Source organism: Histomonas meleagridis (genome assembly GCF_020186115.1).
Source record: "Histomonas meleagridis strain 2922-C6/04-10x chromosome Unknown contig_16, whole genome shotgun sequence".
Lineage (NCBI taxonomy): Eukaryota > Parabasalia > Tritrichomonadida > Dientamoebidae > Histomonas > Histomonas meleagridis.
In genome coordinates, this window is record NW_027150781.1 from 1 (window position 1) to 114,865 (window position 114,865).

The 114,865-nt window shown below is 29.8% G+C and overlaps 39 protein-coding genes across 39 annotated transcripts; 19 read left to right on the forward strand and 20 right to left on the reverse strand.

The window, feature by feature from the left end:
• Window positions 1-532: 532 nt before the first annotated feature.
• GO595_001863 (replicase) lies at window positions 533-1,516 on the forward strand (the record flags this gene model as incomplete). Its single annotated transcript, XM_067914708.1, has 1 exon — window positions 533-1,516. One exon carries the CDS (start codon window positions 533-535, stop codon window positions 1,514-1,516), a length of 984 nt encoding a protein of 327 aa, XP_067777549.1.
• Window positions 1,517-2,194: 678 nt separating this feature from the next.
• GO595_001864 (DDE superfamily endonuclease containing protein) lies at window positions 2,195-2,986 on the forward strand (the record flags this gene model as incomplete). Its single annotated transcript, XM_067914709.1, has 1 exon — window positions 2,195-2,986. The coding sequence occupies one exon, from the start codon at window positions 2,195-2,197 to the stop codon at window positions 2,984-2,986; it is 792 nt and encodes a 263-aa protein (XP_067777550.1).
• Window positions 2,987-5,089: 2,103 nt separating this feature from the next.
• GO595_001865 (40S ribosomal protein S5) lies at window positions 5,090-5,671 on the forward strand (the record flags this gene model as incomplete). Its single annotated transcript, XM_067914710.1, has 1 exon — window positions 5,090-5,671. One exon carries the CDS (start codon window positions 5,090-5,092, stop codon window positions 5,669-5,671), a length of 582 nt encoding a protein of 193 aa, XP_067777551.1.
• Window positions 5,672-14,480: 8,809 nt separating this feature from the next.
• GO595_001866 (nuclear pore complex subunit) lies at window positions 14,481-16,712 on the forward strand (the record flags this gene model as incomplete). Its single annotated transcript, XM_067914711.1, has 1 exon — window positions 14,481-16,712. One exon carries the CDS (start codon window positions 14,481-14,483, stop codon window positions 16,710-16,712), a length of 2,232 nt encoding a protein of 743 aa, XP_067777552.1.
• Window positions 16,713-17,772: 1,060 nt separating this feature from the next.
• GO595_001867 (uncharacterized protein) lies at window positions 17,773-18,768 on the forward strand (the record flags this gene model as incomplete). Its single annotated transcript, XM_067914713.1, has 1 exon — window positions 17,773-18,768. The coding sequence occupies one exon, from the start codon at window positions 17,773-17,775 to the stop codon at window positions 18,766-18,768; it is 996 nt and encodes a 331-aa protein (XP_067777553.1).
• Window positions 18,769-18,923: 155 nt separating this feature from the next.
• On the forward strand, window positions 18,924-19,670 carry GO595_001868 (Myb-like DNA-binding domain containing protein; the record flags this gene model as incomplete). Its single annotated transcript, XM_067914714.1, has 1 exon — window positions 18,924-19,670. The coding sequence occupies one exon, from the start codon at window positions 18,924-18,926 to the stop codon at window positions 19,668-19,670; it is 747 nt and encodes a 248-aa protein (XP_067777554.1).
• A 56-nt stretch (window positions 19,671-19,726) lies between these two features.
• On the forward strand, window positions 19,727-21,982 carry GO595_001869 (uncharacterized protein; the record flags this gene model as incomplete). The annotated part of the gene is made up of 2 exons (XM_067914715.1): window positions 19,727-21,036; window positions 21,838-21,982. 2 exons carry the CDS (start codon window positions 19,727-19,729, stop codon window positions 21,980-21,982), a joined length of 1,455 nt encoding a protein of 484 aa, XP_067777555.1.
• Window positions 21,983-22,348: 366 nt separating this feature from the next.
• Window positions 22,349-23,032, reverse strand: GO595_001870 (Bromodomain containing protein; the record flags this gene model as incomplete). Its single annotated transcript, XM_067914716.1, has 1 exon — window positions 22,349-23,032. One exon carries the CDS (start codon window positions 23,030-23,032, stop codon window positions 22,349-22,351), a length of 684 nt encoding a protein of 227 aa, XP_067777556.1.
• A 4,574-nt stretch (window positions 23,033-27,606) lies between these two features.
• Window positions 27,607-28,779, reverse strand: GO595_001871 (obg-like ATPase 1; the record flags this gene model as incomplete). The annotated part of the gene is made up of 1 exon (XM_067914717.1): window positions 27,607-28,779. One exon carries the CDS (start codon window positions 28,777-28,779, stop codon window positions 27,607-27,609), a length of 1,173 nt encoding a protein of 390 aa, XP_067777557.1.
• An 8,503-nt stretch (window positions 28,780-37,282) lies between these two features.
• Window positions 37,283-38,773, forward strand: GO595_001872 (Polyadenylate-binding protein 2; the record flags this gene model as incomplete). Its single annotated transcript, XM_067914718.1, has 1 exon — window positions 37,283-38,773. One exon carries the CDS (start codon window positions 37,283-37,285, stop codon window positions 38,771-38,773), a length of 1,491 nt encoding a protein of 496 aa, XP_067777558.1.
• A 1,372-nt stretch (window positions 38,774-40,145) lies between these two features.
• On the reverse strand, window positions 40,146-41,285 carry GO595_001873 (uncharacterized protein; the record flags this gene model as incomplete). The annotated part of the gene is made up of 1 exon (XM_067914719.1): window positions 40,146-41,285. One exon carries the CDS (start codon window positions 41,283-41,285, stop codon window positions 40,146-40,148), a length of 1,140 nt encoding a protein of 379 aa, XP_067777559.1.
• Window positions 41,286-45,409: 4,124 nt separating this feature from the next.
• Window positions 45,410-45,922, reverse strand: GO595_001874 (EF hand family protein; the record flags this gene model as incomplete). Its single annotated transcript, XM_067914720.1, has 1 exon — window positions 45,410-45,922. One exon carries the CDS (start codon window positions 45,920-45,922, stop codon window positions 45,410-45,412), a length of 513 nt encoding a protein of 170 aa, XP_067777560.1.
• A 277-nt stretch (window positions 45,923-46,199) lies between these two features.
• GO595_001875 (V-type proton ATPase subunit H-like) lies at window positions 46,200-47,510 on the reverse strand (the record flags this gene model as incomplete). The annotated part of the gene is made up of 1 exon (XM_067914721.1): window positions 46,200-47,510. The coding sequence occupies one exon, from the start codon at window positions 47,508-47,510 to the stop codon at window positions 46,200-46,202; it is 1,311 nt and encodes a 436-aa protein (XP_067777561.1).
• A 261-nt stretch (window positions 47,511-47,771) lies between these two features.
• On the reverse strand, window positions 47,772-49,451 carry GO595_001876 (chaperonin-containing T-complex gamma subunit Cct3; the record flags this gene model as incomplete). Its single annotated transcript, XM_067914722.1, has 1 exon — window positions 47,772-49,451. One exon carries the CDS (start codon window positions 49,449-49,451, stop codon window positions 47,772-47,774), a length of 1,680 nt encoding a protein of 559 aa, XP_067777562.1.
• A 401-nt stretch (window positions 49,452-49,852) lies between these two features.
• GO595_001877 (uncharacterized protein) lies at window positions 49,853-50,233 on the reverse strand (the record flags this gene model as incomplete). The annotated part of the gene is made up of 1 exon (XM_067914724.1): window positions 49,853-50,233. The coding sequence occupies one exon, from the start codon at window positions 50,231-50,233 to the stop codon at window positions 49,853-49,855; it is 381 nt and encodes a 126-aa protein (XP_067777563.1).
• Window positions 50,234-50,653: 420 nt separating this feature from the next.
• On the reverse strand, window positions 50,654-52,585 carry GO595_001878 (bacterial Ig-like domain protein; the record flags this gene model as incomplete). Its single annotated transcript, XM_067914725.1, has 1 exon — window positions 50,654-52,585. The coding sequence occupies one exon, from the start codon at window positions 52,583-52,585 to the stop codon at window positions 50,654-50,656; it is 1,932 nt and encodes a 643-aa protein (XP_067777564.1).
• A 2,356-nt stretch (window positions 52,586-54,941) lies between these two features.
• Window positions 54,942-57,182, forward strand: GO595_001879 (Adaptin N terminal region family protein; the record flags this gene model as incomplete). Its single annotated transcript, XM_067914726.1, has 1 exon — window positions 54,942-57,182. One exon carries the CDS (start codon window positions 54,942-54,944, stop codon window positions 57,180-57,182), a length of 2,241 nt encoding a protein of 746 aa, XP_067777565.1.
• A 1,121-nt stretch (window positions 57,183-58,303) lies between these two features.
• Window positions 58,304-60,210, forward strand: GO595_001880 (CAMK family protein kinase; the record flags this gene model as incomplete). The annotated part of the gene is made up of 2 exons (XM_067914727.1): window positions 58,304-59,562; window positions 60,207-60,210. 2 exons carry the CDS (start codon window positions 58,304-58,306, stop codon window positions 60,208-60,210), a joined length of 1,263 nt encoding a protein of 420 aa, XP_067777566.1.
• A 7,445-nt stretch (window positions 60,211-67,655) lies between these two features.
• Window positions 67,656-70,568, forward strand: GO595_001881 (uncharacterized protein; the record flags this gene model as incomplete). Its single annotated transcript, XM_067914728.1, has 1 exon — window positions 67,656-70,568. One exon carries the CDS (start codon window positions 67,656-67,658, stop codon window positions 70,566-70,568), a length of 2,913 nt encoding a protein of 970 aa, XP_067777567.1.
• Window positions 70,569-70,599: 31 nt separating this feature from the next.
• GO595_001882 (uncharacterized protein) lies at window positions 70,600-70,977 on the reverse strand (the record flags this gene model as incomplete). Its single annotated transcript, XM_067914729.1, has 1 exon — window positions 70,600-70,977. The coding sequence occupies one exon, from the start codon at window positions 70,975-70,977 to the stop codon at window positions 70,600-70,602; it is 378 nt and encodes a 125-aa protein (XP_067777568.1).
• Window positions 70,978-72,038: 1,061 nt separating this feature from the next.
• Window positions 72,039-72,863, forward strand: GO595_001883 (LIM-type zinc finger-containing protein; the record flags this gene model as incomplete). Its single annotated transcript, XM_067914730.1, has 1 exon — window positions 72,039-72,863. One exon carries the CDS (start codon window positions 72,039-72,041, stop codon window positions 72,861-72,863), a length of 825 nt encoding a protein of 274 aa, XP_067777569.1.
• Window positions 72,864-73,558: 695 nt separating this feature from the next.
• GO595_001884 (uncharacterized protein) lies at window positions 73,559-74,788 on the forward strand (the record flags this gene model as incomplete). The annotated part of the gene is made up of 1 exon (XM_067914731.1): window positions 73,559-74,788. The coding sequence occupies one exon, from the start codon at window positions 73,559-73,561 to the stop codon at window positions 74,786-74,788; it is 1,230 nt and encodes a 409-aa protein (XP_067777570.1).
• Window positions 74,789-75,266: 478 nt separating this feature from the next.
• GO595_001885 (oxidoreductase, aldo/keto reductase family protein) lies at window positions 75,267-76,211 on the reverse strand (the record flags this gene model as incomplete). The annotated part of the gene is made up of 1 exon (XM_067914732.1): window positions 75,267-76,211. One exon carries the CDS (start codon window positions 76,209-76,211, stop codon window positions 75,267-75,269), a length of 945 nt encoding a protein of 314 aa, XP_067777571.1.
• Window positions 76,212-77,050: 839 nt separating this feature from the next.
• GO595_001886 (MIF4G domain containing protein) lies at window positions 77,051-78,211 on the reverse strand (the record flags this gene model as incomplete). Its single annotated transcript, XM_067914733.1, has 1 exon — window positions 77,051-78,211. One exon carries the CDS (start codon window positions 78,209-78,211, stop codon window positions 77,051-77,053), a length of 1,161 nt encoding a protein of 386 aa, XP_067777572.1.
• A 1,141-nt stretch (window positions 78,212-79,352) lies between these two features.
• Window positions 79,353-79,985, reverse strand: GO595_001887 (Eukaryotic initiation factor 4E family protein; the record flags this gene model as incomplete). Its single annotated transcript, XM_067914735.1, has 1 exon — window positions 79,353-79,985. The coding sequence occupies one exon, from the start codon at window positions 79,983-79,985 to the stop codon at window positions 79,353-79,355; it is 633 nt and encodes a 210-aa protein (XP_067777573.1).
• Window positions 79,986-81,281: 1,296 nt separating this feature from the next.
• GO595_001888 (uncharacterized protein) lies at window positions 81,282-82,151 on the forward strand (the record flags this gene model as incomplete). The annotated part of the gene is made up of 1 exon (XM_067914736.1): window positions 81,282-82,151. One exon carries the CDS (start codon window positions 81,282-81,284, stop codon window positions 82,149-82,151), a length of 870 nt encoding a protein of 289 aa, XP_067777574.1.
• Window positions 82,152-82,573: 422 nt separating this feature from the next.
• GO595_001889 (bacterial Ig-like domain protein) lies at window positions 82,574-84,310 on the reverse strand (the record flags this gene model as incomplete). Its single annotated transcript, XM_067914737.1, has 1 exon — window positions 82,574-84,310. The coding sequence occupies one exon, from the start codon at window positions 84,308-84,310 to the stop codon at window positions 82,574-82,576; it is 1,737 nt and encodes a 578-aa protein (XP_067777575.1).
• Window positions 84,311-87,607: 3,297 nt separating this feature from the next.
• Window positions 87,608-88,084, reverse strand: GO595_001890 (uncharacterized protein; the record flags this gene model as incomplete). Its single annotated transcript, XM_067914738.1, has 1 exon — window positions 87,608-88,084. The coding sequence occupies one exon, from the start codon at window positions 88,082-88,084 to the stop codon at window positions 87,608-87,610; it is 477 nt and encodes a 158-aa protein (XP_067777576.1).
• Window positions 88,085-91,317: 3,233 nt separating this feature from the next.
• On the forward strand, window positions 91,318-91,626 carry GO595_001891 (uncharacterized protein; the record flags this gene model as incomplete). Its single annotated transcript, XM_067914739.1, has 1 exon — window positions 91,318-91,626. The coding sequence occupies one exon, from the start codon at window positions 91,318-91,320 to the stop codon at window positions 91,624-91,626; it is 309 nt and encodes a 102-aa protein (XP_067777577.1).
• Window positions 91,627-91,936: 310 nt separating this feature from the next.
• On the reverse strand, window positions 91,937-92,359 carry GO595_001892 (40S ribosomal protein S16; the record flags this gene model as incomplete). The annotated part of the gene is made up of 1 exon (XM_067914740.1): window positions 91,937-92,359. The coding sequence occupies one exon, from the start codon at window positions 92,357-92,359 to the stop codon at window positions 91,937-91,939; it is 423 nt and encodes a 140-aa protein (XP_067777578.1).
• Window positions 92,360-93,808: 1,449 nt separating this feature from the next.
• GO595_001893 (Sec7 domain containing protein) lies at window positions 93,809-94,843 on the reverse strand (the record flags this gene model as incomplete). The annotated part of the gene is made up of 1 exon (XM_067914741.1): window positions 93,809-94,843. One exon carries the CDS (start codon window positions 94,841-94,843, stop codon window positions 93,809-93,811), a length of 1,035 nt encoding a protein of 344 aa, XP_067777579.1.
• Window positions 94,844-96,897: 2,054 nt separating this feature from the next.
• GO595_001894 (ribosomal protein L27e) lies at window positions 96,898-97,332 on the reverse strand (the record flags this gene model as incomplete). The annotated part of the gene is made up of 1 exon (XM_067914742.1): window positions 96,898-97,332. The coding sequence occupies one exon, from the start codon at window positions 97,330-97,332 to the stop codon at window positions 96,898-96,900; it is 435 nt and encodes a 144-aa protein (XP_067777580.1).
• Window positions 97,333-100,752: 3,420 nt separating this feature from the next.
• GO595_001895 (Rab family GTPase) lies at window positions 100,753-101,340 on the forward strand (the record flags this gene model as incomplete). The annotated part of the gene is made up of 1 exon (XM_067914743.1): window positions 100,753-101,340. One exon carries the CDS (start codon window positions 100,753-100,755, stop codon window positions 101,338-101,340), a length of 588 nt encoding a protein of 195 aa, XP_067777581.1.
• Window positions 101,341-101,437: 97 nt separating this feature from the next.
• GO595_001896 (60S ribosomal protein L37a) lies at window positions 101,438-101,716 on the forward strand (the record flags this gene model as incomplete). Its single annotated transcript, XM_067914744.1, has 1 exon — window positions 101,438-101,716. The coding sequence occupies one exon, from the start codon at window positions 101,438-101,440 to the stop codon at window positions 101,714-101,716; it is 279 nt and encodes a 92-aa protein (XP_067777582.1).
• Window positions 101,717-103,638: 1,922 nt separating this feature from the next.
• GO595_001897 (ribosomal protein L13e) lies at window positions 103,639-104,214 on the forward strand (the record flags this gene model as incomplete). The annotated part of the gene is made up of 1 exon (XM_067914747.1): window positions 103,639-104,214. The coding sequence occupies one exon, from the start codon at window positions 103,639-103,641 to the stop codon at window positions 104,212-104,214; it is 576 nt and encodes a 191-aa protein (XP_067777583.1).
• Window positions 104,215-104,658: 444 nt separating this feature from the next.
• Window positions 104,659-105,769, forward strand: GO595_001898 (F-box only protein 11-like; the record flags this gene model as incomplete). The annotated part of the gene is made up of 2 exons (XM_067914748.1): window positions 104,659-105,387; window positions 105,464-105,769. 2 exons carry the CDS (start codon window positions 104,659-104,661, stop codon window positions 105,767-105,769), a joined length of 1,035 nt encoding a protein of 344 aa, XP_067777584.1.
• Window positions 105,770-106,107: 338 nt separating this feature from the next.
• On the reverse strand, window positions 106,108-107,406 carry GO595_001899 (uncharacterized protein; the record flags this gene model as incomplete). The annotated part of the gene is made up of 1 exon (XM_067914749.1): window positions 106,108-107,406. The coding sequence occupies one exon, from the start codon at window positions 107,404-107,406 to the stop codon at window positions 106,108-106,110; it is 1,299 nt and encodes a 432-aa protein (XP_067777585.1).
• A 448-nt stretch (window positions 107,407-107,854) lies between these two features.
• GO595_001900 (ribosomal protein S19) lies at window positions 107,855-108,277 on the reverse strand (the record flags this gene model as incomplete). The annotated part of the gene is made up of 1 exon (XM_067914750.1): window positions 107,855-108,277. One exon carries the CDS (start codon window positions 108,275-108,277, stop codon window positions 107,855-107,857), a length of 423 nt encoding a protein of 140 aa, XP_067777586.1.
• Window positions 108,278-108,602: 325 nt separating this feature from the next.
• On the reverse strand, window positions 108,603-110,573 carry GO595_001901 (RNA polymerase II-associated protein 1; the record flags this gene model as incomplete). Its single annotated transcript, XM_067914751.1, has 1 exon — window positions 108,603-110,573. The coding sequence occupies one exon, from the start codon at window positions 110,571-110,573 to the stop codon at window positions 108,603-108,605; it is 1,971 nt and encodes a 656-aa protein (XP_067777587.1).
• Between the last annotated feature and the right edge of the window lie 4,292 nt (window positions 110,574-114,865).

Sequence of the window (114,865 nt, forward strand, 5' to 3'; positions counted from 1 at the left end):
GAAGGAACATCCTTACGGCGACGATCATAACGGATGGCACCTATTGAGATGATTGGGAGAACAATAACCCAATTCTCAACCAACTGAGGATTCTCCTTAATAAAGCCCTTAAGTAGGCCAACATTACTGAAATATATGGATTTAACTTGTCCTTCGGAGTCTGGCATAAGACATGGAGCAGGGGGAGTAAATACTGGAGGAGGTATTGGATACGGTTTTTCATCGTCTTCCGAATGTAAGGATTCAGGATAAACATTATTAAAATCAAAATCATTGTCACTGAAGTTAAAATTATCAAAGGATTCTTCATATTCCATTTGTTGAAAAATAAAAATGATATTCCCACATTAGTGTCAAGTAGGAACTTGCTTATTCCTTATTTATTATAAAATTTATTATTTACTAATATCAATTGAATACTTTATTTAGAAAAGTGATGGCATAAATAAAATCTAAAAAGAATGCCAAATTTAATTGAAAAAATGCCAAAATCTGAGAAATAAATGCCAAAAAATTAATTTCACTTTATATAATGGGAGCAAAGAGATGTATTAAAAAGAATAATGTTAGAATTAATGTCGATGGTGATAGGAGTATAAGTCAGATTAATCCGAGAGCTTGCAGATGGGTTGGAACCCTTAATAATCCTCCAGAAGATTGGCAAATCGTGTTGAAAAACGTATCAGAAGAACTCAATATCAAATACCTTATCGCAGAAAAGGAGTTTGCCCCTTCTACAGGCACTCCTCATATACAATTTTATTTTAGATTATCTTCAAAACTTCATAAAAATACAATAACTAGTAAATTACATGGCTGTTTCATTGATATTGCTAGAGGATCTGAGGTTTCAAACTACAAATATTGTACCAAAACTGGTGTCGAAATATTAGAAATAGGTAGTCCAATTGGAGCGATTGAGAATGAACGAAATAAGATTGAAAAAACAAGAGAGATGCTAAATGATGTTATAACAATGCCTTGGATTGAGTTCGAAGCAAAATGGCCTTACCAGGCATTTCACCATTACAATAAGCTCAATGAGTACAAACTGAGACACGAGAAAACAGAAAACGTATGGAATGGAAATCTAAAGAGTAAAAATAAATGGATATATGGGCCGCCAGGAACAGGAAAGAGCCGGTGGGCGAGACAGCAAGCTACGAATTTAAATAAAGTGTACAAGAAAAATCTCAATAAGTGGTGGGATGGGTTCCACAATGATGAAGCAGAGGTTGTGGTCTTAGATGAAATGAACCCAAATAAAAGTGTCTTAGTCGATCAGTTGAAGGACTGGGGAGATCGTTACCCTTTCCAGGGGGAAGTAAAAGGATCAGCAATGACATTAGATCCTGGCCGTTGGTTTCTAATAGTTACAAGTAATTTCTCTATTGAACAGTGTTTTCCGAACAGCGAGGATCAGGAGGCCATTAAACGCCGATTTGATGAAGTAGAGATAAAAAGTGCTGAGGACATACGTCTAATGGGTCAATTAGACAAAGGAATTCTGAAATAAAAGAATTCAATTTTGACAATTTTTAACCTTAAATTATTTTTAAGGTACCACAAAATTGAATGGCATATTGACTAACTTTGTTAGTGGTCCAAAAAAAAAAAGTACGGTTTACGATCAAAATGAATTCAAAAGTGAAAATAAAGTATTCAATTCCGAACGATAGACCAATTTTAATGGTCCAAAAAATATTTTTTTTCTCGGTAATATAATCTTGACTGAGGTACCACTAACGTCCTCCGCAAGATAGGGACCGAGAAAAAAATTTTTATTTTTAAACGTCCTCAGATAACGGTCGTAATTGAATTAAGAAAAAGCGCCTAACCCCCACCCCTATTGCACTTTATTCACTTACCTCATCGAGATTATTATAGACACAAGGAAATATGTGACCTAGTTTTCGATCTCTTTCCAAATAAAACAAGAGGAACAATAACAGATTTAAGCAAACAATTCAATATTCCAGAATCTACCATTCGTGGGTGGTACCACAAGTGGGAACTTAACAAAGCATGGCGACCTTACGACAGCTCAGTTCACGGGATTCATCATCGTATATTTACCGATGCTGAAGAAAAATCAATTGCTGATTACATCCGATTTAATTTTATAACGCTAGGGTTTTTGTTTCAAAACAAAGACTTCGTTAACCTCGCATCTCAAGGATTTCTTGAAAAGCATATGGATGATGATGAAATCCTTGATGTGAAGTTCAGTCCTAAGTTTGTAACTGATTTTAAAAAGCGCAATAAACTGAGTAGTAGGCGAGCTCGGTACAGGAGAAGACCAAAGGTCAAAGATATGGAAATCGATAAATGGATCAATGAAGTCAAAGAATTAATTGAAAGCAAACCAGCAAATAGGATCATAAATGCTGATGAAACTTCCTGGAAAATCTTGCCCTCTTCGATAACTACATGGGCAGATTCTGGATCAGATGCAATTGACATCAAAGTTTCAGATTCAGAGAAAAAAATGATTACTGTAATGGCCTCGATCACATTCGCTGGCACCAAGCTCCCATTATTCATGACCGAATTAGTTGAACGAACACAACTTGGTGATATTTCATATCACATGTCAGCCCATAGCGAATCAGGATGGATGGAACAAGATAATTTCGAAAGTTACTTAATATGGCTTAGACAACAATATAGTGATGATGACACGTTGTATCTAATCATTGACCAATTTCCAGTTCACAAGACAACTATGTCCATGCAATTGGCAAATGCATTGAACATAAAAATGTTCTTTATTCCTGCTGGATCAACAGATAAATACCAACCACTCGATTATCGCGTTTTTGGGTGTTTGAAGAACGTTGCCAAAGATAGTATTCATCGATTTATTCATGAAAATCCGGGCAAAAAAATCGGGATGAAATATGCGGTTCAAGTACTTATATGGGCATGGGAACACCTTAATTCTGATGTTTTGAACGAAGCATGGTCAATCTATCAATCAATTTGAAATAAATAAACAATTTTGATCAAATTTTTACTAGAATAATTAAAAAACAGTATACCGAGAACAACTGCATTGTTGTTATTGAATTTTTGGCTTTTTTTAGATTTTCATATCTGATATCAGATAATTTCAAATTTTAAAAAATTCTTTCTAACTTTGCCCATAAGATCCATTAGTACTTTTAATGTGATATACATGCAAATTAGGCGTCGTGAAATCGTGAAATTCGAAATATACGTGAAAATCTTAAATTCCTATCGTTCCAACGATAGAATTCGCGAATTGTAGGAAACAGGGTATTTTGCACGACGGTTTAAAAACCGTGATTTATTATTCAAATATTTCCCGGTTATTAACTTTTTGTATGGAAATTTCCATTGATTTTGAAATAACCGAAAAAATTGAATATTAAAATCTTATCGTACATGCCAAAAAAACGGAAGACACACAACCCGAATTAAGAGCTGGAATTGCCTTAGTTGGTGACAGTGGGGTAGGAAAAACATCCCTTGTCGAAAGGTTCAAGTATTCAACCTACAAGGAAGAACGTCATTCAACAATAGGAGTATCTTTTCAAACTTTTCCATATCATTACAATGGGCGCAAAGTTACCTTCAATGTTTTTGACACAGCAGGGCAAGAGATGTACAGAGGTATTTTGCCTATTTATTTTAAACAAGTTCAATCATTCATTTGTGTTTATAGTATAAACTCTATAATCACTTTTGAAAATATTGGGTTTTGGCTTGACGAAATAAATAAGTATTCAAGCAGTTCAAATCCCATTATTTATATTGTTGGAAACAAAAATGATTTAATTTATCAATGTCAAGAGACAGTTTCTTCATCAGAAGCACATGAATATGTGTCATCTTTAAATCTTGACGCTAAGTTATTCATTGCTTCTGCGAAAACTGGTGAAGGAGTAGAGGAAATATTTAATTCCATTTTCCTAGACATATGTAAAAAAGAACGTTTTGAATGTGAGAAAACAATTGAACGAAAGGAACAAACAAAGGAGGGTAAATGTTGTAGCTAACTTTTGAACAAGATCTTTAAATTTAAAAATTGATGATAAATCTTCAATATTCAATCAAACCTATACGATTAATTGTTAGTATTTATGAATGTTTTGCTTAACCCGTCACGTTCGATTTTAATAAAAAATAAAAAGAAAATTTTTGTTCACTTCCCTTGTGCTAAAACCGTTAAATTTCAATGGTGGGCAAAAAATCATTGAATGCAACCACTATAAATTGAATCAGATCATTTTAAAAAATGCAAAAAGAAGAACTTCAGCATGAACTAAGAGCTAAAGTTGCTCTAATCGGTGATAGTGGAGTGGGAAAAACATGCCTTGTTACTAGTTATAGGTATTCGATTTTCAATGAAAATCACTTCCCAACAATTGGTGCAAATTTTGACACATTCAAATATCTTTCTTCCAGCGGACGCAAAGCCGTCATTAATGTTTTTGATACGGCAGGGCAGGAAGCTTATAGATCTGTTTTACCACTTTACTATAGGGGCTCCCAAGCATTTATATGTGTTTATGATATAATGGCACAAGAAACTTTTAACAATCTTAACATGTGGCTAAATGAAATTCGAGAGAATTCTTCTGATGCAAATCCACTTATTTATATTGTTGGTAACAAAGTGGACATACAAAATTGCAAATCTCCTGTTTCGAGGGAAAGTGCAAATGCATATGCAAATTCTTTAAACTTTAAAATATTTTTTACCTCAGCAAAAACAGGTGAAGGTGTTGAAGATTTGTTTCATTCCGTTTTTGAACAAATTTGTAATTCCGATAAAAATGAAGAAAAGAAACTATTTGAAGAAAAACAAAATAACTCACCAACACATAAAAGCGACTGTTGTTGATTGATAAAAACATATGTAAATTGCAAATAAAATTAATATAATGTTTTTGGTTTTAATATCAACTCTTTTTGTTTATATCCAAATGTTTTAATTAGTGTAAGATATGAAAACTCACTGTTTTATTAAGCACATCCCAATTTAATTTTCTTCTATTAACATATTAAACGTTCGTTTGGGTGGTTGTACGTTTTGACTATCTTTGTTTGGCTTTCCTTTTTCATGCAAGACGTAAAGCTCTTCGGAAAATGGTCTTATTCCGATATTGATTTTGAACAACTCGACAAAGCCCTTGTTGATTACATCTCAGTCCACGAAAAGCAACAAGTTATCCTTCCACATACTGCAGGACGTTATCAACATCAACAATTTCACAAGGTAAATTGCCCACTTGTTGAGCGTTTCGTTTGCTATCTCATGTGTCACGGTCGTAATGCAGGTAAGAAACTTATGGCAATCCGCATCGTTCGCCAAGCATTTGATCTTATCAATTTAGTAACAGGTGAAAACCCACTTGTCGTCTTTGTTAAGGCTGTTCAATATTGTGGCGCTCGCGAAGATTCAACACGTATCGGTGTTGGAGGTACAGTTCGTCGTCAAGCATGCGATGTTTCTCCACTTCGTCGTATCAATCAATCACTTGCTCTCATAACAGAGGGTGCTCGTAAGTCAGCTTTCCGCTCATCTAAAACAATCGCTGAGTGCCTTGCTGATGAACTCATTGCAGCTTCAGGAAACACAAACGATAGCTATGCTGTCCGTAAGAAGGATGAACTTGAGCGCATTGCCAAGTCTAATCGTTAAAAAATTCATCTAATTAATATTAACATTTTTCTTCTTTTTAATCACTTTTTAAATGATTTATAAACCTTCCAATTTTTGGGAGTGTGTTTCTGTTAAATGTGATCGTTTAAAATTAGGGGGACTTGAAATATCGGTATCACTTCAAGACATCTATAATGAATTCTACGATAAACTTTATAGAAGGTGAAAAGAGGGATAACAATGAATCTATCGCATATGTTAATTTACTTGTTTCTCTTGAACGAATTATATTTAATTTAACAGAAAGAAATCTTGATTCATCAATCGATAAAATAATGAAATTATTCGATATAAATCATCCCTATTCATATAATTTTATAATAGGAAGTTTGGTTTACTTTGCATATTTTTCAACACCAAATAAATCATATGATTTATACCTCAAATTTTTGGAATCTATACAATTAAGAGAAGAAGAAATGAACAAAAATATTTTCAAAATATTAAAGATTTTTATTAATTATATATCAGATATTGAATCACAAGAAGCATATTTTCTAATTGAACAAATGAAAGTAAGAAATTTAATTGATAACGATAATATTCATGATAATATGATTAAAAAACTTTTCATATGTCCAAATAAACAATCAATACATAACATTTCTTTATGTTTTGCCCATTACATGTCAAATAAAGAGATTAGTGAATCAATAAAAGCCAATCAATTTTCCAAATTCTTTTCAAACAACGAAGATATGCTCAAAAAGAATGATTGGGAACTTCATAAGAAATTAATTGAAGAAGGAATCAATCCAAATAAAATGACAAAAATAATTCGAAATGATGAATTAGAAAAGCTTCAAGAAATATCATCACAAGATGATTTTGATTTTAATCAGAAAATTGAACCATCACTTTATGAAAGATGTTCATTTATTAATGTAAAAAATGTTTCATTAATTGATTATGCAGCATTCTTTGGATCTATTAAATGTTTTAAATATTTACTTATGAATGGAGCAAAAATAGAAAACACAGGTAAATATGCAGTTGCTGGTGGAAACTTAGAAATAATTCATTTATGTGAACAGAATCATTCAACATTTGAAGAAGCATGTAAAATTGCAATTGAATTTCATCGAAATGATATCTTTAAATATATATATGAAAATAAAACAGAAAAAACTGAAGAAAAAATTGATGTTTTAGAATATTTATGTATTACCTATGGAAATTATGAAATTCTTTTCTTTTTGGAAGAACAAATGAGGATCAGTGAATCTATTATTACTGAAACAGCAAAATTAGGAAATTTATATCTTATTAAATATTTCTTTCATAAATATCAAATCCCAAATAATATTTTAGTTTTTGCTGTAGAATCAGGAAATATAGAACTTGTTAAATATATTCTTGAACAAAAAGGAATTGATGTTAATGCTATGGGAAATCATTTTTTATATTTAATATTTATATTAATAATTTTGGGTTTTAAAATTTTATTTGGTATTTATTCTTACTTATTAGAATAGCACTTATTCTTGCATCTGAAAAAGGTAATATGGAACTTGTGAAGTTACTTCTTGAACAAAAAGGCATTGATATTAATAAAAGAGGAATTTTTTTGTTTCATATCATATTTGCTTCAATTATTTTTTAATATTTCTTTATATTATTTGGAAATTATTTAATTTAATTAACTCAGCACTTATTTGTTCAACTTTAAATAATGATATAGAAATAGTTAAATTACTTCTTGAACAAAAGGATATTGATGTTAATGTTAAAAATGTTTGTATATTTCGTTTAATGTTTGTTTAAATCATTTTATATATTAAAATAATATTTGGAAATATTTTCAAATATTTGAAACAGCACTTATGATTGCGTCATCAAATGGATTTATAAATATAGTTAAATTACTTATTGAACAAAAAGGAATTGATATAAATGCTAAAAATGTTGAATTTTTTTGTTTATTATTTATTTTAATAATTTTATATTTTAAAATAAATTTTGAAATTTATTCCATATGTTGAGATCAGCACTTACAAAGGCATTCCAATATTCACATTTAAATATTATTAAATTACTTCTTGAACAAAAAGGAATTGATGTTAATGCTAAAGATATTTATTTGTTTTACTTGAAGTTCATTTGAATAATTTAAAATTACAAAATAATATTTGGAAATTACTTAAATTACTTTTGACAATGTTTATATGGGCATCTTCAAAAGGATTTATAGATATAGTTAAATTACTACTTGAACAAAAAGAAATAGATATTAATGATAAAACTATTTATGTGTTTTATTTAATATTTATTTTAACAGTTTTTTATTTCAAAATAATATTTGGAAATTATTTTATTTATTTGTAACTGCACTTCATATAGCAATTAGAAATAATAATACAGAAATAGTTAAATTACTTCTTGAACAAAAAGGAATTGATATCAATGCTAAAAACATATATTTTTTTCATTTTATGTTGACTTTCATAATTTCATATTTCAATATAATGTTTGGAAATTATTTAAATTATTTGATACAGCACTTATTTTAGCATCTTATGAAGGTCATACAGAAATAGTTAAATTACTTCTTGAACAAGAAGGAATTGATATTAATGTTAAAGGAAATATTTATTTATAAAATTTTATATTTCACAATAATATTTGGAAATTATGTAAATTATTTAATACAGCACTTATGTTTGCATCTGAAAATGGTCATATAGAAATAGTTCAATTACTTCTTGAACAAGAAGGAATTGATATTAATGCTAAATATATTTATTTGTTTTATTTATAATTTATTTTAATAATTTTATATTTCAAAATAATATTTAAAAATTATTTAAATTATTTAATACAGCACTTATTTTAGCATCTGAAAAAGGTCATACAGAAATAGTTAAATTACTTCTTGAACAAGAAGGAATTGATATTAATGCTAAAGATAATTATTTGTTTTATTTAAAATTTATTTTAATAATTTTATATTTCAAGATAATATTTGGAAATTATTTTAAATGTTTTATACAGCACTTATGATTGCATCTAGAAATGGTCATATAGAAATTGTTAAATTACTTCTTAAACAAAAAGGAATTGATATTAGTTCTAAAGATATTTGTTTATTATAACTAAAATTTATTTGAATAACTTCATATTTTTTCATTGTATCTGGTAATTATTTAAATTATTTAGTACAGCCCTTATGAATGCACTTAATTATAGTCATCCTGAAATTGTTGAAATATTACGCCAATATGAAAATTCTAATAACATATGTAAATAATATAAGTTAAACTATTAAATCCAAGAATTATCGAGAAACAACGGATTTCATAAAAAGATGATTTTTATTATTTTTTTTCTTTGGCTCCTATACAAAATTTTTATCCAAACAATAAACACATTACAAGAAAAGTAAATGACAAATTATATCAAAGAAAAAAATGGAAATTTAGAGATATTATGGTAAAAATGCATTTTTTTACAGAAAGCAAAAGAAAGATATTTCATATTTTAAACAAGCACAATATGTTTATCTTGAGTAGTACATTGAATTTTTGAATTATTTATAATGTTTCATATATATTTAAACCGCTGGCAAATGAATAGAATTAGACAAAATTAGATTAAGATATAATGATTTTTTAAAATTTTCTTTTCCTTTTGAATTTTGTCACTTTCCATTTAATTGTGCGCGATGTAATACTTTTTCAAAGCAAAACGATCATTTGTAAATGATCCCCTTGATAACCACATGCAAAGGAAATGTTATCATCATTTACATTCATGTAGTTGCTATATATATATTGGGATTTCTTATTGGGAATATTGATCACCCGCTTCCGAATCTACCAATTTTCGCTTGTACAATATGCTATCGAATTTTTTTTAAAAAGTATTGTGTCTGAACGACCGTTTAATCTTGTGGATTTTAACGTTTTCTTTAGGATAATTTCGAGATGCAACCTTCCACACTTCATTCTCAGCTTGAATCTTGGGCACATTCAAACAACGATTTGTTTGCTCGCCATGGTCTTACTGAGTCCAAAATCTCTGTTTCTAAAGGGCCAGCTCTTTGGAAATCATCTGGAATTAATTATCCAAGTAATTTTGATCATCCCGGGATTACCTTTTTTGAAGCACCATCTGTTGTCGTGAACAGAAATTATTCATATCCAAATCCATCAAATTTATCAGATTGTTCACCTCAATATAATTTATTCACATATGATTCTAGTAAACTACCTGAAGATGCTCCAGAAGATTTAGATGAAATTGTTAAAAGGTCACCTCCTTTAGTTTCAGTTTTTACAAAAAATCAATTTCCTCCACCACTTCAAGATCAAAGAACAGATGTAGGAATTTTAAAACCAGGACAAATTCTATATTATACTCTTACCTTTGACACACTTTCTTCAACATCACCAATTATTGAACCCATTGTTATTAATGTTTTTTTATGGGATCTTGACAAGCATAAAAAACTTTCGGCTATTTGGCGTTTTCTTCCTAGCGCTGATAATTGTGAAAAAAGCTTAATGGAATTAATTCAACCGACAATTATTAATGGCCCTACATCTATGTCAATACCACATACACAATCGCACAAACGCATTGCTATAATTGTATCTCTTGATAGGCTTTTATTAAAATCAGCCGGTTCATCACTTACTAAATATTATGAGAAAAGTGGGAGCTCAGCAAGAAACGCTGCGTTAAATGATCTTCATCAATGTAATCAAAAATGGACATTAATCACATTTGCATGGGCATGGAGACCATATACTGTTTTGCCAACTTGTGATTCAACTCCATTCAAATTCACCAACTTTTTCAGCACACAAACGGTCTCCGACTTTTTCTTAACAACCGCCCTTTCAAATTCAGTTCATTCAAAAGATAAACCGATACCGTTTGAAGTTCAGTTTAAAATCAGCAAAGAGAATCCACAAATCCCTAAACTTCAACATCGATTTAGCTTTCCAGTATCTCCATTATTAACTTTTGTAAATGAATTAGTTATCCAACCAATTCAAGCAAGATTCAAATTTCCACGACATATTCATGGGCGAAATATTGTAGCAGAAATTCAAATTGTTAGTGATGGGAAACCTATAAAATGCTTTGAAGGAAGTGACATATTTATTACTCATTGTCAATATCATGAAGAAACGCCATATTTTAGTGAGGACATTATTGCACAATTACCATTAACTTTAACGACAAACACAAAATTATTCATAAAGTTTTATCATGCGTCAGTTAAACCTAAAGCCAAAACTAACAAAATTTCGTGTGGCACATCGATATATAATTTATTTAAAGAAGATGGCTCATTTATTAATAATGGAATTCATAATTCAGGAATTTCATATTTAAATGATAATGAAATTGTTACTGCGTTAGAGAACAATTTTTTCTCATTTAATATTATCTTAAATAGTAATATTTATTCAAGTGATTTACAAATCACGAACATATTTAAGAACAAATTAACGCAATTAAAGCCAACGGAATATAATTTGTTAATACCACATTTATATTCAGTACTTGATAAAATGATCACTAATATTAACAATAATGATAATAATGGATTTAATGGATTAATCCAAATATTATCAGTGTTTCAACGTGATCGAAATCATCAAGAATCACAATACTTAATATTTTATTTAAAGTTTTGCGCATTACGACATGAAGAAGAGAAAACTTTTCATCAACGATTTATACCAATGTGGAAAAACTATTTAAAGAATAATGAATTCTCACAGAAACGTCCCGACTTTATTAATTGTTGGTTTCTATTAGAGTTAATCACGAAATCGATATTAATCTCAAAAGAAAGTGTTGACTCGAAAACATTATTATCTATTTCATCACAATTATCAAGTTATTTACCATTATTTAGAGATAGTCGACAAACTATTGGGACCACATTAAACAAATATTTGTTCTATTTTTATAAGGACTTATTTGATGTTTTAGATCATGAATTAATATGTAAAATGATACAAAATCATTTAGCGAATTTAAACCTAAAAAATAATTCGAATTTGTTCGATCGAGAATGTTTTCGAGATATATTTCAAACATTTATTTCTCCAAAAATATTTTTATATTTAATAGCACCAATTAATTATATAAAGAATTCATCATTATTTATAAACATATTTTTACCACATATCGAATCAGCTATGAATATATATGAACATACAAATGAATTATTTCGAAATATATTTAATTTATTATTACAATTTAATTATAATGAACATGTAATTATTGCTCCTTTATTAATACCATTATTAGAATTAATTGGAAAAAATGAAATAATTTTTAGAAAATGTCCTTCGAAATCTTATTTAATATATATATTTGTAGTAGCACATTATATATTTTATTATTCGAAAAGTAAACTTAAAAAGAAAAAATTAATAAAATCTGCATTAATATTATTAAAATATTCTACAAAATTAACTCAAAAAGAATTAAAAGAAATACAATTAACAACAAATAAAATGTCATCAACAGAAAATATAACAAAAGCAATGTTAAATAATTTAAATGGTGATCAAACATTTGTTTTACATGCAGAACATCAAACTCGAACAAGAAGATTCGCTTCATTAAAAATGGCAAATCGGAATAATTTATTTAGTACTAATAATTTAATCGAAGAGAATAAAACAGATTATATAAAAATATTCGATTCATTATCATTTATTATTCAAGCATTAATATTAAAGTTATCAAATGTTTCATTAAACTCAAAAACTTTTAACAAAATATTAATAGTTTTCTCAGATATTAATATTCCTCCATTACTAATAAAACAATTCCAAAAAACTTTAGTAAATTTTGCCGAAAATTTAACGCAAATTGTATTTAATGATGAAAACTCGAATTTAAAACATATAATTAATAAATTAATTAAATTCTCATCAAAATCAAATTTCGAAGTTATTAATAAATTTTCACAAATCGAAAAAGTCAAATTTGGGACAAACAATCGAATTAATTCATTAATTTCTCGTTCATTATATAAAATTAACTCAATAACAAAAAACATTTTAAACAATTCTAAAACTTCAATATATCATAAATTAATAAAAAAGTTATATAAAATCGAAAATCAATTAAATGTATTAAACAAAGAAACAAATTTCGATATATATTCCAATTTGTTATATGAAAAAGCTGAACTTTTAAAGGATTCTCCTGATGCACGTCTCGAAATATTATTAGAACTAACTAAATATCAAATAGAGAATCAATATTATCATGAAGCAATCATTGCACAAATTACATCGATTGCGTTAATATGTGAATATTTAACAAAGTTAAAACGAATTCCAGACTTTTTTAACATGAAAAATCCGGCGAAAAAGTTTTGTATTATAAATTCATCAATTTCATCGGAAATTTGTCCGAAAGAAATAGTGAATGATATCCCTAAGTTAAAAGGGTTTTGTACTTCCAAATATTTTAATGAATATGGAATTATATATTTGTTTAATGAAGCCATAAATAATTGTAAAAGTTCGAATTTGTTCGAATTATCTTCAATGATACAAAACATTTTAAATATAATCGTGAAGAAAAGACATTTATGGTTATTATTAAAGGATAATTATGTTAATGGTTCATTATCTTATCAAATTATCTCGGATTTAAATGTTTCCAATGATAGGAATTTCGGTAATTATTATCGAATACAATTTTTCGATGGAATTAAACGAAAGAATTTCATTTATCGTGAAATAAATTTAATGAATTTATGGGAAATATCAAAAAAAATTAAAAATAGTTTTATGGAATATTTCGAAAATGAAAAAGATGTCATTGTATTAAATGATGGTGAAGAATTGGACTTAAATAAAACAGAAAAGGATAAATTTTACGTTCATATTAAATCAATACAACAATATTTTACGTCAAAAGACATCAAAAAACGGATGACGGTTTTCGATCAAAATAACAATATTTCAATGTTTTACTTTGATGTGCCGTTTTCAAAGGGGTCTCAAAATTCAATAGAAAGTTTCTATATGAAACGTACAATTTTCATATCACCTCACCCAATGCCTTATATAATTAAACGGGTAGAAATACCAGAAGAAAATATAGTGAAAGAAATGTTTACCCCTATCGAGTATTGGACTCAAAACATTAAGAAACAAGTGGATTCAATAGAAGAAGATATAATTAGAAATGACCCAATCGGTTTGCAACCAAAACTTCAAGGTTCTTTGGTAGTCCAAGTAAACGAAGGACCAAAAAAGATTGCAGAGGTGTTCTTAAGTGAAGGAGAAGATAACAAAGAGAAACAAAAGTTACGAAAAGTCTTTAGAAAATTTTTGGAAACAAACGCAAAGGCTGTGAAGCTACACGCGCAGTTTGTGGCAACGCATCCAGTATACGCTGTGCTGCAAGAAGAAGTGGAATCGGGCTTGAATACTTTAACATCAACGCTGCAGCCGTATTTAAATGAATGAATTGTATTTGTAAATAGAAATTATAAATTTTGTTTTTAATATTTCTTTCAATTCATTGTATTTTGTAAATATTATATTGATTTGAATGTTCTAAAAATTATTAAATTTTTGGAGGAAACGAAGCTCTTTAATAAATCAACACACAAAATAGCTCAAAAAATTATTTTTTTTTTTATACAAAAATTGGATTTCTTCATCATTTAGTGAGTTAACGGTGGTCTTGAAATTGAATTGAAAATGATCGACATAACAACAAATTTTGCCTATTTGTCACTTTTCATAACCGTCGATGATTGAATTAAAAATTGAGTGGCTATTATATCATATTTTAAATGCCACGCCCAAGGATTCAGAAGAGGAAATTGGCTGATGACCCATGGAACATCGTATCCAAAGGTATCCAAGATACGCTTAGTCGAAAGCAATCTGGTTTGAGTATGAGTTATCTTCATATGGCAGTTCATTCCCTCATTTCAAACGGTGATTTCCGCAAACTTGAAGATGGCCTATCAGATCTTATCACTGCACACTTCAAAACTTATAAGGATGAACTTTCCCAACTTGCAGGAAATCCACTTATCGTCCGTTTCAGTAACATTTTCAGTGATTTTGAGAACTACTGCCTTATTCTCCCGAAGTTCTGTATGCTTTTGGATCGTCATTATGAATCAACTATTCCACAACGTACATTAACTCTTATCCGTGAGAAGTTCCTCCAAGGTGTCCTCAGTGATAAGAACCTTATCAAGATGACGATTGATGGCATTATCAAAGACATTACGACACTTCGAAGGAAGGAAGAAATTGATTTATCATATGCCAAGAATCTTGTCAAAATGTTCTACAACTTCAAGAACGAAGCCAACATCAAAATCTTTGAGAGTTTCTTTGATAAATTTGTCGAAGAAACCAAAAAATTTTATGATGATTTCTATGTCAACAAGTTTGGCAGTAATTCCTTCTCCAATTATCTCAAAATCATTGAAGATCAAATCAACCATGAACAAAATCTTCTTCAAGAATTCTTAAATGCCGAAGATGCCCAAAAGATATTATTCATCTGTTTCAATGTCTTAGTTATCTCACGTGAATCCAACTTCCTTGAAGGCAGAGAACCACTTATTGCCAGTGCATTAGTTGAACAAGATTGCCGTCCTCTTAAGTGGCTTGTTGAAACATATCAACGCTTCTCAATTGACATTGAAAACCTTTACAACTCATGCGCCACATTCATTCAGAACGAAATGCTTAAGCTTATACCAAACTTCGAACCACCAGCTGCAGGTTCTAAAGCTAAGAAGCAAGATATCCCAACGTCAATCTCGCAGCTTATGGAAGTTACCATGAAACATGTTGTACCATATAACACAGTCTTCACCACCATTGCTAATGCACCAGTTGTCAAGAAAGCAGCAGCCACACTTAAAGAAGCCATTACCAAAGCATGGAACAATGACAAATTTGATATTAAGCAAAACTTCAATGTATATATTGACTCTATTATTCGTAGTGAATATAAGAGTATTCCAATTGAGAAGTTTGCAAATCTTGTTGCATACTTCTGTGATATTACAACAGAGAAGAAACCATTTGAAGTTATTTATGAAGCAATGTTCATGCGTCGTTTGATTAAGATCAAGAAGAAGCTTCCAGATTTAGAATTACCAGTCATTAGTGCAATCCGTAATAAGGTATCACATAAATTCTTAGAAAGATATGACCAATATATTAAACAACTTAATGATTCATTCACATTCGAAGAAGACTTTAAGACATATAAATCACAAAACAAACAAATGACATCCGAATTACAAATCTCACCATTAGTCTTTAATGGTCAAAGCTTCCCATTACCGAAAGATGAAGAAAAGAATATGCCGACAACTATCTCGGAAGCGAATCGTGAGTTTGTACAATATTATAAGACTAAGCATCCAACACATAACTTATTATTACTTTCCACTGCTACGACAGTTGAATTTAAGTTACAAATTCCTAAAAACGCTAAGTCAGCAATCCCAAGAACTTATCAAATCGTTTGCGATGTACCAACAAGTTATATATTATCTACAACAGCAGAGAAGAAAGATGGCATGAAGTTCTCTGAAATGTGCGATTTATTAGGTAATAGAAACATGGCAGGTAAAATAGTATTGAACTTAAGCTCTGCAACAAATAAAATATTGGATAGATATGAATCAGCAGACCCAAAGAAGTTGGATGACAATGATAAGTTTAGATTAAATAGAAACTTCTTCTCACAAAACCAAAGAATTAACATCAAGCCTGCGTTGTCCGAAAGTAAACTCGATAAGAAGGAAACACACACAACTATCATGTACGAAACAACTGACGCTATTAAGGCTTCCATTTGTAGAATATTGAAGAGAGAAATAACTATGAACTTAAGCGACTTGGAGAACACAGTCATCTTGGACTTGAGAGAATTCTTCATAACAACGCCGGAAAAGGTAAGGCTGATGGCGCAGGAATTGGAGACAACAAACGGTTACGTAGAGCAGTACACTGAGGGTGGCGTCAAGAAGATCAAGTACATTAGGTAAGTAAACCACTTAAATAGCATTACTTTACATATTTTGACTTAAGCAGAGAATGTTCAAACTGTTGAACTATTTGACTTAAGCAGAGAATGTTCAAACTGTTGAACTATTTGACTTAAGCAGAGAATGTTCGAACTGTTGAACTATTTGACTTAAGCAGAGAATGTTCAAACTGTTGAACTATTTGACTTAAGCAGAGAATGTTCGAACTGTTGAACTATTTGACTTAAGCAGAGAATGTTCAAACTGTTGAACTATTTGACTTAAGCAGAGAATGTTCAAACTGTTGAACTATTTGACTTAAGCAGAGAATGTTCAAACTGTTGAATTATTTGACTTAAGCAGAGAATGTTCGAACTGTTGAACTATTTGACTTAAGCAGAGAATGTTCAAACTGTTGAACTATTTGACTTAAGCAGAGAATGTTCGAACTGTTGAACTATTTGACTTAAGCAGAGAATGTTCAAACTGTTGAACTATTTGACTTAAGCAGAGAATGTTCAAACTGTTGAACTATTTGACTTAAGCAGAGAATGTTCAAACTGTTGAACTATTTGACTTAAGCAGAGAATGTTCAAACTGTTGAACTATTTGACTTAAGCAGAGAATGTTCAAACTGTTGAATTATTTGACTTAAGCAGAGAATGTTCGAACTGTTGAACTATTTGACTTAAGCAGAGAATGTTCAAACTGTTGAACTATTTGACTTAAGCAGAGAATGTTCAAACTGTTGAACTATTTGACTTAAGCAGAGAATGTTCGAACTGTTGAACTATTTGACTTAAGCAGAGAATGTTCGAACTGTAAATCTTTTGCTGAATATTTCACAATTTGATCATTTTGTGATAAGTCATTTATATAAAAAATACGCAAATATATTGTGCAAAAAAGTTTATTGATGTTATTGATGTGTGCTTTACCTTATAGTTGCGGAATGAGAGTTCCATCACTATTTGGTTGGATGAAGGTGATGTGTGTTATGTGAGTAAAGTAATCAAAAATGTGCAATTTGTGAAGTGACAATAAAGAAATTCAATTGACGTCTGCCAAAAGTGACAATTGAATGTTGGAAATTGATTTCCCAATTCATGCAATGTGTAAAGGATTCGAGGACAATACATTCCTCGTATGCGGTGGTGGAGGAATAAGTTTTAAAAGTGGAATTCCAAATGGTATTAATATTATTGAAATCGGAGAAAACGGAAATTTAAATGTAAAAGAAAAAATTAGATTAGAAAACGTTGTAACAGGAGCAGCAATGTATGAAGGTGATGAAAAAAAGATAATAGCATTAGCTGTTGGTCCAAAAATTAAAATATATTCAAAGTCATTTGAAAAGGAAGAAGCTTCATATGATACCAAAATGGAAAAGAACCTATTCAGAACGCTTTGTTTTTCTCCAGATGGAAAACTTGTTCTTGCTGTTGATGCAGATGGGAAATTAAGTTTACTATCAATGCCAGATTTGAAAGAAATAGATACGGACTCATCCAAAGAATATTCAAGAGCTACGTTTTATAAAACACAGGATTCATTATATATTGCAGTAGCTGCAAATTCTCGAATTTATTTACTCGAGCCTAAAAAAGGATTATCTGTTGTTTCTGAATCACAAGAAATTGATCAAAGCCCAAGGTCCATTGTCTCCTGTGAAAATAGATTGATTTATTTTGCACTTAATCAAAAAAATCGTCAATCAACAGTTTTCGAATTTGAGTATTCTGAAGGCCTCAAACTTATTCGCTCATTTCAACCAATCAGTGGAATCATTAATTCTATTGGAATTGATGATAAAACTTTAGCAATAGCGACAAGTAAAGGAGATATCTTAACATTGAATCTTCCAACATTAAAACGGAAGAAGCTCTCTAAAGGTGTTCATGGTGAACCTGTTACATCATGTCTTGTTTTTCCTGATTATATAATTACATCAAGAATTGATCAGAAAATTATAGCCACCAAAAACACTAATGAGCCTATTTCCCTTGTATTCATCATGGCAGTTCTTGTATTAATTTTGTCCGTTCTTGTTTTCCTCGGGAAAAAGAACAGTCAATAAAACCTATGCAAATTTCAATTTTTCATTGTAAAATTTGACGGTTTTTCTCAGAAAAAAAGGCGCCAAAATTGAGTATCTATCGTCTCATGGTCGATTAACGTTCTTCAAATTTCAAAGAAAATAAACGGTTCTTTAAGGGGAAACTTTATTTTTTAATGAATAGTGATCAAGAGCTTCAACAACAAATAGAAGCCCCAAAAGTTATTGAAGTTCATCAAGAAGAGCCTCATCAAGCACTTGCACCAACAAGAACAAGAAATAAAATGAGGGCAAAATCAACTAAATGGACTCAAGAAGAAGACGACTTACTACAAATACTTGTGAATCAATCTGAAGATTGGGGACAAATAGCTACACATTTTCCGAATAAAACAAGTAAGCAGGTATTAGCTCATTGGAAAAAAGTTGCTAATCCTTCAATTGTGCGTGGTTCTTGGACATTAGAAGAAGATAAAACAATTATGGCTTGGGTTGCAGCTAATGGTCCTACAAAATGGTCTGTTCTTGCTGACCAACTTCCAGGTCGTATTGCAAAACAATGTCGTGAAAGATGGTGTAATCATTTAGACCCGTCAATTAAGAAAGGGCCTCTGACGCAAGAAGAAGATGAAATTATAATTAAATCAGTACAACAATTTGGTAAAAAATGGGCAGAAATTGCAAAGCTTCTTCCAGGTAGAACAGACAATTGTATCAAGAACAGGTGGAACTCGACTCTAAAGAAGAAAACTTCTGAGTATGTGCATAATTTTGATCAGCCTGTTGTTGAACAAAATCAAGATATGGTTCAAATAGATACTACAAACATAACGAGTATGCCTGTCGAACAAGCTGCTTCACCAACAAATACAAACCCGGAAGAACAAGTCCAACAAAACGAGACTCAGGTCCAATCGAATTAAAAATTATTTCACTTAACACTTTTTGCGGTTAAAGTAAAACAGTCAATTTTTTTGGGATGGAAGACGAAAGGTTTAAGTCTCTTTCCAGAATGTTGAGATATGAACTTAAATCTACAATGAAAATTGAAGACGTCATTCCAAAGCTTCCATCATATATTATAGGAATTGAAAAAACAGGCGATATATACTTGGACTTTTCTTATTATTGTGCAATTGTTATTATTGATAATACTCCAAAAGTACAAGAAGGAATGATTACCGCTATAGGTGTTATTAGGCGTCTATTAGAAATAGTAATTTCTTGGGGAATATATCCACATTTACCAAAATCGTTACATATTCCTTTTTTAGATGATCCACATTGGTTAATGACTCCAGCTCCACCACGGATGCTTCGACCTAAACCCGAAATGCTTCAAGCTCTTGAAATTTTCATTACTTCCCCCGGTGTCCAACTTATTCATCCTTTATTTCTTCATCATTGTATCTGTATTTTTTATTACCTTGAACCCGCACGCCTTAATTTAATTATTCAAGATCAGCCAACCGAAAATGTCATTTCTTGTTTAATTGCACTTTTCCAAACAGGCTTAGAATTTGGTCCTTTATTAATATCTGTTATCCAAGAACGTACTGATTCATTTGAAGCCATTGAGCGCACTAAATTTCCGATAAAACTTTGTGCTCGTGCAATTTCAGTACCACCAAAAAATGTTTCGAATGATGAATACTTTGATAAATTATTTCCACGATTAATCACAGCAATAAATTCTGGCAAAGGCTCCGATTTATCCAAAGAAATCATTAGCGAAATCATCAATCATAACATTAATGAATTCTTCAAACATTTCGATATGCATTTGTTGTTAGAATGGCCTACATATAAATCAATTTCGCCGATTATCTTTCAACTTGATAATATTATTTATGATGATGATATTCCCAAAGTATTAATTACTCCGATTCCACAACGATTATTATTTATAGCATCGAATGAAAATGTCAATGAAACAATTCGCGAGAAAATAATTTCGTTATTAAAGAAATATTTTAAAGATGAAAAGTCATCAATCGAATTAATTAAAAGTATTATCGAAGTAGAAACACTTTCTCCATTAGGTATTGATCATATTAATTTATTAACAAATGAAAATGGAATATTTGTTGTCGAGAATGATAATGATGACGATTTCGATGCACTCGAAAATATGCGAAATTTAATTGTCGATAAAATTATTGTGAACGAGAATCAAATTAAGGATTTCATTGATTGGTTCCCACCTACAATGAGTTCGATTGATTTTGTTTCCAAAATTTTAATGAAATATAAGGAAATTGATAACGATTTAGCTTCTTCATTACTTTTGTTCTTGAGTAAATTTGAGGGGAAAAATGAGTTTTTAAGTGCGTGTGAAATAGCAAAAATTATAATTTCGTTGTGTCCAAATCTGAAAGAAATTAATGAAAATATATATAATGCGTTTAAAAATGAAATACCTGAAATTGAATTGTTTAAAATTATTGAGAAAAATTCAAAAAAAATTGATAATGAAAATGAACTTAATTTAGATAAAATTGAACTTTTACATGAATTAAATTCGCCGATAGAACCGTTACGTGCACACGCGTTGTATACGTTACGCAAAAGTGTGATGACAAAAGGGAATCCGTTAAGAGAAAATGAAAATATTATAAAATCATTTTTACCGACAATTAAAAAGCAATTACAAAACAAAGATAGCTTTATATATATGAGCGCAATTAAATGTTTGGAATCTTTGGCTGATGTATTTCCACATTTAATTATCGAAGATTTAACAGAACAATTTCCCCAAAAAGATGAAATTTTATCAATCAAAATATCACAAGTTTTAATGTTATGTGTTAGACGTACTGGTCCTGGTTTAATATATTCTGCTAATGGGAATTTGTGCGGATATTTTATTAAGGCTTTTTTGAGGGGTGTAAATCATAAGTCTGAAATTGTTGTGGCGTCTTCTTTGTCGAATTTGGCTTCTTTTGTGGAGGCGCTTGAGTTCGGTTGTGCAAATTGGTTCACAGATATTGTGAATATTTTGAATCTCCAATGGCAAATTCATAAGCCATTGGAGATTAGAAGGGCCGCTTCGTTTTTGGCTTATAAAATTGTACTAACTTTTGGGAATAGCTTTGAAGAATTCGCAAGAAAAGATTTGGAAGTATTGATCGAATGTGTGGAAAGAATGAGAACGGGTGAGCTGGATCAGGTGGCATACCAAAATGCCGAAGATTGCTATCAAACGTTATGGGAAATTTGCCCAATGTTGATGTGATATGTTAATTATAGAAATAAATTTATAAAATTTGTTTTTGTTTTTTACATTACAAAAATTATTTCACTATTGTTGCCTCCAGATTTTAATGAAATATGTCGTATAATTAAAAAAATAAATAATAAAATTATAAATGTAAATGTTAACTAGAATGTTTTAAATTGCTTTGTTAAGCATTTGCAATATAGTAAATTAAACAATAAAATTATAAAATTTGTGTATAAATAATATTATAAATATTGTAAATAAATTTTTTAAGAAAAAAAAAAAATATAAAATTTGTTTAATTTTTATATCTCTTTCGAAATTTTAGGCGTATTGTTTAAATTAAAAATAAAAATATAATTTTATTAACAGACGATTCTCTTATTCAAGGAACCTTATTCCTTTTTGGTTTAAGCATTCTTTCATATAATTTTTGATTTCTGCTATTGATTCATCAGATAAAAGCCTCTGATTAAGAGTTATGTTCCCACTTTTTACGAGGAGGCCTGGCTGTACCCTCTTTATGATGGATATTATTTCATTTTTCTCATCTTCTGTTTGAATTGCTTCAAATGCAAGTTGGAAAGATTGAACCTCATGGCCAGTTAACTGAAGCTGGTGATAATTTGGTGTTTCGCCCTTAGAGTAATTTGGCATTTGATTTGCTACACGATTTGGCGCATCATGAACTAAATCTGCAAGTTTAGATCTAAGATTTGTTAATCTATTTGTCCAAAGTGAGACTGAGCATTTCATTGCAAACCGACGCTCTCTATTGAATATTCTGCGCATCTCTTGAGCAACACATCCAGCAATTGAATTTGGTGAATAATATTGTTCGACGTTATAAAAAACGATTTCAACATCAGACTCCCATTCATATAGGCTTTTGTACTGGTGGCTTTTTAATTTATCATAAACAATATTTAACCCTATTTGGTCAGTGATAGTGATTCCAGAATCAGGTTCAGGAATTACTGGCTCTAAAAAAAAATTTGCAATAGGATGTTCCATAATCCTATTCATTGCGGAAATTGCTTCCGATAAAAGCTCCTTTGTTAGCATGTGCTTGCAACTTGAGTTGCAGAGCAAACGGTTTTATTTGTTTACTGATTCAATATTTTTCAATTTGTTCCAGAATTTTGAAAAAAATTTGTTTTTGATTGAGCAGATCACTTAACTTTTTCGATGAACTATTTGTAATCATCCCTTTCTACGAGATATGAATGTAAATTATCTTTTGCAAAAAAAACACATGATGGGATTATCAATGGATTTCATTCTCAAATTTAAAAATGTTGCCACTTTTATTGTACAAATTTTTTAAATATATTTATATTTGAATCTAGAAATGTTGTTTTTGTTCTTAAACATTGGAAAATGAATATCAGTTTTGAATGAAATTGGGTATATTACATTTTTTAGCGATGTTTAATGTTATCGAAATCTTTCTTCTCACATGTTTAATGTTATCGAAATCTTTCTTCTCACATCGTGACCAAGTAATTTGATGGTTTTTTCATGATAGTTACTTTTTGCTCGTGAAAGTGCTGTTTCAAATATTTTTAATAATTTCCAAATGTTATTTTGAAATTCTAAATTAATAAAATAAATAAATATCTTTAGCATTAAAATCAATTCCTTCTTGCTCAAGAAGTAATTTAACTATTTCTGTATGACCATTTAAAGATGCATACATTAGTGCTGTCCAAAATAATTTAAATAATTTCCAAATATTATTTTGAAATATGAAATTATTAAAATAAATATTAAATAAAACAAATAAATATCTTTAGCATTAATATTAATTCCTTCTTGTTCAAGAAGTAATTTAACTATTTCTGTACGACCATTTGAAGATGCTAATATAAGTGCTGTATCAAATATTTATAAAATATTTTAAATAAGTGAAATAAATTGTAAATTATTTAATTAAATATAAATCATAAATTATTGAAATAAAATTCAAAATATTAAAATAATCATCAAATATAAAAAATAAATTGTAAAATACATAAATAAATACCTAATAACTAAAACAAATATTAAATTTTTAATATTGATCCAAAATTATTAAAGTAAATATCAAATTATTAAAGCTAATATAAAACTTTTATAACAAATATAAAGCTATTAAAATAAATATTAAATTATTAAAACAAATCTGAAATTATTAAAACAATTCTCAATATATTAAAATAAACATGGATTGCATTCACGTCAACCCCATTTTCTAATAGTAATTTCACTATTTCTACAGAATTATTCTGAATAGCCATATGAAGTGCTGTTCCAAAATGATAAAAAATATTTCAGATATATAAAATAAATATCATATCAATAAAATAAATATCAGGTTATTAAAATAAATACCAAATGATTAAAATAAATGCAAAATTATTAAAATAAACATAAAATTATTAAAATGAACATCAAATTATTAAAATAAACGTAAAATTTTTAAAATGAACATAAAATTATTAAAATAAATTTTTTTATTAAAGTCAATTCCTTTTTCTAAAAGGAATTTTACGATTTCTGTATTGTTGCTTTTAGCAGCCAAAAAAATAGTTTTGCCAAATAGTTAAAAGGTATGTGAAATTAAAATAAATATTAAATTATTATATTAAATATATTTTGTATCAAACTTAAATTCTTTTCGATTTAATAAAAATTTCATAAGATATAAATTTTCAAATTTTATTGTATCATTAAAAATATTAACATCAATTTTCATTCCTTCTTTTAGTAAATAAGAAAAAATTTCATAATTACTGTATTCAATACATTCCTTACCAAGTTTATCCATATTTTCTACTTTAAAGATTTTGTTTTCATAAAGATATTTAAATATAAAGTGTCCAACCCCAAGTGTAGCATCTCATTATACAAATAAAATTTAAATGAACTAAAATAATGATTCGAATGTTTACTTGATATACTCTCCTTTGGTATGTATTACTTGTTCCAATCTCCTTTCCCATTCTTCAAAAACTAGTTTTAACATATCGGTTGGTATTTGTTGTAAAATATCAGTTATACATTTTTTTACCTCCTTTCTTGATTCGTATGATTGATCTTCCATTTTATTTTTGATATAGCCAAATAGGAAGAAGTCTGATGGTGCTATATCTGGTGAATAAGGAGGATGATGTGCTCTTTTAAGACCTTTAATATTCATTATATTAGTTGTGTGCTTCGATATGTGAGGACGTGCATTATCGGCATGGACGGTTAATCTTCTTCCTTCATTATCTAAATATCCCCCATTTAATTTTGAAAGTTCCTTAATAATATTATTTGCATAATACTTCGAATTAAATGTTTCGCCTTTTGGAAGAAAGTTAATAACCTTTATTTTGCTTGGATTTCAAAAAGTTGTCAGCATAATTTTTTTATGAGTTATAAAACCTTATTTGGACGTGTTTGAAACTGACTTCCGATCGGTATCCATTGTTGAGAAGGATAATATGAATATTCAAACCAAGATTCGTCTCCTGTAACGAAATATATATAATTGTTATGTTTGGCTGAATTCAGTATCTTAATAAGTGCCTTTGAGATTGTTACCCTTTGAATTTTTTGTTTTTCTGAGAGACTGTGGGGAACTTACTTTAAATGCATGCTTACATAAAAAAGCATATTTGTCAAATGATAATATACCGTACTTTTTGGAATCCCCGTAGTGTTAGCTATATAACGAACAGATGCAAATGGCTCTTCATCAAGTACATACAAAATTTTTTCATTAATGATTTTGTGTTCATCGAAATTTGCATTTGGAGTTTCCTTGTTAACGGTTTTTGATGTTTTGCAATTTCTAATATATTTTGTAATTGTTGAATATGAAATACATTGATCTTGAAGAGTCAATTTCATTTCTGTATACATTGATTCTTTATTTTTCCCTTGTAAGAAAATCGCAATTGATTTCTGATCGAGTTCCATTTCGAATCTTTTGATAATTTTAAACGTATATTTTTTCCAATTTTCTATCAAAAAAGTTCAGATATCTCATTATATCTAATTTTTTATGAAACTTCATATTTATAAAAAATAAAATGTTATATTCATATATTATTTATATATATTTATTAATAATTAAATATGCTCACATATGGAGATGCTACACTTAGGGTTGGACACCCTATATATCATTTCTATGAAAATCAATTGCTGTTTCATATGCATCTTTAAATGATGAATGATTTTGTTCGCATAAATGAATAATTTCTTCATTTCCAGTTTCTTTTGTTTGAATTGATTTTAAATATTTTATGTATATATCGCTTAAATTATTTGGTATACAATACGCGAAGTAAATTAAACAACTTATGATTATATTAAATGAATGTGGAAAGTTTGAATCAAATAATTCAATTGTTTGATGAATTGATACCAATGATAATTTTTTCAAGAATATTACAAATTTTATATGAATCTTCAGAACATCCTATATCTGTGTTATTAGAGCTCATTGTTTCCTTGGTATTAAAATCATTGTTTTGTGTTTCTTCAATCATCAATAATGAAGCTTGCAAGCAAAGAATGATTCATCGTAAAATTTATCATTCAATTTTTAATGGAGTAATGTGTCATTATTTGATTTCTAATTAACAAAAAATGATCGGTAAGTGCCCAAACAAACACAGATATCTTGGACAAAAATCGGGGTCCAATAATAAAACATTGTTCTTTTGACTTTAATAAGTACATTAATATTATATATAAAATTAAAGCAAATTTGAGAAAATATTTAAAATATCTCGAAATAAATTTGATACTCATCTTGGAAAACATCATATACATAACTACAACACAATGGCTAACCTAATGGCCTCGCTTAGTATTGGTATATAAATATAGCAATATTTAATTTCTTTGATTTTTTCCCATTATTACATTCACTTATGAAACATGATGTAAGGCATTTCATTTAGTCGCTCAACTGCTCGAAAAATTTCAAGAAATAGATCTCAAAATTATTATCATATTATTCTTCGTTTAATTAATGATTTATCATTAATGATAAAATCGTTTTGTGAATTTTATCATATTCATAAATTCTATATAATGAATTATATTATTTAATTAATTCAACTTTAGCAAAATAATAATAAATCATTAAGTGGTTTCTAAGCTGTATATTTAGTATTATATTGGAATTTCAAAAAGAGCATTATGTCCAAGAAATCCTAAAGAATACTTCATGTTGATTAAACAAATAATGTCCATACCATTGAGGCTATAAATAAAGAAGATTAAATCAATGATACAATGCGATGAATTTCTTAAGAAAACTTCATATGATGCGTTAAAAGTCATTGGAATCAGCATCTTCAACAGGAATGTAAGTAAAAAGTAATAATACGTACGTCATTTAAGAATTTTTACAAAATTAATTTATATAACTAAAAAGTATGTGACTTGTATGAGCATTTTTTTTACCCAATTGATAATATCAATCCTACAAATTATAGGAGATGTCTTAATAAAAATTACAAGTATCTTTTTTTGGTTTTTTGCTCTTCTTTTTTATGTTTACTTGTTTCTTTTTCGTATCAATTTCCTTATTTCCATTGCGTAATTTGATGAAATTTACAAAAAAATTGTTGAATTATTTTAAAATTTCACTTTGTTTACTTCTTCTTTGATCCCGAGCCAGCACCATGCAAAAATAGAATGATATCACCATCCTTAACAACGTAATTCTTACCTTCTGTTCTCATTTTTCCATGGGCTTTGACATTTGCTTCACTTCCAGCTTCAACTAAGTCGGTGTAGTTGTACACCTGCGCGCGAATGAACTTGTCCATGAAATCAGTATGAATTACACCTCCTGCAACAGGTGCTGTAGCTCCATCACGGACAGTCCAGCCACGAACTTCATCAGGGCCGCACGTGAAGAACCGAATGAGTCCAAGTTCGTTATAACCAGTTTGGATGATTCGATCCATTGCCGACTTGGTACCTTTCTGCTTGCAATACTCTGCAGCTGCGTCAGGCTCCATGTCCATAAGTTCGCGTTCAAAGGTCGCAGAAAATGGAATGATTTTTTCGCCGGAATAGTCTTTGATCCATTGGGCAATCTTTGGAAGCCAACGGTTCTTACGTGTAATGTAAGACTTCTCATCAAGGTTGAGAAGGTAAATTGTTGGCTTTGATGTAAGGATGTTAAGTGATTCGATATATTCGATTTCAACTTGATTCCATTCACCGGCACGAACTGGTCGTGGATCGTTCTTAAGGAAATCAAGGACTTTGGTACAGAGTTCAAATTCGTCTTTGTATTTGCGTGGTTCACATTTCATCTTTTTCTCAAGATCTTCATGGGTACGTGTCATCCATTCAATGTCTTTAAGCTTGAGTTCATCAGAAATGATTTGAAGATCACGAACTGGATCAACCTTGCCTTCAACATGAACAATGTCATCATCTTCAAATACACGAACTACATGATAAATACCATTGACTGCTCGTACATTAGAAAGAAATTCATTTCCAAGACCTTCGCCCTTTGATGCGCCACGAACAAGACCAGCAATATCATAAACATTTAATGTTGCAGGAATTTCTGACTTTGGATGAAAATGTTTACATAGCCACGTGAAACGTTCATCTGGAACTTCGACTCTTGCGAGCTTTGGTTCAATAGTGCAGAATGGATAGTTTGCAGTTCCTGCTAAATCTCGCTTTGAAAGAAGATTAAAAAGAAGTGACTTGCCGACGTTTGGCATACCAACAATACCCATTTGGAGTGTTTTGGTGAATTTGAGCATGGCTTTACGCGTTGGTTGCTTGTTTTGTGCCATTTCACAAAGTGGCCCAGGGCACTTTTTGAGGGTGCCCTGTTTCTAAGCCTTAAGTATTCAATAAATTGAATGAAAAACGATCAATATCTCGCCATCTGCAAAACGCATTTTCGCAACACAAAAACTATTTAGTTTGCATTCTTAATATGATTATGTATAGATATATAAAATAACTTACTATCTATTTATAAATTTTTCATTGTGTTTATAATTTTACTGAGAAAATTAACTAATATTTAAATAATAATTTTGTTTTACTCTTCTGTTTGTTGTTACATATATATAAATATTATTCCTTGAAATTAGAGATATGTTCAAATCTTAAATTACTTATTTCTTCTGCAAATTTATCATTTGAAGAAAAAACTTCTACTGGAAAATCAGGTGGATCAAAAACATACTGATTTGCTGCTCTTTCTGCTGCTTGAATGAATAATTTTGAATCGTTAATTTCTGCAATAACCAAATTTTGTGTATTAATTGGTCGAATTTTTAAATTTCGAATTGAATTATATCTATCTTTTAATTGAGTTGAATCTGGACATGATTGTATACCTGCATGATAAACCTTTAAAGCATTTTGTGGCTCATTAAGCATTTCATAAATAATTCCTAAATTAATCCATGCTTCTTGTAAATCTGCTTTAAAGCATAAAGCTCTTTGAAATGCAACAACTGCATCATCTTTTTGATCATTTTTTAAATAAAGTATTCCTAAAACACACCAAAACATTGGAGAATCACTCCAATATAATATACATTTGCAATATTTTTGATATGCAATAACCATATCATTTTTTTTCATTGCAATTTTTGCATAAACTAATAATAAAATTGGATCATTAGGATAAGTATCTTGAATTATTTGTATGGCAAAATCATAATATTTGTTATCATTGCTGAGTGACAAAAACCATGAAAATTGTTGTATAAGAATTAAATTCATTGGATACTTTGCATAAAGTTCTTTATAAAGTGAAAATGCTTTTTCATTTTGTCCTGATAATTGGTATGTATAAGCAATTTGAAATCTAATATCATCTTTTGATAAACTAAGAGGAAGATCATTTAATAAGTTTTCAAAACATGTGATTGATTGTTCAAAATCATTACATCTTCTTAATGATATTGCATATCTTAAGTAAAGATCTTTTGAATGAATTTCTGCTTTAAGTGCTCTTTCTAAAAATTCTTTTGAAATCACAAATTTAAAATGAAGATAAACGCATCCGATTCCATACAAAAAATATGGATCATCTTCATGTTTGTTAAGCTTTAAAGCATGTACATAAGAAGAATAAGCATTTGGCATGTCATTTAATGTTAAATAACAATGTCCTAATATAATCCAATTTTTATTATTTTCTGGTTCTTTTTGAATATATTTTATTGTTGTTTGTATCATTTGTATAATTGCTTCTATTGCTGATTTAATATCTCTATCTTCATTTAACTTGTTATGCAAAGGATTATATGAAATTAGACGCCGAAGAGGAATTCCATGATCATTAATATTAATTTCTTTAGTTAATTCCATTAAGGATACCCATAGATTTTCAACTTCTTTGTTTACCTCATTTAAGGAATTTATAATAGACAAATTAATTGCATTTGGTGATGATACCATTGTATTTTTTGCGATATAGAGCGATCGGAAATTAATTCAATGAAAGATAACTTAATCAATCATTTATCTATCGTATTTTTTATAACTTTTATTATTGAGAGATTGTACCCCTTTAAAGGAATGTTAACATTTCATTCATTTTAAGTATAAGACAATATAAATTTTTATATTTGAAATAAATATCAGAAACATATACAATACTATAATATTTAGTATAAAAAATTATATTCATAAAATATATCGAATGAAATATAGTAGAGTTCAAAAGTTTCATTTCTGATTATAAAACTTTAAGTAAAATAGAAATTTTCAACAAAAAACATTTAACCTCCTCTTTGATAGTAAGAATTTTTGTTTAGGAATTATTTTAATATTATATTTACAAAGAAATAATTTTTAAAATGAAATAAAACAATAATTATAGTATTTTTAATTAAAATGATATATATCATATGTGCTCTATATGAATGCAAAAAAAAGAATGAATTATTTCATTTGTTTTATCAAAACCAAAAATACAATGTTTATCAGAAATGAAACTTGAGATTTCATTTTTCGTCAATTGACTGTTAACAGTTAATTTTAAAATATATCAGAAACAAAATTTTTCTTATTCGGTATAAAACAATATATACTAAGATTTATTTATTAAATACAATTTAAGGAGTACTTATTAAAGGATCAGTATTGACCATATCAATACCTCTTGTGTCAAGGCAAAAATCAGAAAACACAACAAATGAGAGTATTATCATTTGTCCAAATATTTCCTTTGCCACCCATGGGTAAAAATATTCGATTGAACATTCACGTAAGCCGGTATAAAGTAAGAAATAAAGCCGAGTAGCAACTCTAATTAGAAGAGCTATGATCAAAAAAATACATAATGAAATAATTAAATCTTGTGATGAATGTAAACATTGACATGAAAATATACAATGAATTTCGAGTTTAACCTTAAGAATAATTAACATCGCAATGTATAAAAACAATATAACAATATCACGAATCGTCGCAACTATGTTTTCTGCTATACTCCATTTTTCACTGTTCGGATATTGTGCTTTAAAACACACAAAAATTATAAAAAATATTATTAAACTAAATATAAATGTAATGATAACTTTTTGAACAATTTTTGATATTTTTTCATACTCACCACCAATAAAAGAGCCGAAAAGATTACACCATGAACAAAAGATAAGTAGGTAAGAACAACTAATAATGTAACCTGGAAATAAAATAATAAAAAGTTTCCAGGAATTAAGAGCGCATGATGTTTGATATGCATAACTTTCAATTGTTGACAGAATGGCTTTTAATAGCAATGTAAATGTAAATGCGAATTTGGGTATTAAATCAATTAGTGTCATTCGTTGTTGACTTAAAATTAATCGAATATTTTGATAAAGCGAAAGCAGAAAAATAATAAAATAACCAGCTGATAAAGCGACATGAAACCCGAAATATAATCCCCTTGGATCACTTTCCAGACATATAATTTTTGTTGGGTCGTCTTCCATTTGGAAACGATGAACCTAAACGGTTAAATGACTTTTTAAAACAAAACAACACGTTGAAATCTATAGTTTACTTTTTACAATATTTAATTTGTGCAAATCAATCACTCAAACTCCAATGCTTTATTCTAGATATACTATGTTATACCTTTTTTAAAAAGATTTAAATACCCACAATGCAAGCATAAACTTTTATCTTTTAAATTTGTTTACTTTCATTATCTTTTTACAATCTAACTTGTATCATCATAAAATGAATACATCGGATTTTCTACTCCAATTTGTTGGGTAGTAAACACTTTCTTTACTTCACTTCCTGGTATGAACTTTAATCCGCAGTGACAAAAGCTCTCATAATGTCCAAATAACTTTCTTATAATATTCATTTTCTTTGCTTTAAATATTTTTGCTCTTCCGAAATATATATTTGGATGATCAGAAGTTGTGAACACTTTTGCTGATTTATCAAAAGCATTTGCAGAAACAGCTACAATTTTTCCACCATAAAATACTTTTAAATTTTGTACTCCACTAAAAGCCTCTTCAAAGATTTCATTAATATCCTTTCCAAGGTGTACTGTTTCCAAACTATTACAACCCACAAATGCCTTAGAGTATATTGTTTTAATCTCTGGCAAACACAATTGAGTAATTCCAATACATTCATGAAATGCATATTGATAAATTATTTGATCAAATGGAAGAGTAGTGTATGTTCCATATCTTCCTGGCGGAAAGCGATAAATTCCATTAGTTATTAAATTACGTAGAATCCCATCATTATTTAGATTAAAGAATTCAGATCCAGATGCATAAATATCATGAAGAAAAAAACATCCATCAAATACATGGAAGTCTAAATATGTGAGTTGATCACCTAAAAAAATTTCTTTGATCTTGGTGTTAGAAAGTGCATGATCTAAAATAGATTTCACATTATTAATATTTTCAATTTCTTCTAGTCGAGAACAAGAATCAAATGCATATTGACGTATTTCTACTATTTTATCACTACCAATAAACTTCCGAAGATTCACACAAAAACGAAAGGCTTCTTTTCCAATGACTTGAACATTTGATACTGACATATCAAATTCTCTGATTCTTTTCCATTGGTAAAAGATTTTTCACCAAGTGTATAAACATTACTTGTTAAAACGACTTTTGTATAAACCTTTTGTTGAAACAAATTCTGTTTAATTATTTTACTTTTTACTGTTAAAACAGGTTTTGGTGGTTTTGGAGGTGGTTCTTCTTTCTTTAATTCGACTACTTCATATTCTTCACATTCTGTTCCAATATTATGTACATTTTTAACTAATACAATAGCAAAGAATAGAATATGTAGAAACATAGAAAATGATTTCGAAATAAAATTGTCACAACAAAAACTTTTGTTCAAATTTATTAAATTGAATGTAATGGACCACTCTCAATTTTTATGTAATGATCCTATAAAAATATATTTGAATTTTATATTAAAATTAATTATTGTTATTTATCATCATAAAAGTCTCCATTTTGAACTTGTCATAGATATTGTGTTTAAGAATAATTCGGTAAATTAAAATCTTACTGAATGATTTAGTTTTCAAAATATATAAAGAACAAATCAAAAGGATTGCTTGACATCCTAATAAAATAACTTTATATTCAGATTAATTTGATTTCATTTTTACAGTATTATGAAATATTCTTACGTACGAGTAATAGCTTATATTAAAAGGATTTGATTTGGTAGAAGTTTTGTTTCAGCATACATGTATTATTTGTTTATGAAAATTGAAGGACGAGAGAAGAAAAAGCTTCATTTAAAAAAAATGATTCATGTGAATACTGATTTTGAATCAATAATGATCGTATGACATTGAAACCCAGAAAACGTTCATCGAGGGTGAATGGAATATCCTTCTTCCCCAAGAAGAAATTTTTCTAAGATAAACTTTCAAATTGCCCAAAACATAATTTCCCAGTCGCATTCAGATATAAAAACTTTTTTAATATCTTTTCTTGATGATCAAAATTTTGTTCAACTTTACTGTATCCTTAATTGTCTTTTACAAAAGGATATTACACTTAAGACAATTTCTACTTTAGGATGGTTTGTAAACAATGGTTTGGTTCCAACACCATTAATATATGTATTAATTCATGAATTGATACGTATGTTAAATACTAAAGAAGGAATTCAAATCAACATATTATTTGGGAAATCTATTTTACCTAATCTTAAGAAATATATATTTTATTGTAAAGAACTCTTAAAAGTACCAAATTTACGAATCATGGATTCCTCATTTTATATTGAATTAAATCAAATTTTTTTAATTAGCGCAGAAACAAGGTTTTTATTAACCAAATCGTTTTACGTTGAACCAGAATTTTCGAAAACATATTATCAAGAGGTCAAAGAAACTCCAAAAAACACTATTTGTTTCTCACAAAAAACTGTTCCATTACGAGAGAATTTCAGTCAATCAATGAAATATGCTGAATCTCTTCCTCCTGATCAACAATTAATTTATTATGTTAACATCATCAACTACTTTGAACCGCCATACTATCAAATCTTATCCAAGTCCATGCTTAATTCAGCATGTGAATATCTTAAGTATCTATTTCATTGTTGCAAATCAATTGAGTGGGATAATTTTTCAATGCACGCCAAACTAGAAAGGCTTGGTCGGTGGATCCATAAGTTATCTATTGAGAATGGTCGTCCACCTCCTCTTTACATCTTGAACATCCCGCATCTTTTGATTGAGGCATCTCAGACTGGACTTTTGAGTTATTTTTTATCGTTTTTAATGAGTTTTCTATCGTCGTTTACACAACGGTTATTCCTACCGCCCTGTGCATATACAACATCAATTTTACAAATTTTATCAGCTATTTCAAATTCACCACGAATTCGGACTGATGTTTTAAGTCAAATTCAAAAAATCTCTAACATATGGGAAATTGATATTAACATTTTATATCATCGCGATATCCAAATCCCATTTAATTCATTTGATTGTTATAGTTGTTTTGTAATGGAAGATGGGAAAATTACATTAAAGTCATCCAAAGATATAAAGAATGAAAAAGAAATTCTTCGAAATGAATCCGATTATATCAATTATTTTTATCATCATACAAATATAAACATTAAAAACATTAAACTTCTTCAATTAATTCAAGACATTAAACGGATCGAAAAATATTATTTTGTAATGCCAAAAGTTAACATAGTGATTAATAATGAAGATGATATTGAACACACAAACAAATTCATTGAAACTGTATTTGATTTATCATGTTCAACTTCGCCGAAAGTATTCTCTAAATTATTTGGAGAAATTATAAATTTTTTCCCCAATTTTAATCCCATTAAAGGATTTCGCCATTATTATCCTAATGAACACATCTTAAAGTCATGTTTAAAAAGCAAAAGTTTCGACTTAAAAGAATTAAATTCGTTATTTTCCGAATTATTAACAAATCCAAACATAACCAAATATACACGAAACATAAAAACAGACTTTTTACCATTATTAATCAATAAAGAAACTGAAAACATATTTTATTCAGTGATAAACATCACAAATTATCCATATTATAAAATCCAACAAAACAATTCATTACCGAAAATTAATACATTACATTATCCTTTGTTACGTTCATTTTTATTATGTGCTAAATCCAAAAATGATTTAGATCTACAATCGATTTTTATAAATAAAATGACATCAGCGAATAGTTCACATTTCGTATCATTGTTTGTATTTGTATTATTATCATCAGTTGAACGAAATTCGCCAAAACTTCCAACGAAAATTGATTACACTGCAATAGATGTGTTATGTACTATCATTAATAAATGTTCGAATAAGATTGACAACAAAATATTAATAACAAATTGTTTCGACGCAATTAAAATGATTTCGAGTTCTGCTATTTCATCATTTCCGTTGTCATTCTTTCGATTAATTAATGGATTGTTTAATAAACTTCATTTTCATTCCGAAAACGAATTAATTGAATTGTTAAATTTCATTGACCCTTTTAAATATCCAAAGTTTTCCAATTGTTGGTTACAATTATGTATGAACAAAAGAATTATACCAAATTTCATTAAAATTAATGAATTGTTACCTCAAAGTTTCACTTTACGATTCATTATAACTTGTATTAAGTTATGTGAATGTAATATCGAAATATTTTATTACCCAATTACTCGTATATTTTTAACACTTGTTTCGAATGCACCGATTTTTTTTATTTCATATTTGCCTTTAATTTTACAATGTTTACCTCCAAAATTTGTACAATTTCGAAATATTTTTTTAAATTTAAACGGTCAAAAACCGCCGCTTGGAATTAACATCAAAAATTTCAGGAAAGAAAATAATGGATTTAAAGATGTTGAAAATGTTTATAATAATTTAGTTGAATCTATAATAAAAAATAAAGAAAATGATAAATATTATATACCTGATTATATTTGGAAATATATACTTTTTGTTATTATTAAAACGACTAAAAAACGAAATCAAAATATTCCAATTTCAAATATATCAAATGTTAAAATTTTAACAGATATTATTATGAAAGAAAATAATGAATTAAATGAATTGTTGTTTAATGTGATCATCGATAATTTACATTATCAAACAAAATTTGTAACAAATTTATTGTTACATCTGTTCGAGAAAGTTTCGAATAACATTAAAGAATTGATTCTAACTATCTTAATTAGAAGAATGTTATGCGTTACAAGGCCACCTAAGCCTGTTTATGATGTATTTGGTGAGATAATGGAAAAATTTAATGCGGAAATTTGGATTATTATGAACGAAAATAATCAAAAAGAAATTTTCGAAAATGTTTTAAAAATTATAAAGCTTCCCAGCCTTAATAAAGCGCACTAAAATTGTTGAAATAAACATAGATTAAAATGAATTTTTGATTTGATTTTGAGATAAAAGTTTACCTGATGGCTCCACTTAGTCTTAGTGTTCGATCATGGCAAAAGTTTATTCAATAAAGTTTATTATGTATATTATTCATCAAAAATGATTATTGTCCTTTATAGATTTTGTAAAAAAAAAAACAGTTTTTGCCAAAAAAGATACCCCCTACAATGTTAGCATCAAATTTGTTAAATTATTTAATCAAAACAAATTTCAAATTGTTTAAAAAAAGGGATTTTATTGTTGTTGTCCAAATTGATCGTTTTCTAAGTACTTAACGTGCGAATTCACTTGGATCAACCATATCGACCAAGGGTTTTAGTGAAAATTGAGGAAAATTTTGAACGAAAGGAAAAAGAGAATTCAAAGAAAACGGTTAATCATGGCCTTCCTTATTTTTTATGGCTGCTCCAACAAACTATTGTACAATCTATGCTGGAGATCTCCCTATGAACTATGAAGATCATAAGACATCTGTTACAGAAGATTTCCTTGTGAATCTTTTCGCAGAAGCCGGAAAAATTATTCAAAATGGAGTTGCCATTAAGCACCGTGAAGACCGTAATGGTCGTCCATATGCTTTTGCTTTCATCACCTTTGAAACACGTGAAATGGCTGAGAAGGCCGTTGCTGAGTTTAACTATACCAAGTTAGATGGCCAACCAATTCGTCTTTCTATTGCAGATGCAGAAGCTTACAGGATCAGAAAGAGTGGTCTCGGTAATCTTTTCATCAAGAATCTTGATCCATCAATTGAAGTTTCACAATTACATGAAGCATTTGCTAACTTTGGTGATATTATTTCCTGCAAGATTCCAACCGACATAAACGCACAAGGGCAATTAGTTTCACGTGGTTATGGCTATGTTCAATTCCGATATGAAAAGGATGCACAACAAGCCATTACTGATCTTAAAGATGCTACTATCAATGGTCGTAATGTCCAAATTGAACCATATCGCCGTCGTCAAAAGGTCAATCCCGAAGAAACATTTACAAATGTCTACATCAAAGATCTTCCAAGCTCCATCCAAACCAATGAAGACCTTAAGAAGCTTTTCTCCGAATATGGCGAAGTCCAAAACCCATGGCTTGTATTCAACAAAGGCAAGCCAGCCCCATATGGCTTTTGCAACATGATGACACACGAAGCTGCAGTTGAAGCTGTCAAAGGTCTTAATGGCAAAGTCATTGATGGCAGCAAAGTCTATGCAGGCCGTGCGATGAAGAAGGGCGAACGTCTTCAACACTTACGCGAGTTATCTGAGAAGTTCAGGCAAGCCAATTATGAGAAGTATAGGGGTCGTAACCTTTATATCCGTGGCTTTGGCAAAGACGTCACTGAAGATAAGCTTAGGGATTACTTCAAACAATTTGGTGAAATAGAATCATTGACAATTATGAAAGACGATAATGGCGCATCACGTGAATTTGGCTTTGTTACTTATAAAACAGTTCAAGAAGCTGATAACTGCATCAAGGAATCATTAATCAACTCAACATTAGACGGCAAGCAATTATACGTTGGTAAGGCACAGTCACGAGAAGAGCGTGTTAAGGCCGTACAACGCCAAAGAAGCACAACAGCGTACCAGCACCAACACTTGTTAAGCGCAATGCCAGGCAACACAACACAATACCAAATGGCACCAGCACAGTTATCACCAATGGCCCCGTCGCAAAACATGATGTATCCGATGTTCCAGCAAATGATGACACCCCAAATCACAAGCGATCCAAAGCAAAGACTTAGAACTGAAGTACTTGAACTTTTGGGTAACAACGCAAACTCACAAGCAATTCTACAGAAAATACGTGAGCTTTCTGACGAACAAATTAATAACTTGTTAAATGACCAAAAATTATTGAGAGAGTGGGTTGAAAAGAAATAAATAGAGGATTCAAAAAACAAAAAAAAACAAAAGTAAAAGCAACAATTCTGCTTAAACGTTCTTTTTAAGTTTTGTGAAATGTTATATCGTTTGGGGTGCTTCGATTGATAAACTCTTCAATTTTCACAGAAAGTGTTCCACAGCGTTATGTGGGCGCAGATGTTATGCTCGAATGGTTATTCCAGTTGTGATGGAATGAATAGTAATTATGTGTAGCTTTCTTTTAAGATAATTGATTTTGTAAGATAATTATTCATATTAATTATTTATATATGAAACAAATGAGATTTTGTTGTTGGTTTTTATTATTCTAATTACAAGTATAAGGTCAGATGATTTCCTTATAACTCATTTTATATTAGCAACAAAAACAGAAAGTGAAATCCCAAATAGTGCAATCTGAGTAACGCTCGAGAAATTATCAACTTCTAATACATTTTTGGATATCTTTCGAATGGAAATCGTTTCGGATGCATCTTCACTTACAAAAATCATGTTTTTCTGACTAGGAATTGTAAATTTATGTTTGAAATCAAGCTCCCAGCGTTCGAGTTTATCTTGTTGAGGTCTTTTTGATTCAAGTTTAAGTAATGTTGTGCCATCTTCATTAAGGATATTAACATTACATTTTGGTGGTAAACCTAGAATTGATGAATCACTTACAAATCTGATGGATAAAATGGTACGGTCATTTGTATTTGGCTCCGTAAGAGTGAAATAAGAAGATTTTGGAACAAGATAGAAATCAAAATCTTTACTAAGGTGAGGATTTGAGCCTTTTTTAATTGGAATAGGATTACTAGGATGCCTTGATTTGGTTTTCGCACTGAATATAATGTCATCTTTATAGTAAAAATAGAAGAAATATGATTTACCACGTATTGAATTTTTGATTTTGCGATGAATTGAAAATAATTGAGGTGAATAGGAAACATCCTTTGTTGGCAGAATGATGATAGCGTCCTTTTCTTCGTTTTCGTGATAATCATTTGATTCAACAAAACTATCTGATGAGCTTTCAATGCTTCGCGGTTTTGAATTTGTTTTTTCTTTTTTAGTTGGTAAGATAGGAATCTTATTTTTAATTTCTGAAGAATCTGAATAATCATGAGATTTTTCTGAGACTGTTTGAAGTAGCTTTGGAATAGCGCTGATTGGAGAAGAACTAATGTCAGAGGTATAACTGGAATACGATGAGAAAGAAATTCGTTTTTTCATTGCTTAATACCTCTATTCCAAGAAAAAAAATGTTTTTGTGTTTTCATTCAGTAATTGAGATATAAATCATTTAGAAAACAAATACCAAAATAATCTAAAGAAAGAAAATTGGGATATTCTGTGAGTTTAGTTTATTAATTGTATGACTTCTTCTTTATATTTCTTCTTCTTTAGTTTCTTCCTTTTCTTTTTCCTCTTCTTTTATTTCTTCTTCTTTCATTTCTTCTTTTAATTCTTCTTCTTTAGTTTCCTCTTTTTCCTCTTCTTTAGTTTCATCTTTATTTTCTTCTTTCACTTCTTCTTTCATTTCTTCTTTTATTTCTTCTTCTTTCACTTCTTCTTTTAATTCTTCTTCTTTAATTTCCTCTTTTTCTTCTTCTTTAGTTTCTTCTTTTTCCTCTTCTTTAATTTCTTCTTCTTTAGTTTCTTCTTCTTTCGTTTCTTCTTTAATTTCTTCTTCTTTGGTTTCTTCTTTTTCCTCTTCTTTTAATTCTTCTTTTTCCTCTTCTTTAGTTTCTTCTTTCATTTCTTCTTCTTTAGTTTCCTCTTTTTCTTCTTCTTTTTCAGTTTCTTCTTTAGTTTCTTCATTTTCTTCTTTCACTTCTTCTTTTTCAGTTTCTTCTTTATTTTCTTCCTTTTCTTTTTCCTCTTCTTTTATTTCTTCTTTCATTTCTTCTTTTAATTCTTCTTCTTTAGTTTCCTCTTTTTCTTCTTTCATTTCTTCTTCTTTAGTTTCCTCTTTTTCTTCTTCTTTTTCAGTTTCTTCTTTATTTTCTTCCTTTTCTTTTTCTTCTTCTTTATTTTCTTCTTTCATTTCTTCTTTTTCCTCTTCTTTCATTTCTTTTTTAATTTCTTCTTTCACTTCTTCTTTTTCAGTTTCTTCTTTATTTTCTTCCTTTTCTTTTTCCTCTTCTTTTATTTCTTCTTTCATTTCTTCTTTTAATTCTTCTTCTTTAGTTTCCTCTTTTTCTTCTTTCATTTCTTCTTTTATTTCTTCTTTTATTTCTTCTTTTATTTCTTCTTTAACTTCTTCTTTAGTTTCTTCCTTTTCTTTTTCCTCTTCTTTTATTTTTTCTTCTTTAACTTCTTCAACTTTTTCTTCTTTATTTTGTTCTTTCACTTCTTCTTTTATTATCTCATTTTCCTTTTCGCTGATTTTTTGATCTTCAAATTGATAGAGTCCAAAATTCACAGCAAAAACTGAACTACATGTTTGTAATTTTTCGATTAGTCTTGAAAATGTTTGGTTTGTGTTAGGTTTTTTGGATCTATTTAATTCATTTTTCGCTATCATAAACCCAAACTTTTTTGAAAATTTTGATTGTACACTTTTTGCTTTAACAAGGGTGCATGAAATAACTTTCTTCAAATTGTTGGAAATTGATTTTAAGATTTTTTGCATTTGTTGGATAAATTTTTTATAAAAAGTTTCATCGCTAGGTGAAGCTTGGCCATTATTTGATTCAAGATTTCCAAATACACAAGTTAGATAAAGAATCAGCATACCTGTATTATTTATTATTTAGCCAGAATTCGAATTTGAAATATTTACAAAAAGTGTTATGTTTCATGAATTTGGCAAAAATTCTGAAAGCAAATTTACCTAGAATTGTTGAATAATTTACCCCCATTTAAATTATTATTTAAAATTTCCTAAGTGCTTCTTTAAATATGTTATTTTTATCTCTTTGTAATGGGGTGAATAATATTTTTGTTTTCACTTATAAAATTTAATAGAAGTTCTTTTTTCTCAAATTTCATGCTAAGCACGTTTGCAGTTAAAAAAAGTGGAAATATGAATTGTTTACTGAATATTTTCCTGATAAATCAATGACTATATTAAATTTTTAATGTTTTTTCAGTAATTTGAATATTTCTTTGTGCCCATAAATATATGCGATATCAAGAGCTGTTTCAAATATTTTGAATAATTTCCAAATATTATTTTGAAATATCATGTCAACAAAACAAATACTAAAGAAAATAAGCAAATATCTACAACATCAATCTTTATATCTTTTCGTTTAAGAAGTAATTTAGCAACATCTAAATGACCTTTTTCAATTGCAATCATCAGAGCAGTTTTAAATCATTGTAAAAAATTCGAAATAATCTTTAGATAAATAAAATTTTTAAAACATATATAAAGTAAACTAAATAAATAGTTTTGGTATTAACATTAATATTTTTTTGCTCAAGAAGTAATTTAACGACATCCAAATCTCCAATCATAGAAGCCAAAATAAGGAATGTGTAAAATATTTTAAATAATTTCCAAATATTATTTTGAAATATCAAAATAACCATAAAAATATTTAATAAGATAAACAAATATCTTTCATATTAATATCAATTTCTTCTCGTTCAAGAAGTAATTGAACAATATCAATATGGTTACAAGCAAGCATAAGCGCTGTAGAAAATAATTTTAATAAAATCCAAATAGTAATTTTAAATATCAAATATTACTAATAAATATAAAATATAACGAATTGATATCTCTTGCATTGATATTAATTTCTTTTTGTTTAAGAAGTGATTTAACTATTTCTGTATAACCAAAAATTGAAGCTAACATAAGTGGCGTAGCAAATTATTTAAAAAAATTCCTAATACTATTTTAAAATATCGAAATATCAAAATAAATTTCATATAATTAAAAGAAACAACAAAATAAATAAACAAAATGTTCTATCATTGATGTTAATACCTTTATGTTTAATTAGTAATTTAGCTATTTCGATAGAACCTATTTCAGATGAAAGTGCAAGTGCAGAATAAAATATATTAAACAATTTCCAAATATTATTTTGAAATCCATAATTATTAAAATAAATATTAAATATAAAAAATAAATATTTTTAGCATTTACATCGATTCCTTTTTGGTCTAAAATATATTTAACAAGTTCAATATTTTTTGATTCTGCTGCATAAGGCAATATATTTTTAGGAATTTTTTCGGTTTTAAGAAAATATTTTGTAAGGAAAATATTACCAACTCTTGGTGCTTCATTCACAATTTCTTGATTAAGTTTCATTCCTTTTTCTTTTAGAAATGTAAAAATTTCATAATTATGATACACAATACATAATTGAGTTAAGAATACTATCTTTGGATTCGATTCGAGTTGATTTTCATATATATATTTAAAGACATCATTTCGATGATATATAATTGCATTACTATATGATCTTTGAAATACTGAATGATTTTGTTCACATAAATGAATAATTTCTTCATTTCCGCCTGCTACAGCATATTTCCCAGTATCAGATACTTTAGCACCATTTAATAACAAATATTTAAAACATTTAATTGCTCCAAAAAATGCTGCATAATCTATTAGTGATGCATTTGTTTCATTAATAAATGAACATCTTTCATATGGTGATGGCTGAATTTTTTGTTTAAAATTAAATTTTGACTGTGATGATATTTCTTGAAGTTTTTCTAGATTATCATCTCGAATTATTTTTGCAATTTCATTTGGATTTACTCCTTCTTTTATTAATTTCTTATGAATTTCCCATAAATTATCAGCATTTGACTCTCCAATATCATTTAGAAAAAACCTACAATATGGATCATCAAATCCATGAATATTATTTTTTTCTAAGAATGGATTTTTTATATTTTCAATTTTTGCATCAATTAAGTTGTTTTCAATCATTTGAATAAGAAGATAATATGATTCTTGTGTGTTTTTCTTTTGAAGAAAATCTTGGAATTCATTAAGTATGTTTGCTTGAATTTGTTTATTTTCTTCAAATGCTTTTACTTTTTGAAGAAAATTCAAATACATATCAGAGTCTTTTGGATTTGCCATAAATAATGAATATACAATTTGATAAATAAGCATGTTAAAAGATAAAGGATAATCCCCATCAAAGTTGCTAAAAATCGATTTTATTGATTGATCAATGTTTTCTTTATTCAACCCAAAAATTGTATTTTTAATTGATAAGAGGAATTCCCATTCATCCTGTAAGTTTTGCTTTGCCATTTTTGCGGAGTTGTGAGATTAAACAACAAAAATTTTATACACAAAAAGTTTAACTTTTTAATGCAAAGTGGCGCCGGTTGTGATGTGACATTTTAATCTATAAACGTTCAAATGTCATAGGTTGCAATATTTCTAGATTTTAAAGTATTTAAAATTCGTGAAATTAAAAAAAAATACAAATATTATAAGAAATTATATTTAGATTTAGTTAGAACTAAGTGTTGTAATCTGTTTGTTTTAAGCTTAAAATATTTCAAGAGGATTTTAAAAAATAATTTTTAGAAACAAAGATTTTATGTGATTAACGAGAGCAAAAGCACATCAGTAAGAGAGTTGTTCCCAACAATGATCCAAGGAAAATTAGAAAGTTTAATTGCCTTGATGACACTAATGCAGCAACTCTTTCTGAAATGAACTCGAAAATTGGGACCTTTTCTTTCAAGAATTTAAAGTGTTTTGCAATGGTTTTGATTACTATTTCAATTGATAGTGATTCACCTGGTGGAATTGCAGAGAAAATGGAAATTGATAATATTAATACGTACCCCGCAACCAAGATAAATAAGACAAACCTCATAATATTCCAAAAGGATGAGAAAATTTCCGTAATGTTATTTACCAAAGAATCAATTGGTTCGTGTTTCGTATTGCTTTTTTGGAGTGTTTGTTTCTGTATCGCCTGCTTCTCCTTGTGATATATTTGGATTTCATTCATTGTTCATGAATATGCGTATTTCTTGGAAATAAAATTTATGTTCGGTATTCGACTTTTTCTATGAATATTTATCGTTTATTTATAAAAATTTTCCAATTTTAAAGCATTGATCAATGAGAAAACCATTTTCTGGAAAATCATCATTAGTAATCACATACACCGAAGGAATTTTGCCTAAGAAATATGTTCCACCTTTTGCAGATGTCACTTCTAAACAAGAATGTATCCTTAAATTAAATATTTGGGATATGTATGATGCATACGGATCACACCATAATTTCCTTGCAATGTCATTTCAAATGCAGATGTTTTTATAATTTGTTTTGCTCATTAGTATACTCTTTCTCATTTTGCGGTATATCATAAAGATGGGTTCCGTTGATAAAAGTACATTTTCCCAAAGCTCTGATAATTTTAATAGGTTTAAAAACTGATAAAATGGATGCATCAATATGAAGTTGAGGAAAAAAAGATTTATTACATATGGAGAAGATGAAATCGGTGCTGTTGCTTACATGGAATGTTCTGCAGCAACTGGTTACAATATGGATAAAGTTTTTCAAGTTGCAACTGCAATAGCCATCGAAAATAAAGTTAAAAAGGAATGTGCAAAATGTTTTCATTAAAACGTAATAAAAATTCTTTCATTAAGGATAATAATAAAAAAATTTAATATATGTAAAGATTAACATAACATTTATAAATTGTCTTCATCAGCAGAAAGCTTAATTGCTGATAAAAACTCTGATTGTGTTATCTTTCCAACATCTTTACTGTGTATACTCAGATGCTCACGTGAGCCTTTGACACTAAGAATGATTTCCTTGAGTTCATCTTCAGTTAATCCATTTTCAAGTTCCGCCGAAACTTCTGTTAAATCTTCGAGTGAAAGATACCCGTCCATGTCTATATCTAAGTTGTTAAATGATTGTATGATCATTTCTTTAGGTTGAGGTTCAGAAATCTTTTTCATGAGAATTTGTGTAAATTCATTGAAATCAATTCTTTCGTTCTGGTTATTACATACAGATGAAATTAGAGTGTGAAGTTCTTCTTGTGTTGGATTAAAACCAAGAACTCGAAGAACGACACGAAATTCTGAAGCTTCGATTGTTCCACTTCCATCTTTATCGAAAAGGTTAAATGCTTGTCGTAGGTCATGTTTCTCATTATCTGTTAACGAAAATATTTGTTTTTGCTGAGGTTTCATATATAACGTATTTGAACGATATAAAAGTGTCACCAAATCAACAAATAAAAATTATTCGAGATTATGAAGCTATTCTAAGATTTAAATAGCTTTTTTGATATAATAAATTAATTTTTTATCTATTTTGTTTTATATATAACAAATTTCATATATTTATATTATTCGATTCTAATCAATAATTTCAACAAATTTTTGGAATTTATTTCACATTCGAAGTAATTTCCAAACTATTCACAGAATATAAATAATTTTTCACATTAAATTTTTTCAGTTTCTTTTATTGTCTCAGCAACATCAATTGCGTTGTTCTCAATGCTTCTCTTCGAATAGCCTCTGAAGAACTTTGCAACAACTTCATCACAGCCAACTTAGCGCCCATCTCTTCCAACTTTTGTCTTCCGACTGGACTTCTTGCGGCGAATTCTCCCAAATCGTAACAAGCGACGACGACTGTTTCTTCGTCATTTGACTCCAACAAATCTCTTAATGCTGCGATTACGCTGTACTGGTTCTCTCCGAATCGTTCGATGTTTGCTTTCCAGAACAATTCCGACTTATGTGAGAATGAGAAATGTAATTTCCCAGACCCGACTTCTCGTGTGTACTTCTCCCAGAGTGATAACTTACGTAAGTTTTGGCTCAACTTTTCGGCTGTTGTGCTGATCAATGTGATCATTTCTTGATCAACATAATGTTTCGTTTGGAATTGGCGCAATAAACGCAAAATGTCATTGTCATATGCACTTTCAACAAAGACTGTACTTGGCGTAAGTTGTGCAATGATATTAACTAAGAGACGGACAATTTCTTCACGCTCTGGTTGGATCGTAGATAATAAGCGCGAAAGTTCTTTGACAAATTTGTTCTCAGATAATTGGCCGGCGCCATTTGCTGAATATGTAAGGGCCCAAAAACAAAACAAAATATGATACAAGGAGTCAGTATGAGCTAACTTGGCAGCGGAACCAAGTAAATCTAATAATAATTCAATGCCTTTGGAATCAATAAAATCATCACGAAAACGATCAAATCGTAGAAAACGTTTTAGACCTTCAAAGGCAAGCGACGCAGGTTGGAGGCCATCACCAAGAAGACTAATAACTGTTCGGAGAAATATTGATTTATGCTCTTCACTACATTTGACTTTAGGTTCGGATAATAGAGTACCAAGAAGAAGAAGAACAGTTCGTATCATAAAGGGATGAGCATCATGCGATGAAGAATGAGAAATGAGAATATTAGATAATGACTTAATAAGTGAGTCAACTTGTGTAAGCAGTGATTTAACAGTGAGGTTAAAATCAGCATCAAGTAGGCAGTCAATGAAAGCACAAAGAAGTGATATTGTGTTGGGAAGATTTCGAGTTTCTAGAAGTTTGGCAAATGTAGCCACATGTTTTGTACCTTTGAAGCAAAAGGCCTCAAGTTGCTCTTCAATGGGTTGTTTGAAAAGATCTACAAATGAACTGACATCGGTCTCTTGATCAGTATCAAGCATCAGAGAATGAGGTGGCGTCTGACGTAGGATGTTTTCGCGCTGTTCGATACGTACAAAAAATGGGTGTTTCGAGCTTCCTTTAAGGATCATTTGTTCGAGCTGAAATAATTCAATGATCAACGGGGCACCCCAAACATGATAAAATTTGTTCGTCACGATGACGAATTATCGCAATTTAAGCATTTTTACGTATAATATCACTCCTCATTATTTTTGTATTTGTCATATCTGAACATTTTATTTATTTTCTTAAAATTTGAAAATTTTGAACAATGAAATTAATTTTGAATTGCGTAATTTGATTCTTTAATATATGTACGGAAAAAAAAAAGTTATTATAATTATTATTATTTAATTCATTCCCATCATTGCCGCCTGCTGCGCTTGTGCCATTGCAGTATTTTCCTCTAATTTCTGTGTGACCGATTTCTTATTTACTGGGTTACCGTTTTCATCTCTTTTAATTAAGCCTGAGACAATATCATCGACTCTTAACAATGATATTGCGCATTCGAAAGCGGTTTTGTAAACCTGTGATTTCACCGCTAACGTATCCCACACGTTAATTTTCCTCATGTCCTCAATTTCGCCGGTTAATCCGTTTATGCCCATATAATATTTGTTAGGGTCTTCTGAATGTATTGACCTCAATTTTGTGAGCACTTTCATCGGTGAAGCGCCACAATTTTGTATTAATGTTCGTGGAATAACTTCAAACGCTACAGCTGCGGCTATGTATGCCATTTGTTCTACTGAGTCCAATTGTCCGCACTTCTTTCTTAATGCTGCAGATACAGATACTTCAGTCGCACCGCCGCCAGGTAATAGCGATGGCTCCTTAAGCAAATTCTTCGCAACTTTTAACGCGTCGTCCATAATACTGAACATTTCCAAGAGTACATCTTTCGTTGGACCGCGCAATAACATTGTGCATGCCTTTGGATTCTCGCATTGATCAAAGACTGACCACCATTCGTCGCCGAACTTACGACATTCGTATAATCCGCATTTTGTACCTAAATCAGATTCAACTGCTTCATGTGGATCTGAGACAATTGTCGCGCCACAACATAATGCGATTCGATCCAAATGTACTTTTTGGAATCTTCTTAATGCTGTGATTCCGGCCTCACTTAAGTAATGTAATGCCAAATCGCTGACGCCTTTTTCAGCTAACACTAAGTCACAGCCTGTTGCAATGACTGCGTCACAAAGGTCTTTGACTTGTGCTTCTTCTTCTGCTAATACATTTGCGTAATCATTTTCGCCACTGATTTCTATGTTTGTTATACTTTCGCCTTTACGATATTCTAATCCACAATCGAGAATTAAAATCTTTGGATGTTCAATACGACGACGCATATTTGAATGTAAGACATCTTTGTTAATCATTGTACCCTTCATTACATATGAATCTTCGATTTCTCCGCCCGGAATACGTTCAATTCGAAGGTTACGTTTAAGGTCAACGGTTCCGTCGTCGGTTTTGATCGTTCTGACAGCATCGAGCGCTAATTTCGCAATTAAATCGGACCATCTTGATAAGAACTTGGTGCCAATTGCGGATTTTATGATGCCAAGCATTTCCGCATCGCTTGTGTTGTCGATTGGTTTCTTGATTGTTTTAAGATGTTCAAGTGCATCATCAAGTGCTTTACGAAGTCCTGAAATAAGAATATGCGGATGGACACCATCTTTAATGTGTTTTTCAAGAACAGAAAGAAGTTCTCCTGCAAGAACTACAACAGATGTGGTACCATCTCCAACTTCTTCATCTTGTCCACGTGCAAGTTCAATAATGGATTTAGCTGCTGGATGACTAACATCTATTTCACGGAGAATAGAATTTCCATCATTTGTTATAACAAGAGTACCCATTGAATCTAGAATCATTTTAAGCATTGCTTGAGGACCAAGACATGTACGAATAACATCAGCAGTGACTTTAGCGGCAGCAATGCAAGAAAGCTGTGCTTTACGACCAGTATCTCGCTTTGTTGTCTGGTTAAGAACAATGATTGGTGATTGCATTGAAAGTGTTCGAACAAACTCCCTCAAATTTATGCCACTTTTTTAATAAAGAAAAACAATTTGAGATTCGCTAAAAATTATCTTTATTTTTCATGTTTAGATAAATTTGAACTCATTCCATATAGAAAACAAAAAAAGTAAAAAGAATGTGATTTAAAATCAAATTTTATATAAATTCAATTTAAAATTTTAAAAACGATTAAAACTTTATTAAAAAAGAATTGCTATTTATCAATAGGTATTGAGTTTTGGAACTAATCCATTTTTTTTTTAAAAATAAGCTCCATGGTTTATGTATTATATATAATCAAAAATGTTAAACCAAATTTAAAAAATCGAAAATAAATTTATTGATCGTTTCATAGATTCAAAAAAAAAAACACTTATTTATTGGAAAATTATTAATCATAAGGTTCAGCATATTCATATACATCTGGAAGAACAATACCATAAAGTTTTTTTGATTGAGGTGGCTTCTTTGGATTAATTTTTAAAGGTTTCATCGAAGGAACATCGTTGAGCATTGATGGGAGTCTTGGTGCATTTGGATCTTTTTGTCTGTTTTCTTCCTTTTGGTGTCTGTGTGATGTAGATCTATTAGGGGCATCTGTAAATTTTGATTTTGGTTGTTCTTTGGCCTTATTTCTATAAAATTCATTTTTTTCTGCGTGATTCCTAAACGAAGTTGGTTCGAGGGCAGAGGCTGCCTCTGATCTGTTAAGTGTTTTGACGGCAGAAACAGGCTCAGATGAACCAATTCCTGCAAAAAAAGGGTCGTTCATTGTTAGTGAAACATCAGGGCAGTCTGTTTGGTCGTTGACACTTTTTCAAACAATGTGTTTGGCTTTCCGATTTGGAAAACACCAGAATCAGCGCATTAACAAAATGGTTCAACCAGAACTGGGCTACTAAGATTGGATCCCAGGAGTAAAGGACCGCACATTCTCATGAATATCTTTTTTCAAATTGATAACATTTATTTCGGAAGAAATCCTTTACTGAGTACTCATACTTTTGTTTTATAACTTTACAGTTGTAGGATGCTCATCATAAGAGATTTTTGATATCAATTTCGTGTTTTAGTTTCAGAAAACATTAAATACGTTTTTCTTTATTTTTATTAAAAGTACGAAGAAATTGAGATTTATTATGGGGTGAAGTTACTAATTATTAGAATTAATGAATCTTAATTCAAAATTAATTTATTCATCCGCAAAATCATCATCAAATGGATCATCTTCGGCTTCATTGTAAAGTGGGTTTTGGTAGTTAACTGTAGAATCCTTTTCGATTGTTGTATCCACAGCATCTCCAATACCAGAAAGGACAGCCTTTGCACCGAAGTTCTTGAAAATGGCAACAGCTGCTGCAACGATTGCAGCAACACCAACAATTGCACCAGCAATAGCGTAATACTTAACGTTGCTATCTTCGGAATCATCAACGGTTCCCTGTTGGTCTACTGGGATACCATTAATGAATGAAGGAGAAGGTGATTGTGAAGCTGAAATTGATCGTGTTGGTGATACAGATGATGAAATAGAACGTGATGCTGAAATAGAACGTGATGCTGAAATAGAACGTGATGGTGATGCAGAAGGTGATGGAGATTGTGATGGTGTTGCTGCTGGGATTGTGAGCTTGACGCTTTTAACTGGGCTGATATTACCGAAGCCATCATATGCAATTGCATATAAGTGTTGACCATCTTTGAAATCGTCACGAGTTAATTGAATTGTTGAAGATTCTGAGATTAAGCCATTGTTAGCTAAGTCACTTTCTGTAAGGCTAGCGCCTTCATCTGCAATTAAGTATTTGTAATACTTAACACCAGTTGTAACAGTTGCCTCTGCAACATTTGATTCTAACAAAATTTCATCTGTATCTCTGTCAACAGCTTTAAGTTGGAAACGATATTTTGAACCAGAATCAATTGCTTCAATAGCAACAGTAAGTGTATCTTCATAGAAATTGATTGTTTGGATCTTTGGTGCAGCATAATCTTGTGATGAATGATCTTCGGAAAATGTTTCATAAGTTCTTTGCTTCAAATAATAAATGGTATTTGCAATGACTTGGATTTCACTTACTGTGGATTCACAGTTACTATGACCTGTTTGGATCATTGCTGTGTTATCTTTGGTTGTTAAATAGAAGTTATGTTTAAGGCCAAACTTATCTATTTCCTCGCCACTTTTATCGAAGGACATCCAAACATCTCCTGTAGCTGCATGATATGTTGTGTGTGAAGCTGGAATTGTTAAGGTTGTTCCAATTTTACCAATTTCATAAGGATAATTTGTTAAAAGTCCTTCTTTTCGAATTTGAATTGTGCTAGAGTCCTTCTTTTTATAAGTAGGTTTTCCGTGAATGCCATTTAATGTAATTTCATCATCAATGTTCATTGAATAAATTCCAAATAATTTTCGAATAGCAACTAAACCAGTAGCACGACCACCTCTGATGAAATCAAAAGAGATAGAATCATGTCCTGTCAAAACACCATATCCTGCATTAATGTAAGGTTTAATATAATCTTCAGCTGTTGTTGTTTTGATTGAATATCCTGAATTTGCATCCCATGTTCCAAAGAAGATAACATCATAATCATAAATAAACTTAGGATTATTAACAATTTTATCTTCAAAATCATTGATTGACATTGGAGTAACAAAAATAAGTTGTTGCTTTGTGTTTTGATCGATACCAGCTGCATCAAATTTTTCTACTTTATTTAGTTTATTATCAATTATGGTTCCTCCTTCCATCCAAATCTTTAAAGCAGCTGACTTTGAAATTGTGATTTTAGTTCCATTTGTGAATATAAAGTCAACTAAATAAGTGTTATATTTTCCAGTATTTTTAGAATCTTGTCCTTTATTGCCATCAATTTGACTTGGATATACATTAAGTACATTGACTTTGGTACCAGATATATAAGTGCTAATTTGCTTCCAGTTACCCCATTCATCATTTTCATAACTTTTTTGATAAAGTTTGTAATAAATATTTCCAGTAACATTATTCCAAGAAAGATAAGTACCACCTTTACCATTTGCTAAATCTGCTCTTGGTTCAGCAGAAAGAGTAAGTTCTTGTTCACTTCTAATGAACGTAAGAAGGAAAACAAACATTAAAATGTCAATTTCAATACTTCGGTTTTTGATAACTTTGCAACCATTTTCTCAATATGGAAATAACTTCGGCACAATGGGATAACACATGCTATAATTGAAAATATATTATCACTGATAAATAGTTAAGATAAATTTATGTTTACATAATGTTTGATAATGTATCTATTAAGAAATTTATGTTTATATTCCCTTCATCATCGTAGATAGCCCACTCAAGCTTTCAAAAGCCTCGTAATCATTGCGCCATACAAAAACGAAAAATTGAATACAGTTTTGAATACGTTATTTGGTTATAACAAAACATGTTTTCTCTATCATTATTTCAATGGTGTTTTATGGTTATGTTTGGTCGAAAGCTTTCGACCTGTAAATTTGCCGCCTGAAATTGAATGCGATTCGAACGATAATTTCTTGTTATAACAACCTTATTTAAATTTCATAATGGTATATACAACACATTCAAAAACTTCATAGAAAAAACATGGAATCTAATGATATCCAATATAACTATTAATAGTATTACTCTAATCGAATAGTTATTGTGTTTTTTCATTAAAATATCGACGCCATTAAATATATTATATCCGCGTTTTCAAATTGTAAATCGCTTTATAATTGTGTACAATTCGAAAACTTTGTTGAATTCATATATATACCGATTAATAGTAAACATAATATATCACACAAGAGGTCACATTATCTAAATTTGGTATATAAATTTTCAATTATTCATCAAAATATACATAAAGAATTGGTGGTTAATACAATGATGACGAAATATTTATTGAAATATATGTATTAAATGGATTACCTTAAAAACTCACATAATTTTAACGAAAAAAAGAATTTTGTTGTAAAGTTGCACGACAATCCATCTTTCATATACTAAATTGCCCTTCTACAGATAAAATTGGTGATCACAATACTATATAAAAATTAAGTTTTGACAATTTTACAGTATATTGTTTAATTATAAATAATTCCTAAAGTATGCTGATATCTCTTTGTTTTCTTGTGCAAGCTGATATGGTGTTTTTCCTATTTTAAATTTGAATAAACAATGTTGAAAGGTTAAAATTAACTTTAATGTTTGGGTCAGCTCCTTTACTTAAAAGAAATTTTACTATTTCTCTGTTTCCTGCTTTCACTGCATTGTGAAGTGGAGTATTACATCGAAAAATCAAATATTTTATTAAGTAAAAGTACATTATAAAAAGTATTGATAATTTATCTTCAAAATTTATATCAGAACCATATTCAATTAGTATCTCAATAACATCAGTTTTTCTATTTTTTACTGCATAAAATAATGGTGTTTGAAATTCGATGATGAAATTCCAAATGAAGAAAAAATAAATAATCATCGAAAATAAAAAAGAAACTTCAATATTAGGATCAATTCCTGATTCAAGAAGTTTAATGACTATATCAATAACACCCTTTTCAGATGCCGTAAATAACAAATTTGATAAATTAGATTCACAAACATTATTTTCGATAAGGAAATTCAAAATTTCAAATCGATCATAATCTAATGCAACATCAAATGCATTTTTATTAAATTTAATTAAACACCATAAAGCAAACCAATTAAATTATATTTGTTAATGCTAATTTTGAACCTTTTTCAATTAGAAATTGGACTGTTTTCATATGATTTTCTTTAATTGCATAGTGAAGAGGTGTCGATAATAAATTAAAAATAAATTCCATCATTTGATTGAACATCAATTTCCATTTTGTTTTTTATAAGAAAATATATAATTTGTATATGTCCATACATTGCAGCAAGATGCATTGGTGTTAATCCACTTTGAGTATAAATATTTCCTGCTTTATCATCAAGAGATTTAATACATGAACCCCATAACAATTTTAAAACAGTATATGATCCATATTGTGCTGCATAATGTATTGGTGTAAAAATAATTTAGAAGTAACACCAATAGAATCCCGTACATTAAAATTAACTCCCCTATTTTCAAGAAGTGTATAAAATAATTGTGAATTAGAAGCAGCAATAAAATGTATTAAAAATCGAATATATATAAAAAAATATTTTTCTTATCAACAATATTAAGATTTGATCCATTAATCATCAAGTGTTTGAAACATTTTTCTGATTTATAATATGCTGCGAATGATATTAATGGTGGATCTGATTTTACAATTTCAGGAAAATTATCTTCTAAATTAGTTACTCTTGAATCATATGAAAGTCCCGAAGCTATTATTTCTTCCAACTCTTCAAGAGAATCTTCCATTAATATTGTTTCTATTTTTTTCTTCATGGAATTTAATATTAAATTTTTTTAAAGGTTATTTTAAGCGACCGTTTATCAATAGCACACATATGACACAATCCTTTGAAGATTTCGTAAGCATATTAAGATTAGCAGAAAGTAAGCAAAAAGAAAAATCAATAATCTCAAAAGAGCAAGCTCAAATTCGGAATTACCTTCGAAACGTAAAAGATTATTCATACATGCCAACAGTTGTTTCAAAATTAATTTATCTTGATATGGTTGGCTGTAATGTTTCATATGGACAAATGGATATCATAAACTTAATGGCAAATGAAAGATTTAGTTATAAAAGGGTTGGTTATATTGCTGCTTCAGCACTTCTTGATCAAACGAATGAAGTCACTGTACTAGTCACGCAAAACCTTCTTAAAGATATAGAATCAACAGATTTAAATGTTCAATGTTTAGCTCTAACATTTATTGCAAATTTAGGATCTCCAGAAGTTTGTCGTTCAGTTGCACCCAATGTTTCCCGTCTACTCAAGTCCACAGACATGCGAATTCTTAAAAGGGCAGGGATGGCAACAGTCAGCATAATTCGTCAAAATCCAGATATAGCTAATTCCTACAAGAACTCTGTTCAAGGTCTTTTAAATAGTAACAATCATGGTGCTGTTACTGCTGGAATAAATCTTGTAATCACAATGCTTCAAATTGAACCAAGACTTCGTAAATCTTGGGCAAGCTATACATCTTCTTTTGGGAAGATCCTTAAGTCATTAGTCAATAGCGGTCCTGTTATGGAGTTCGCGAAAAGCGGTTTTAACGATCCGATGATGCAAGTGAAGACGTTAAAGGTCATATCACTTATTGGGGCCAAAAACAACTCTGAGCTCGAGAACATTCTTCAGACCATTATATCCTCATGCTCAACACGTAAGAACACAGGTAGATCAATATTATTCCAAACTGTTGAAACGATTTTTGCAATATCAAAAAAACCATCTCTTAGAGGTATAGCTTTAAATCAAGTTGGACGTCTTCTTAGTAGCAAAAAGCCTAATGTGGTATATTCGGCTCTTTCATTAATGGCTCGTATTCTTGGATCAAAACACGTACTTATTAAGAAAGGAAATGCTGACTCTATGGCAATCCAGAGGTACAAAGATGAAATAACGAAGTGTCTTAACCATAAAGATGCATCTATTCGTCGAAGAGCTTTAGATGTAATTTCATCATTAATTAACAAAGACAATGCCGACAAACTCATTCCTGAAATACTAATTTACATCAAGTTCCCAGATGCAGATTTTCGCCGTGAACTTGTTACGAAGATATATTATTCAATCCAAGAATTTGCCACAGATCCCAAATGGATCTTTGAAACGGTTCATCAAATTCTTGTTGAAAATGGGAATTATTGTTCATCTGAGATAATATCATCATTTTGTGAATTCATCATGAAATCACCCGAAATCTATACATTTGCGATCCATCACTTTTCATCCTCCTTAATGAACTATTGCGACAATCAATCCTTATTGCAAGTGAGCTCTTTTGTCATCGGCGAGTTTTCAATGGAAGATGACGGTTCCTTTGAATCGCTCTCACAAATTTTGAATATGCCACAGACAACTTTCGAAACCAAAATGTACATCATCATTGCAATTGCTAAGATGTCTACACGATTTAACAAGAAAGAATATGCTTATAATCTTTTTTCGGAACTTGTTAAGTCCAACAATTTAGAAATCCAACAACGGTCTGGTGAAATGATGAAACTTTTGACGCATACAGATGTGTGCGAAGAAATGCTTGCGCCCATAGCAGATGCCACGAATGTTGAGATGCAAGCGACAACTGAAAACTCAAATAACAAAACACAAGTCGATGATATCCTTATGTCGATTATCAATGATTCGACACCACAACAACAGCAACAAAGTAATAACAGCATTAATTTAATCGATGACCTGATTGGCGATTTACAGCCAAAGAAAAACGAGCCAACAATTGTCGCGAAGACTTCGGACTTTGTCATTTGTGGACAGTCGAAAGTGAATCCGCAAAACCAAAATCAGATCGCAATACAACTCGTTGTGTACGCAGTGAACAACGCGCAACTTGACAACTTCAGAACTGACTTCCAAGTGCCGAACGGATGGAGAATCAATGCGCAGCCAGCGAGCGCAGACACGGTGACGCGGTCCGAGCCCGTGACGCAAGTTGTGTACCTGATGAACGAGAGCGGAGGCAAGTTCGAAATGAGGGTGAGGTGCAGATATAGAAGAGAGACGAATGAGGTGGAGGAGGTGCTGAGCGTAAGTGAATTACCGAACTTGCAATGATTTGTTAAATGGCTGAAATTAATAAATAATAAAATTTTAATAAAATGTGTAATGTGATTTGTAATGTGAATGTTTTTGTGTTAGTGCAGAGCTAAGATGTAAGTGATGTATCATTGATTTGTTAGGTTTGGATAGTACAAATATTATCTAAATTAAATACAAGTTACTAAAAAGAATGATGTTGAATAATTACAAAAAAATAGTAGGAAATATCAATTATTATACTGTGATTCATTAATATTTAAAAATAATAATAAGTTTTTTTGATTCCGACTGAAATTTGCAACATAATGATTCATAACATATCAAATAATAGAAAAATAAAATCAAATAAACTTTAGTTACAGTGCAAACAAGACAAAATTCTACATTAAAATCACTAACTTTATTTATGAAACTAATATTAATAATAACGTCGGATCTAAATGAATTATTCCAATTGATTTAAACTTATTCTCAGTTATTATATCATGTGATAGTCATGAAGAATATTCCATAAAGTCCGAGTTTAAATAATAAATCACCGAAGAAAACAATGTTTTGGGAAAAAATTAGATTCATTAATCAAATTAGGGATCATGCCAGAGCAACAAATTCGTGAAAATGGATTTTAACCATAAAATAAATACAAATTATACACTGTAGTAATAGCATAAATAAAAAAAATTAATTCCAACCAATCTCTTAATTTAAATTACCTATTTTAAAATAGGTGCTAAATTACGAGCGAATTCTGGTTTCAAATTAGAAAAAAAAATTAATTTGATATTTATATATGCAAGATTCAAGACAAGACATTTTACCATCAAAGCCTCACACACCAGAAAAATAAGTTCAATAAAAATATGTTATTACCTGTTTACGGTATTATAATATTTTTTATCCCTCCAAAAAATATTGTTTTAAATTCTTTTACAAACTTCAGATCAAATTTCCATATGAGTCATAACCTTTTTCAGCACAGCTGATAACATTGAACTTACTTCATATTTTTGCATAAAAATTTAATAGCTTCAAAATAATTTATACAAATTTTATTCTAATAAAAACACATCACATTATTAAATTCGTTTCATTCATTCTGCTAACACAAAAAGTGCCATTGGGGTGCCCCTAATACAATGGGTGATTCTTCTCTCAACATTGAACTTTACGGGCAAATTGGAATCGGCCGGAAGGATCAGCCGTATCAGCCCACTGTCACCTACAAGGGCCGGATCAAGCAGACGATAGAATTTGTTGCAGCCAAAAGCATCGACATCAAGCGGAAGGACGAAGTCTTCAACTACGCCGAGATCGTGAAGCCTCTCGAGCACCCGAACGTTGTGAAGTTCCACCACTGGTACCAGACAGGGCACCACTTCTGGATCATTCAGGAGCTATGTCCGGGCGGGACATTGCTTGAGCTCCTTGATCAAGACAAGCGACTTCCGGAGTCCATAATCCGTATATTTGGTAGTGACATATTATCAGCTTTACTTTACTTACATAAACACGGCATAATATATCGTGACTTACAACCACGGAATATTATGTTAGACGAATGTGGGTCTCTTAAACTCAATGACTTCACACATGCGGAACGACTTGAGCGACCATTTGATCTTGAGAACATTGACCAAGAATTGACCGAATACATGGCGCCAGAACTATTCAATGAGCAAGGAGTCGCATCGTTTTCATCTGACCATTGGGCGCTCGGCTGTCTGTTATATCGGATGGCGTCGGGGACAACTCCGTTCCTGTCGACTTCGCAAGAGGAAATGCTTCTGAAAATCCACGATTTCCAACCGCCGCATTTGAGTGGATATTCGGCCGAGTTCAATGACCTCATTCAACGGCTTCTTCAAAAGGACTGTTTCCAACGGATCAACTGGGAGCAGATCATAGCGCACTCGTTCTGGAAGGACGTTATCCGTAACCGATCGAACTTTGATCCGACATTTAATAATTTTAATTTATCGCAGTTACCAATCGAGCCTCGGATCTCGAACAACAAAGTGTACAAGCCACTTGAGCGGAAAGCGAGCACGATCACCATCAATGTACCCAAAATTCCGAATGAGAATCAAACGCAAATATCGGGTAATAACTCGATTGAGAATTATATCCTTTCGTCGACATTACTAAGTCCGCAGCCATTAATCTTTAATCCGAATATTGAAGAGATATCATTACCACCATTTGATCAATTTTTGAATGAGTTTCCGATCACTTCAATCCAATTAATATCGAAAGATATAAAAGAGAAACAAAACGCAATAAGTCAAATCTTAAGTACATTAAAGTCATCGAATATTCGACCGAAGAAGAAATTTCCATTTATATCATTTCTAATTAACCAAGCGAAGAATCCAGAGATATCGACGACATTAGCAACGTGTACATTTTTTAAAGATTTGTTATTGATCGCACAAGATACTAAACATCCATCGTTAGTATCCGGATATTTATTATTATATTCGATGATTGTACATAACACGAAAACTATTTCAGCATCGAATTTAACAGAAGAAGCACTTTCACCTTTATCAATATTAATACATAAAAAAGAGAAAATTTCACGGAAAGTAATAATATGTATTGGGGAAATCTCATTTTATATTGCGACATCGAATGATAAAACTTTAAAGTTCCCATTGTTCATAACAAATATTTTGTTTAATTCATTAAAAAGTAATGATGAACCTTCACGTCATTATTCTATTAGAGCGATTACCAATTTATTAACAACGAAACGAAGTTTGGAATTATTTGATTTAAAGAATTTGGAAACAAATATCATCAATTTTAATGTCGGTAATTCCCCATTAATGTTAGATACTTATGCGACTTGTTTATTTATGATATATAAGAATAATAATAATAAAACAAATTATGAAAATAAAATACAATCATTAATCAAACAATTATTAGCTATTAATAGTTCAACTGCTCGAATTTTAGGTTTAATGTTAGCAACACTTGTAAATATGTTAAAGTTATTTAAGAATGAAATCCAATCAATAATTAATACATCTGTAGGTGAATTAAGGAATAAATGTATATTAAGTTTATGTATTATTTATCAAGATGACTTAGAAAACTTTGTAAATATTTCTCAAAAGTTTTATTCGACATTTGATAAAATAGAAAAAGAATCAATCGAAGTAACAAAAATTATATCAAAATGGAGTGCATTAATATCAAATAAAATTATTAATACACAATATAATTCTTATAAATTATATGAAATTATTTTGGACGCAATTTCTATTAAAAGTTGTTTAATCGAAATTTGGTCAAAGAAATTCGAAATGAAATTTAAAGAAATATTACATAATATACATTATGAATATTCTGATTGTGATAAGTTATTACAAATCATTGAAATCGTTTTATATAATAATATTTGTGATTATTCTATAATCGTTGACTTAGATAAAGCTTTTGATTCACCTAAAGCAGATTTTCGATTTTTATCATTAAAAATTATTTCTAATATTATTACGACATTAATAGAAATTCCAGATAATATAATTGATTTCATATCTAAAACTATAATTCCACGTTTAAATAACTTATTAAATGATGAAGAAATGATTGTTGATTTAACTATAAAAATATTATTAATTATAACAAATAATAATAAATCTAATTTCATCATAAATAAAATTTCAAACCCAATATATTTGCCATTAATATTTAAAAGAATCTCCGAAAATAATTCATCCGCAATTTTATTAGTATCAAATATAATACAAAATGGGAATATAATGATCGATAACTTAATTAACGCTGGAATTATAAACGTGTTAATGACTTCAATTAAGAAAAATTCAACAGCGTTAATAACAATTAGTTTGTTATATATGATATTCTTACCAATCGCTAAACAAATGACTGAGAATTCAGTACAAATTGAACCAATAATTAAGAAAATTTTACCTTTGGCTAAATTATCAATAAATTGCGTTGAATTAATACAAAAAAGTCCTAACGCAAATACATGTTTAGCTTTGATTATACATATATTTACGCCTTTAAATAATAACGAGGAAATTCCTTACATAGAATGCTTCGATTTAATAGCAAAGAAATTGGAAAAGGTATACAATGATGATAAAAAAGGTGAAAAGTTCGTAATTGTGTTGAAAATGATCGAATGGGCCGCAAAAAGTTCCGGAGCCAGTGAAAAAGTGAAAAATGAATTGAAAAACTGTAAACGTTTGATTAATGTGTTAAGGAAAGCAAAAGATAATGGAATAAATGGACTGAAGGAAGTGTCCAACTTAATACTACAGCTCATAGATAACTGTAAATAAATGTAATGTAAACGCGTTTCTATTTCAGTTTGCGTGGTGTGTCGGGTAATGAGGGTATCACTGGTATTGCGATTTTGTTTCTGTTTGTAGTGCAAAGAGCAAATCCTCCGCCGACGAATCGAGAGTCAGTTCCTTTGAATGTTATAACTCTTTGATTTGATCTTTGTCCTATAGAAGTTTGAGCTCTAATTTTCACAATTTTCTTCATAGTTCTTTGTACGTCTGATTTCTCTTCTCGAGCTTTATTTCTTGCGGACATTACTTGTATCTTTTGTTCTAATAATTTTGGTTGTTGACTTGATGCTTTATTTTGCATTTCTTCCAAAAGTTTGTTTTTATGTTTTAATAACTTCATTAAGTAATTCTTTTCTTGTGAATATGAACCCATATAAGCGTTTTGTAAATGTTTTTGTTGTCGATCATTTTTCTTTTGGATTTCATTTTTTATATATTTTAATTTATCATATTTCACAATTAATAACATTAATTTGTTTTTGATTGACATGTCCATTCTAATTAATTGCGCATGTTCAGGATTTGAACCTTCGATAATTCTCCAGCGATGTATATTACGTGGAGCTTCCATTTCATCTTCAAGAGATCGAATGATTCCTTGAGTTTTTAATATTTCTTTTTGTATTCGTACAATTTCATTTTTTAACATTTGGATATAAGGTTTATTATCGAATAATTTCTTTTGTTGTTCAATTTCATTATAAAATATATTTTCTTTTTCTTTGATTTCAGTAATAATTTTATTATAATGATAAGAATTACGTTCGATAATTGATTTATAATTTAGAATTTTTTCATTTAATAATTGTAATTCTTTATCTTTGGTATCAAATGATTTATTAATTGTTCGATTACTATCTATGATTGAATTTAAAATGTTTTGTTGCATAGTAATATCAAATTTACTTTCGGATAATAAATAAATTGCTTTTTGTATATGATTTTTAATTTCTGCAACTTTTTGTTCATTTTCTTCTAATTGTATTTTGATTTTTTCGATGTCTTCTTGAAGTTTTTCATTATTTTTAATTAATGTCTTTTGTTGACAATGTATTTCTATACATTGTTGATCTTTAATTCGAATTTCTTCTTTAAGACTATCAAGTTTTGTAACTAATGCTTTGTTATCAAGTTCAATTACATTATTTTCTTTAATAATACTTTGGTTTTGTCGACATAATATATCTCTTTCATTTTGTATCTTATCATTTAATGTTAATTGATTTGATACATTTTCTTTTAAATTATTTAACTTTAAATTTAATTCAATGTTATTACGTTCATTAATTGATGTGTCATTAATTATTTGTAAATATAAATTTTTGTTTGTTATTGTTTGATTTCGATATTTTTCCATTTCTTCATTATATTGTGTATATCTTTGTTTTGATTTTTGTATTACTTCTTTCATTGTTTCAATTTCTTTAGTGATAATATTCGATTGTTGTTTAGTAGAATCAACTTCATAAGACTTTTGTTGTACTTTAACAGATAAGTCAAGAATTTGATGATTATTTTTATCGAGATTTATATGCGCCATATTTAATTTAAGTTTCGAGTTAATGTTTTTCGATGATTGTAAAATAATTTCTTGAGTTTTTTCTTTTAATATTTTATTTAATTCATTTTTTTGATTGATTATTTCTTCATGTGATTGTTTTATATTATTTAATTCCATTTTATTGTTTTCGATTTCTTTGTCAAGTCTTTTGGATGTTCTTGTGATTTCTTTTAGTTCTTGTTCTCTTTGTTGAATAATTTCATTCATTTCATTGATTTTGTTTTTTGTTAATTCACTAATTTCAAATTTGTCTTCGAGAATTTTAGTTAACATTTCTTTGGATTGATTCGAATTATTTAAATCTTCTTTCGCTGATTTAATGTTCCGTTGTTCTTCATAATATTGACTATTAATTTCGGAGTTTGATATCATTTTCTTATTAATTTGTTGATTATTATTTGTGATTTCATTATGAGTTTTTGTTGTGATTTCTCGAATATTAACAAAATCATTTGAAGTCGATTTAATTTGATTTTGAATTTCAAACATTAAATTTTGTTTATCTTTAAATTCATCTTCAAGTTCAACAATTGACTGTTGAAGTTTATTATTTTGTTCTTTTTGTTTTTGTGTATTTGTTAAAATTTCTTCTGTCCTAGATAACAAATAAGTAATTGTTAATGCATTCGAATGAATTTCTTTTTTAATTGTTTCGTTTTGTACTCGTAACTCTTCAAGTGAATTCTTAAATAACAATTCGTTGTTTTTCGTTGTTTCAATGTTTTTTGACAATGATTTAATTTCTGATTTCAAATCTTCAATTGTTTCTTTCCCTTTCTCTTCTCTCTCCGCTGATATTTCCACTGTTCGCCATGCCTTCTCAAACTCTTGCCGAAGCGCTGCAATAGTTTTTTGGTCATCTTGACTTATCTTTAAAGCGTTTGATATATTATTTGAATTTGCTAAAACTTGGTCATTAAGTTGTTTGCATTTCGTTATCAGTTCTTTATTTTTTTCATGTGAATCAGTGAGAAGTTGAAATAATTCTTGGAATTTTTCACGGAATTTTTCTAATGATTTATCACTCATTAATTCTTCCATTGCTAAATGGAATTGTCGTTCAAGTTTGTCATATTCATTATATTCATTTTCTATGTCTTCTATTTTATTTAAAGATTTCTCATCGTCATCCATTTATAAGTTAACGGATATCATGTAAAGTATTTATATCCCTCAATGATATCATGTAAAGTATTCATATCCCTCAATGATATCATGTAAAGTATTCATATTCCCTAATGATATCATGTAAAGTATTCATATTCCTTCTGAAGGAGAAATGGAATTAAGGCGAAAGGAATATGCGAATTCGAAGTGATACATCTCCATTTGATGAACTCTGTTTGAAATGGCAATGGTTCAAATATTGAAATTATTATTATGACTTTAAATTTCTTTAAGTTTTGAGTGATTAGATTTAATATGTTATCATTTTGTGTAATGTATAATATAAAAACCATTTCATTGTTTAGTTGCATTAGAATCGGAGTTTCTAATTCTTCTGTTTTGATTTTGATTATATTAAATAATGACGAAAATGAATTAATGTCATTTTCATCAAAATAATTTTTATTTATTATTAAATAAATCGGTAAATTCGGTACATTAAATAAGTTATCATTAATTATTGTTTCATTATGTTTTGGTATTTCAATGTTTTCTTGTAAATTCGTTCTACTAACTATTGGCGAATATATTTCTTCTGCTTCATATAAATTCATTGGAATTTCGATTTCTTTACACAAATTATTTTCATTATTTTGTTCATAAATATGTTCATCTTCTTCAATTTTGTTTAATATGTTTTCTAATTCAGCATTAATGTCATAAATTGGCTTAAGATCAAATTTAACGATTGGTATCATAAGCGTTTGTAGAAACGTATCATTTTCTCTCTTTTTGGTTATCATTAGTAATGGTTCATAATGCTGAATATTAATTATTGATTTTGATACATATAATGGAATTAGATTTTCAGTAATAAATTCTCTTTCAAATGTTTCTTCATATTTATCAAAGTTTGGTTGAATCAATATGTTGTTTCTAAATGTAAATTGATTTCGTTGTTCAAACAAAGGAATTTCAATCATTTCTAATTCATGACTTGTTTCTTCTTTACTTCCATTATGTTGTTTAAAATATTTTTCTTCTTTTATATCAAATAAATAAGGTAACTGCTTTATTGGTTTTAATTGATCATTATAATTCGGAAAAATTTCTTTTTCTAGCTCTTCAAATATAATTGGATTATTATGTGAATCATTTAAAATTGGTTTAAATATTTCTTTATGCGAATGAATATTTGGAAAATCTATTTGAATATTTTGCATACATTCATCTTCATCATCAATAAGATAACAATAACTTTCTGATATTTCTTTTATCATTGCATATAGCTCATGTTTAGGTGGAACTGGAATACAAAATCGCATTGATTAATTATCACATCAAAAAAAAACATCAAAATTTCTATTTAATTTTTTTTATTGAAAATAAACGGTTTCATATGTTCTCTTTGGAATTTCTTCTGACAAAAAGGGCATTTTCGATCTTGTAAATAAAATTTATTTAAACATTGGCCACAAGCTACATGACCACAAGTAATTAATATTGTATTTCTAGCGTTTTCTCCACAAAAAGGACACATTACAAGTTTCAAATATGGAGCTGTGGGGGATTCATAACCAAGCATATCATTTTTTGTGTCTTTTCTTTTTTCTATTCTTTTCTTTAGTTTAATAATTTCTAATTTTTCTTTTTCTTTATCAAGTTTAATTTCATTTTTAGTTATTTTATTATCAATATATTTAATTGAGTCTTTAATTCTTTCAATTTCAACATCATAATCTATAGCATTACTTTCTTCTGCATTCCGAATGATTTTTTCTTCTAATTGATCTTGTAACTTTTTTTCTTCTATCAATTTTCTTGTAAAGCTCTCAATTCGATGGACTGACTTTTGAATTGCATCGGCGTTTACACCACTTTTTGACTGAATGTAATTTATTCTTTTAATATATTTATTAATTTGTTCTATTTCACGTTGAGTTCTTCTTTCAAAATCTTTGTTTTTCACATTTTGTGAAATTAATTCAGACATTTGTCGATATAAGTTATAAATATCTTTAAATATTTTTTTAATTGTGTTAATTTTATTAATCGAATCTGAATACAAACGAATAATTCGATTGATGTAACCGATTCCTTCATTTAGTTCAGGATCTTTTTGGCAAATTAATTTTAAATAATCAACTCCACTTGGAATATCAATGTTTGCTTTAATATTAAATTGTTCAATAGAAAATTTATTTGTTAATTCATTGAATAATTTCTCTTCTGTTTTTAATTCTTCTTCTTTTATTTTAATGTTTTTATTCATTCGATCAATTGTTGTACGCATTTCTTGGATTTGCGTGCTTAGCTTGCTTGCAAAAACTTGAAGCTTTGAATCAAATCTTGAAAATGCTTTCTCGAGAGCATTTGATATAATTGTTTCTTTTTGGATGAGTTCAAATAGCACTTTTATTATTTGGCTTTGATGTTGTAGATCGGTGTAAAATGGGGATTCTAACTTTCTTTTAGGAGAAATGTTATGACTATTGGCTTCAATATTACAAAGGTTTTGAATTGTGGTGATTTCTTCTTGAAGTCTTTTGATTGTACTGAGGCGACATGAAAGTTTACCAACAGCTTCACAATAATCGTTGAGACTAACGTTGGTGGAAGAGATTCTGGTATGATTAAGAATCCATTCAGATAATAGAAGAGATGAATAAGGAATGGAAATTGGAATATGTGGAAATTTATTTTTTAATTTAATTACATTATTGGTAGGAATAAAAGGTAAACCACTTATTTCGAAGTGGATTTGTGGGTATGTGTAAATGGATTGTTCGATAAAGTAATAAAATAATTCATGAGCTATTTGCTCTAATAATCTAAAATATGATAATGCACTTGATGGCTTGGAAAGATCAAAATTTGTTGAGTAAAAAAACATTTCAATTAAGTTTGTTGTTTCTTTTGATTTTCTATAATTCGAATCAATGTAACACCTAGAAATTGCTAGATCAAATGTTAATGTTTCCATCAGCGAAATGTAGGAAAGAATATATTTCCAATAATCATTCCTTTTTTGATAATTGGATTGGATTAAAAATTTATATTTTTTTATTTGGGCTTTGGCAAAATAAATATCAGCATCAAGATTAGAAAACATGCGTGTTGTTTCTTTTTTAAGTGGATATATATTTGGATTATTTGGGAGGTCTTCTTGGCTCATTTTACCCGCCCATATGAGAACGTTAATATAATCTTTGTGGTAAGTTACATTATGAATAATTACATTAAAACACTATTTTACCTAATTGCTAGAGGTGGGCAATAGATTTTTTGAAGAAAAAAATCAAAATAATAAATATTCAGTATGATAAATTTGAATAATGATCTTTTTTAAAAATTAGAAAACATTAGCAATATAAGAAACATAAGCTAGTGTTTACGTATACGATATCAAAATAAAAGAAAATATTGTATTCATTTTTTTTTTGTATTTCATGGTTTTTTCCAAGCTGAATCCAAAAAGTGGTATAAATGATCAAAAACAAATTTGAATTTGCAATTCAAGATGATTCAGAAGCATTACCATATAATTTTACATATACTTGTTTACTGTGGATAGGCAGCGGAGGAATTTTTTCAAAATTTGAATTTCAAGATATAATCTCATGTGGTACACAAGAAGGGCCTATTGTTCTTATAGGAGAAACAAAAGATAAAAAACTTTCGCCAGTATCTTTAATATGTGCCCATACATTTCCAATAACACATCAAAATCTTTCTATAAATCCCGATTATTTTCTCTCTATTTCATATGATGGAACTGTATGCAAGCATTCAAGGCTCGATGGTAATTGCTCTTACAAACACCAATTTCAAATTCCTTATGGAGAACATCGTATTTCATTATATAATTCAAATGAAGATTATTTTTGGATTTGGACCATTGGACTTGGTGTACGTCTTATTGACTTAAAAGGTAGTAATGTTATTTATTCTGTTCTATGTCCTGGTTTAAATTCATTTTTATATCTTTCTCCATCTTCATCATCATTTGTCAAAGAAGAAACAGCAGCTATGGTTACTAACACTCACATTTATACTTACAAACAAGATTCAAACAAAAAATTAGCATTTATTAATAAGCAATCATTTACTGAAGATCATAATCAAATAGTTGGATGCAAAAATGGTATTGTTTCATTTAATAAACATTCTTGGTTCATTCATAAACCAGAAGATCTTTCTATTCTTTACAGTGGAACATTTGATGATATGGATCAAGAAGATGAAATCAGATTTGTTGAATGGTCTTCCAGACAACTCTTATGTTTTTCAAGTTTAAAAGGTGATTTTTATGTAATTCAACTTCAAAGAAAGCAACCTTTAGATAATGATTTTACAACAATAATCCAATCTTCACTTAAAACTGGTATCGACAATGTCTTTGCAGTTTGTGCATTTAAAGGCCCACTTAAAGTTGCTATTTCTCCTGATTTAAAGACGATTGTTTCTTCTTCTCATGAGGGCACGTTTATTTTGAAACCCAAATCAACGATAGAAAAGTGCTTCTGGGTACCAAACCAAGACACCGAGACCGTTTATAAAAGTGACGGCACAAACGTTCACCTATGGGACCTTGTTAATCAAACAATAATTAAATCAATTCATTTTGATAAAAAGATCACTTCTATATATTCTAATTCATTTCTTATCCTTGGGCATGAAGATGGATCAATCACTTATTTTGGTTCAAATTTTGAAGTCCCATTTAACAAGACTGCTGTCTCATCTCCAATTATAAGTTTTGTAAAAATTCCTTCAAAACATGAAGAATTTATTGCAATTTCTAAAGACGGATCGTTCTGTGTTGTTAAAGATAATGATAGCCATAAAACGCACGGAAGCATTGGCTTTCCGATCACTTCGATTCATTATTTACAATCACTTAAAATTATAATTATCGGATATTCGAATGGAATATATTTAACATATTCTTTTGAGAATCCAAATCCATTACAAACGATTTCATCTATTCCAAAAGATGCAATCGAACTATCGAATTCTCAATCACTTGATTCGATAATATCGACAATTAATGTATCATATCAAAGTTTTTCTTTCTATTTCCAAGTCGCAAAAGTTGCAGAACTATATACAAACATTACATCTAATCCGCAAAACTCAGAACAACTTATTGAAATCGCAAATCGTTTATACAATTTAATTGTTAACTCTTCAAAGTCTCAGAAATCACTTGCAATCATTGGCGATGATAATGTTCCGACGTTTTTCTATCCTCCTTATAAAATATCGTTTAAATATTTCCTTGACGTCTCTCCACATGTTGGCACGCAGCATCTTTTTGCGTTCCAACTCCTGTCCGAAATTCTCGAAAACGACTTTTCTCTCAAAAGTAAATACATCACATCAAAAATCATTGAATTCTTCCCAATCATCACAAAAATGGCGTTCGATAAGTGCGGTTTCATTCAAAAAACCGCCTCCGCTATGTGTGTGGATTTCTGTTGTTTGATACCGTTCCAAAAGTGCCAAGAATTTGTATCTCCTTATTTACATCTTGATAACATTAGTGACTTAGCTGCACATGAAAAGTTACTTCTTGCTATGTTAGCTTCGCATGCTTATAATGCGATTCCTTCTGGATATTTCGCTGAAATTTATCATTTTGTATTAAAATTAAGTAAAGAAATATCAGAGGCTGGAATTCTCGCAACTTGTATATTAATTGACGGAGTCGCCGTTTGGAGAGGTGTCGTAGAATTGGAGAAAAAGCATATAAATAACCTCTATACAACAATGGTGTTAAGGGCTTTGCTCCATAAAATGTCAAAACGGATCAACGATAAGCTATCGGCCATTATTTGTTCGGACGTGGAGCAGTTTGTCTCAATTATTCCGAACCTCATTGATTTTGTGTTCAAAAAGGAAAAATCAATGGGGGACGTTAGCGCGATATTTGATTTATATACTTCTGTTGCCATCAAAAATAAAAAAGTTGGAGGAGGGAGTGTAACACTTGCATTCGCAAAGTTATATGTAACATATCCATTTCTATCCGAATTAATCACAAAACATATTAAAATTCATTTGGAAAGCTTCGACTTCGTAAGAAGTAAAGAAGAATTCCTAATAATAGGAACAAACGATGGGAAAATACATGTGTTTAGAAATTATAAGTTATTGTTCTCCGAAAAAATATTTCACGGATCAATTACTTTCATATCAATTAGCCCATCAACAAAATGTGCCGTTGTAATTTCAGAAGAAGATGAATTGTCAAAGACGATAGAATTGAAAAAGTCATCACTTTTGAACCGGACGAACGTTAGTAGCACGATGCCAGTTTTGTCACCACCTCCAAATACTCATTATACAGTAGAATGGACAAAATCAACAATAATGGTCGGATTTGCACCATTTTAAAAACAATAATATTTTTTATTTAGAAATTCGATTATTGAATTGGGATTGGTGGATACCCATATCTAGCTCGATACATTTTCACATACTCTTGTTGGTCAGGTGGGAGGGTATAAAACTCACCAAGAGTCATTGTTAAATAACGTTGATATTGATTTGGATCTGGAAAAGCAGGCTCGCTTGGAAGTTGGGTATAACTTGTACAAGCAATACCAAGTTCCATTTGAGCTTGATAGAGAGCCATAGCAAACTTTGGATTTTCAATTAAAACCTGCAATATCCTTTCTGGATATTGATCAACAGCTTCTTTAATTCTGAAAAGTACACCATATATTTCTTCCCAATCATGCGATAGAAGCTCGTTGGTGATTGGGTCTAGTTCATCATCATTAGCTTCATTTGTATGTTCCATAAAAATGACCGTTTAGTCCTTCTGTTTTTGAAAAAGCGGCTATGAACGATAGAACGCATTCCTTGAATAAACGTCTTTCGGAAATCAAACTCAAACTCATTTCTTCAAATGAATGTACAGGTTGCTCTTTAAAAATTGGTTGTAATTAGCTCCAATTACAACTGTTAAGTTTAATGAATTTTTTTTTTATTGTTGAATTATCTTTCATAATTTGATTAACAATGATTTTTTTAAAATACTTTACTTGGTTATAAACAAATTTCTTCTTCGAGAATAAGATCTTTCTCAGTTATCATTGTAATATTTCATGATTTTATAATTGAATTGTAGATTTTGATTTATTCTTTTTTCCTCTATCATAAATAGAAGCAGACTATATAGGGTATTGTTTGTTGTAACCTATGTACAATGAGATATTTTTCATTAATTATACACAACCAGAAGAACACCCCCTGGTCGACGATGATAGAAAACGGCTTCCATATAACTTTTTGAGAATTATTGGCAAAAATACAAAGAGAAATTTTTAAACTTTTTGAAATGAATTCATGTGAAATGTTATTCGGCTGTTGGATTCGTTTGGCCATTTAGAAAAATTTTTCTGAGATTTTTGAATGGGAGAGTCGTAAAGCGATCATATTTCATACAAAATGTCAGATAATCCACAGAATAAATGTAGAAAAAAAAATCCAAATATTTTTTGAACATTTTATTTTATTATAATTTTTCTAAATGAACTTAATCACTAAAATAAACAAATAAAATATTTAAACAACAAAATTTCGAAAAAACCTAATGCATGAATAACTTTACAAAGGTTACCTTGTTTTCAATTCTGTCCTTCTTTAACCGTCAACTCTTTTTTTTTTGGCTGAATTCAATTGTTTATTTATTAAAAACCGCCTATTTTTGTGGCATTTCAATTTGAGGTGGGATGAATCAAGGATTTTGACTCAGCTATCGTTTCGTTTTCAATTAGTATATTCATTTTGGTCACTGACGATACTTTTATCAATTTTTGTGAGGATGTAAAAAATTTCTGACGTCAGGGAAGTAGAGAGATGACCGAGCACGAAGTTGCTTTCTTTTCATCTAGAAAGAAAAAGAATCATCAAGCCGAGCCTAGGCTTCTCCCATTCGGTGTACCAAGACCTCAAGACTCAAGTCAACCTTTTAATTCATTAATGGACGAAGAAGATGAAGAAGTGATCAGAATTATTCGATCAGGTTCCTTTGACTCCATGAACCAACCTGTTGACAGCCAAAGTTGTAATGATGTTTGGGCTTCAATTGCTTCTTTTGGCCCAAGATGTAATCGTTGTGGAAATCCTTGTGGAGATGATGTCGTATACCATGGATCTTTGGCATTTCATCGAAGGCATTTCACATGCAAACAATGTGGCGTACCGATTCAGATTCCCACATGCATTAATGGCGAGATATATTGCAAAGAATGTGCCAAAAATATCAAACCTCTCTCACACAGATGCTTCGTTTGTAACGCACCAAGGAATCCTTTGTCCATTGTTGCTGCTGGAAAATGTTTTTGTCCAAATCATTTTCTATGTGCATTATGCGGGTGTAAACTTAACCAAAACACATACATTCAGAGAGGTGGTCAATTTTACTGTCGAGAACACGCTCCAATTGCACCACAATTTCCAATTTGTGACAAATGCCATAAAGAAATAAGAGAAAAAAGAGTAATCAATGCCTTTAGGAAAAACTTTCATCCTGCTTGCTTCTCTTGTTCGATGTGCAACCAAAACCTTGCCGACCAAAAATACATATCGGGATATCATGAAAAACCTATATGTGTTCATTGCTTCAAATCGCTTCCAAAGGAAGAACAAGCCTTAGTCGCAAATAACTTCAGAGCTGTGTAATTACTCGGAAATTGCTTTTCTATAATAAACTTATGAAAAATGTTTATCGTAAATTTTTGAATTGATTACTTCAAAGTGAATTTCCTCCATCCCTATTAAGTGATAAATAATATTTTTATAATGAGTTCTTAATTCACTTGTATACTGCGCTTCTTGTGTATGATTTAATTAATGATTCGATTTTAATTTATGGATATAACTTATCAAATTGATCGCAAAGGTTAACATTATTTTTTTTATTAACTAATAAAACTTATGAAATTCTTGTGAATTTTAAAGGTTGAATTATAATCAAAATACATCTACATTGAGTTGTTAAATAAAAAAAAAATTTGCGATATATTTTCATATGTAAAGTCGTGGTTAAGATTATATATGAAATTTTAACTGTTTATAAATATTTGCTGCACATACATTTTATATAAAACATAATGCTGAAATCATATAACATTAAATAATTCTAAACGTTCAATAAATTCAATCAAAAACATTATCATCGTGATGATATCATGTAATTTGTATTCACTACATTACGAATCCAAGATCGCTTCATCATTTATTGTTTGATATTATCTCCTTTTAAATAAAAATAATTAATTAATGTTATTAAACTGATGTAAACCATTAGCTTTTGTAAACGATCACTTGGTCAGATTAACTTCGTTACAACACATTTTAAGTACTTTACAAAGAAGATGAAGGAAAACTACAGCTCTTCTTTCGAAACATTCAAAAATGCAAAAAACGCGAATTCTTTCCTTTACAAGTCATCCATCAACAGGCTTAAGGAGTTGGATGGCTACTTTGAAACCATTTCAAATAGTTTTTCGTCAATCGATCATATTTTACCCGTTCACAGCAATAACCAGAACGAATCCAACGAAACCGAGCCAAAGCCCACTAAGCGCACATTGTCTCAAGCCTGGAACGAAATTTCCGACATCTTTTTCAACGATATGTCTATTCTCAATCGTTACCACAACATTCTGAAAACGCTTTTAATTCCGCGTCTTGAGAATTTGATTGATAATTACGCACAAAAAAACGAAGCCATTGACTCCAAATTTCAAGAAGCCGCTCACAATCTCGATAAAGTCACCACAGAATTCAACACAGCGCAAACAGAATACAAAAAATTTTGCGAATTAATTGAATCTCTTCATTCGGCACTTGTTGTGGATCCAAACAAGCAAAAGATCAGAGATCAGCTCAACGACAAAAAATTCGAGTTCAAAAAGATACAAGAAACAGCGTACAAAAGCGTCGATAATTATAACATTACTCTGGATACCTTCTTTTCTACATCAGAGCAATGCTTAACTCATTATGAACAATGTGATAAAGAACGCGAAGATTCAATATCAAAGTTATACATAACATTTGCCGAAGAAATGTCGAATCTTTCGCAGTCGATTAAGGATAACCTCAGTACTTTCCTATCTGAAATAGATACCATTAATAGCCAAGATGAAATCGATGAAGAACTTGGAGATGATATAGAAGCCGATGTCACTTTCGATAAAGCTGTGAATTTCGGCGTTCCAAAATTTAATTTTAATATAAGTGAATACATTGACGGAAATGAAATCTTTGCAGATGCAATGAAACAATATGAATGCATATTAAATGTTGAGCACCCGCATATGACTGTTGGGGAAACTTATAATGTAATACAAAGTGATGAAGTTGAATCAACTGTTGTGGCATCAAATGGTGTAACATTTCAGGTTCCAAATGAGAAAATTAGCAAAAAATATCCAAACTATAATAGAAGAGTTTGCAGAGTAAATCAACAAGTTGATAAGAATGAGCTTCAGGCACTCGTAGGTGAACCAGTGTTAATTATGTATTCAACAGAAGGAATCGGTCATTGTATGAATATATATGGAGAAGAAGGAAACATATCAATGGAAAAGCTCTTGTAAATAAACAATAAATTGTTTGTTCCCATCAAATTTTAGAAAATTAATTTGTACATCAAAGTTTGATTTGGCGGTTTCATATATAAATTTCATTTTTATAAATATTAAAAACAGAAATTAAATACATTCTAATTTAAATACATTCCATAAATGGAACAATTGATGAAAGAAATTTTCAAAAACTTATAGAATATGAAAAAACATTTGATTTACATTTATCATTAAATATTCAATTAAGAAACAAAATAACAATCACGCATTGCAATGTATTCTTTAATTAATCCGCAACCAAATTCTCAAAAACAAATAAATTCATCAATTCATTATGACGAAAGAAATTAATATTCAAATGGAGCAAAAAAATAAAAAAGCAATTGAATCACATTTATTCATTTAAGGAGTGCTAAATAACTTCAAAAATTTCAAAGACAAAATACCAAATATGTGTTACACATTAAAACAAAATCATTTAACTTATTGTTTAGTATCCATCACCATAGAATTCAGTTCCGAACATTTTCTGGAACCAGAATATTCTTCCGTAGCAGTTTAAGTTCTTCATCTTTTGGAATTGTTCCTTCGACAATTCGAAGTCGAGTTGGAAGTTTTCGCGGATTCTTGATGGCGTCATGCTCTTTGGCACCACGGATACCATTGGGGAGAGCTGTGTCAAGAACTTCAGTATGACTTGTGCTGGCGTCCTTCCGAGCTCTTTAGCGATTTCGTTGACGACTGGATCTTCGAGTAAAATTTTAGGCTTCTGCTTGTCGTCTTGGAACACGCCTTGCTTCACGTTTCCTGGTGAGCCAAGTGGTGAATAGCATGTGAAATGGATTCCGCGTTTTTCGAGATATTCAATGAGTGCATCATTTTGAAGGTATGGATGGCATTCGCATTGGATTGCATATGGCTGGATCTTGATTCCTGGTGTGAATCGGATCTTTTCGATAAGCTCAATTGAGACATTGCACATTCCGATATGACGTGTTAATCCTTTTTCGACTAATTGTTCCATTGCCTTCCATGTGTCAACCATTGGAATGTCGACAATTTTGATTTTTCCTGATTCGTCTTTGGGGAATAAATCATCTGGGCTGTATTCAAAGCTAAGTGGTTGGTGAACAAGGAATAAGTCAAGGTATTCGAGCTGAAGATCTTTAAGTGATTTGCGGATACTTTCTTCAACATGTGCTGGGTCATGATGTGTTGACCATAACTTAGATGTGATCCAAAGTTCTTCACGTTTAACAACTCCTGTGTCAATCATTTCTTTGATAGCACGACCGACTGATGCTTCGTTTTGATAAGAAAATGCACAATCGATATGGCGATAACCTGCCTTGATAGCTTCTTTGACAGCATTTTCGACAACTTCTGATTCTGGTACACTCCATGTTCCGAAGCCAACTTTTGGAATTTCTTGCATTAAATAAAGTGAATTAAACTTTACGATAAATATTCGACGAAGATTCCGACATTGAAAACTTATCGGATAACCGTTTTTATTCGGATTTTTTTATTTGAATTTTCAATATTGATATTCGTAAACTATAGAAACATTCGTGATAAAACGTGCTTATTCAACCCACCCGAAATTTGTGCAACCACTTTTTTATATCACGAATCACTGCATCTTACTCATAGGTATTTTAGATAAAAAAGTTACAAAATATATTCTTATGGTGGATACTGCCTATTTTTTGGTATCATTATTCATATTTTATGAAAATTGCATATGATTCTTTTCATCTAACGACATCTTAAATCTTTTTTTCTGTCTATACAGATTAATCTACCCCAATTGATAAAAGAAATATTTCTCATTTTAGATATAATGATTGAATTTTTTATGAATTTCAAAAGCTACATCAAAAAAATGCAAAAAATTGTCTCCGGGCAGGATCGAACTGCCGTCAAGAGCGTGTTAAACTCCTATTCTAACCATTAGACTACGGAGACTTCTGATTATTTTATCAGTGAAAAATTCTTCATTTATATTCCTTTGAGTAAATTCTGAAGATTGTTATGTTGAACAAAATATAAGTGGAATAACAAGATAATAAATTATATCCCATGCTCCATGTGAACTTGTGCAACTTGATATTTATTAAAAACTTGATAAATAAGTTTCCAAATATCTAATATATTTTTGTGTGTGTGTGCGATGAATTCTGTTTCATTTATATTTGGTTAGATCGTGAAAATATTTATAAAAATATTTCTCGATTTTCCTCAACCAAAAAACCATTAAAAACATAATCTATTTTATACATCCTCTACCAGTTTTTGTACATCCATTAGTCCAAATCCAAATTCGTATATTTCAATTGCCTGTGTGATTTCATCATCGAATACATCTTTCTCCTTCCTCATCACCTGTGCGAGGAATCCTCTGTACTTCTTCATTGCTTCGAGTGGATTTTCTTCTACGGACACTTTGGCTATAACAGATCTTACAATTGAAATTGCAATTAATCGTGACATATATATTCGGTGATTATTATGCTCTTCTATTGTGCTTGGCATTGCAAGGGCGTCCGCAATTTCGTTTGACAAGAAGTTTTTGCTGTGAACAGGAGATGTGAAATCCCAATGATCATAAAGAAACCATTTCATCCCATTGTTAACGTCACTACTGTGGTTGTCGGGAAATTGTAGCATCACCGACTTTACTTCGTTAACTTGTAGGATATCTCGAAGCATCATTAGATATAACATATCATCAAAAACAGACCAAGTTTTTGGAGAGTCGCTTTCTATAGAATTCTCTCGATAGCTGCGAGCAAACATAGAAAGGGTTCTATTAATTTTGTCTTGAATTGGCTTTTTGCTCTCGAGAACATCGCACACAAACTCAACAAAAACGTATGAATCTGAACCTGTTTGATCAGGAAGCATTTTGCACACGCTAACAATGAAATCGTTGGGTTCTAAGTCGCATATAGCTTCGTCACCTTCAAGATAATTCATCAATGAGTCTCTAACTTTTTTCAGATTCTCATCTATCTGTGCTACGTTGGTGGAATGCACATTTATTGGAATGTCATATAGCCATTGGTTTCTGATTTCTTCAACATCCTTGAGCAAAAAGTGCAGTCTTGACGGCAGTTTCTGTGAAATAATTGAATCAAACCGGTTCCAGAGTGAAGTTGGCACTTTCTTCGTAAAATCTCTTCCAACTCCAGCAACAAAAGAACTGAGCATGTCAACGTATTGCTCTTTTACACCATCCCTTTCAATGTGGCTGAGTAAAATATCAAGAAAATGATTACCTTCATCGTTCGGAATCAGATTATGATAAATCAAAGATGAAAGGAATTTGGAATAGCCAACAGCAAAGTGTACAGAATTATTGTTGATGGATTCACTGCATTTTAGAAATTGAGTTTTAGCTTCAGAGAGAATTGAATTCTTTAAATCAGACATAGATAAATGTGAACAAAATTCTCCATAAAGAGTCGAAAATAAATGCTCTTGGCCAGCTTTAGAAACTATAAGTTTTGCTGCAAAATCGATTTGTGCTGGATTTTTGAGAATTGATTCTAATTCTTTAACTGAAGAATTAATATTTGATTTAGTAATCCTGTTGAAAAGAGATATGACTCTGTTGCGAAAGGCTTCCTCTGAGTTGTCGTCCCATAGACCAAGATCTTTTATAATTTTTGTTGTTCGGAATGTAGTTTGAGAAACCACTTTAAGCTCTGATTTTGGGGAAGAGTAGTTTGATTTAGAACCATTTCTTATTAATTTTTTGGGAGATTGTTTGTGAAAATTTTGTTGATTATTAATGTAATCAAGCAAAGAAATAAACCCACGAGATGGGTTTTTCTTCATGGCGTTTGATTGTGGCAGTTTTTCCCCAATTAATTTCAATTCATCGATAGTATATTTACGAGATTCTAAAAAATCTGTGTTAAATTTGCTTATAAAATCACTGCCCTCTTCGAATTGATATGGAACGTATATAGAAGGCGATGGGAGCTGGAGTTTTGTCGTTTTGCTCATGCGTTTCCTCCAGATTTTTCAGAAGAAAGTGAAATCTTCAGAATTGAAAGTTCTTTTTGATATGTTATCTGGTCTGGCAAACATTCAAAAGTGAAATTTGACGTGATTCTTCACAATTTAACGTTTTCCTTATATTGCACGAAATAGTTTACTGTTGTAGCACGAAATTGTTAATAAATATAAAAATATTTAAAATTTTATCTTTATGTCCTTTTTGAATAATGCATTTTCTTGTATGGAGAATTAAGAACTTTTCATCATTGAATTTTTTTAAGTTAATTATTGAGCTTGAAAAAAAATCTATGTTATGTTTCATATGTTACATAATCATTTTTAAATAATTTGGTTAATTTCATAACAGTAAGAGATGATAGGAAACTCTTGAGTCTTAATATACTTTAAGCTAACTCTTTTGAAAATTGAACGGGAAATAATCGTTCTTAAGTCAATTTCCCACTGGATTAAAAAAACTTTTTTTTCAAAAAAATGTCAAAATAATTTTGATCACCATTTACTATGTTTAATCTGTTTAAATAAAACCCATTAGAAAAACCATGTCCGCTTAATGGGATTCTTGTTCATGTGGGGCATCTTGCTTTTCGACATGTGGTGGCTTAATATCTTGACGAACTGGTCCTTCCTTCTGTAAAATGTAATGTACTGTCTGTTTCCCGCCACTATTTTCTTCTGAACTTATAACTGAATTATGTTTTGTATAATCAATTCTGGTTTGTAAAGGCAAATGAATACACTCACAAAACTTTGAACAAATTTCCTGACGAAGGTTTTCGTCATCAGCTGTTTTGTGCCAAACGGAGATATTGAAAAATTTTTGTCGACAAGAAATTAAAATTCCAATAACATCCTCCGGAAGTCTCTCACCAATTAGAGCAAGAACCAATTGTTCCCAATAATAAGGACCCATTCCTTTAGAAACACGGAATAAAAATGAGCCACCATCTTTATGTTCAGGATCTTCTCTCATTGCTCTGGAAGTTCCTCTAAAAACATGAAGTGCACCATGAATTGGAAGAGAGGATGGACGAATGATATGAGAATACGCTTTCCAAAAATCTTCAATACTTGAGAAGCGAGCGAGAAGTTTAATGTGCTCTGTGTAACTTTCTGGAGGTTCTTCATGTGTTGGCATTGTGAATCCATACAAAGACCATTCACTTTTCAAGAGGTGCTTCATAAGCAAAGGCTACACATAAACGGTTTCCTACATAACCTGCTTTTGGCATAGTTGTAAATAACCTGTGGAACTTAAGCTTGAGTATATTTGGATTCCATGCTAAAAATGAAGTTATTCATCAATTGTTGTGTCTTCACACATGAGGAAAAAGCAACTTGGCCGGATGTTCATCCAATAAAACAGAAAACTGTCAAACAGTTCTGTCAAAAAAATTGATTAATTTACGAAAAGTGGTAAAATAATGAAAAATATGAAATATGTACACAATTTTATTTAAAATTTTTTGTTCATTTAACATTTATTCAATAAGTATAGAAGGAAAATTGATGGCTTGTGGAATAATTATTTTTTAGTTGGTGAATTTAAAATTCTAATTTAGAATTTGTGTTATTCAATTAATTTCACATTTGCTACTTGGTTTGTCCAATCGGGGCTTCAGATTAACAGCAGGCTCTATTCAGGAAACTGTAAAGCAGTCCTAGCAGCTGTAATAAATACTTCATTGACATTATCACATTCCAACGCTGAACATTCAACGTAATCTTTGGCTTGTATTTTCTCTTTTACTTCTTCGATTTTCTTGGGTGAAATTATTTTATCCGTTATGACTTCTTTTCTTAAAATTTCATCACGAAGTTCACTTTTTGTTCCAACCAAAATGATTGGTGAAGTGGGACAATAATTTCTGATTTTTGGAACCCAAATGGAAAGGTTTTCAAGTGATTCCAAATTAACAAGTGAAAAACATAGAAGAAAAACATCAGTTTTTGGGTATGCAACGAATTGAATTTCTCCATATGCGTCATATATGTAAAGATTATTGTTTGGTCATCCACTAATATTTTTTTATAATAAGGATCAATCATTCGGTTGAGTTTTGGTTCTGTTGGGAATGCACCAGAAACATACGTTAAAATAAGGCTTGTTTTACCAACAAACCCATCGCCAACGAGAAAACACTTTATTGATTTTTCTTGGCTTTCCAAAACAATTATTCTTTGGTTTGCCAAAGTGATAGAAAAACGAAAAGAAGAAATCTCTTCTTACAATAAAATTAGATTCTGGTTTTCGCTAATAAAACTCATCAAGTTATGGTGAGTTCAACGAAAGTTGTAGAACTATATACAAATTTACCCACACGAGTATTTTTACTCATGAAATTCCGGATTTGATCGTTTTATATTGAAAGCACATTTGAAAAGATTCACAGTCTGTGTTTGCAATTTGTGATAAAATTTATCGTTCTATCTAGCACCAGAAAAAAGCCGTATGAACACCATAGACGCAATCACTGAGATGTCTCTTCCGAGCCAGTTTTGGAATGCTCTTTCAAGAGACGACCAAGAAGAGTTTATCCGCCTCAGAACAAGTTTTCATAATGGCCAAAAAATCTCTTCTAAAGATAGAAGAATTGTTACTTTTAGCAAAGAACTTAATATTGTTCTAAGATTCTTAGAGCGATCAGAGCAAAATCAAGAAGCCCGCTGTATTTTAACAGGAATTTGTTTTGTAGGACCAATTATCTGTGTCAATAACAGGCAATTAAAAGCTTTCTTAAGTCGTTGCAAATCATCTATCAATGGTAGTTTCCAACAACTCGGGTATGTTGCTCTCAAAACAAAATCAAAAGCAAGAAATTGTGTAATTTCGGCCTTGCCAATGCTTCAATCACATCCAAACATCCTAAAACAATGGACTGTACGTTGTGCCTCTGACAAAACGAAGTTTTGTTTTGTTTCTTCTTTCACCAATGTCCAAATGCCAGAAATTTTAGATGAAGATCTTTATGACGAAAAACAAAACAACCATCAAAAAATGCAAGCGAAGCAGTTTCCGGCAACTGCTCATCAATATCAATACAATTATCTTAATCAAATCCAACCAATTCGCCAAACATTTATGGCACGGCAACCTCTCCAAATACAACAGCTCGACGACGACTTGCCAACAATTGATGATCTTTCTCCAGAAACCGGATTTGGTGACATATCTACTATGCCGTCATCAATTTCAGTGGACAATTTCTCGGAGTATGACACGCTTTGGAGTGACTTCCAGAACCAAAGTGAAGATCCGTTCCAACGCGCATCAACAGGACTTGCTCGATCTGAATCTGCATTTATTCAGATTAGCCAATGGGATCCATTCTCAGACAATCCTTTTTAATTGTATAAACATTATGGTACCATATGGTGTTTAACCACAGGTAAAATAACAACAAACAAATTTATATAAAAATTTTGTTGTACAACTTTGACATGCTGTGAATTTTATATATAAAACCGCTGAAACTGGTTACGAAAACAATTGTTTCTGGATGTTTTTTGTTAAAAGAATTTATAAAGGTTTCCCAAACACTTCAGTTTTTGAATATGAATCCGATGATTTTTCATTCATTTGATTCTATCGTTGGGAAACCTTTCTGCAACCACTTTATATTAGTGAAATTGATTCTAAATTTAGAATAGCTTTTTACTTTATTTTTTAGTTAGGTTAAAAAGTTTCAAATAGATGTAAATTAATTTATTTTAATATTTTTTTTCTCTGTCCTTCAATTAATGGTGTCAATTTTAAATACATCATCATTTTCATTGGTTGTTTTGCAGTGAGTTACCACTTGTTTCATGTTCTTTATAGTTTTTATTACTATAAAAATGATGTACTGCAAATGCTCCTCCAACAACAATTCCAACAGCCAGCAAGCTACCAATACTTATTGTAATGTATTTATACATTGAATGTGATTTGGAATATTCTGAATTTTCGTGTGATGATTCTGATGCTGTTGTTGATTCCAATGTTGTTGTTAATGATATTGATTCTGGTGATTGTGAAAGAGAAGAAGTCGGCATTGGTGATTGTGAAAGAGAAGAAGTTGGCATTGGTGATTGAGATGGTGAAAGAGAACGTGATGGTGATGGTGTCATTGGAGATATAAAGCAATGTTTTGTTTTACCAATATTTCCTGCACGGTCAATAGCTGCAATATGAAAATACTTCGAAGTTTGATAAGATTTTGCTTGATACGATGTTTGATCAGTAAATTTTTCATTTTTATCTCCCTTTATTTCAGTTGATTCCTTATCATCAATAATAAAATAATATCCTTTAATTCCTGTTATAACTTCTATATGTTTCACTTCTGAAAATCCTATAATATTTTTTATATTGTTATCTGGAAATGCTTCAATTTTTAAATCATAAATAGTTCCTATATCTTCACCTATCCATGAAATTAGTTTTGAGTTTGAAGTATTATCTAAAGATGTAATCACTGGTGGTTCCAAATCAATAGTTGAATATGCAATAAAACTTGTTGAATGCGTTTTTTTCTTCATGGAATGTATTAAATTTACAAGTAATTTTATTTCATCATCGTTTATCATTCCTAATGAATGACCTCCTTCAAACATTGCTGTATTTTTAAAAACTGAAAGATAGCTATTTTTATTATTAATTTCATGATGTCTTCCAATATCTGCATTGCCGACCTGAATAAGTGTTTTACCAAATATTGTATCTTTTGATGTATGTGTTTGAAAAATTTCAATTTTACTACCTGCTTTCCCAATATAATATGGATACAATGTTATATAATTCGTTTTCAAAATTGTTGCATAGTTCGCATGATTATCAACAGGCATTCCATCAACACCAAAGTAGTTTTTTGCTATGGGATTTAAAAATTCATTTTTTCCGAAATATGGATAAAAACATCCATAAGATACTATGAAACCTCCATCATTCTCAAGAAAAGGGACAATATATTTTTGAATTATATTGTAATCAATACCATAATTCGGAGGATCCCAAAACCCAAAAATAATAACATCATATTGATTAAGATTTGATGCAATGCTTTTCTCGAACTGATCAATGTTAACTGATGTGACTTTAATAAATTTATCCCCTCCTTCCCCAAGTTTTCCTAATCCGTTATAAATGAAACTTTGTAACATTTTGATATTATCTCTGTCATTTGGGCAATACACTTGTCCTCCATCCATCCATTCTTTAAAAAGAGATGCCATATCAAACTCTTCATTTTTATCTGTTAAACATTTTCTTCCTGGTGTTTTTTGTGGACTTGCATCTGTCTTATTTGGATAAATATGTAATACATTAATGGTTTCACCTTTTGAATATGTAGATATCTCTTCCCAATTTTCATAACCTGTCTTTTGATATGCTATATATTGAATGTCATTACCATCAACTTTAGTCCAACTCAGATATGTACCTCCATATTGAGCTTCAGATGCAATAGTCAAAGATAAATCGATTTTTTGATATCCTCTAATAACTGATAGAAACAAATAGAACATTAAAATAACTAATTTTTGTGCTTTTATGTATTAAAACAACATGTAAATAAAACCAAGTTTTAAATCAAAAGCATAATCGTTTCATTAATAATGATGGATCGAAAAATAAAAAACCTTCAAATTAGAATCAATTAAAGACGAAACCATACAATTTTTTATCATTTGAGATAAATCGCTACCAGAAATAACAACTATAGTTTAATTTTAATATTCATTTTTGATTGTTTATTCATTGATAATCAAAAATGGTATTTGAAGATTTAGCTGAAATAATCTAAATATTAATTTATTGATAATAGGGTAATAATGTAATCTATTTTTTATTATGATATCATATAAAAAAATGAGATAAATTGAAACTATTTTTGAAACTTTTTTGCGTGCAATTGATACAAAAAGTTAGAGTAATCATATCAAATTTTCAATATTGCATTGTAAACTTTTCAACCAAAATGGAAGCAAACATAGCGAAAAAGGCTAAAAAACGTCCTGTCTGGATCGCTATGTTGCAAAATACCCCTAGCTCAATAAACGACATTCGGGATACAAGAGAAAACATGAACAGAGTTTTTCATAATTACAAATCGAAGCGAATTTACCGTCAAATTCAAAAAGAATCACTGAAGTATGAGGTGAACCAATGCATTTGCTTTACTTATGTTATTGCTGTGTTATTAATGGTTTTAATTTTTGCGATATATTCTTTTTTATCACATTCTCAAGCTCGAAATTTTGCTTTTGAGTTTTCAAATCAGACACTCAAACCAAGGGTTAAAGGGCATCTTGAACGTACTCGTGAAATGGTTTTAGAAAATTTTTATATATCCAACTTATTAGTTGGATTTCAACAAATTTCATCTTCAAGCGGAGAAGTCAATCAAACGAAAGAACTTTTAAGTCTTTTATTCCGTACTTATCAAAATATTGCTTTTTCTGATTGTTCATCTCTCGGAATTGGATATCAAAATGGATTTTATCTTTCCGTAGATACAAACAAAATAGACCATTATGCAATATTTTCTAACAAATCCAACATATCAGATTTTTATCAATGGCGTTTAGATTCTAATGGAGAAAATGAATCTTTTCCATTATCAGAAGGTACTCCTATACAAACCACCAATTCTACTTGGTATAATTATCTAGCCTCTTCATTCCGCAAACACACATGTTTTCTAGCTCCATTTCTTTCTGATTTTTTTCCAGGCGAAGTTCTGATTGACACTTTTTGTATCGGCACCGACACTTTTGGGGAGCCGTTTATTTCCAATTTTTTATCAATTATTGATTATCTCAAAGAAATCTTTATTGAATATGAAGATTCTATCTATTCACGTTTTGCAGTTATTACCAACACGAATGATATTGTTTTTTTATCTAATAATGAAGATCCAGGGTATTATTTTTATAATGGCCAATTATATTTTCGGAATTTATATGAAGTCCGAGATAACATTTGGCAAATGATAACACAAAATTCTGATTTTAATCATTATGATTCCTTTACTACATTATTAACCATTGATAATACACAATATAAATTTCTAATTTCGAAAGAAAACTTTACAGTTCTTGACATTAACTTTACATTAATATCTGCAATATGTGTTACTGAAGTATTAATCTCGAATGACCTTGAAATAGGTATTAGCGTTTATTTATTTTCATTAATTTTGATTTTCTTAGATATATTATTATTAATCTTCATTCCTACGATAATGCGAAGTTTTGGTCCATCTGAAAACTATACATATTTCCGTGTTATTAAGAAGCCGTCGATACATTTATATCCGATTGGATTAAACAATGCGATTCGTAAGTTACGGAAAATTTGTATGTCTAAAATGCATGAGAAAGAAGTACCGAAATTAGCGGAAAGTGTATTACAGATGTTACTTTCAACACGAAATGACTTATATTATGATATTAATAATTTTTATAATAAAATCGAAAATGATAAAGTCAAAAACAAAATAAAACAAATTTTCGGTGATACAGAAAATGATAAGAACGAAAACAACAAAAATAATTTGAACATTGACTTCGAAGATATTTTATTATATAAAAAATCACATTTACAAAAAGATACAAAAGATATTAATATAGTGAAAAAGTCAATAATTTCATTACTGATAAATTATAATAAAAAAACAAAAATGTTCAAACGAAAGAAATTTAAGAAATTCATAAAACAAAAGTTAAACTTAATTAATAATTTGATTATTACACAATTAATTGAAGATTCATTAAGTTTCGATCATATAATTATTCAACATAAAATTAATAACGAGTTATATGGAGATGAATATTCATTCGCTTTAATATTGGCAACGTTCATTTGGCAGTTGAAAATGAGAAATCGAGAAAAGTTTAAAAAAGTTATAAATCGTTACTTCATATTAAATAATAATAAAATACTAAAAAGTGCAGAAAAGACACTTTTCGTGTTATGTCAATTTTTAAAAGATAAAAACGACGATAGATGGATCAGATTTACTGAAATTGTAGTTTCTTGTATCGAAGTCGCACCAATTCGAAGTCAAAACTTGGCGTTTAATAACGTTTTTTCTTTCTCTTATAATTTGTTGACAGAAAATAATCGAACAAAATTCGAATCATTAAATATTGTTCAAGTTTTGTTCATTGCTTCAACTTTATCATTCTTTTTTGCGGAGGAAAATATTACAGAGAATGTTAACAAGTATTTGTTTACGGAGAAATCTGGAATGGAATTCTTATGTTGTTTGAATGAGATACATTTGACAATGTTGTTCAAATGCTTAAAATTTATTTGCGGTAATGAGTTCGGAAGTAAACTTAAAATTCCTTATAGGACTTTATATAGGAATGGTTTATGGTAAAAAAATGTTTGTAAATAAATTGTTTATAAATTCATTTATACTACAGTCACTTTTAATAAATTTTATAGCGCTACTTTTTCAATTCAAAACGATCAAAACAAGGCAAAGAACCAATTAATGTTTATTTAGGCTGATGTCTGTCCCTGCTTGGATTGGCTCTCACATATATGATATAGCATTCAGATCTCGTTTTGAATCGAAAAAGCGGCTCTACAAAATTTTGTAGATCATAATTTGTTTGCGCTACTTTTGTCGGGGTGCCCTAGAATGCGGTTCTTTTCAACTTTTTGTGTTGTTTTTCATATGGACGGTTTTTATACAAAAAAGTGGAAATTTTTGCAACAGAAACAAGAATAAAATATTTTAAAATGAAAAAAGTATTTTAAGATACAATTTTTAACATTAAATATAATAACTAATTTAAATACAGTTTTGCTTACATATAATTAACTGGGAAAATTGCCCCGCTTGGAGGTGCAGGTGCTGGATTCGCCATTTGCGCTGGATTATAGGTTGGCGTGACAAAAGCTGAAATTGTGGCTGTTAGTTTCAGTTTTGCTGCAACAATTGCATTATTTTCACAACTTAGAATTGGAAATTGAAATTTTTTGGGTTTTCCAACTGGAAACGATTTTAGTCCAACTTTGGACGTACCAAGAATAATAGTTTGTTGGGATGCTTCATTGATTGTGCATAATAATGTGTAAACAAAAGCTGATGAAAAGTCGGAAATGACCAAGATAAGTCTCGCAGCATAATCCCATTTTGGCTTTGATGGGTGAACTTTTGGTGTAGTAATCATATTATTAATACCATCGACTTTAATAGCTAAAAAAATTTTAGAATCTATTGATTGAATGTCTTCGGAAAGATCTGCTGAGTTTATGATAAAATCGAGGAGATAACTGGACATTAATTTGGTGTCAGCAAAATTTCAGATGAACGTTATTTAATAGGGTTTGTTTGGCCGTTTTAGTGACTGAATTTGTGTCCGATATACTCAAAAAGTTGCTTGGAGAAATAAAATTTGGTTGTTGTTCATATGTGATGAAGATATCGATATTAAAGAAGGCTTCAATTTAAAACAATTCAAAAATAAACAGTAAACATTTATTAAATTACATACTTTCTAAAGTGTATAATTATTTATGAATTTCGGTGAAGTAATAAAGCTCAAAATTTATTGACATTCAAGTGCTTCCTTACATTGTTGACGACGAACTTTGTGACGTTGTGCACGCACCAGATCCCCAAACCCTCACCTTTTGCTTAGGAGGTTTCAGACGCAAAATACGTGTAAATTTGTTCTTCTCTGCAATCTCTGCTTTAATAAGACGATGCTTTTGTTTTGAGTGCATCTAAATTATCGTAAATAAGACCAAAGCCAGTGGTACGACCACCTCCAAATTTTATTTTGAGGGAGAAAATAACAATGATATCCTTGTTGGCCTTAAGCTATTTAGCAACTAAATCTTTGATTTCATCGAGTTGGAGTCATGTCACCAGGATGTTTTAAATCAACAGAAAACTGTTTTCGGCCAAGCAATTTATTCACAAATGTATTTGCGGATACGCACTGTTACTTTAGGCAATGGGAGAAGAAAATGAAACCAGCCCACTGCAAACGGTCATCAAACGTATTCAAACCGCCAAAACCGCCTATTGTTTTGCATTTTTTGTGGTTTTTGGTCAAATGAGTGAACGAAAATCGGTATCGCCTTCACCTGCAAAAATGACCGACAGAACTCCAAAACAGGAGCTTCCACAAGGATCAGATGAATTACTAAAAATTCTTACAAGTAGACCAGCTATTTTCATTCTGATCATAACTTGTATTGCATCAGTTCTTATCTCAGCCTATCTTTACAAGCATGGCGGCAAATATGGAATTCTTATTTTTGCTGCTTTTCTTTTTGCAGCTATGTTTTTAGCTCGTCATCTCATTGGAAATTACAAGCCAAAAAATAAGTAAGTAAATATTTCTTTTAATTCCGTGTTCCTATTTTTAATTTTTTATAGAAGAAACTCTTAAATTTTTAAATGTTAATTTACTCATGTGCAATTATTTAAAATTATTTACAAACTTAAACAAATGAGCTTCACATCAAATCTGCGACTGATATGATTGAAATATGCTTGGGTGAAGCAGTGTTATTGTCTTTACAATAATTAAACTTCTTATGTATGATATTTCATTTTGATAAAATTTTTATGGTTTCATACGTATGTATATAAAAAAGTGATTAAGAATTCAATGACTGATTCAGATATTTATTTAAATGATTTAAAATTTCAAAATAATATTTGGAAATCATTTATAATATTTGAAACAGCGCTTATGCTAGCAAATATAAAAATACAGAAAAGCTAAATTACTTCATGAACATAAAGGGATTGAAATATAGTACAGGAAAAATAATAGATTGAAAGTAAATCTTGATATCAAATAAAAATTTACAAATCCTTTTTCAGTATCATAAATCAGAAATAATAATTCTATTTATTGATATTGGTGTTGAAATTTTAATATTCGAGAACATAAAATGTCACTTTTTATATGATATTGCAGCTTTTTTCTCTCTTAATGATAATTTTACTCGGTATCATGTTTTACTACACCGTAAAAATGGGAATCACTGAAAGAAAAAATGAATCAAATTTACCCAAAAAAAATAATACAACGCAGATTCAATCAAATCCACAACCTCCAAAACAAGAAATCTTCATTGAACCATCACCTGTCCAAGGTGTGAAAGTTCCTTTCCCATCAATCCGATCCAAAAGCGAAGTTTTATATTCAATAGTTATACCTGTTCGAAATGTAGCAATGTTTATTTATCCCCTTCTCGAAGACGTTAATAATTATTTTGAAAATCTTGTTATTCTAGACCCGACTTTTACATATGAAATCATTATTGTTGATATTCATTCACATGACAATACAAGAGAACTTTCCATCAATTTTGCCCAAACCCATAAATCATTTCGTGTTCTTCACATTCCATATTATGTTACATATTGTAATTCATTACTTCTCTCAGGAATCCGCACGCGTGGTCGATTCATATTTTTTTACCAACCATATCGTGGTGTTCCCATTTCATGTTTTTCATCATATGTTACTGAAATGAACAAATGTTTAAATCGATCTGATAGCTGTGTAGTTCTTGGATCATTTTTACCATTTGGCGATGAATTTAAGATCCATAAGACATCTCTGTATAATTGCCTTAATAAAATATCCAATAAAATTCTTCAACGATTTATGTATCTTGAAGAAAACGAATTTTTACGCTGTCAAACTTACCTTATGACAAAGCTTGCGGCTGTAAAGATATTGTTAAATCTGAAATATTCAAGAAGTTTAATCGATACAGAAATTATTATGATTTCGTATATGTTAAATATCCAAATTGAAATTGCTCATTTGAATGTAACAGCAATAAATGAAGTCAAAGTATCGGCTATTGATAAAGTAGATGATTTCATTACAATTATCCAATTGATTTTGATGAAAAAGTTCGGATTATGGAAACCAAAAATTGTTAAAGTTGAACAATAACAGAAAAAAAATTGTGTTTTGTATGAATAAATAGAATTAAATGATAATTTTTATTCAAATTTTTTTCAATAATGTGTTTTAGAGAAAAATGTTTTTTCAGGTTTTGTGACATGCAAAATAAATCACAACGTGAAGGAGTTTCTCTAGTTATTTAAACAAAGACCTAAAAAGCTTTTTATAACCTAAATTGGAATTATTAAAGTTCGTGATGTAATTCAAAAAGTGCCATGACGATACAACACGACCAAAATCTATTTTAAAAAAAATAAATGATTGGAGTTGCAAAAACAAAAAAGTTAAAGCATGCTATCGGATTTTACAAGAGTAGCTTTTCTCTGCACCCTCCATATTTGATTGTGTGCGAGGGAAATTTTTTATTTGCTGCACTTGATAAAAAAATTAATATCTTGCAACAACTTACAGATGCTTTTAAAGGAAAAGTTTATTTAAAAATTACAACATGTACATTACAGGAAGTAGATAAACTCAAGCAAAAAGAATTTAATCAATTAAAGCGGTTTGCACATAATGATTGCCAAAGATTTAAGTGTAGCCATGGCGTTATGAATGCCCCAGATTGTATTATGGATCTTTTAAAGCACGGGTTTGTTGGTGGCGTTGGAACTCAAGATATAACATTAAGAAGAAGAATTCATGCAAACTATCCAGAAATTCCTGTTTTTTTCATAAATAAAACATTACAAATTTGCAGGCCACCAGAGTCTCTTCGAAAAAAAGTCAACAAGGAATTAATTGATAAATATGCACCAAAAACTCTCAACAAAGAAGAAGAAATAACGATAGAACAAAAGGCTGTTGATGATGATGGTGATGAACAAAAAAGCCAAGAAAATGAAAATATTTCTGACAACAATGAATCAGATAAAGAATAAACATAGAATTCGAAAAATAAATGTAAGGTAAAATATCATTAAAATTATTTTTCTTTTTAACCAACAACAATAACTATTTGATATAATATTAGGCAAAAATTTCATGATATCAAATTTGATATAATAAATTTCATAATATGAAGAATATTTTTTGAAAAAAGTTTAATATTTAGATAATTAGCATAAGATTTACATTGTTTACTCAATCAGAATTCATGAAAGAGAATCGATATATTATTCATCAAATCCTCAAAATATTTAAATTAAACAATGGACCTGTTTCAAAACAAAAATGAAACCAAAATTTTGTTTAACGGTATGACATTTGTCTGCGAACACGTGCACCTTGGCCACCGAATTTCTTTGGCTCCATACGACGTGGATCTGCAACAAGGAGTGTACGGTCGTAATCTAAGAGGACCTTCTTGATTTCATCTTTAGCTTGTTCGTCAACATACTTTTGGTAATATGCAACAACGGCTTTGGCAATTGCTTGACGAATTGCGTATATTTGGGCAACGCTACCACCACCATGGCAACGGAGACGGATATCAAGATTCTTGTATTTATCTTCGCCGATAAGGAGAAGTGGTTCCATTAGCTTAGCTTTGAGAGTTTCAGTTCCTACAAGGCCAAGTGGAACACCATTTAATTTGATGAGGCCTGAGCCTTCCTTGCAGTAAGCGACTGCTGTAGCTGTTTTTTTGCGCCCAAAGACTTGAACACTCTTCATTTAAGGAGGGCCAAAAGGCACTTTTTGGAAACCGTTTACTCACATGGAACTTTAACGGTTTCTTTCACATAACCAAATGAAATTACTCAGCAATCAGCAAGTTTTCTATTAGGATTGACCAATTTGAAGCGTTTTCGTATTTATCTGGTTATTTATTTTCAAATTTTTGAATCAAAAGAAATTTTTATTAAATTTGAATCAGAAAAATTTCCATCATCTTTTAGAAAAGAGCTAATTATTGTCTTTTTAAGCCATAACTCAATCAGAGTGACAATATATTACATGTTTAGTGCAATTATTTTAATAATTGTTTTTATCTGCATTTCATGAAGAGGGCCTCACAAATTTGGTATTTAAAACTATCTGCCAATAAAATTTTATTTTTTTTTCATATAATTTCATAGATTTAATGATAATTTGCTTCACATGTAAATTTAATAAAAAAATGTATTGTAAAAAGTGTTGTTCAACACACTTGTGTTTCTTCGTCAATAAGATCCGGGACTTTATCAATGATCACAAACTTTGAAAAATAATATTTTTCTTCTTTTTTGTATTCGGTGATTTCTTGTGTCTCTCTTTTATCTTCTTGTTGACTAGAAAACTTTGAAAAGTTTGGATCTACTTCAAAAAATAATTTTTGATTATTCTCATTGATATCAATTGGTTCCGGTATGAAACTTATTGATCTTTTTTGCCTTTCTTCTGCCGAGATTGGCTTGTATGATGATGCTTCTTTCTTTTTTATAGAATGTAATAATTCATCAATATCAATTTTTTCTTTTTTATCTGCACTTCTCAGATCAACACTTTTATCAGTTGGCATCTTCTTTGATAGCTTATGCCCCAAAACACTCATTGTGCCACCTCTCCATCTATACATTTTTTTAATCACAACATCAAACTTTGATGGGCGGTTTTTGAATTCACTTAGTGTCACTTTTTTGAACTTTCTGCACAAAATATAAATTTCCATCAATGATTTTAGTTAAAAATCTCAAAGCGATTATGAAAATAACATTTTTAAAGTTTTCACATATTATTTTTTGTTGTTAACAAAATTTTTTTGTGAGCCAAATATTCAAATAAGTTATGTTTTCAATAGATCAATTCATAATAACTTTATCAATTGAAAAAATATAAAATGATAATATAATTTATAAATTTATTGACGGAAATTATTCAAGTCATAAGAAATTAAATAGTACATAAAAACTCAATCGTGAAAATTGGTTTCAATATTACAATAAACAAAATGCATTCCATTTGAATCAAATTTTTTCCAAACACATTTCTCATTATTATTTTAATGTAATACACGTCAAACAATAAAAGCAGTTTCATTCTGGAGATACTTATTGTTTCGATTCAACAAATTCAAAATCAATTTCCTCCTTAAAATTTTTTATAAAATTTTCATATCGCGCGAATTTGTTGTACCCGTTTTTTCTAGCTGGTCGACTCATTTACATCCGTTGACAAAATTGGCAGATCTTGATCATTTGATTGAGATGATTGAAATATTCTATAATACCATTTCTGTGCCGATCTCTTGTTGCGTGCCTCCAGGTATATTGCGTGGACCCCATGTACAACAACGGGCTTATCTTTTTTGAACTTGACATATTGGAGTTCGGACCCAGCGTCAATTGGCTCAATTGCCAGTCTTGTCTCATCAGCGTTCTCAAAGCTGACCTTTGTCGCCGTCAATTGAAACATACCAAGAGGCTGATCGCGACTTTCGGGAGATGCATCTTTAAAGTAGTAAATACATGAATTAGCAAGAACAAAGTAGTGCTCAGTCCACACGGACTTCCATTGGTCTGTTTTCTTCTTCAGATTCTCGACTAACCGCGGACATGAATAAGCCATTATTTCCTTACTCTTGTTCGTGAAAGCAAATGGACAACTCTTAATATCGTTGTAAATGCTTTGTAATGTTTCCTCTGATATCGAATCTGGAGGAAGGGCACCCTTTAAATTATTGATAAAGGCAGTAACAGACATCCTGTTCTTGACATTGGGATTATGGAGATCACTGTTAAGCATAACAATCGCAAACGCTAGAACATAGGCAGCATCAGATGACGGAAATGAATCTGGATTTTGTTCCATATATATCTCTGAAAAACACATGATAATTCGATCTATTTGCTCTGCTTCACCAGGAAGGTGCATTGAACTGGATAAAGCTTTTCGCATAGCAGGTAAAAAAGGTCCAGTTAACTCTAACTCATTGAAATAAGCTTTTGCAATTTCTTTGTTTTCTTCCGCTGATAAATAGTCACCAATCTTATCACCTAGAAGGCCTGAGGTTGTGTGCAAAATATGAGCAATGCTTCGAGGTGATTGATCATAATTTAAAACGTTGCACAATATTGAAATTCCGTTTTTTGGTTTGACATTAAACTGGTAAATAGCATCCTGTATCTTATCTTCTGCTTCAAGTTCAAGAGCCAAAGCTTCGTCAACTTTGATATTCATTTTTGGTGCCCTTTGAAAACCGCCGTTTTAATTCAAATTTTTTTTGGGAACAAAAACAGGATCAGGCAAAGTGGTTACATGAGTAACGATATTCTTTATGACAAAATATCAAATAATTTTAAAAATTTATATAAAAATAATATTATTTTTTTTTTTGTTGTTAGCTTCATGGAAAAATATTTGGCAATATCAACTATACACCGTGATATTTTTCCGTTTTTTCATATAAAACGATACGCTTAACTTAAGAGGCTTAAGAAGTAATTTAACTATTTCTATAAAGGCTTTTGGGGATGCTAAAATAAGTACTGTTTTAAATAATTTGAATAATTTCCAAATATTACTTTGAAATCACATTAGATTAAAATAAATATTCAATAAAATGAATATCAAGAGTATCAACATCATTTGTGATTCATAACTAAGTATTAAATAGTGATTTCTTCCGAAATTCACTGATAGGTAAAATTTCCCTCCACGAAAAAAATTACCTTTGAGGTTACTTGGGAAAAATCTTTTTTTTTTAATCGATTTTCTAGTATGAAATTAATTCTTTTAAATAATTTTTTATACACATGATTAGCATCGGCTAAACTACGTATTGATAATATTTAATTGAATTTTTATTGACAGCAATTTGATATTCATTACATAAATTAGTGTTATCCAATATGTTATGTCATTTTTAGAAGTTTATTATCAATTGTTTAATCAATAAATAAAATTTATATATATTGGTTCTGCCTGTGAATCAGTATATTTTCATTCAAATTCTCTCTGGTTTTTTTACAACAAGAAATTACCATTTGTCCAATCAAAGATCTATCAAAATCTATCGGGAAAGACGATACATTCAATTCCTATCAAATATTGATCATTCATTTCTGATGTTACAAAAATATATATGGATAAAAAAAGTGAAATTTAGAACTCCATGAAAAAAATCTTAAAATTTGCTTGCGTTTCCAGATATACCCAAACAAAGGGTAATTAAATCATATATGTAATTTATTATAAACTCTATTATTCATAGAGATGAGGTGGATCATTTGGATTTAGGATGATTTTTGGTTCGAACATATTTCAAACAAATTTTTACAACTGAATGTTAAATAAAAATCAATAAAACTTTTTTGAAAATTTGAATATGTAGTGCCATTCTAAATTCTATGAAATAAGAAAAAACTATTTAATATTTATGCGATTTTAGGTAAAAAATTATATACAGTGTTTCCAAAAACGATAGGTCAGTGAAGTGAATGTAAAATTTGTATTTATATCGAAAAGGAATAACTTTTTGAGAAAAGGTGACTCGTCTTTTTTATAAAAATTTATTCATTCAATTTCAATATCCATTTGGGGGACTCCCATTTTCAGTCACATTTTTCGCAATCCTACAAAGTCCAGCCCTTCTATCTTCTGTGATTAATCTGATTACTTCTTCTTCAAGCTCTTTAGTTCGTTTCGTTGGTGCACCAATTTTGTTCTTTAATAAAAACATATTATCACCTTGTTCGATTTGCATTTTTACTTTACGAATTAAATCACGTCCATGGCCAGTCAATTGGCTTATTTGAGAAATGTTTTTTCCATCATATAAATGATGAATGATTTCCATTCTGCCATTGACCATTAACATCAGCATATGATTCATTGTGGTCACGCCATAACCGTCGTATCGACTGACCTATCGTTTTTGGAAACACTGTATTATATATGGTCCTGCATTTTTTTATCTACACAACAGTTATTCTCAATATATAATAATATTCGAAAATGGATATATCTATAGTTTTCCGGAAATTACTTTTTGTTCTTGTAAATAAATTATGTAACGAGAAATTTTGAATTTTTTCCAAAAAATCTTCGATTTTTTCAAGTAAACCTCAGAAAAATTAACGTACAAAATTTTACGAGTAAACTCTAAGCATGTTTATCAAATTTTTGTGTTTTAAATGGACAACGTTAAAAAGAATTCTGTGTTATTTGATCGGCATTGATAGCGAAAATTAATTTACCCAATAATAACAAAAAAAATAGGTTCCAAATTGGCTTTAGAATTTGAGTGGCTTGAACAACCATGACATCTTGCCATTGAGATACTTCTGGCGAAGAACTTTTGTGATTGCTTGAAGTTCAGCCTTCTTTTGTTCAGTGTCTTCCATAGACTTGATGACTTGGTCTGGTTTGACCTTGTTCCAGAAGTCTTCGTCTTTCATCATATGACGTGTAAGAAGAAGATGGTTGAAGTTAACAGTCTTGACAAAAACTTTGATTTGAGTACGCTTGACAAGGGTCTTTTGTGGCATATCCTTTGTAAGCTTCTTTGGTGATTTTTGGATTCCTAAAACAACTGCATGTGGATATTTACGTGCTTCAGTTGGTTCTGGATATGCTTGTAAAACTATGGCCTTTTTTCCTGCATGGCGGCCATTGAGAAGGATGACAAAACGACCTGGTTGAAGAAGTGTCTTGTTTGGTGCAGACATTCCAAAAGAAAGGCCATAACCGTTTAAAAAGTGTCAAAAGTGAGCAAAAAGTTTTTTGTGAGCAAAAAGTTTTTTGTGAACAAAAAATAAAAAAAATGCTTCTGGCGAGAGTCGAACTCGCGACCTTCCGCTTACTAGGCGAACGCTATAACCACTAGGCTACAGAAGCTTACATTTTTCTATTAATTGATTGATTAACATTATTTATTTCAATACATATAATAACGAACTTTGGAGCAACTTCACTAATGCATTCGTTATTTTAATGAAGGAGATTTCTGATGGTTTTTATGAGGATGATTCTCAAATGCAAAGAATAAAAAACAACTTACTATTACGTTTTAACAATAAAAAAAGCTCAGTTAAAAAAAGTTCATATATTCATCCACATAATTGGCAATTATGTATCGATTCTCTCATTGGATCAATTCAATCACAAAACTTAGAAATGGCCATTAACTCCTTAAAGAATGCAACTCATATTTTAAGCGAAATGAAATGCCAAGTTTCTCCATCGGATATTCAAATTATTCAATCATCGCAAATTTTGGAAATCATTAAAACTATTTTGCCAACGGATAATTATCCTCTTATTTTTCACATTGTTCAACTTCTTACATTTTTATCATCGTTTCAAGGAGATTCATTTATACCCTATATTAATTCCCAAGATCTCTTTACTTATTTTATTGATGTGTATAAAAGTTTCCCACCGATTGAACTCCAAAGCTGGCTTTTATTTTTCTTTGGTAATTGTCAAATTGATCCAATTTTCATTTTTGACATTTTCCCTTTTATTCTTGATTCCTTCAATAGCAACGATTCGCGTATTGTTTCTTCATTAGTTTACTTCTGTTACATGGTTTCATATTCCATTCCTGAAGAATTTGTACTTCCATTAGTTTTATCTTTTAAATCGGTTCAACTCCAACTTATGGAAGATAGAAGTGAATTCTCAGAACTACTGCAGATATGGATCATCAAATCCATTTATCATATTTCTCGATCGGAGAGTTCACTACGAATTCTTTTAGATAATGCAATCTCGAATTTCCTTCTTGGAGTTTTACCATTTTTGCACCCATACTTGATGATATATGCTTTGAAGGTCACACATTTAATGTTTTGCTCTTCATCGGACGAAGATTTAGAAATTTTAACCGATCCATTTGACAGCGGTTTTTTTATTTCGTTGTTTTCCACAGAAAATTCAAAAGTCATGATTCAAAACTGTCAGATATGGCTGAAATTGATTGAATTTGATTTTGAATACATCAGAATTTTGCTTGAGTCAGATTTTGCAGAACGTTTAAGTTCCAATTTAAACATAATGAATTTCAATGCAAAAGCCGAAATATCAAATCTGATAGCAAAAATCCTAATTTGTTGTGATAATGATGAAGCATTACAATGTTTGATTCATGAGGAAATTGTCGATTTGATCATCGACTTCGTGTCAACCGATAGCAAAGAAGTGGAACACGGTTTGGGTGCCCTGACAAAACTGTTCACGATAACAGACGATTTCCCAGAAATACACATGCTACTGGAGCCGTTTGTTTTGGATAGTGATGAAATGTTATGTGAAAATTAACGTTGGTGTGTCACTTTTGTGGTTAACGGTTCATTTCACTGAATGAAATCATTTAGGAAAGTTTTGTTTGATAGGTTTAGTTAAAAATAAAATTTGTGCATTTCATATTCTATTTACGCATATGTTAATGTTATTTAAAAAATTGTTCCAACAAAATATTATTTGGAGGTTCATTCCATTATTAAATTCAAATACATCTTAACAACAAAATGTATTCAGAAAAAATGATTTTGAACATATCATAAATATGAAAAAATAATGAAGATGCTTTGATTATTTATCTGTTTTATTGACTTTATTAAACTATTTAATACATTTAAAAAATGTTTCGAATTAATTTCTTTTTTGAAATTTAAAAATCATTTTATTCATTTAAATAAAAAATAAATAAATAAAAAAATGAATTTATTTTGATTTATATAATAAATAAAGTCAAAATATTCTATTTTTTATTGAGGAATCTCTATTGTTACATATTTATATCAACAATCAGCAATTTGTATATTATTACATTTTTAATTATATTCAATATTCTTTTTCAATTTATTAAATATTTTTATAAAAGTTATTTAATTTATGATAAAAATAAACAAAATTTCAAAATATTTTTGATTTTTATGATTATATTTTTTGTTAATACAAAGCAATCATATGACGAAGAGACAAAAACACTCACAATATCTGATTCCAATGATTTTTCAAATGATTATAAGAATGATACAGAACATGTTATAATTATTGATGTTGACGAGCTTGAAAGTGATGCATTTAGAGAATGGCCTTTATTAACAACAGTAATAATTGGAGAAACAGTTGGAAATATAAATAGTGGAGCATTTGCATCATGTAAACAATTAAAATATGTCCAATTTCCAGATAAATTAATGAGTGGAATTGGAGGAAGTGCATTTGCAGAATGTATTTCATTAAATAATATTACAATTCGTTGTAATACCATTGGTGGTAATGCATTTTACAAATGTATAGGACTTGAAACATAAATGTTTATAAATATTATGATAACTTGATTTTATAAGATACAAGAATGCGCTTCGCGCTGTCTCGCTTTGCTCCGAAAACAATAAGACATTTTTTAAATAAACTCATTGAGATATAAAATTATAAAAAAGATCAGAGTATAATAGAAAAATATTGCGTTGAAAATTGGTTATTGTGTTAATTTCAAAGGAGCGCATGATCAAATATAGTTTGAAATACTTTGATCAACATATAGATGATGTTTTAATCGAAAATAAAATAAATTTTATATAAAAAAATGAGTGTCACACTTTCAATTTTATAATTGAAAACTATAATTTTCAAAGATCAGCGAAAAAGCCCATAAAAGAAAAGATCAAAACATTCGGTTTGCACTGGGTCATTATTAGATACTTTCCCAAATGGGCATCTGCTATCCATAAGCATTACATTTGACCGAATTTCCTTTGAAAATGAGATTTTGTAAGCACTTTTTAATATTCTTGTCAAAAAATCAATTGATCTTTAAGAAGATCGGCACAAAAAAAAATTCAAAAACAAAAATACTTCTCCATATTTTCGTGTTTTAGTAATATACATCATGTGAGTTTTATATGTATAATTTTTTGAAATTATTTGATCAAAAATAACAAAATGAAAAAAAAACCCCTCCTCGAGCCTATCTTCACGAAATCGTCCATAGATGATAGCTGATGAGTTTAATTCTTTAAAAGTAAGAATCGGTAGCAAAGTTACGTAACTCAATTTTTTTAATTTTTAACGTCTGACGCTGTCACTTTTTCTCATTCTCAAAAAGAAGAGACACCCAAAAGTGACAGTGTCATCCGATGTCCGAGCTAAAGAACAAAATTGTAATGCTTGGTGATACCGGTGTTGGAAAAACATCTCTTGTCAAAAGGTGGGTGAGCAATGCCTACAGGCCAGATCAGCAACCAACGATTGGTGCAGCATATTCTCAAAATATTGTAACTATTGATAATGTTAAATATAAGATCCAAGTATGGGATACAGCTGGAGAAGAAAAGTACAGGTCAATGGCACCAATTTATTGCCAAGGAGCATTTGGTGCAATGATTGTTTTTGATTTCACTTCAAAAGAATCATTCGAGAATATAGGCAATTGGGTTACCTGCCTTGATGCTAACGGAAACATTCCAATAGTTGTATGTGGAAACAAGATGGATTTACTTGCTGATAATGAAAATAAATTAATGGACTCTTGCCAAAAAGTGAACGAAATGGGTTATACATTTTTTGCCACAAGTGCATCTACAGGTGACAATGTTGAAGAGGCTTTCATGGAACTTATTAAGCAAGCAATCGAACATCGTAAGACAGAATCGGAAACAGAAACCAAACCTGTCACACAAGACTTAACCCAAACTACTGAACAAAAGCCTGGATGCAACTGCTAATTTATTGAAACTTCTAAATTTACAATATAAAAAAATCGGTTTTAATCGTCAAAAACTTTTTGAGAGAATTTTGCGGTTTTGGTCGCCCTTTTGTTGGATGGCTCGTCGCACTAAGAAAGTTGGAATCGTCGGGAAATATGGTGTTCGCTATGGTGCCTCCCTCCGTAAAACAATTAAAAAGATCGAAATTTCACAACGCAAGAAATATCCATGCCCATTCTGTGGCAAGACATCTGTTAGAAGAACAGTTGTTGGTATTTGGAAATGCCAAAAATGTGGAAAGGCAACAACAGGTGGTGCTTACATTCCTTCAACACCAGCTGCTCTCACAGCTCGTGCTGCAATCAAACGTCTCCGTGAAGCTCAAGCAAAGTAAACTGAATAAAGATCATTTGCCATAGTTTTAATCATAGTCTTCCAGTTCTTTCTTATCTATTATTAAATTAAATAATCACTATATGCATTCACTAAAAGTATCAATCTATATAAATACAAAAGAGTAAAAACATTTAGGCGCATTGCTTGTTAGAAGCTTTCGTTCTTATTGTTTACGTAAATATTCTTAAAGATGATATGTTTGGATTTGAAATGTATTTACCAAATTCAAACTGTAAAATGTAGAAAATTTTCATAATGAATTGTGGACATGGATCTCACAGGAAAAGATAATTTTTCCAAATAAATCTTTTTAATCATAAGTGTATTCTTATTTTTATAGATTTATATTCCTGCAATGATTTATGAAAATATATAAAAAACATAATGTAAATGTTATGGGATGTTTATCAAAGTATAAAATTATTGAAAAGGAATTATCCCTTATTTTATTGGGTTATTCCTTTTGCTTTTTTTTCAATTAATTTTACTATTTCTGAGTTGCCTTTTGAAATTGCTGCATCTAATGCTGTTTGAAATAATTAGAATAATTTCCAAAAATTCTTTTTAAATATCGAATAATAAAAATAAATATTTTGTAAAATTCAAGAATATTTTTAATATTAATATCAATTTCATCAATATCAAGAAGCAATTTCACTATTTTTATATCTTTAAAAGATGCTAAGATAAGTGCTGTATTAAATAATTAATACAAATTCCTAATATTACTTTGAAACATAAAATTATGGAAATAAATATTAAATAAATAATATAAAAATTCGTATTATTGACATTGATTCCATTTTGCTTAAGAAGTAATTTAACTATTTCAATATGATCAAATTTCGACCCAAACATAAGAGCTGTCCAAAATAACATAAACAATTTCCAAAAATTAAAAAGTAACAAAATATAATTAAAATGAATAGCAAAAGAAATAAAAAAATATTTTGTGTATTGATATCAATTCCTTCTTGTTCAAGTAATAACTTTACTATTTTAGTATAACCATATTTTGATGCAATTATAAGTGCTGTTTCAAATACCTAAAATATTTTCCAAATATAAATATGAAGTATGATATTAAGAAAATTTACATTAAAGAAAATGATAAAAAATTTTTTTCATTAATATCAATTCCTTCTTTTTCAAGAAGTAATTTAACAATTTCTATATTGCCATAAAATGAAACAATAGAAAGCAGCGTTTGAAATATTTTGATGATTTTCCGAATTTCATTTGGAAATATAAAATTATTAAAATAAATCTTAAATAAAACAAATAAATATTTTTAGCATTAATATCAATTCCTTTTTGTTTAAGAAGTAATTTAACTATATCTATATGACCATTTTTAGATGCTAAAAGAAGCACAGTCTCAAATATTTAATGATATTTTCAATTATTTTATTGAAACTCATTTCATAAAATACCACTCAAACTTATGTCAAAATTAAAAAAGGATGCATTTTTTTTTTTTTTCAATAATTAATGTGCAACTCATTTTATATAAAATGATACAAGAAAACTTCTGAAACTTGGAATCAAAAATGCTATATGGTGTTTGTCATAGTGGCCTTATAAATCTTAAAGATAACATATTTTAATGTTTATTTATTGTTTTATATACATTCTTAATGCTTCCTTTATGTCACCATTTGCTCTTTTAATAAGTTCTATTGCTTCATTTCTTGTTAATGCACATTGTGTTTGTATGAAAGTCAAATCTGTTTGTTTTATAACAATTTCTTTTTCTTCGTGAACATCTTTCATAGAATTTAGTAGTTCTTCATTGTCTTGCGATGTTTGCTGTTCCATTGCATCTGTAACAGCAATAGTGGGAACTGGGCGTGCCATCTAAAATTGAATTTGATTTGCGGTTATGTTCGGCTTTTGCGGTTTGGTCTAACCTTTGTTCGAATGGTTTGCAAAAACAACAGAGTTCCAAATGATCATCTTCGTAAGGATTGGTTCCGTCGTATTAAATTCTACTTTGATGACCCAGCCCGCAAGAAGAGGCGTCAAATTGCTAGAGCGATCCGTGCTAAGAAAATTGCACCAAGACCAGTTGAAGGCCCACTCCGCCCACTTGTTCATTGCCCAACAGTTCGTTACAATCGCAAAGTAAGGCTTGGACGTGGATTTACAGTTGAAGAAGTTAAAGCTGCTGGATTTGAACCATCACGTGCCAGATTCATGGGCATTGCCATGGACAAATTCCGTGTTCATACAAAGGATGAAATCAAACAAGCCAACATAGAACGTCTTAAGGCATATAAGGCAAAGATGGTCCGTGTTCATACAAAGACCGAGAAATTGCCAGCTGGTGAGTCAATTCCATCTCTCTTCGCACTTCCAAAGGTAGACCAAAAGGTTACATGGAGAGTTATCAAAGATGAAGAAAAGAAGGCAGAACTTTTCAAGACTAAGCAAGCTGCCCACAAAGCTTGGAGAGCATCAATAAAGGCTAAGGAAGCTGCCAAGCATAAGAAATAATAAATAAACTTTTGGTGGTTTTATCAAAAAATAAGGGAAAACCTCTTACACAATTTTGCTTTGCTTATTTCTTTTTACAAAAATTGATTAACCAATTTTTTATACATATATGATTCCTGAATTTTATACAAAATACCTTAATGTAAGGTTGCTTTATTAAGGGGCATCAATAAAGGTTTAACATTGGATAAGCTCGAAACCAATGAAGTTGAGCGGGAGTTATTTCAATGCTGTCAATGAAATAAAATACTCAAATTAATTCAATTTTTTGTTGGGTGATGAACTGTTGCGACTGTAAACTATTTGATTTCACTTTTTGTGAACCAGAAATTTTTTTTGAATGTATTGAAAATAATTATTTCAATGATAAACGGTTGATCAGATAATTGTGTAAAATATGATGTAGAAAAAAAACGGTTGTTATTGTTCATTTCATTTTTCCCTATGTTTGGATTCGGAGGTGGTTTCGGAGGATTTGGAGCCGGTATAAATGCTGGCCCAATCTCAGGTGGAGCTTCATTTCAGATTGGTGGCACACGTTCAGCCCCAACTCTTTCAGTTAATATGGGTGCCTTAGGTGTAGGTTGTAACGCAAAAGATATTCCACTTTGCACACATGATTGCTATCCAGGATTATATCTTCAAGATTATTTCTATTGCAAGACATGCAAGAAAGCAATCTGTCAAAATTGTGCTGAAAATTGCCATGCTTCACATGATGTTGAATTCAACAACGAAGGCAAGAAGTTCGAATGTGAATGTGATAAAGAAAAGAAGTGCACTTTAATTGATCATGAAAATAATACATCACATCAATCAGCTCCTCCACCAGAACCAGAACCTTGCCCTCCTCCAGCACAACAACCACCAGCTCCGGCACCACCAAAACCAACACCACCAGCCGGAAATGAAGGATTCACTATTGGTCAAGGACCAGATGGGAAGAAGCGTGTCATTAGCGATGGCGCTCACAGCCTTTCCCTTGCTAGAGCATATACTGCAGCTGGTTCCAGCAGTCCATTTGGTGGTGATCTTTACATCTACTTACAATGGATTGGTTCTCCTGTAAGGCTTTACTGCACAAGGGTTTCAAAGCATAAAAATGAAAAATACGGCAAATATGATTATGATAGTCTTTCACCATTCTCTAAGAATTCAGCTTGGGGCAGTCCCGTTGTGAAGTTCGAAAGCGATTTCAAAGCATTAACTGATGGCTGCGCTCTTTCTGTTGCCACAAAGTTCTTGCAAGGTCCACGGCCACGCATCAAAGAACTCATTTACCTTTGTCGAGAAGACCGCACTTCGTTTTGTTGATGCTAAGTCAAAGGATGAAGTCGGTTTCGTCGAAACACAAATCGGAAAACCACCAGGCGGCGGCTACTATAACATTTTGTTCGGCGTTTTCGCATGCAACAAACAAGGAGAGCTGTTCTTCATCCCAGCACCTGCGTACTTCGGAGGTAAGGATATTTATGATTGCGGACAAGACGCAATGATCAATTACGTGATCAACAACCAATTGATCCAAAAGAGCATTGGTTGGTTTACTGACTAAACCACAACCCTAAGTCAAACGTTTCCTTATTTAGTGCCTATGTTCGAATGTGAATTTTTTTATTTTTGTATTTGTAAGCACAAAATTACTTTCAGCACAGAGGAATTTAATATTAAATTTAATGCATTAGTTGTGTTTTAAATTAAATTGATTTTATTCATAATATGATAGAACATTATCCATAAAACAAATGATTTACTCGTTAATGGATATATATCAAATAGTTTTAGGATGTAAATATACTTTAATCAAAGAGTTTTTGTTTGAATATTAAATTATAAGTTACAAAACTAATTTATTTATTTTAATTTCATATAATTTATTAATATATATAATATTCAATTTTCTCTTTCGTTGCAATATTTTTCAAGTTCTTTTATGAAGAAAAATGATTTATTGTATTGTTCCTGTGGTAAATCATCTTTAATTTCGTCCAAGCGTTGGTACAATTCCTTCACTTCAGATTCGTCTATTTCTATATAATCGATTTCGACATTTTCTCTTTTACACGACATTTTTACCAAAGCGACAATGTATTCGTAGCTTGGGTACGCAAACACTTCAGTTTCTATTTTATCCTTTGTATTAAAATAATGGATATGTGGGAGATCAATGAAAAAAGGAAATTGTTTTGGCGATGCGTTTAATTCGATATTTATTTCCCCGAATTTAATTGGCAAATTTAATTCTTTTATTTCTTTTGCAGCTTGTTTGAAGTATTCGAAAACAGATTCTTCTTTAGAAGTTTTATTGGTATAAAAAAGAATAACGCTATCTTCTTCTACATCATCAACAAATTCTTCGTAATTTAATCCAACAATTTCATTAACAAATTCATTTGTGTTATTCGGAATTTGTTGACTCATATAAGAAGGTGAAACTTGTTTTGTTTCAATTTCTTGAAGGAAATTGTCAATGAAATTTGTGTCGTTAATAAACGTTTGGTTAAATTCATAGTAACTTCGATTGTATAAGTTAAATATAATGAAATAAGGTAATGAAAATTGATCACCAATGAGATATTGTACAATTTCTTGTGTAGAGTTATCGCCAATAACAAAATGAAAGTTTGGATGTTTTTCATGTAATTCGTAAAATATGTCACCTAAATTATCATAATGAGATTCATTCGAGTCAATAATCATGACGATGTCGCCATAAAAACTTGATTCTGTCAGAGAATCTATGTCCTGGAGTGTGAATGAAGGTGTGAGAATTTTTTCGAGATTATCTGATGCTTGAATATTGGTAAACGTGGAATCTTGACTGCGATAAATTATTAGGGTATCTGTGTCAAATCCGATTTCTCTGATAACTTTTGGTTCTACAACAATTAGATCTGGAAATCCGCGTAAACTTGTTATATTTCTTTGGATTTCAATTGCCTTATCAAGAAATATTTGTGTTGCAATTATGGCATATGGGTTTTGACCAATTACTTTGTATAAACCTGATAGTGAAGAAATTGGATCATTAACAAATGATGAAATAAAATTAATCAAAGATGTTTCAGTCACATCAGCATCAAAATGTGTGACTAAAGCTCCATTTTTATATAATAGAATTGATGGTTCTTCAATTAAATTTTCTTGTGAAATTTTTTGAGCCCAATCTTGATTAAGCACAACAAAATCCATTTTACCGAGGAATATACTTTGGAGTTGTGAAATTATTGAAAATAAATTGTAATGTTCTGAAGAAATTAAAAATAACATAAAACAACTTTTTTTCGTAATTAAATCATTAAAATCTTCTATTTCTGTAAAAAAAGGAAAAACTGTTTTTGTTTCATCAAAAGGGACAAACAGAGAAAATGACAAAGAGAAGAAAAAAAACATTGGAAATATTGTATTCAAAATTTTCTATGTGTCATATGAAAAATTCTGACTAAACCGCTATCAAAGACATTTCCAATTTTTATCATCTCAAACGCCAAACAGATATTTTATTATGTCCTCTTTAAGGCTATTTTCCATTTATCTGTTCAAGTGTTAGTAAATATTATATTACTCATATATATAAATTCACTTAATGTAATTGAAAATTGTAATTAGATAGAAGAACAAGAGTTGGCATTTGGTTTCTTTACTTCAAGGATGTTGCAGATGAGCTACGTGTAGCACCAACACCAGCCTTGCTGTGCTTAACAATTTTCTTGCTCATTGCGAAGTCAGCAAGAACATGACCAATCATTTCTGGCTTGATTTGTACTTCTACAAATTCTTTGCCGTTGTAAATGCCGATTATATTATCAACAAATTCTGGAAGAACGACCATTGACCTCAAATGTGTCTTAACAACAGGTGGCTTTTCTCCTGGACCCTTAACAGCTTCACGAGCCTTCTTGAGCTTGGTGATAAGGTGAAGATGCTTGACACCAAAGCAACGTGAGATATAACGCCTGCGTGGAGCTGAAAGAAGCTTTACAAATTCTGGGAGTTCCATGGCCTTGAGGTCGTCGAGTGTTTTGCCACGAAATGTGTAATTACGCTGTGCGAATTTAGACATTTCCTTATCGAAAGGCCGACCAAAACCGTTCAAACCGCTTTCTCGCTATGAAATCTTTGAAATGATTTTCCAACATTAAATATCTCATTTATCTTACTAAATTTATAAAGATAAGAATTTACAGTCACAAATTGTATTACACACAAAATAATATTTAATAAAAGATATAATAATAAATTTGCAATTCAGAAATGCTTCTGAATATTCCAAAGAAAATTCTAGAAAATGCAAATAACCTCAGCACAAACAATAAGTCATACATATGTTTGGAGATCTAAATATGTGTGCACATTTTTTCGATTGTTTATAAATATTATTTAATCTATTATTTATTAAGAAATGCAAACAATTTCTTTTTCCACACTTCCTGGAGCTTTTGGCAGTTGGCAAAAAACACTTCTCCAGCGATTTCGCCTCTTTTCAATTCCATATATCCACTCAGCTGCCTAATAGCTATATTCAGAAGATCTGTTTCTGCGTACTGTGATTCTCTTAGAGCTTGATAAATTGATGCAAGAACTTCTTTATCTGTCTCTTGGATATCAATCACGTCTTTTCTAACATTTTGCATTTTAATACGCGACAAGTATCTTGAACAAGTTGTCCAAAAGTGTTGACGTACTTCTGGATCAGCTCCAGGTGAAATACAAAAATAAGCAAATTTTTGATAAGATGGAATTTCAAAGCAATCGAATAAAAATCGTTCAAAATATGTGCTACAGTCAATTGGTCTTAATGAATCTGCTGGAAGAGGATCAGGATAATGATCTAAAAATTCACAGACTGTGTCTGATATATCCGCTCCATCGTTACGGTTAAATAAAGGAAGTATGTATCGTAGTGGGAAGAAAAGTGCTATTTTCAGGAGTTCCTCAATTTTCTCTTTTTCAATAGTTAACAAATGTTCAAACAATTCATAGGGATCAACAGGTCTTTCCTTAGAGACGCCAAACCCAAATATGGTATTGACTAAGATATCTGCAGCTGGATTTGTAAATGAATAAAGGCAAGGAAGAATTTGTGGGAGATATTTCAAATCTTTTGTCTTGATAATATATTCAACAATTCCACAAATTTCAGCTCTCTTAACCCAGCAAAGATGTTCTTCCTTTGGTGGCTCAGGTACATTAATAGGGATTCCAGCATAAATAGAAAGTGTTACAAACCCAGGAGAAAAAGATGCGCCTTCAATTGCCTTTTTTGCAACTTCTTTTGGTAACAAATTGTTCTTTGTAAAGCTTGCAAGGAATGAAACCACAAATGGGTCAGGGCAAAACTTAACGACCGAATCAATATATTTGACATATGGAGAAACGTCATCAGTTCTTGAAAGAAGAATCGAAAGAACCACAGGGTGGAGCTTTGCAAGTACTTCATCGCCAGGAATTTCTTTTAAAAAGCATAATAATGATGCAGATTCTTTTGCTATCTCTAATTCTCCTTCCAGAGCCTCTAATGCCTGCTTTTTCGCGAAGACAGTTCCCCAACTGATGAATGCGCTCCTTGCAAGGCGGAATAATGGGATTGAAGGCTTTTGAGATTCGAGAGATGAAATATCAAATTGTTTTGAAGGAGTTAAAAGTGAAAGAACATTCATAATGAAATAATTAGAATTTGCTGCAGAAACCAAATCAGATGTATATTGTGCGAATTCGAGAGTCATTGATGTAACTGGTGGAATTGCTGGATATGGATAAATAGAAAGCATATCTTGGTACTGTGTAAACAAAAGCTCTTTCATTAAATCGATTGCAAAGGATTTGATTGTGTTATTTGTAGGTGGAAATAATGATATCACTGTGAGAAGAGGAATTTGGAGTTCACGAATATCTTTATCATATTTCTTGGGATTGTTCTTTATAGTGTTGTAAAGAACTTCAAATGCAAAGGCGCGTTGTGAATTATTTCTTGATCTTGATAAAAGTGCAAGTTCATATAAAGCATAGCCAGGTTTCTCTGGGTTATCCCCATGGCTGTGGAGTCCTTCAAGAATAGTTTCTTCGGTTTCTTTGGCACCCGTGATTTCATTTCCATCAAAATCAAACCTGGGTGTTGTGTCATCCAATGGTTGATTATTGGGATTTGCTGACTCTGGGAGTGCATCCTCCATCATTTCAAAATTACTTTCTTCAGGCTGAACAGGTTTCGGTTTTTTAATAATTATTTTTTTCTTTGTTGGCTTGACTTGTGGAAAACCTCTCGGAGCTGACTTTTTGATTGGAGGTGGTGGTGCCATATCGCGTTCAACAACATCGCCTGCTAATTGTTGAACATGACCCGAGTTTGCTCCTTCCATCCTACTATAGAGGGCACCCCAAGTGTAAACGGTTTCAATTTGGTAAATCTTTTCTGTCTAAAACACAGTAATAATTATTTTAATTAAGGAGCTCTTTTTGAAATCATTAATAATACCCAAAGTTTTCTTAATAAATTTATCTAAAAAAGCAAAACTAAAAAAAATATTTATTTCTTTTTATTAATTGAATTAGTTGTATTCCTTGGAGTTACACTTCTTTTCGTTTTACTTGCACTATTACCCATTAACATTTTTGTAATATCACTTTGTTCTCTTTTTGATGACAATGATGATGCATACGTTTGTGCTGACTTAAATGAACATAATAATCTCCAAATATAATATTAAAACTTCATTAAATTTAAATATACTTTATTTTAAATAGAAAAATATCTTTAATATGAATATCAATTCCATTATGTTCAAGAAGAGCTTCAATAATTTTTATGTTTCCATACTTTGAAGCACAGATAAGAGCAGTTTGTAATTATTTAAAGAAATTCCTTATAAATTTTTGGAATTTTAAAAGAATTTAATTAATATTAAATAAATAAAAAAGACATCTACTGCATTAACATTAATTCTTTCATTCTCAAGAAGAGTTTTAGTAACTGATATATCAGAATTTAATGTAGCATATATAAGAGCTGTTTGGAATAATTTGTTGAATTTCCATATAATATTATGAAATTTTAAGAGAATTAAACAGATATTAAATCAATAAAAAAGACATCTGCTGCATTAATGTCACTTCCATGTTCAAGAAGTAATTTAACAACTGAGTTATGATATTTTTCTGCTGCCCAAATTAGTGCTGTCTTGTTTAAAATAATTTAATACCAAATATCATTTTGAAACTACAAATAACACAACAAAATTTTAAATATATCATATAAATACTTTTTGCATTAATATCAATTCCTTTTTGCGCAAGAAGTAGTCCAACAACATCACAATTTCCTTGACTTGAAGCAAAAATAAGAGCTGTATTAAATATTTACGAGAAACGCCTTCATTGGTTAAAAAACTCCAAATATTTAATATCGACTTGAAATAATATAAATTTATAGATTTAGTATTAATATCAATTCCTTTTTGTTCAAGAAGTAATTTAACTAAAACATAATAACCATTTTGACAAGCCCACATTAAAGTTGTTTTATATATTTTGAAGAAATTCCGAACATTTTAAAGATATTTTATATTATTAAAATAAATACTAAATAAAATGAATAAAAATCTTTTTCATTAATATCAATTTTTTCTTGTTCAAGAATTAATTTCATTATTTCATAGTAACCATCTAAATATTTATCGTCAATTATAAATAAAAATAATAAATTTTAAAAATTATTTGGAAACAGGTTGAACGTAAGATAATCTTATAGATTTATAATGTTCTAGTAAATTTCTAATATCTTCTTCATTAGTTTTAGCTAGCAGCATAATTATATTTATAAATTTTATGAATAAATTCCAAATATTTAATATAAAAATCATTTTAATATAAAAAACATTAAAAGAAATGATGAAATATCTCTAATAGTAATATCAATTCCTTGTTCAAGAAGTAGTTTAGCATTATTTACTTGATTAAATATAGAAGAACATGTTAGTGTTGTCCAAAATCATTTTGATAAAATCCAAATAATATTTTATAACACGAAATTTATTGATATTAACATTGTAATAATTAAATAAATATCTTTATCATTGATATTAATTCCTCCTGTATAAAGAAATAATCTTACAATTTCAGGATAATCATACATACATGCAATCATCAAAGCTGTTTGAAACAATTTAAACAAATTCCAATTAAAACTATAAAACATTAATATATTTAAATAAATTTTATAATAATAAAATAAATATCTTTAATGTTAACATCGATTTTTTCATGATTAAGAAGTAACTCAACAGGTTTTTTTAAATTTTTTCTACATGCAAACATAAGAGCTGTTTGAAACAATTTAAACAAATTCCAATTAAAACTATAAAACATCATTATATTTAAATAAATTTTATAATAATAAAATAAATACCTTTAATGTTAACATCGATTCGTTTATGTTGAAGAAGTATTTCAAGTTTTTTTTTGAAGTCTTGTTCTCGTTTTTCATCATGAAAACTTTTCCATTCATATAATAAACTTATTAAGTAAATAAGTGCTGTTTGTAATTATAATAATAAATTCCAATATATAAAATTATATATCAAAATCTTAAAATAAATATTAAAAAATATAATTTAACATTTTTCATATTGACATCAATTCTTTCGTTCTCAAGAATTAATTTAAAAACATTAATAGACGTTTTTTTATAAATGCTCAACATAAGAATTGTTAGAAATAAATTGAAGAATTTCCAAACTTAAATATAAAAATTCAAAATTTTAAAACAATCATCTTAATATTTAAATAAATATCTTTTTCATTAACATCAACATTTTTATTTTCAAGAAAACTTTTAATAGCTTCTATATTATTAGTTATTACTGCATTTGCTAATGCTGATATATATAAATTGATTAAATTCCAAATATTAAGATGAAACTTGAAATTATTGAAATAAATTTTAAGTAATGTTAACATAAATCTTGAGTGTTTTGATCAACTCCTTCTTGTTCAAGAATTAAATTTAATATTTCTTTGTTTCTAGATCTAGATGCTTTCATGAGTGCAGTGTCAAATGATTTAAAAAAATTCCAAATATAATTTAGAAATATAAAATCATTTAAATAAATTTTAAAATAAATTAACAAATGTTTTTTGCATTAATATCAATTTCTTTAATTTGAAGGAATAATTTAACTAATTCTAAATTACCTTTCTCACATGCAAAAATAAGTAATGTATTAAATAATTAAAAGAAAATTCAAATTTTAGTTTGAAACCTTAAATTAATGTAATAAATCTCATTAAAAATTAATGAACATCTCTACATTTATTATTTATTTTTACATGTGTAAGTAACAACTTAACAATATCAATGTTTCCATTATTTACAGCTATAAATAAGGATTTTACATATATTTTAAATGAACTTTAATTAAAACAAAGATATATCTTTATTAGTTATTTCAAATGAATATCTTTTATTTAAAAACTTTTCGATAATTTCAAGATTATTATTATTAGCTGCAATCACAATAGCAGCATCAAATAATTTAAATAATTTCCTAATATTATTTTGAAACATTAAAAAATTCAAACAAATTTGAAATAAAATGTATAAATATATTTAGCATTGATATTAATTTCTTTGTACTTCTTAAGGAAATTAAAAATTTCAACATTTCCATTTCTTGCGCATAAATAGAAACCATATGGTGGAATTCCATTCATATCAAAAAGATGTTTTATTAGAAATATATTGTTTTTACACATGATATCAAATATGATAACTTCATCAAATTTTAATCCTTCTTCCTCTAAAAACAAAAGAATTTCATAATTATCATAGAAAACGCAATTGTGAAGTAATTTGGTTGTTTGATCTTTATTAAAGTTTATCTTTCCAGGAATTTGGTTTTCATAAAGATATTTAAAGATATCATTTTGATGAAACATAATTGCTGTTTCATATGCATCTTCAAATGTTGAATTATTTTGTTCACATATATGAATAATTTCAAGATTTCCGCCTGCAACTGCAAATTTTCCTGTTCTATATGCATCTGCTTTATTAAGTAATAAATATCTAAAACATTTTGTTGATCCGAAAAATGCTGCATAATCAATTAATTTAACAATGTTTGTATTAGCAAATGAAAATCTTTCATATGGTGACGTATCAATACATTGATTAAAATTGAAATTTGTTTGCGATGATAATTCTTGAAGTTTCTCAACTTCATCATTTCGAATTATTTTAGCAATTTTATCCGGATTATGTCCTTCTTCAACATATTCCTCATGAAGAGCCCAATAATTTTCTCTAAGATTTTTATTACGTTTAATGAAATCATAAATTGAACTTGTTCTTTTTTCGGAGAATTGGAATTCCTTTGGATAAGTGTAATGAGCCATATATACTGAGTTCTTTTTAATGGATGGACAAACCATGTTATAATCAATGAGTTTTTCTTTAATCATCTTGTCCATAATATAGTAATATTGATCTTTGTTTACTGAGTCTATGCATATTTTGCTGAAAATTTTGTAAATGTTTATGTTTTCTTTATTGACTGTATTCGCAAAATCGTTTAAAAATTTTAAGAGTAGATTTAAGCTAAATGTAGTACTAGCGCAAAAAAATGAAAAGGTAATTTCACAAATAGTGGCACAA